The following is a 144,179-nucleotide window of genomic DNA, read 5'->3' on the forward strand; positions in this document are numbered from 1 at the left end:
TTGTAATTTTTATCTTGTTCGAAGATACAAAATCGACCCCATGACTTCAAGAGTCGCCGCACATAAAAGTTTTGTAACAGTAACTTTAAGACGTGAATTTAAGTCGCTGAGCCATTCAAGATACTGCTTTAGATCTACGTACTCTAACGGAAATAAAAATATTGGGTCATCTAAAAAGTATCCGCGGTTTTTTGTCACTAGATGTGTGTTGATGGTCATATATCTAGTGACAAAGTACCGCGGATACTTTTTAGATGACCCAATACTTTTGTGATACATGAGCTGACATAAGCCGTTTGCGCTTTTCTAATAAATCTAGAGATTTGTTCGCGTCGCATTCTCCAACATGCGGCTCCACCAATGTGCTCCTATCATAGCTCCTACTCACTCCAATACACTCAGAGTGAGTGTGAACTATGACAGGAGTATGTTGAAGTATGTTGGAGCATGCGACGCGAACAAACTTAGGATTCCAGCATGCTTCCAACATCTTTCATAGCTCCTACACACTTCAACGAACGCGTTAGAGTGAGTAGATGCTATGATAGGAGCATGATAGAGCATGTTAAAGCATGCGACGCGATCAAATCTCTTGCGGAATGAATCTATAAATATTTGTTGTTAGTAATGTGTATTCTTCTAGATCATCCAATAGCAGTGAGCGCTTATGAGTCCGCTGCGTAACAGTTGAGTTTGGTGAACGCATTAGCTTAATGTTTTGGAACGCGCTCTTGAAGGCAATAGGTTTGTTCGAATCGAGCGTCGAGCGTCAGCATGAAAATGCAGCCTTATGACTAAGAGTCTATGCTCTCCGCTTTAATATAACTCCTGCTAAATTAAAACATTTGAAAATCACACGTTAATATTTCTGGGCGATAGTGTTAATATATTCATATTTTATTCGTTACAATCGTGATTTCTTATTGAGAAATAGTAATAATGTTTGCGTTCGTTCGGTTTACTGATGAGATATATTATATATGTAACTCCAAAAATGTGATGAAATATGAAAACGCATATGTAGCAAAATATAAATGTGACAGAAGACTTGTGATATTTTGGCACAATATAATACGTAATTATGTGAAAAACATATCTTATGTAAAAAGAATTATTACTACACAGAATCGTTTATTACATATTTATGTTATAGGAAACTTCGATGTACTTAATACTATTAAAAAAATCACTTGTTGCAAACATACCTACAGTTAAGTTACAAGATATTAAATCGATCATGCGTTCTAATGTATTGGATGAAAATGAAGGTAAGGTTAATATTTCTTTATACTCGAATCTTTTAAGATCGTCTAATCAGTCTAATGCAATTAAAATATTAATGATTACAAAGCTGGAAATGAAAATTTTCACTGTTGCCACAATTCCTATTTATCAAGTTTTTCTTTTACATTAAATTCATATTTCATTCTTATTTCATAATTCTTGTAATTCTTTATATTAACCTTCCATGTTTTTTTGCTGTTTTCCTAATTCCACTGTTGAATTGTTTTTAAAAGGTTTTTTGAACTCTAAATATCATAAAAAATTCTTATAAATTTTTTTGATGTTCAATGATATGATTTTATCATAATATGATCCAAAATGTTTTTTATTTTGTTTAGTATGTCAATTTGAGATAGAATAATTTAAAATTGAAAATTCACATGGGTTTTCAAAGTCTTGATTGGAGTTAATATATGAAAATAGTCTGAAAAAAAAAATGTTAGCTGAAAAATTTGAAAGTGAATTTTTCAGCTAACATATTGAAAAACTACTGAAATTCAACTGAAATTTCTCTGAAATTTTTGCTGAAATTTGTTTAAAAATTTTGCTGAAATCTTTCTGGAATTTTATCGAAAATGAATTTTTCAACTAAAAATCGCTGAAATTAAACTGAAATTTTTTTGAAAAGCTAAAATTTTGAAAGTTTTGAAAAGTGTTTCAAAACGTGGAATAATTTCAGCAACATTTTTCCAGGGAATTCAAGGAATTTTGTAACTGCAATTGAAGAAATATGAGCTGATGCATTGTCATGATGAAACCAAAAGTTGATTACTTTACACGACAAAAACAAAGAATCTAATGAACATATCTATCTGAAATTTTAACAATATCACATGATCCTGTGGAGGATCAAACTTGTTTAAAATTATAGCAGCATAATATTTGTGGCATTGTTTCTGTGTCAGGCCGAGAATTTTTCAGACTATCGTTGGAATAAAAAAAAATTGGTATTGTTTACATATTTGATGCTAACGAAATTATTTTATAATTCTTGTTTTATTTTTTCAAAGAAAATTGTAACGATAATATAATTACATCTTTATATGTATGTAGAAAGTGTGAAGCCTTCTTCTGCAATAAAAAGAAATTTGATATACAACAATCCTATAACAAAGTTAAAAACTATAGATGGCTATAAATCTAATAAAATTATGCAACAAAAGCTTCGAATAATTAAGTATGAGAAACTACTCAATAACATAAAAATAATCAAATCACCCTCACATGATCATTATGATCAAGAGAAATCAACGACTGCATCTGAAACGAATAATATCCCTGGTACGAAAACAAATTCAAATTTATTGTAAAAGTTATTTCATCAATATATCAATTTACTTTAATTCATTAGCTTAAATATTGCAATACAGATAATTATTATAATAAAATTAGAATTAAACTTACGTTCTTAATATTGTAATTTTTATAAAGATTAGTATTTTAAATATAAACTATTATATGTATATACATTTATAGATACGAATCTCGCAAGTATTGACTTATCAAATTGTCCATTACAAATAGTTACGATGAATAATTATAAATGCACTGGTTTCGAAATAATTGAAAAGGTAGCATTAGAAATATTTGATATTCCAAAAGAAAAAGATATATCCTTTGAGAAATCAATTGGAGATGACTGTGAATATGTTTAAATATGTGGATTATTTCTGTGAATGTTAAACACATTCAGTCTTCTTTTTTATTACATGCTTTCATTTTAGCTCAATTTACTTATGTTAATATATATTTAGATTATTTTATATATATCAAATTTAATCTTTTCAGCTGTTTCTGAATGTTTATTTTTTATTGCCTTTCTCAGTATTGTTAATGTATTCTTTGAACTTTATAATAATTTATTAAAATTATTAAATTTATTATAAAGTTCAGAGAATACTGATAAAGGCAATAAAAGAAATAAAAATATAGAAACAGCCGAAAAAAAATAAATTTAATGTGTAAAATGATCTAAGCTAACATAAGTAAATTAAGCTAAAATGAAAGTATGTAATAAATTAAGCCCAATCATTAATTATTTAGTTTGAATGTTCAAATGAATAGAACAATATTTTAATATTAAAAATGAGTAATAAACCACACGTCAATTAAATATTGCCAGATTTCTGTAAGATGTACATAATGTAAAAATGTCATTATTAAAATTATTTAAAATTTATTAAAATTATTTAGTAGTGACATTTTTACGTTATGTTCTCTTACAGAAATTTGGTAGTATTTAATTGGCGTGTGATTAATTACTCATTTTTAATATTAAAATATTATTCTATTCATTTTAACATTCAAAGTCAATAATTAATGATTGAGCCTAATTTAATACTACAATTAAAAGTATTAAAAAGGCTCTATAACAAAAGGTAGTACAAGAAGGGTAAAGAGCCAATAACGTATAAACGAATTTTAATTTAAATAAGCAAAATTAATACAAAACAACTAAATTAAACAAACGTTTCAACTCCAATCGAGTCACTTTCAATGTAATCTTACAATAATATAAACATCGTTCTAAATTAAAAATCTGTACATGGTCTTACAATATTCTTACAATTCCTTAATATTATATAAAATTTTTCTTTCTGTGTAATATGCTGCGAGTCATTTTTATCAAGAATTAACAAAGTCAAAGAAAATTCTGGAAAAATAACTGTGAACAAAAAGAATTAATATTAATTACATAAAAATTAATAATATGATAATGTACCTTAGTAAATATGTTAAGAGTCCAATAATACATAACGAGAAAAAAATGTAGACTGTACTCCATTTCGTGGTACAATATAATAGTCTTTTTATTTTATAAGTTATTATAAGCAAATTTGCAAAGGTGATATTATCTTAGCTGCTCTGTCTAAAAGTGTTTGTGATATTTTGGATATTTTTAATTCGTTGCACACTAGATTGTAGTTCACCATGGAAATTGGCCTTGATGAAAAAATAAGTTTTTTAGATACGATGTTGATTATTGAAGAATGAAATCTTATTTTTGATATATATCGTAAAACAACCTTTTCCGATAGATTTCTTAATTTTCATTCACACCATCCACTTTATCATAAAAGAGGTGTAATTTATGGAGTTGTGGATAAGATTTTTTGTTTGTGTCATCCGAAATTCCAACGAAATAATTTGATTGACGCTATTAAAATTTTTTTACAGAATGAGTATCCGTTGCGTTTATTTTTTCCACTTCATAATAGAATTAAATATCACATTAATAAGATTAATAATTTGAATAAGAATAAGGATGACACTGAGAGATTTTTTACGATTCCATATGTTAATACGATATCCGAAAGATTTATACCTATTGTTAACATGTTTAATTGTAAATTGACTTTTACCATTCCTAAGTAATTTACATTAAGAAGTTTCATAAAGAGAGGAAAGGATGATTTAGAACACGTTCAGAATCAAAATGTGATCTACAGAATATCTTGCGAGGATTGTGATGTCAGTTATGTTGGCCAAACTAAAAGACAATTAAAGACCAGATTGCATGAACATGTTTCTGATATCAATATAAGTTCAAAATCTCTTATTAGTGATTTCCAACCATCGTATTGAGGAGAATCATAACTTTAAATGGGATAAAGTGGATATATTAGATGTAGAGTCTTCGTATAATAAAAGGTTGATATCTGAAATGGTCCATGTTAAAAAACAGAAACATGGAATAAATAGACAAAATGACACGAAGTCTTTGCCGGAATTGTATTCTGACATTATATATTCTCTTTTTCCTTCCTAATATTTTCTCTCTTTTTTTCCCCTATTTTGCCGTTTTTCGTTCTCGATAATGTTTTTCTGCTTGACATTTCATTACTTGACATCGTGGAAGTCAGATGCTTGTTACCTTTGCAAATTTGCTTATAATAACTTATAAAATAAAAAGACTATTATATTGTACCACGAAATGGACTACAGTCTATATTTTTTTCTCGTTATGTATTATTGGACTCTTAACATATGTGCGGGAATGCACCGCGCGGAAAGATTCGAGTGAGAGAACAGCACACGGTTGATATGATACACGACAGTAAAGAGAACTCCGTTTCTTTATAATTTAACAAAAGAATTTTCTTTAATATGCACAGTTACAAATTCAGAAAATATAATTAATTAAATATTAGATTAACAAAATATTAAATGCGGTCACCCTTTCCAAATTGTATTTGGACTCGCGGTGATAGAAGATCTCGGCGAATTTTCTCGGCACTTCTCAAAAAGATCTTTCTTATAGCGGTTTTCACTAAGCGGTTAGCACGGCGGTTTTACGATATAATAGCAAGATTATGACTCTAAGAACTCTGAGAACTTTTTTGACTCTAAGAAGGAGGACGGCGAGATCGAAACATTTATTGCTTTCGGCCTGGGCTTCCTTCTTGGGAAAAATCCAATAAAATTTTGCCACAATCGTAATTATTACGTGACATTAGTTGTACAATATTGATTGGCGTTTTGGATTCTTTTCTAACGACGTTCAACGTAACAGTCATGCGCGACAGAAAATCCGTGCGTGGGATTGGTGACAGCGCGTGACGTATTCGTCGGAGCGCGGCGCTCGCGTGCGCGAATTGAATTGTTCTAGAACTTTCGATTGTCCGTTGCCGGAGCTTGTTTGCGTGTACCGAATTGTTTTAAAAGGACAAAGAACTCCAAATCGACGATTTTAACGAAAATTAAGATCATGCTCGAGATGAAATCACGAGCTCACTTTATGCGTGCAATAACAATTACTGTCGGTCGATCGAAAGAGTTCTTACCTTTTTTCGAATTACCGATCTCAAACATTCCCGCCCGCCTTGTCATCTCCGTGACGATATATGTATAGAAGTTACCTCGGGCGATGCTTGTTCGATCGAAAGCGATTACTAGCTGCAAATTTCTTTTAAGAGGGCGAACATTTGATTTACGCGATAAATAATTTCGTTGTACTTGCTGTTCTGGACTTTCAACCTGAGCACGTGTGTATGACACAGCACGTCGGAGCACACGTACTTGCGTAAGTACTTGCGATGCGATGAACGCATTGAGATTACAGTAAAAAAAAAACAGTAAACGCGTACATAAGACAAGCGATACAATCCAATGATTCCGTAGAAGAGCTTGAACTGTAAACGAGAGTTATGTGACAAATAACATTGAAGCAATGATTCACGAAAGTACACGCGATAAATTCAAGCTCTCCTTTACATTTGATGCATTAGCGTGCGAGATAAACGCGTTAGCATCCTCTGGCAATAAAACTAATTTGACCAAAGGACGAATTAATTCGGATGAGGCTGTTTTGACCGTGACCACTCGCACCATGCCGTCGTCTCCCGGATGTAGCTGCGTGATCCATGCCAGTGGCCACTTATTTGGCGGTGAGAGCTCAGAACGGATGATGCATAGAGATCCAATGCGTGGTGGCAAAGAGTCCTTGGTCCATTTCGGTCTGGTAGCCAGAGTGTGTAAGTACTCGCGTGACCATCTCTGCCAGAAGTGATCTCGCATCCGCTGCACAAGTTGCCATCTGGAAAGCAAATTTTCCTTCTTGTCCGACAAGGATGGCTCGGGAATGGTCAGCAGAGGTGCAGATGAGCAGGTGATCTGGTGTCAGAACAGTGAGGTTGTCGGAGTCATCTGAGAGGGCATGCATGGGCCAGGAGTTCAGGCATGCCTCCACTTGTGCGAGCAGGGTACTCATTTCCTCGAAGGTGAGCCTGGTTTCGATGGTTCGGCGCAGGTGATACTTGGCAGATTTCACGGCCGCCTCCCAGAGTCCACCAAAATGTGGTGCCGAAGGGGGATTAAAATGCCAATGGATCCCCTCTGATGTAGCGACATGTGCGATCTTTCGTCCTTCTGACGAGAGGCTCGGAGCATCTCTCGAAGTTGCCGGTCGGCGCCTGAAAAATTGGTGCCGCAATCGGAGTAGATGTCCGTACAAAGTCCTCGGCGAGATGTGAAGCGACGGAGAGCAGCCAGAAACGCGTCGGTGGTGTATGCTGAAACAGCCTCGAGGTGAACGGCCTTGGAGCTAAAACAAATGAAAACCGTGATGAACGCTTTGTGAGCGCTGTGCCCACGCCCTTTGCTCGTCCTGATGAAGATAGGCCCGGCGTAGTCGATGCCCACGTGAAGAAATGGTCGTGCAGGAGCCACTCTTCCTGGAGGGAGGTTTCCCATTTTCGGTTGCGGAGTGGCAGCCCTCCACCGACTGCATGTCACGCACTGATGCAGCCATCGCTTGACTACCGCTCGGCCTTGTGGAATCCAGAACCGGAGGCGAAGCAATCCCATCTGAACTCCTCCGTGGAGAGTACGGCGATGGTAGGCTTCCACCAGCAGGCAAGTGAGCCATGACCTTGGAGGCACGATGATAGGATGTCGCTCGTCGAAAGACAGCGCTGCGTGCTTGAGGCGTCCTCCGACTCGCAGGACTCCGTGGTCCATGTACGGGCTGAGGGTTCGCAGATGGCTGGATCTTGCAAGATCGCGTTTGTTTTCGATAGCTGTCCTCTCCTCCTGATAATGCCGTGACTGCACTACGCGAATCCATTGAAGGAGTGCTGCGTCGAGTTCGGCTGGGAGAAGCGCTGACCCGTGGATCTGATTGTCCACAGATCTCACTGAGCGACTGCGGTGACGCCAACGCAAGCACCAGGAAGTCACTCTCAGCAATTTGTGTAATGAAGAGAACCTGAGGAGTTCTTCCGGCTCGTGGTTGCTCCTGATGACGGCCGCGAGTGTGGTGGCCCGTTGCTCCGGTACGTCCTTGATGGGCTCCAGATCGATGCTTGGCCATTGCGTCGGATTCCCGCATAACCATGCGGGACCTGTCCACCACAAGGGATGGCTGAGGACCTCGCGTGGTGTCAGCCCCCGGGAGGCACAGTCGGCAGGGTTGTCCTTGCCCGGGACATGACGCCATTGAGCCTCCGGAAGTTGCTGCTGGATTCGTGATACCCTGTTGGCCACGTAAGTTTTCCAGCGAGAGGCGTGACCTCGAATCCAGTGGAGCGTGACCTTGGAGTCTGACCACAAGATCACTGGCGTTGCAGCTAAGTTTAGCACAGAGCTCGTGTGCACGAGTACACTTGAAAGTAAGGCGGCGGCGCAGAGTTCGAGTCGCGGGAGAGAAACAAGTTTGATCGGCGCGACCTTGCTTTTGGCTGTCAATAATCGAGTCTTAGTTTGGTTGTTTGCGGTGATGGGGAGATACACCACAGCGGCGTAACCTCTTTCGGACGCGTCTACGAAGCCGTGTAATTCAAGCTGAGAGCTCGTGTCGCCGGTGCCGAGCCAACGGCCGACTCTGAGCTTCTCAAGCAGTGGAAGTTCTTCCCAGAGCCGCTTCCACTTTCCAGTGATGATTGACGGCAATGGTGAGTTCCAATCTAGCTGTTGCAGCCAGGTCGACTGAATTAGAATTTTTGCATGAATGGTTACTGGAGTCAGCCATCCGAGCGGGTCGAAGAGTCGAGCGGTCTCCGACAGCAGACTTTTCTTGGTAAACGCGGCGATGGTGCGAGGAGGAACAGAGAAGGCGAATTCGTCCCTGGTTGGATACCAGCGCAATCCCAGAGTTAAGTGGTTCTCTTGTTCCCACGACCGCGAATCTCTGGTGAGGCAGTACTCGGGCGGCATGTCGCGAAGAAGCTTCTGGCAGTTGGCGGCCCCCTTTCGAAGAGAGAACCCGCCCGCCATGCAGAGGTTGCGGAGCTCGACTTGGAGAGCGATAGCATCGGCCTTGTTGTGCGCTCCGGTTACGACATCGTCGACGTAGCAGTCGTGTCGTAACGCATCTGCGCCTCGAGGGAAATGCGATCCGTCGTCGTCGGCGAGTTGACGCAGAGTGCGAATGGCGAGAAATGGTGCGCATGCGAGACCGTAAGTGACGGTTTTCAAAGTAAACTCGCGTATAGGCTCATCAACACTGTGTCAGAGAATGCATTGATGCCTTTGATCGTCGGTATGAACAAGAATTTGCCGATATATCTTTTCGATGTCAGCCACTAGCGCGTATCGATGCCATCGCCACCGCAGAAGTACGTTCGCGAGGGGTGGCAGCAAGTTAGCAGATGAGTATTGAGTGACTCACCGGACCTTGTACACTGCGATCCGTTGAAGACGACCCTGAGCTTCGTAGTGATGCTGGATTCTCGAAGGACGCCGTGATGTGGAAGGTAGCACCGATCTTCGCCAGAATTCGAAGGTTCTTGCGCCAATTCCATGTGACCTTGGTCCTCGTATTCCTTCAGGAAGGCTCGGTAGAGATCGCCAAATCGTGCGTCTTTCTCACAGCGTCGCTCCATGGCGATTAAGAGTCGTTCAGCAGATCTTCGCGTCTCAAACAGCGTCGTCGGCGGAGATGCAAAAGGTAGTCGCACTATGTATCGTCCTTCGGCAGTGCGTTGGTGCTGCAGCGCGAAAATGTCTTCACATAGCTGCTCCTTTGGCGTGAGTGCGACAGGAGCGGGCACCTCTCGTTCCTGCTCCCAGAAGCGGTGCACAAGTTCGGCTAGCTCATGATCTGCGGTGCACTGAAGCGAGTGGCGCTGTGCTGAGTTGGTTACTTGGTCGCAACCTCCCGATAGGATCCAGCCGAGCAGTGTCTTTTGAACGATAGGTGCTTGGGGGCTTCCTTTGCGAAGACCATCCTGGAGAATGGTCGAGCATACTTCCGCTCCAAAAAGTAGCTCAATAGAGTCGTTTGCTGCGTAGTTTGGATCAGCCAATTGGAGCCCCTTCAAGTGTGGCCACTCCATTCTGATCCTTGCGTGAGAGCCTTGGTAAAGCGAAAGACGTGGCAGAATAAAGGCTCCGACAGTGAAGTCGGTCCCTGTGGTTAACGAGGTCACCTTGAGCGTCACCTTTCCCCTGCTGGGCCCGGAGCTTTTGCCGCTGATGCCGATGATTTCGATTGCGGATCGAGAGCGTGGCAGGCGTAAGCGCTGGACAAGAGCCTCGGAAATCAAAGAAATTTCCGAACCTTGGTCGATGAGCACGCGTGCGGTATGCCGATTGCCGTGACGATCAGCGATGGAAACTCGCACAGTTGCGAGCAAAATAGCCTTATGGTCTTTGTCGCGGCGCACTGCCGACAGTGAGCTGACCTCTTGAGGTTTCGGTGAAGCGTACGCGTCGTGTAACATTGAGTGGTGACGAGACTTGCACATGGCACACGTCCTCGTCGACTGACACTTCGCGAATGTATGAGAGCCGAGGCAGTTGAAGCACAGCTTGTGAGTTTCGGCGACGGCCTTGCGGTCGACAGCGGATTTCTTCTTGAATTCTTCACACACCATCACGTGGTGCTTACCCTTGCATAGGACGCATTGTGAAGATTCGGTGTATTTCTTGACGTGATGCGACTTGGCAGATCGCGACGGATTGTCGGAGACCTTGAGCAATTTTGGTTTGGCGGCTTTGAGAGTCAGCGTTCTCCTTGTAATGAAGTTCAGCCACGTGTCGTGGTTTGGCAAGTCCGTGGAATCGCTCATGTGCGATTCCCACTCGAGACGCGTTTTCGGGTTTAAAAGCTCAATGACTAGGTGATTCAAAAGGTCGAATCCATGTGAGTCAATTGGTCTCCCAATACTTTCTTGGCCGTTCACGACACTGATCGCGGCGTTGTAGATGCGGCTAAGTTCCTCGGCGGTATCGCTTTTCATTTTTTGCACTGAGGTGAACGTGCAAAAATTGGAGCGCGACAACTCCCGTTTATTCTCATAATGCTTGCAGAGTAGCGCCCACGCGCGCGAATAGTTGTCTCCGGTTACGGCCAGCGGGCGTATCATCGCCTCCGCGGGTCCTTCTAAGCAATGCTTTAAATGGTGAAATCTCTCTACGTTTGAGATAGACGGATTGTTGCCAACGACAGACAAGAATATATCCCGAAACGATGGCCAGTCTTCAAACGCGCCCGAAAACGATCGGATTTTTAAGCGCGGCAGCGCCGACTTGGTAGAACAATCGGTTCCCGATTCACTTGGAGGAGCTGTACTTGATTTCTCAGCTTTGAGCTTTGTCCGGTAATCGTTGAGCAGGCTGCGCTGCAGCACGTACGTGTTTTCGGCGGAATCGGCAAATTGAGACGTGTTGTACTCACTCTGATCGAAGGCTTCCTTGTAATGTGCTCGAATAAGCTTGTGTTGCTTTTCGAATTCCGTCCACATCTGGTCGAGAAGCGCCAAGCGGGTTTCGACAGCGTGGAGGGTGAGGTTGGCCACCCCCAATTTTTTCAAATTCGTCACTGACCTGGCCATGCGACCATGGATGTCACTCTGGGCGATCAGCAAGGCGGTTATTTCGTCACTCATGATTTCTTTTCAGCACTAGCAAACTGAACGCGATGCACTCGACACTGCGGATGCCGGCGAGTATCCGGCTCGAAGGACCAGAAAATGTGCGGGAATGCACCGCGCGGAAAGATTCTAGTGAGAAAACGGCACAAGGTTGAAACGATACATGACAGTAAAGAAAACTCCGCTTCTTTGGAATTTAACAAAGAATTTCCTTTAATAAGCACAATTACAAGTTCAGAGAATACAATTAATTGAATATTAGATTAACAAAATATTAAATGCAGTCACCCTTTCCAAATTGTATTTGGACTCGCGGTGATAGAAGATCTCGGCGAATTTTCTCGGCACTTCTCGAAAAGATTCGTTTTATAGCGGTTTTCACTTAAGCGGTTGGCACGGCGGTTTTACGAAACGATATAGTAGCGAGACTATGACTCTAAGAACTCTAAGAAGTCTAAAACTCTAAGAAAGAGGACGGCGAGATCGAAGCATTTATTGCTTTCGGCCTGGGCTTCTTGGGAGAAATCCAATAAAATTTTGCCACAATCGTAATTATTACGTGGCATTAGTTGTACAAAATTGATTGGCGCTTTGGATTCTTTTCTAATGACGTTCAACGTAACAGTCATGCGCGACAGAAAATCCGTACGTGGGATTGGTGACAGCGCGTGACGTATTCGTCGGAGCGCGGCACTCGCGTGCGACAATTGAATTGTTCTAGAACTTTCGATTGTCCGTTGCCGGAGCTTGTTTGCGTGTAACGAATTGGTTTAAAAGAACAAAGAATGGCAAATCGATGATTTTAACGATGATTAAGATCATGCTCGAGATGAAATCACGAGCTCACTTTATGCGTGCGTTCAATGACAATTACTGTCGGTCGACTGAAAGAATTCTTGCTTTTCCCGAATTAACGATCTCAAACAACATATTTACTAAGGTACATTATCATATTACTAATTTTTATGTAATTAATATTAATTCTTTTTGTTCACAGTTACTTTTCCAGAATTTTCTTTGACTTTGTTAATTCTTGATAAAAATGACTCGCAGCGTATTACACAGAAAGAAAAATTTTATATTAAGGAATTGTAAGAATATTGTAAGACCATGTACAGATTTTTAATTTAGAACGATGTTTATATTATTGTAAGATTACATTGAAAGTGACTCGATTGGAGTTGAAACGTTTGTTTATTTTAGTTGTTTTGTATTAATTTTGCTTATTTAAATTAAAATTCGTTTATACGTTATTGGCTCTTTGCCTTTCTTGTACTACCTTTTGTTAATACTATAAGTATTACGAAGGCAGGTCAATAAGTTTTTAGAAAAACATAATAAAACACATTTTTTTTGATCGATTCATTTTTATTTTTTTAACATAGTCTCCTTTGAGCTTGATACACTTGATCCAACGATTCTTCAACTTTTTCAAGCCGTCCGAATAATATGATTTGTCCAACCCTTCAAAATAAGCCTCTTCGCTTTAATCGTCTACAGAAATGAAATCACGCGATGAATTCTACTCAAAATTTGACAGTAATCAATTGAAAGATGCTACTTGTCAAAAAGTAATGTGACATGACATTGAGAGTGCCCTCTGACAGATTTTCTAAGAAATCACTTATTGACTTGCCCTCGTAAATTTCTTTAAACGACATCAATATTTCCTTTAGTTATTTCATATATATTTATAAATACGATTCTCATAGGTAATAATCTCTCAAATTGCGCAATACAAATGGACATAACAATAGATTGTCCACTGATTTATATTTAAAAAAACGTTGAAAACACAGTACTTGAAAAATCTGATACTTCAGAAAAATTAGATGCGTCAGTTGAGAAATTAAAAGATGATACTGTTGGAGATGACTGTGAGTATATTTAATATGTGGATTATTCTTGTAAATATTAAATGTTATTTAATTTTCTTTGTTATGGCAGTCTTTTATTTTAGCTAAATTTATTTAGCTTTGATTATATTATACGTATCAAATTTAATATTTGTTGTTTCAATAACACTTTTATATTTTTATTATTTTGTCAATACTGTTGATACATTCTTTGAATGTAATAACTTCATTGAATTATTTAATGATGACATTTTTACATCATACAGAAATTTGACAGTATTTAATAGACATATGATCAATAATTCGTTTTTAATATTAAAAATATTGCTATTCATTTTAATATTCAAACTATAAAATTATTTATTGATTAATTTAAGGCTCCTTAGTAGTCATAACAGCTATATTGAATGGTGACGTCAGAAGCGAGAAATGACACGTTCATTTTTGTTATGTGCCATTTATAAATAAAAACAATTTGGATAAAAATTTGGATGAAATGATAAGATCATTTCATTTTATCCAAATTGTTTTTCATTCATCATTTTAAAACAATTGTAAAAATGGACAAAAGCTGTCATTATCCCCCCTGACAGTCAGTAAATAATTATAAAAAGTGATAAGAAACACGTGAAATGCTTTTGCTCAATGGGCACGCGTAGTCCATTTTTACTTTCATGTATCTTTTATCACTTTTTACAATTATTTAGACTGACTTAAAGGAAATAAGGATAGCTTTTATTCATTTTTACAATTGTTTTAAAGCAATCTTATGATATATTTCATTTTTTTCCAAATTGCCTTTATTTACAAATGGTACGTAACAAAAATTAACGTGTCATTCTGACGTCACGATTCAATATTATTGGTAATTACTCATGTTTGAGATCGGTAATTCGAAAAAAAGGTAAGAATTCCTTCGGTCGACCGACAGTAATTGTTATTGAACGCACGCACAAGGCGAGCTCGCGATTTCATCTCGAGCCTGACATTAAGCCTCGTCAAAGTCAGGGATTCATTGTTCTTTAGTCTTTTCAAAACAATTCGGTACACGCAAACAGGCAACGGACCATCGAAAGTTCTAGAACAATTCAATTCGCGCACGCGAGCACCGCGCTCCGACGAATACGTCACGCGCTGTCACCAATCCCGCGTACGGATTTTCTGTCGCGCATGACTGTTACGTTGAACGTCGTTGGAAAAGAATCGAAAGCGCCAATCAATTTTGTACAACCAATGCCACGTGATAATTACGATTGTGGCAAAATTTAATTGGATTTCTCCCAAGAAGAAAGCCCAGACCGAAAGCAATAAATGCTTCGATCTCGCCGTTCCTCCCGGGCAGATTGCTTAGATAGTTTACACCGCTTACACCGTTTACACCGCTTAAACCGTTTACACCGCTTAGAGTTCTTAGACTTCTTAGAGTTCTTACTTCTAAAAGTTCTTCGAGTTCTTAGAGTTATAGTCTCGCTACTATATCGCTTCGTAAAACCGCCGTGCCAACCGCTTAGTGAAACCCGCTATAAAACGAATCTTTTCAAAAGTGCCGAGAAAATCGCCGAGATTTTCCATCACCGCGATTCCAAATACAATTTTGGAAAAGGTGACCGCATTTGATATTTTGTTAATCTAATATTTAACTAATTATATTTTTTGACTCTGTAACTGATCATATTAAAGAAAATTCTTTTGTTAAATTAAAAGAAACGAAGTTCTCTTTACTGTCGTGTATCATATCAACCGTGTGCCGTTCTCTCACTCGAACCTTTCCGCGCGGTGCATTCTCGCACATTTTCTGGTCCTTCGAGCCGGATTTGAACTAGTGAGAAAGATTGTTAGACAAACGCCGCATCACTCTAAAATTTCACGTCAGCGCTCTCGCTTTGATTCGCTCTCGCACAACTCAAGAGCCTTAATATCGTAAATATTGAATTTCTTTAATCGACATTAGTTTCCTTTAACTACTTCGTATATGTATATTTATAGATTACAAATTTTATAAATATTGACTTATTAAATCATTCTCTGGATATGATGGATGATAATAAATCGTTCACTGGTTTATGTTTTGAAAATATTGAAAAAACAGAATTGAAAATATCCAGCAAAATTAGGCACTTGAGTTGAGAAATTAAAAGGCGATACTATTGGAGATGATTGTGAGATGATATATTTAATATGGATTGTTTTTATGGATATTAAACATCATTTTATTTTCTTTCTTGCATTTTCTTTTATTTTAACTAAATTTATTTCGCTTAAATTATTTTATTAGATGTACAAATAAGTTTTAAAGTGTTTTTAATGAAATTTAATATTTATTTATTTAGAAACGAAAACACACTTAATTATCAAAATAATCTCCATCATTATTTATGACCTTTAGTCATCTTTCGGAAAGCTTGCGAATTCCAGAAGCGAAGAAGGTTTCGTCTTTCGATGCGATAAAATTATCCACCTACTTTCGCACTTCTTCAAATGCTCGAAAGTGTACACTGGACAAGGCGTTTTGCATTGACCGGAATAAATGATAATCAGAAGGGGCTATGTCTGGGCTATACGCCGGGAGAACTTCCCAACCAAGAACTAGCAATATTTCCTTTACAGGTTTACCAACATGAGGCCTAGCGTTGTCATGAAGCAATTTCACAGGACGTTTTCCTTTGCCAGTAAATGGACGATTTCATTCGATTTCTTGATTTAAACGGATCAATTGTTGACTGTAGCGATCATTGTTAACCGTTTCATTCGGAGTTCATAATATACAGTAGTACACCTTTCATGTCCCACTAGATGCATAGCATAACTTTGCTGCTGTGGATGTTGCGTTTTGGCGTTGATGTAGTGGGTTGTCCTGGATCCACATAATGTTTTCTCTTTTTAGGATTATCGTAAAAAATCCACTTTTCATCACCAGTCACGATTTTCCACAAGAAAGATTTTCTATGCTGTTTATTGTACAGATTCAAACATTTCTCAAGACGATCATTTTTGTTTTTTTCACTTGATGCATGCGGCACCCACTTTCTTTCCTTCAGAATCTTTCCCATCTGCCGTAAACGAATTGAAATATCTTGTTGTTACTCCAAGTTGCTATGCAAATTCGTTTTGTGTTTGATATGAGTTTTTGATCGAGTAATGCTTGCAATTCATTGTTTGTAACCTTCTGAGGAGCACCACTACGTTCTCTATCGCTAATATCAAATCATCCTCTTTAAATCGCCTAAACCAAAACTCACACGTACTTTTGGATACAACATTGACTCCAAGAACAGAACAAATTGATTCACATGCTTTAGCAGCGCTTTTTCCTTGATGAAATTCGTATCGAATGCAGTGTCGAATAAATTGCTTGTCGCTCTCCATTTTAAAAACATTTAATTTTGAGGTTAAGTTTCCAATTTTGTGAAGTCAATTATGTTTTTTAATAGTACACATTAAGCGCCACTACATATCAAAAGAGCGCGAAAAATATTTGAATTCTAAGTTTAAATTATACGTTACACAAAAAACACTTTAAAACTTATTTGTACATCTAATATATATTTCAAATTTAATACTTTTCGATATTCTTTATTTCCTGTCATTATTGTTAATACATTCTCTGAACTGAATAATAAATACATTAAATTACTATTTAATATTTTTACATCATGTATGCCTTACAGAATCTGATAGTGTTTAATTGGCGTGTGATTAATCATTTACTTTGAATATTAAAAATACTATTGCTTTCCATTTTAACCCTTTAAAACTCAGATATTGATTTCTTTTGAATAAAATTTTTTTTCTTCAATATGATGTTTAAAAATTCTCCTGATAAAGAGCTTTGTGAATGAAATAAAATTGATCACCAAGATATGATTTTTTGAAAGTAATATTTTGAAAGTAATACATGTATTTCAGCTAAAGAATTGAATATTGTATAATTATAACAATAAACATGAATCAATCTTGTATTTTAAGATGATATGGATAAGAAAATAAAAAATCACTAATTTTATCTGTAAATAATATATATTATATATTATATATATTATATGTTTTGTAAATAATATATATTATATATAAAATTAACAAAATCAAGTGAATTGTTCTGCAAATGATCACAATAATGACTTGTTTAGTGAGAATACCATTATTTTTTAAATTGAGACAATCTTAATTTTTAACTAATATGAATTAAGTGTATTATATTGTATAAATTTTTGTATTAATATCAAACATTTGGGAAGAACTTAATGAATGTACGTTATTGTGTACACTAGATCTTAAAGGGTTAATATCTAAACTAAATAATTAATCATTGGCCAATTTAATACTGCGAGTATTAAATTTCTCTAATCGACATCAGTGTTTCCTCTAACTATTTTGTATATATTTATATATAGATACAATTCTCACAAATATTAATTTATCAAATTGTTTACTACAAATGGATACAATAAATGAAAATAATTCGTTCACTGGTTTATGTTTCGAAAAAGCAATATTGGAAATATCTGATATTCCAGGACAATTAGATATTGAGGAATCAAGAGGCGATACTGTTAGAATGATTGTGAGCATGTTTACCATATTAATTATTCTTTTAGCTATTAAACGCACTTGTATCAATTTTTTTTTGTTATTATATCCTTTTATTTCAGTTTATTTAGCTTAAATTATTTTATATGAACTCTTAAATTTAAAATAAACAGTAATTAAAAGTATAGCACAGATTACAATATGCAGAATCGTATAAAAACCTTTAGTGTATTAAGGGCAAGGTGTCTTCAAGTTCTTCGAATTAGACGTTTCAATTTACTTTGAAGCTTTCTTTAGTAATAAAATTTACAAATAGAGCAAATTGATTGTCAGTTCATCAAAATGGAGTCATTTACAGATTTCCAGAACTGAAGTGTTGTCTCAACAGACCGAAGGATCTATCATGAAACTTCGTATACTCGTAAATTAACGTATTTAATTCTATTAAAAATTATTAAAATTACATTGTCTATGTTACTCTTTCAAAAATCAGATTCTGTTTGGTCTGTTGAAATAACATTTCAGTTTTTAAAACCTATGAATGTCTCCATTTTGACAGATTGATGAATAATTTGCTCTATTTGTAATTTTATTGTTGAGGAAGAGTGAATCGAAACATCAAATTCGAAGAACTTGAAGATGTAATCTTGTCCTTAATACAATAAAAGTTTTTACACCATTCTGTAGATTGTAATCTGTACTGCACTCTCATTAGTCTTTTAATCATTGTTTTCAATTTGTTTTAAATTATTTTATACATCTCAAATTTATTAGGTGTTGGAATTAATTCGTAGCGTTTTTAATGAAAGAATGTTATTTATTTCACATGAGCATTAAAAAATACATTAATGAAAGTACTTCCCATCACTTGTAAAACGCTACGAATTAATTCCAACACCTAATAACATTTATTTTTTTGGCTATTTTGATAGTATCGGTTATGTTTACATTTCCATTGTCAATATTGTTATTATTTTTTTTAATTTAATAGCTTTATTAATTCAATAGTAACACTATTCATCATATCAGAAGACACGGTAGTGTCTCGGCACTAAGCAGCGATACTACTATGTTTCTTTTTTAAAATGTTTTGTATCTCTCACGTTAAAACCCGTCTCGAAATCATTCAACCCAAATTCTACATGTTCTTTCCGATGAAGTTTCATCACCATACACTTCACCATAATAAGCGATTTCAGCTGCGACTTTCTTAAGGTCGAAAGTAGTGAAGAAGCACATATTGGAAAAACAGCTTATCGTGATTTATTTTCACTCGATTGGAAAATCTCTGTAGAGAAATCTAACCCGTGAAGACTGAATCATTTTCAGCAATGTCTAAACTACAACAGATTTGTGACTTCATTGTCAAAACTCACTAGCATTGGAGCCGGCATCCTCTAGTAGCGAGCGGCCGAAATTAAGTTTATCATCTAATATCAAATAAAAAATAAAAATCCAGAGTTTTTACTAATCAAGTTAAATTTTATTAAATTAAAATGTAAAACCCAAGTGGTACTATCTTTGTTATTTACTTACTTCTAATGATATGTATCATTCGTATAAAAAATTTGATATCAACAACTGGCACCAAGTTAAATTCCACAAAACTTTATATATTATTCGTAAAAAAGATTTGATCTGAATAATTGGCGCCAGGTTAAATCTCATATCAAGTTAAATAAAGAAAATTCATAATTGCGTTACCTTGTTCATTCAAGTGTTACTACAAAAAGTTAAAAAAGTAAACACTTGGCGTTGCTAGACCAAATAAAAACAAATAAAAACTATAAAAACTATAAAAACTATAAAAACATTTTAAAAATTATAATAATAGTTAAAAAATAATAATAATAGTTAATAAAATAATAATATAATAGTTAATAAAATAATGAAAGATAATTATAGTTTTAATGTGATAATGAATTTAATCTGAATGTTATACTGAATAAAGTTTACTGCTTATTTCTTTTTTCTTTTTCATAATACAAGTCTTATAAATCCAAGTTTATTTATCTTAGACTTAAATCTAATAGCTTGCAAAACTTTCGTAACTTATATGACTGTTTAACTTAATCGAATATATATCTACACTCTGTATACTTTTACTCTCATGGGAATGTTTCTCATTGTTCTTATTTTAAATATTACATTCGTGTTTTTAGTTCTATGTTGCATCGTAATCTAGCAGCGCCAAGTGTTTACTTCTTTAACTTTTTGTGATAACACTTGGATGGACGAAGTAATGCAATTATGGATTGTTTTCTTTATTTAATTTGGTATAGGATTTAACTTGGCGTCAGTTGTTGATATCAAATTCTTTATACGAATGATACATATCATTAGTTAAGTAAATAACAAAGATAGTAACACTTAAGTTTTACTTTTTAATTTGATAAATACCTTTTACACAAATTTATCAGTATTTAATAAATTGTAATTAATGCTGTAATTAATGCTGTAATTAATGGCGTGTAATTAATTATTTATTTTAAGTATTAGGTACTTTTGTTAGTTATTTTAATACAAAAAATAAATAATTAATCACTGATCAATTTAATACTATTAATTTCTGTAAGAGACATTTTCTTTACTTGTTTGATATATATTTATAGATATGAGTCTCACAAATAACTTCTCAAAGTGTGCTCTACAAATGGATACGATAAATAACAATAATGCAATTATGGATTGTTCACTGATTTATCCTTTGAAAAAATAATGTTGGAAACACATGAAATGATTAAAAGGACAGAGTTAAAAGAATCTTCAGAAAAAATAGATACATCAGTTGAGGAATTAAGAGACGATGCTAACGAAGATGATTGTATTTGTTTAATTTGCTGATATTTTGATTAATATTAAACACTTTTCTACTCAATGTTCTTTCTTATTCTTTTGAATTAATTTAATTTTAACTACATGTCTCGTTTCAAAGTTTTAATTTACATGTCTGGGTTCAATTCACCCACGGCGTCTTTGACTAGCTCTACAATTATTATAAATCTTAATAAAAAATTATTTTTTTATGCCAGAATGTATAGAATGGAAATATCAAAATATAAAAAGAAAGATTTTGATAGTAATTGGAAAAGTTGTACCAAAAAAATATTAAAGAACAACGTGAAAATGTGTTCTTTTGTGAAAAAGAACACGTAATAGAATATAGAAAATGTATTTTGTATAATAACTCTCAACGCTTATAATTTTCAATTCGTAGAATTTGTTCATGCGTAGAATATTTTCACGTGCTTTTTATTAATTATCAAGGCAGATAAGAATAATTTTCGTCCATTTGTATAAGTGTTTTAAAGCGATCCGATTATATACATATACATATATAATATTTTGTTATATCTATATTCTTCTTGTTTACAAATGATACGCTAAAAATTTTAATAGTCATTTGTCGTTTATGACGTCAGGATTCAATATGATCGCAACGATTACTCAAGAATCTTAATAAGATATCTAATGTTTTTGAAAGAAAGATCTTTTAAATGGGATAATCAAAGTTCAATTTAATATCATCAAAAGATTTTTATCTTTCTATCTCTTTTAGCTTTTGTTCCTTTTATTTTTTAGAATATATTCCGAATATATTCCTTCAAGTATAAGTGATGTTTCATCTATTTACTTGGATGAAGAAGATAACATAAAGGATAATAATAAAAAAAAACCCTCCTCCTTTAATAGATCTAATACATTTAGTGGTCTAGATACATCTAATTTACATTCGTCTGGAACGAAAACATGTGACGATACTGAAATGTATGTAACAGAATCGTCAGGAAACAAACACATACAAAAAGAAATTGTTGTTATTACTGTAAAAAGCTACTGTACAGAGCAAGATAACACGTCACTTAGAAACTGTATATTCTAATGAAGAGGAAGTTAAAAGATTTATTGTATTACCAAAGGGAAACTATGAAAGAAAGAAAATAATAGAAACTATTCGACGAAATAGTAATTTTCAGTTTAACTAAGAAAGTGATAAATAATGATGAACTTATTACATGTAGGCGATCAAATAAAAAATGGAATAAAACTGCAAGTGATTTCTTACCTTGTGGTAAATACAAAGGATATTTTTCAAAAGCATCTCTTTGACATCATTTTCGTCATTGCACTGGACGTAATAGCAAACATAATAAATCAATAATGGTATTGGGCCGCATTATTGCAAGAACTCACGAAATAGCTAATAAGTTCTCAAAACTATTGTCTTCCCCGTATTACGAGATGATGAAATAACTTGTGCAATAAGATATGATCAATTAATAATTCTATATGGGAATAAACTTTGCTTGAAATATAGACTACAGCATCAGCACGATATGATTCGATCTCGATTATGATTGTTAGGACGTTATCTCTCAGAACAAAAGATGAAAATATCACTGTTTTTGTTTCGTTATATGATCCGAAATTTTATGTATTGCAATTGCTGCTGTCATGTGGAAGGTTTTGATGAAAATAAAAATGTATATAAAGTACCATCTGCATTTAATCTTGGGACGTATATAAAACATATTGGAGAGATTTTAATTAATGAATGTACAAAAAATCATGATATTTTGAAAATGAAATTGGTTGAAAATTTCTTAAAACTACTAAGACAAGACTATGGAACAAGCGTTAATAGAATAGTGTTGGAAACACAAATGCAGCGAAAACGACAAAAAGAAGATTATACTTCCATCAACAGATGATATTAGAAAATTAAATAGTTATTTAACAGAAAAATGATAAGAAACTTATAACAATTTATTGAAAGAATATTCATATAAAAATTGGCTAAATCTGTTGGAAACAACTCTCATATCTGTGCAATTGTTTAATCGTCGACGAGCTGGAGAAACTGAAAGAATATTAGTATCAGAATTTCAAAGTTATCATAGTGTTAATGAAAAGACGAATAAGGATATTTACAAATCATTATCAGCAGAAGCACGAAAATTAGTAAATAAATATGTCCGTTTTGAAATATGTGGTAAACTTGAGTCTGTTGAACGGAACCAATGATATAATTGGGAATAATAATTTGTTAATAATTTTTACGAATTGGATTATTTAATGTTAAATTTATCAATATTATTTATATAACTTTTATTTTATATTGACAAATGTTATAATATATTTAATACTTTTTTTCTAATTTTAATAATCTTTCAAGAATGCAAATAAATATTACGTTATGCCTGATTGAGCATTAAATTATTAAGAATTGCTTATCAATTTAATTTAATTCATGATATTATTATAGTACTTTAATTGCCTTTATAAGTCCGGAAAACCAATTTGGCATGCAGTTCGAATGACTACAAATATATATGCATGTACATATATAATATATATAATATATATATATATATATATATATAATTCACATTGAATTATTCAAGCATTAAAGACCCAGATTCGACCGTTATAGGCATTTTAATTTCTAATATTAAATACTACATTTTTGTATAATTTTCATACAAAAATGTAATATTTATTAATAATAAAAAATATGTACCTTTATTTTTAAAAAATTCAATCTTTGTAGCTTATATATTTTTTTCCATAAAAAAACGTATGAGAAAAATATACTTTTTAAAGTCGAAGCGTCTTATGTCCTCTTAAAGTCCCATATTAAATAAAGATTAAAGTTTTGTACTGCTTTCATATGTTTTAATATCCATTTGCAATTTGATATTAATTTTCATTCGAATTTAGAAATTATTAATGCTTTGAATTTCTTCTATAAAAATATTTGTCTCAAGTTTATCTAAAAAATACAATACTTTAACATTTTATGCAGAAATATAAATTAGTGTAATTTGTAAAAATTAATATTTATGTTATTTATTTTAATATTATTTTGTTCCATTATTTATACAATTCATAATAATTATATGTTTGAGATGAATCTGGATCACCATTCAACAGAAATAAATACTCGTATAAAGATACTGATGAGCAAAATCAATCCATCTCTTTTGATGAGCAAAAAAAATTAACATTAAGTTACAATTTTTATGAATTTTATGTATAACTGCACATTTTTGTAATTTATATTTTGAATTTGCTAATATATTGACAGCTAGCTACTGGAATTTCGATTGTCTCTGAACAAGAAATTCTTGTAGAAAGAAGGATCGGATAAGTACAATACTCCGCTAGAAAGGCATACCACTTTGTTTTAGATTATATTTATTAAAGAAAAATTAATAACAAAACTTTAAAAACATGAATACTTCCTCGGAGGGGGGGTGACGGAGTCGTCAAACCCGCTTATGCGGAGCTCTACGCATGGACCGACCAATACGCACCAATATGACCAATCCTCCAGGTTGTCCGCAAAGAAGTTCCGCATGCAGGGTGCCCTTATCCTTTCCGAAGACTTCCAATATGAAGGCCTCGGTTCCCCCCTTCTCCGCCGATCCCACAATCGGCCAGCACAATTATCGCGGGCCCGATGTATAAGGTTGACAAAGAACGGACAGTCCTCCGAGTTCCGGTTAATAGAAATAACCGAGGACAATCCACTTCTTGACGACCAAAGATGTCACCGTAGCCGCAGCGCAACCCGCTTCAGGACCAGTGGTCCGCGACACGACAGGGGGTCTAACGGCATCCCGATAACCAGTGCGAGATCATCTGGGGGAGGAGGGGGAGGCAATCATGGCCGCCGCTCTCAACCTCTTGGTCTTCCTCCTCAGCCGCTTAGCGAACTTGTCAACCGGCGGCTTACTTGTTTCAACCAGTAGTGCACATTTTGCTCTCGGCATCACAGAAAATCAGCCTCACCATTTCTATCCCCATCAAGCAAACACCTGGCACCAGTGATGAATTTCGGGCCACTTGCAGCACGCGATCAGCGGTATCAGTCGGCGGCCTAGCGCAACTGGCAGCAACACAAGCACGAGCCCATGTCCACATGACTTGGTTAGAAGCGTGCCGACTATATTGCTCTGACATTTTTGTACTACGTTTTCATTGCTTGCCTTATCGGCGAGTTGAAAGTGGGAGAGAGAGCCTGTCCTTGTTCTCATAGCTTCGCTCAAGCAAGCGTCAAGCGACCGAAAAATGTTTTCTCAGCCGCTCGGTGTGTATCAAGAGACATGTAGGAACATTCTAGAACATAACTTTTAATAAATTGTAATAATCATATACTCCTCCCATTAATCCAGAATGTTATAAATCATGTCAAAACACGATAATTAACGAGAGATTAATTGTTTGAAATGATTTTCCAAGCGTACCCTAATTAAACTCTTAATGAAAATTAAACTCTTTTTGTGTTTCGGAGGCAAAATTACCATAAAAAATTTGTTTGCGGGAAGTTGTCCGAAATGATGTATTATATAATACAACATATTAAAAGTTCTACCGTCAGTAGATTTGGAAGACTTTCTAACTTCAAAAAGCTAATAAAAAAGTTTCGGTTTTTCAAAAATATCTCAGAAAGTTTTTATTTTATCGAAATAAAGATCATTATCAAAAAGAAAGCTAACAAAATTAGAAATAATTCCATTTTCTTTTTAAGATCAAATTATTTAGAATAATATATCCTATCTAAAAATCTTAATGAAAATACACTCATTCGACGCGTTTTCATTCAAAATGAAAGAATCTGGCAAAAAAATGCGGCAGTCAGCCTCGTGAACCAAGATATTAAGTGTCAAAATTCGAGATTTTAGAAGTTAAGATATCCGTTATTCCGACTCGCTGCAGCGCTACGTATACGTAAAATCTATTTTTTTTTTCGAAGAATTCTGAAATAGTGCAATAAGTTAGAGTGAGACAGTTGTAGTTTGGAGCACTTTCAGCGCTTTAAAAACGACAATTTACTACTTTAATAATAATTCACTGTCTTAAAAATAACAATTCACTGCTTTAAAAATAATTTATTACTTTAAAAACAATTCACTGCTTAAAGAACAATTACTGTTTCAAAAACAATAATTCACTGCTTTAAAAATACAAATTCACTGTTAATGCAAAGAATTTGTATGTTTAAAATAATGTATTGTTACTTTTGTGTTTTTAAAGCATAGAATAGAGCTTATTATTTAAAATGTATACCTCTTTAATTTTTCTTATATTGATTAAAATTTTACAAAATGTTACAAATGTTCATTATGTATTATTTAATTATGTTCAAATGTTTCATTATGTATTAATTGTGTTCAAATGTTTCATTATGTATTATTTAATTCGTTAATTAAAATTAATGATATTACCTCATGATTTACATAATTAAATTGTAGTGAATCGCGCGTTTCTGATCTTTTATATACACTTTTTTTAATGTAAAGGATAAAATGTCATGTAAAAAATCTTCCGATATTTCATTTACAAAAGAGAAATTTATGAGAATCATTCGGTTGCAATCCCAAAACAATTTTCGAATAAATCTCGGCCACAATTTTGTCCAACTACATCTTGGACAGCAAGCCAAGGATTTTTATTCAGTTGCTTATTGAATATATCATTTATTTATTACGATTAAATCAGTCTACAGCAGAGAAGTATGCATTCCAGAACCGCTTACTGATCGCTTAGTGAGCTTTTTCATTTGATTGGCATATCCATTAAATCCTAAAATATAGACCAATCAGATGAAAGTGCTCCAAACTGTCTCACTCTAACTTATTGCACTATTTCAGAATTCTTCGAAAAAGAACAGATCTTACGTATACGTAGCGCTGCAGTGAGTCGGGACAGATATCTTAATCTGTAAAATCTCGAACTTTAACGTTTAATATCTCGGTTCACGAGACCGACCGCCGCATTTTTTTTTGCCAGATTCTTTTATTTTGAGTGAAAATGCGTCGGATGAATGTATTTTTCATTAAGATTTTAGATGGGGTATGCTATTCTAAATAATTACTGATCATACGATACTTTCCGTGATAGAATTTTTTAAAGAATGTTGCATTTTTGATCATTTTGAGAATGAAGCGATTTTTCACATGTTGTATTTTTCGTAAATATCTCGACTCTAGCTTTTACGTACAGAATACTTTTTATGAAAATTGTAGATTATTATTGAATTCCCTATAAAATTATACTTTTTATTCGTCCTTGCACGACCAATAGTTTCCGAAGTACGATTTTAAGAATGTTTCCCTTTATTTTTGAACTAAACTTTTTTTTTAACGCTTTATATAAATACTCGGATTTGGCTACTCCTGTAAAAAATACTTATTATCAAATAAAAAAGTTTTTAAATTCTCTACAAAATCATTATAAATTTATTAATTTCTAAATTTTGTATTTATTTTTTTATATAATAACGATTTTTTATATTTCCCTGCTGACGGGAGAAATCATCACCTTCTCGCGGTTTTCATTGAGCAACAATATGTATGTTATTTAAAGAAATATCGTGAAAATAAAAGTATAATAGTTTTTAAATAATTTACGTTATGGTGTAATTAAAAGTGATATTATTTAATTAATTTCTTAATATAACATACTTAACATAACATTATAAATTAAAAGACATACATATTGGCTAAGAGTGGATACTTTCACACTCACAAACTTTAATATTTCATAAAAGTACGCACTATAATAATATTTAATACATCTCTCTTTATTCCGATTAATATTTAAAATATATAGGAAAGTAAAGAAAGAGAAAGAGATATTTTGATAATAATATCGCGACAAGCCGAGATTCTTGAGAATACGAGAGCGTTCATCGTGTGGATTTTATACTGCATTAGTAGGGGAGATCGGGGATAATAGACTCATTTTTCAGTTTTGAATTTTTACAGACAAAATTAAGAGACTTATCGAAAAAATGAATTCTACATCAGTTACTACATTTGACTACCTAATAATATTTTAATAATAAGGGGAAACTGATAACTAATAAAAAATATATTTTTCTAATGCATTCCATTTGATTCAACTAGCCCCGGGACCGGATAATTCGACTAAGATTATTAAAATAAAGATTAATGTATTTGAAGCTACATATTAATAAAACTTTTATGCAAATATATTTTAAACACAAACATTCGTTTCGCAGGACAAACAATACTTCTTTTTGCAAAATTTGTTCATTTTGTGCAAAAACACGTCGAATAAGCCTAGTTTTCGAAATTGGACATGAAGGAATTAAACTTATAACATTCACCACTGAGGAAAATCTCTTTAAAGGAATAAACTTTTGAGTAAGTACTATAAGAATCGTCACTAAAAGAGTCATACAGTTCCATGCTATGGTTAGTCTACTATCCTCATCCGTTCATTTTTTAAAAATATTAATAATAATGTTAACATTAATAATAAACATTAATAATAATGTTAGGTAGAGGACCTTGGTGTCCCCGTTGCGCTATGTGCAGCGCTATTTTCTCCTTGTCTGAGATCTGTGTCTCTTGCCTTGTGGCTTGTCCGTGTCGGTATTGGCAGTGTGTGATAAAAGATGAAATGAACTTTGCCTTGATATAAGATTTCTTTTTATTATACTTGAATTACACTCGCGTCTTCTATCATAAAGTTAAAATAATAAAACTCTTGTGCACTGGTCATGCACATGTTATTAGCGAGGAGGTCGCACACGGAAGCTTCGAGAAAACCCGTGCTTGTCGTGTGCGACTTATACGCTTGCACGTGACCTCAGGATAAAAAATGTAATCTGCATGTGTATGCGATACCTGTGTATCCGGCTCGAAGGACCAATGTTGAAGGGCGGCCATTTGCATCTTCATAAAATCTTACATTTCATTGACCAAGCTGTCACATTGTAATTTTATAACGGCTTCGCGTTGCCACGCAGTCAATATCACGCAGTACATTTAACGTTTTTCATAATGGAAACATTAGCAAATGCAAAAATTAAAAGAGCTCACATAAAATCCGCGGTCACACGGTTAAAGACTTTTATCGATAATTTCGATGTCAACTGCGGATCGCAGTATGGTCTCACCAAGCGTAAGCAAAGACTATCGGAATTGTGGAATCAATTCGAAGCAGCTCAATTTCGCATAGAAATTCTTGAAAACACAGATCCTTCGATAATTTCGATGTCAACTGCGGATCGCAGTATGGTCTCACCGAGCGTAAGCAAAGACTATCGGAATTGTGGAATCAATTCGAAGCAGCTCAATTTCGCATAGAAATTCTTGAAAACGCAGATCCTTCGATCACTGACAAAAGAGTTCTCCATGAACAGCACGCGCAACAGCGACAATTTTGAAACTTCTTATTTCCTGTTAATGGCTTGTACCGCTCTTATTGAGTGTATGGAAAAAAATGCTTCTCCGTCAACTTCATCAAACATAAATGGACAAGTGGTAAGATCGAGAGAAACGCGTGTTAAATTGCCTAAAATCGATTTACCAGTTTTTACAAGTGCATATGACGATTGGTATTCCTACAGGGATACCTTTGAACAGTTAATTCATTTAAATGAGGATTTAGCGGAAATTGAAAAATTTCACTACCTGAGATCTTCCTTAAAGGACGCTGCCTCTGACATAATTAAATTTATAGAGACCACTGCAGCCAATTATTGCGAAGCATGGGCAGCGGTTTCGAGTCAGAGATGGATTGTTCAAAAGCATGTTCGCGCTTTATTCGAAGTATCAGCTGTACGTAAGGAAAATCACAGCATGACTCGTGAATTGTTAGACACTTTTCTTAAACATTTGCGCGCGCTCAAGGCCCTCGGAAGGCCTACTGATTATTGGGATGATTTAATTATTCATCTTATCATTTGTAAGTTGGATGTAGTCACCAGTAAGGCGTGGTCACCAAAAGAGCTCCCAGATTTAAAGAGCTTAATAGAATTCTTGACTCTTCGATGCCAGGCATTGGAATCAGTACATTTTAGATTTTACAATAACGTAACAAGCAACATCACATCAAGGCATAATAGCAATTCAAGGTCCACGTTTGTCACAAATATCGCTACATCCAATCTTTCTTGTGCTGTTTGTAAGGAAAACCATTCCATATATCATTGTAAAGAATTCCTCAATTTATCAGTTGAAGATAGAATTAAGGCCGCGAAAAAAGCGCATTTATGTCTCAATTGTTTGCGATCGAACATACATAAAAAGAAAGCATGTAAGTCGAGTATGTGCCGAAAATATAGCAAAAAACATAACACATTGTTACACATAAGCACTCCGAATAGTTCGCAATCAAACCCGCAGGCAGCAGGTCAAGCAACCAATCCTCCACTCCCCGTCGCCACGCAATGTACATCAGGTCATCGTTCATTAAATATTTTACTATCTACCGCAATTATCCATGTATACGATTCCAATAATCAGATTCATTCATGTCGAGCATTACTTGACAGCGGTTCTCAAATGAATTTCATTTCAACGAAGGAGTTGGCAAATCACTTGAAACTCAGGGAGCGACCTCTTGATGTATCAGTGGTGGGAGTTATGGATGAAGTAATCCATGCTAATAAAGTAGTTAATCTTTGCATCAAATCGCGTTTTAGTAATTTTTCCGAAAAAATGACTGCGTGGTGTTTCTAAAAATAACACAGCAGTTCCCACAGCACTTCATACCCATGCAAAGTGTGTCTGTTCCAAAACATAAAACTCGCTGATCCTAATTTTAACGTATCGGCAAGCATTGATATGTTAATCAGGGCCGAGTCCTTCTGGAGGCTCATTTGTGCGAGTCAGATCAAACAATAAAAAAAATCAGTCGACTTTGCAAAAGACACATTTTGGATGGATCATTTCTGGTATCACATCAAGTGACGCAACCGGATCTGTTCCTTCTCTTAATTTTCATTTAACCTCACTCGATGACTCGAAGGCTCACATTGAATCGGTTTTGGGAGGTTAAACATGATACCACTCCTAAACCATTTTCTCTCGAGGAAAAGGCCTGTGAAGAGTCCTGCGAGGCGTAAAGCGAAATTTAGAAGGTCGTTTTGTCGTTAAATTGCAAACAAAGCAAGACAAACTGGATTGGGAGAATCCAAGGACATCGCTCTAAAACGTTTCAAATCGTTCATCAGAAGCGGCTCAATCTCGCATGTACGACGAATACAAGAGGTTCATGGATGAGTACATTCGTTTGAATCACATGAGGTGACCAGTAACACGATGCTAAGCCATGGCTCTCCAGCTTTCTATCTTCCACATCATGCTGTACAAAATGACACGAGCTCCAAGTTCCGGGTGGTATTTGACGGCTCATGCAAAACCACAACTGGATTATCTTTAAACGACGCATTGAGAGTAGGACCCACGCTACAAGAGGATCTTTTCTCCATTTTGACCAGATTCCGAAACATTCAAAATCGCTCTCATCGCCGATATAGCAAAGATGTATCTGCAAGTTCTGGTCGATTCAACTCAGACACCATTGCAGCGTATTTTCTGGCGCCAGATGAACCCATCAAGCCTTTCGAATTACTCACTGTCACTTATGGTACATCATCAGCATCATTCTTGGCATTCAGAGCCCTGAGAAAGTTAACGGAGGACAGTGCGGATTGCTATCCGAGGGCGTCGCAAATAGCATTGAGAGACTTCTACGTGGATGATCTCGTCACCGGAGCCGATTCAATAGATGAAGCTCTGTCTCAATCAAGAAGGAGATCACTGCATTGCTGCAGGACGAGAAATTCGAGCTCAGAAAATGGGCATCCAATGCTCTTGCCTTCCAGGATCAAAATTTCAGCGAGCCTAGAGAATTCACCTTGTCCTCAGACAAGAACTCCGAAAAGAAGGCATTAGACATTGCAAGGGATTGTCAGGCTGACGTATTCAAGTATTCGTCCATCAATCATCTGCCTCCTCTGGAGACGCCTACCAAACGAAGCATTTTATCACGCATATCTCTCATTTTTGACCCACTGAGGCTGCTAGGTCCAATTACATTACTCGTCAAATCCATCATGCAGGACCTCTGGTGATTCAAGCTTGATTGGGATGAATCGATTCCTTTAGAATTACATATCAAATGGAGACGCTTCGAAACGGAATTACAGGAACTGCATGGCATATGCATTCCTCGTCTTGTCACAACCACAGAACAATAGTTTTGCTACATGAGTTCTCAGACGCTAGCGAAATTGTATACGGAGCATGCATTTATTTACGCTCCAAGTCCAGAGTGGCACTATTGAAGAGTTTGTCACTTCCACGCCTCGAGTTATGTAGTGCATTGCTGCTGGCTCGTCTTATCAACAAGATCTCTAAGGTCTCACCTGTTCAATAGCATCCATTCATCTATGGATGGATTCTACAATTGTACTATCATGGTTGCAATCGTGCAGTCGATCTTGGTCAACCTTCATGGCAAATCGCACTGGTGAGATACAGGAATTAACATCGATTCAGCAATGGAATCACGTTCCGAGTCAGGACAATCCCGCGGACTCATTGTCCCGCGGTGTCATGCCGGATTCCCTGGTGCAATTGGAAATCTGGTGATCGGGGCCCTCCTGGCTGGGACGTGACAGAGAAAGTTGGCCTCAAGAAGGCTATACCTGCAGACGTGGCCAGCGTCCCTGAGCGAAAACTTAAGACTTACTGCAGTGAGCGCTGGTGCACAAGAACCTGACATATTCTATCGATATTCAAACTTCACCAGGCTCATTCGAGTCTTTGCGTACATGATTCGTTTTACAAAAAGTTTCAAGAGTTCAAGGGATTTATCCGACCATTCTCAGGAGATCTCATCTTTGCAGAACAAGGACATTCCATCTATATCTTTCAATAAGCAGCAACAGGCAATTTATCGTCTAATCAAAATAATACAAACGATTTTCCAAGTGAAGTGAAGGCGCTTAGCAACCACAAGGCTATTCCTACAAACAGTCCCATCTTAAAATTAAATCTATTTCTTGATGATTCCGGCATCTTACGTGTCGGCGATCGTTTGAGAGAATCCTCCTTGCTTTATGTCTCCAAGCATCCTGTTGCCTGGAAATCATCCATTTTCCCATTTAATTGTGATACACGAGCATGAGAGGCACTTTCATGCCGGACTACAAGCTACTCTGGCCGCGGTGCGTGAGCGTTACTGGCTCATTTCGGCGCGTAACGTCATTCGATAGATTCTCAGGAGATGTATCGTCTGTTTCAAGAGTTCACTAAAACTCGCTTCCGCTATCATGGGAAACTTGCCGGAACCGCAGGTTAAAATGTCTTCGAAGATATTTGATCAATGTGGAATGGATTATGAAAACTAAGGTCTAGTTATGACATTGGAAATTTGATGTTTTTTTTGCGTATCTCTTGGTGTTCATGTTCATATCTTAGCATTATTATCTTCAACGTTGACAACATGATGTTATTTTGTTGATCAAACATATTCATTTTGTATTTATTGAAAGGCGATTCTTTCAAGGGTGGTGGTATGTTGGCGCTTGTCAGTATTAATGTAGCTCAGCGGGCTTGATACCAGCCCGTTGGTTTTGCGATGTGATTGCGGTGTGATAGCGACGTGCCGTGTCCCTGATAGGGCCCACCGAAAGGGAGGACATGCGCGCGACTATGTTGTCTGCGTGTAAACCGCCGCGCTTCTCACAGGTTTTCTCGAAGCTTCCGTATGCGACCTCCTTGCTAATAACACGTGCACGACTGGTGCACAAGAGTTTTATTATTTTAACTTTATGATAGAAGACGTGAGTGTAATTCAAGTATAATAAAAAGAGGTCTTATATCAAGGCAAAGTTCATTTCATCTTTTATCATACACTGCCAATACCGACACGGACAAGCCACAAGGCAGGAGACACATATCTCAGACAAGGAGAAAATAGCGCTGCACATAGCGCAACGGGGACACCAAGGTTCTCTACCTAACAATATACGATAACAAAAACACAAAAAAAATCTGTTGGACTTTATTAAGCAAGAATTACACTTACTATCTAAGTAGAAATCAAATGTCTCAGCAATCATATTATATATGATAATAAAACAAAAACTTTAAGAATAAAAATATTTATTTAGGTGTACGATTTTTTAAAATTGTGGCATAACTTCTATCATAGATGTGTTCGCAATAAGATGTTACAGCAGATTTAGCGGCAGTCGCTGCTGCGTGCTCAGATACATTTACGCATGTCTCGCGTGTTTTGTTTTTAATGTAGCCTCGATTATTCTACTTACTCCTATATTCAACTGACCTCGATTTCTCATAAACATCAAACCCAATTAATCGATGCGACTGATTAAATAAAATGCGCGAACAATACGCTGATCGCTCCAAGTAATGCTGTGGGAGTTCTAACTCGGGAATACGGGGCGCGGGGGATTCTTCGGAGGTAGGGATATGACGTTAAGCGGAGTGGCAGTAAGACATCACAGATTTGGGGGACTGCAGTCACGTACAAGACAATAAAAAATATCACAAAAAAGAGAATATTGCCATGAACAAAAAAACAATACAAAAAATAAATGATTATAAAATAAAAAGTGTTACAAAGGCCGGTAAATGCTCCAACCGTTTTTCGACCAAGATATGGCGTAATGTAATTTTTCTAGAAACAACATTTATTAATTATTTTAAATAAATACGACCAAGTTTCAATTAAGGAGGGAAACCACAGTAGAGCACGAAAAAGTAAGTATATTTTCGGGAATTTTTTTTGGCTCAATGAAATGATCAATCAAAAATTTGTAAAATAAGCATTATAATATTATGAAGTACAAATAAGAATTTTTTCATACATTTTTGGTACAAAATGGCGGCTGTGCCGCACTTGTCCGATGGCGCCTATTTTTGAAGGAGGGACCATGGGCGGACATCTAGAGTCCTTAATTTTTGACCTGAAACAAAAAATGACAGTTTTTTAGGTTCTATATATCAATAGCTATGGAAGTACGTAGGATTTTTTCGATATATTAATTTTTCGCAAAATGGTGCACGTTTTAAGGAAAACTTGCAAATTTAACAAAAAAAACGCCATAAAATTGTTGATAAAAAAAAACCATGTAATATAAAAAAAAACCCTACGCACTTCCATAGAGAAAGGTATTCTGAATATACTGTCAAAATTTGAAACCGATCGGTAAAGATTTATTCGAGTTATGTGTCCGCCCAGTTTAAAAAAAGTAGTTTCGAGAAAAACGCGTTTAAAGTTTTAAGTACTGTAAAATCATATAATATTTTTATATACCTCTAATCTGCGATGCCTGCGCCATACAATTGGCCTTCTTCATCTATCTCCTGCTCTTGTTTGGCCTTTCGAATTGTTTTCAGATCGATGCGGGCCTGTTTTGCGCCCTCACTCAAAGATCGTTCCGCTTTCTGTATGCGTTTCTCATCCAAGTCCATGCATAGTTCGTGACTTTTTGGACCAATTTTCATGCCCATGACCTGGATTATATGTAAAATTGATATTAATCCGTCATTAAAAACACACGAAGCGATGTTCGTAGCAATGTCGATGATTATTTTGCCGGAATTCATAGTTTTCGGAGCCATCGCCCACACTGTCGAGTTGAAGCTCTCATTGCTGTTTTGAGTGAAACCCCCGATGCACCGAGTGAGAAGATCATCCGTAGTGAGTTGTTCATAAACTGGCTTAATTGTTGATAAACTATATCAGACATTAGTGATTTGTGCGTATAGGTAGCCAAAGTATTAAAAGATTTCGCCCTTTGCCACGAGCACCATGAATTTTCTCCAGTCGGGCAATCGTCGTGTTGGGGATGGTTATCCGTAGATATTTTGTGAAGTAATGTGGCCCATATAGCTATCTTCATTTTTTCGACTGATTCGCAATTTCTACGAATAGCTAACCCGAAATATACCAGCTTGATCAAAAAGTTTCCGGAAGAGACCACCAGGTGATGCTCTGAGTCAGTTGATTTGAGTTCTTTTTTTTTGGCTAGGTTGCCACATCTATCATTGACATTTCCATCAAATTTTATCGCCATAGCTTGACATTTGTAAAAATTACGCCGTCTTGAGTACATCTACCTCTGCGCGTGTTTTCGATTTATTACAGTTTTAAAAATGAAGTTGAATTTGCAACAACGAGTTTGTATTAAATTTTGCGTTAAAAATGGATTCAATGGTGCGAAAATCTTGGAAATGTTGGGAAACTGTTTCGGCAGTTGTTCGGTTGATGTTCTAAAGAAAACAACCGTTTACGAGTGGCATGAACGCTTCAGAAGTGGTCGTGAATCCGTCGAGGAATCAGTCGAAAAAGAAAGCGATGCTCACGGTTTTCATGGATTACAACGGTATTGTACATTACGAATTTTTGTCAGAAGGTCAGACAGTTAATAAGGAGTATTATTTGGGCGTTATGAGACGTTTGCGTGAAGCAATTCGCCAAAAAAGAAAGGATTTGTGAGTAAACAACTCGTGGATTTTGCACCATGATAACGCACCGTCACACAGTGCCATCATTATCCGTGAATTTTTGGTCAAGAACAAAACGAATACCATCCAACAGTCATCGAATTCACCCGATATGGCTCCCTGCGATTTTTTTCTGTTCGATCGAGTCAAAAAACCACTGCGGGGAACGCGTTTTAACAGCCGAAAGGAGGTAATGGAAAAATCGAAGACGGCTCTGATGGCTATACCAATAATAGAGTTCCAGAAATGTTTCGAGAGCTGGATCAAGCGCTGGCATAAGTGCGTTGCAGTCGCTGGAGAGTACTTTGAAGAGGACAATATCACTTTTGATGAATAAACTTGTATTTTGAATTTTCTAAATGAATTCCGGAAATTTTTTGATCAAGCTAGTATTGACAGTTCGTCGATCAGTTTGCCTGTCAATTTCCCTTTTCTTCCCAAGCCTTTTGTGCGTTTCTTCAAATTACGTGATACCTATAGGCATTCTTAAGTACTATAGACTTTTCGGAGGGAAGTTCCTTCTCCATCGACTGCCATTATACCTGCTCCCGTAGTCTGGGGCTCCCGTAACTGGGCTCGTCTAGCAAAACAATGAATCTGTCTCTGTCCTTCTCTCTGTGGTCACTTGTTTCTAGCGACCGAAAATATTTTCTCGACGATCTCGGCCGCTTGGCGTGTATCATAAGGAGGAAAGAGACATTCTAGACAATACATAATTTTTATTAAATTATATTAATCCTTTGCCCTACGATTTAAGTTACGATGACGCGTGCCATAATTAACAGCCTGGAACACATTGTTTATGTTTGGCCCGATAGACGTACCACGGCTCTCATCAATGATACTTATGTTTGGCCCAATTTCTTTACCACGAGTCTCACACGATATTATAAGTGAAAGAGTTAATCATATACCTTTCTCATTAATATATAATAGCAAAAATGATTTCAAAACGTGATAGTTAACGAGATATAGTTTACGATTTTCAGTGTATTTTATGTACCACGTTCATAGAGGCGGTCTGCAAAAACTCAGTGTGGTCTCTGGCGTTAGGTGCGAGATCAGAATGTTGAGGATCCTATGTTCAATCCTGCTTTTTCCTTTTTTTCTTAATTTTTTTTTTTAACAAATAACGTTATTAATGAACATATTACTCCAAATATATTTTTATAAAATTATAGAAATTATATGTGTACTTCAGTGTGCTCAGAACTAGTTACACATTTCGAGCCAATTTCTGAAGTGCTGCCTATTTTTCCTTTACACCAGCTCGACAGTCGACGGTTGAACCGCTGGATCGCGCGCGGATGTGCATCTCAAGAGCGTCACAGTATAAGAAACATGCTGCTATCATACCTTCCAACATGAAAATTATCATGACAACATTTTAGCATGAAAATTATCATAAAAATATTTTCCTTCTTACATAATTGTTATTTTCTTAATAATAGTGATTGAACATCATATTAATATGTATATACATTTTACTAAATATTATGTACTTTTAAAATATTTACTTTATTATTTTTATACATTACATTGATACATTCGGTTTTCTTTCAAAGAGCTACTGACCACGCTTATGTACCACAAAATGTAATATCTTTTAATATAGAATACTGATAATATCAATTTAAGATTAATAAGAGTCGATACAGAACGAGATGCGTAATTTTAAACTGGAATGACTCAACTTCAATAACTCCGTGATGTCTTCTTTATTCAACATGTGAATAAAGAAGACCTCACAGAAGACTAAGGAAAGTAAAGGATTGATAATTTGCTAGAAGGTACGGAGTATATTTCTTAGTATTAGCAACGCTCCTGAGATACACATCCGCGCGCGATCCGGTGCAGCTCAGCCGTCGAGCATTGAGCGGCGGCGATGGGGGGGAAAGAAGGCGATGCTTCAAAAGTCGACCCAAAATTTAACATGTATTCCAATAATTATAATTAGGAAGAATACCAAATCACTTTAATAGATAAATAAAAAATTATTTGTATATTGCATATAAAGGCACACTTTTTGATTTGTTAATTATAAAATTATATTGACATCATCCTTATAATTATATTAATCATCCTTATAATTATATTAATCGCACTTTTGCGATTTGATTGATTATCAGAATTTTCATTCGGATGAGAATTATAAAAAAAACATTTCACAGAAAGTACTGATCGACGTAACATTATTACAGAAACATAATTTTTTTTTGGATTTTTTCTAAAGGTAAATTAAAATGTTTAGAAATACACATATAATTTCAATAATTAAATAAAAATATATTTAGCCTGTAATATGTGTTTGTTAACAATATCATTTATTAAAAAAAAAAATTATGGAAAAAGAAAAAAGGAATTGATCATGAGATCTCTAACATTCAGATCTTACGCGTGAGACCACGCCGAGGTCTTGCAAATCATTTCTATGAACGTGGTATATACCGCTCATGGAAAATCATAGAAATATCAATATCCCGTTTATTATCGTGTTTTGAAATTATTTTTGCTATTATACATAAATTGGAGAGATATAGGATTAGCCTAATTTATTAAAACTTATATGTTATCTATAATGTTCCTTCTCCTCTTAATTATACACATTGAGCGGCCGAAATTTTCCAGAAAGCATTTTCAGTCACTAGAAACAAGCGACCGTAGAGAGATGGGGGGGAGGAGAGGAGAGGAGAGGAGAGAGAGGAGAGGAGGGAGAGGAGAAAGAGAGAGAGAGAGAGAGAGAGAGAGAGACTCTGAAGGATAGACTCGCTGTTTCGTTCGACGAACCCTGCTCGGCATGCGGAGTCTCACCGATTACAATCGGAGTTTCTATCCTTTTTTGTTTTTTCTCTGTCTCACTCTGTCGTACTTCTGTTTCAATAATTCGTTCTGCAATTCAAGAATGTGATTTCTAACGATTCTGGCATCATCGTTGATGCAGCAAGGACGCACGATTCCTTCTTTAAATCACGATCCTGATATATATTTCTATATATACAAAAATATATTATTATGGCGTTTCCCCGGCTGATAATATATTGCTGGTTTATTTACAATGGTTCAATCCATTTCTATAGTTAAATAGTGATACTATTTCGTTTGCGCGCGACCGATAGGAGGAATGGCGCTTCTTGCTAAGACTCGACATCCGAGTCGAGTCAAAAATGTGCTGTATACAATAATTTCAGACCTTGCATAAGTAGCTGGCGATTTACAGAAAACCTCAAAGAACAATACTATGCTTGCAGAAATGAGTTACGAGCTTCAGTATAAGAGCAAAGAGTATTCGAAAATTTCATTTATATGCTATGTCTACTACGAGATTGCCGCTTGTCGTTCCGACATCCGAGCAGAAAGGAAACTCAACCGAAACACACATCGCGTTCCGAACCTTGATATATGCATGTGTAAATAATTCTGTAATAAAGTTAGACATGTGTTGTATATATGTACACGCACACACACACGCGTGCGCGCCTACACGCATACATACGCACACGCGTGTGTATTTGTGCTTATATATTATATATATATATATATACATACATACATATACATATATATATATTTATATATATATATTTATATATATACATATATATATATATACCTATATATATATATATATATGTTGTTTTATATATATGCATCAATAATTTATTAAATAAAATGTATGTAAAAGACAGAACAGTGCAATTAAAATAATTATCTTTATTTGTATTCATATGTAAATAATATGGTATGTTTCTTGTTTAGGAAGAAATTATTTCAACAAAATTGAAATAACTAATATCATATTTATTTTATTATTTTTCCTCTCAAAAGAAAAAACTTTGACCAGGGCACGTTTATTAATATGGGCCTGAGTAGGTCGATAATTCAGATCATTTCTATGGTTCAGCGACGCACTTTTCATGACAGCGCCGCTGTCGGAATATCGCGGAACTAAAATACTGCTCAGTTTCATGGCTTCACGTCAATTTCACTCGTAATATACAAACGAAATTTTTGTACACGCCTTTCTCTTATACTAAAACTCCTACCGCGTTTCTAAAAGCATAAAATTGTTCGTTTAGGTTTTCCGCAATTCGCCAGCTACTTTTTATGAACGTGCAAGATCTGAAACTCTTATATGCAACACATATTGTGATGTGTTGACTACAGAAGCCGATAACAAAACTGTAAGTCTTTAATTTTCTTTCGTTTTTCGTATTCAAATGTAGCTTCCGATTTGCGTTGTTGTCGATACTTTAATTGTGGAGAAGGATTTTTCAATCCATAAACACAGTTACGAGAAAGGCGTTTTTAAAATTTAATGATAAAACAGGACACCAGCATCCCCTTAACTACGTAAGTATGTACGTATATACGTACGTATACATGTACATATTGTATGTACGAATGAATGTACGTATGAATTTTTTTAACATTACTGTTCAAAAGTTAATAATTAATACTAATATAACAATTGAGCAATCCGTTACAAACATCTGAACCTTAATCAAGTCATCAATACAAATATAGATAAAATATGATGTTACAAACTATAAGATATAATTCGGCAATAATTGTTATTTTGTTTATTTGATCCCTGCAATTGTTTTTTTCACGTGGATCTTTGAAATCTTCCTGATTGTAGAACTGTTGTTACAATACGCGTTGTATATAATGCAAAATGGTCCTAACTTGATACATGTCTGTATGTACATGAAGCCGTCAACTGTGTTTTTTATGTTAGAAACATTGCGTCATTGGATCACATATATTCTGAACTGTGTCAATATGATACGTACATACATACGTTTATACGAATATATATCAACAATTTATGATTACTATACGCAAAAATTGTATTAATAATAAATGTGGTGCATTAAAAGATTTTATGAAGTTTATAATGAAACTTTAATCATGGAGTATGAATTATTAGGTGTTGGAATTAATTCGTAGCGTTTTTAATGAAAGAATGTTATTTATTTCACATGAGCATTAAAAAATACATTAATGAAAGTACTTCCCATCACTTGTAAAACGCTACGAATTAATTCCAACACCTAATAGTAATGTGTGTTTCAGATGAAATTGTATATACTGCGTTACATTTAAAATAAGAAACAAATTAATGTTTTATAAACAAAATGTATAATATGATACTTAAATATATTATTGAATTTTTAAAATTATTTTTAATTTAAATATATTATTAAATTTTTAAAATTATTTTCAGTCTCCTTTTTCCTTATCTCTATTTAGCATGAATGTAATTTTGATACTTTGCGACGTTGCCAAATAGTGCGTATAATAATATACTAGATGGGGTGAAAAGTAACCTCCTTGACCGCCAGAATGCGCCACTACTGCAAAAAAGTTTATGGTGCCTTGTAGTCCGTTCATATTTAGGCAGACATGCCAAGTAGCAGTGCGATACTGCCCTTAGTTTTGTTTTGAGAGCTGATTGTTGTTGACGTGTTTGCGAAAACGATTTTCGTTCTCTCATAAAACATTATTTTTTGAGAGGCAAAACGGCGAAGGAAACAAAAGAAAAGTTGGATAAATATTATGTGGCTAATACTCCGTCAGATTACACCGTCAAATATTGGTTTCGAGAGTTTCGTGGTGGCCGCAACTTCACTACCGATGAAGTCCGCAGCGGCAGGCCCTCCGATGCGGTTACCGAGGAAAATGTCAAAAAAATATATGAAATGGTGTTGGCTGACCGGAAAGTGAAGGTGCGCGAGCTAGCAGATGCTACAAAGATTAGTACTGAGCGAACACGCCATATTTTGGGCGAGATTCTGCATAAGAAAAAAATTTTTTTCATTCCCAAGGAGGTTACTTTTCACCCCACCTAGTATGTCCTACCCGTAGGGTACATGTATTTATAGTCCTATACTCGCCATAGTATTCGCGTTCAGCGGTTTAGAATTATATATGATAAGAAAGCATACAATTTTTCCTCAAATAAGTTAATCAAATTATTAAAATAAAAATTGAATAATAAGAAATTATAATTCTAATCTCTATCTTTCTGAGTTTCCTCCATAATCCTAAAATGTTTTTTTCGTTTCCTTCTATAACATCATCTGTTTATCACGTAACTTTGAAACCTACACCTATTTTCTCTTACCGCGAGTGGAAAAGAATCTTCTTTCTCTATAGTTATTTAAAATTAATAATAATATAATAGCTGTTCAATAGTATGACATAGTACAAGTGTTTGATAGCTACTCAATAATATTGTAGTTTATAATGGTTTAATAATTAAGAACGCTCAGCGTTGCTAACTCTTAACGCTTGATAATTAGGAAGGTACGGCTCACCGAGCGCACGGCGCGCGGACCTCTAAGCTCGAACGGCGCGACGCGCCGTACATTCAGTGAGCCGTACCTTCGACAATAGTAGGTTGGACGGACGCGCGTATTCGGCTATTTTTAAACGTTAATATCTCGTTAATTATTGCAAAATAATAGAGGACTTTTCTCAGTTTAGTCCGCTCTACCTGTTCGTGACGAATGGGGCCGTATATTCATGCCACCCTGTATATACATATATTATATATAACTTTTTTTTGCAGAGCATCTTCTTGTAATAAATTCCGCCATACACCTCGTATATTAGGAAGAAGATTTACACTGATTCCTACAGCTTATAAATACCTGGATATCGGAATCGTCATGGGACCTGAGTCTTTTGTGGAAATTGTAATTGGCGACAAGGTAATAACATAATCTTGCCTCGTGCAATGTGGCATGCTTTTATCGGAAGACGCGCGGATATTGAGCGATTCGTGCAATCAATCGCACCTTCATTATTATCGGTCCAAGATCTAGTGATAGAAATCGTAAAAATTCATGATGTGAATGTAGTCAAATTAACACTGCTCGAAAAATGTCTGTATATGAAGTCGTCAACCGTGCTCTTTATGTTCGAACTCAAACATTGCGTCGAGAACGTATACTCTGAGCTGTGCCAGTATCGTCAATAAAAATTTTAGAAACGAAGAACAAAATAAATTAAGGGACCTATTCTATAACACTTAATAACTATAACTATAGCATTCCAGTCGTTAAGAATTACAGAATAGGCTCCTAAGATCTCTTTAAAATGATGCCAATTAAGCATCAAATTATTTATTAAATTATCCGAGACCGAGATAAAGCGAAAGCGTTAATACGAAAATCTGAGCGTTTGAACTACAGTTTGACTTACGCGTATCTCCGATTATAAGTCGAACGCGGCGGTTTTCTGGCAGGCGATTGTACTTTTTGCGGAACGTTTACTTTAACCGAAAAAATGAAGAAGAGTTTATTTGACCGAAAAAAGGTGAAGAAGCGAGAATCGCAGATCGATTCGGCCTTTTATTCCCTTGATAGAACAAAGGCTTCCTTTTTTAATCGCCTATGAGATTCTAGAAAATTATAAAAATTGAGGTGATCCCCCATGATTCGGGTCGTGATTGGCAATTCTCGGCCGCGATGACCAAGCGATACGTTATTGCTATGCGCGCCCGCCAAATCAGGAATCCTGATTGGGGTGTCGATGTGTTACACGTTTCGCGTCACGCGTGATTAATCTGACGCGTAATTTGCTCGTTGTTCTTCTGGCGTGTTGGACACTGAAACGGAAGGTTCTCTTTCTTGGTCCCAAAAACATTGCACGAGTGTAGTTAGCTCGTGGTCCGCGGTGCATTGAAAGGAGTGGTGTGGAGTCACTGATAAATACTCGCCGCAGCCTTCCGAGAGAATCCATCCAAGCAGAGTGCACTGAGCGACGGGAGTGTACGAATCGCTTTCGAAGGCCCTCTTGTAAAATGATAGAGCACACTTCCGCGCCAAGTAACAGCTCGATGAAATCGGCGGCCGAGAATTGCGGATCAGCCAGTTGAAGACCTTCAATGTGAGGCCATGTAGTCTTGTACGTCGTAGCTACTCCTTGATACAGCGAAAGACGTGGCAGGATAAAGGCAACAGCCGTAACTCGAACTCCATTGATCTTGGAGGTGAGACTGAGAGACACTTTCCCGCGACAGAAACCCGAGGATGAGCCACCGATTCTGAAAATTGAGATTGTCGCGCGGCAGGCGTAAGCACTGAAATAGTATCTCGGAGATCAAGGACACTTCCGATCCTTGATCGATTAAGACTCTAACCGGGTGTGGATTCCCGTGGCGATCATCGACAGTAATTCTCGCGGTAGCGAGCAGAATAGCCTTGCATTTGTCGTCTTGGCGTACAGCGGTCAACACGCTCACGTCGGCGGACTTCGTAATGACGTACGCTTCGTGAAGGAGCGTGTGATGTCTCGCCTTACATGTAAAGCACGTCTTCGGTGATTGGCACTTTGCGATTGGAACCGAGACAGTTGTAACACAACCGGTGTATTTCATTGACGGACTTTCGTTCGGATGCGGATTTTGCCTTGAATTGTTCGCACATCATTACGTTATGTCTACCCTTACATAGAACACAGCCGGGAGAGTCGGCTACACGTTTAGCGACGTGCGATTTCGCGATTCGCGATGGATCTCCGAAGACCTTTGTGGCCTTTGGTTTTGCGGCCTTGAGAGTCAGAGTTCGCTTGGTAATAAAATCCATCAAGATATGATCTGGCAAGTCAATCGCTCGTGTGAGATTCCCACTCGAGACGAGTCTTCGGGTCGAAGAGCTCGATGATGAAATGATTGAAGAAGTCAAAGCCATATGAATTAATTGGTCTTCTTATGCTTTCTTGATCGTTCACGGCACTGATCGCGGCATTGTAAATGTGGCTAAGTTCCTCAGCGGTATCGCTTTTCATCTTTTGCACTGCGGTGAACGTGCAAAAATTGGAGCCCAAACACAACTCTTTTTTGTTCTCGTAATGCTTGCACAACAGCGTCCACGCATGAGAATAATTATCTCTTATGGCTAACGGACATATTAATGCTTCAGCGGATCTTTTTAGGCAATGCTTTAAGTGATGGAACTTCTCTACGTTTGAGATAGACGGATTATTACCGACGATGGAATATGTTTCGAAATGACGGCCAGTCTTCAAACACGCCCGAAAATGATCGGATTTTCAGACGCGGCAGTGCCGATTTGGTAGAAAAATCGTTTCCCGATTCATTCGGAGGAACGATATTTGACTTCTTAGCCTTGAGCTTTGTCAGGTAATCGTTCAAGAGGCTACTGTTGCACGTAAGTATTTTCAGCGGAATCGGCGAATTGAGACGTACTGTACTCACTTCCATCGTAGGCTTCCTTATAACATGCTCGAATAAACTCATGCTGTTTCTCGAACAGTTGATCGAGAAGTGCTAAGCGAGCGTGGAGAGTGATGTTCCCCATCTTCTTTAAATTGGTCACTGATCTGGCCATGCGTGGATGTCATTTTGAGCGGTTAGCAAGGTATTTATTTCGTCACTCATGATTTTACTTACTTACATTCTCTTTTTGTTCTTTTAGATATAACGCGCACTGAATGCGATGGTACTTCCGAACGAGCAATAAAATCGGCGAAGGCGAATCCGGTTCGAAGGATCAGCAATGTTCGAAAGCGAGATAAAGCGAAAGCGTTAAAACGAAAATCTGAGCGTTTGAACTACGTTTGACTATGCGAATCTTCGATTATAAGTCGAATGTGGTGATTTTCTGGCGGCGGAGCGTCTCACAGGCGATTGTACTTTTTACGGAACATTCACTTTAACCGAAAAAGGAGAAGAGTTTACTTGACCGAAAAAAGGCGAAGAAGCGAGAATCGCAGATCAATTCGGCTTTTTATTCCTTTGATAGAACAAAGGGAAGCTTTCTTTTTTATCGCCTATGAGATTCTAGAAAATTATAAAAATTGAGGTGACCCCACCCATGATTCGGGATGCGATTGGTAATTCTTGGCCGCGACGGCCAAGCGGTACGTTATTGCCATGCGCGCCTGTCAAATCAGGAATCCTGATTGGGGTGTCGGTGTGTTACGCGTTTCACGTCACGCGAGCGCGCTGACCAATCTGACTTCGATTGCCGTTTTGGCAGTTGGGATTTGTGTAAGTACGATATGGGTTGATTATCTTTTTTGCCCTTATTGACGAGGTGATTGTCAAGTTTGTGTTTTTTGGAAGCTTTTAGAAACGTTTGAAATTTTTCTAGAAGCTTCCAATCCGCCTGTCGTATGTACACCGAATCTACAAAAATTGATTTTTAGGATACATCTCGAACATTATTAAATTGTCAATTTAATTTATAATATTACTAAAATAGTTCAGTTGACTGTGTGTTTCTAAATCTGGAAAACCAATTTGGTTCGCAATTCAAGAGACCGCAAATGTGATACATAAATTCTGTTTGTGTGTTTGTGACGCAGGTGTGTTTGTGTCACCTTGGGTTTGGGGAGACACTATTCGCGCTATGGACACAAACGCTACCAACGCTGTCTTGAAGCCAATAACGCGATAGCGTTAGCATGCTCCTTGAACGATCCTAGCGTAGCGTTGGTAGCGTTTAACCAGAAAGATATATTCGTCAAGATTAAGTTAATGTAGGAGATTCTGTTTTCAATCACCAACTAAACTTTTCTCTATAATTAAAATTTTTAAGATTTTGTAAAGTATTTGTAACGTAAATTTTTAATTTTCTCGCAGTGAATAACAGAACGTAATCTCAATTGCAATCTCTATGATAGCTTGTCGATAGAAGTGAACAATATAAACTAGATCAAAAAATTAATAGTTACACTAAGTTAAATTAATCAGATAAAAGGAAGAATCCTTGAGCACTTTCCGTTATCGATTTCAGAAGAAGAAGCACATATCTAATAAGAACCTACATCTAATAAGGACCTTAAGTATCTTCAACGGAATATTCTGTTATTATACTGCAATAATAACTTTTTTCCGTACACAGGAACTAAAAATTACCAGTAACAAGATACCTCTGACTTTTATATTTATAATGAAATCAAATATACAAGTTGAACGTCGCAAAAACTTTGGACAGTTAAAGATGATACACAAGCAAGAATTACGTTCACTCCAGTCTAGTGGCAAGCCATCAGCAGAGATTAAAATTGATATTGCATTCATTATGATAAAATTTGAAATTCACACATTACGTACGTTTACTCTACGAAATTCTAAGAGAGAAAAGTTTGGTGCCACTCGAGAATAGAATCCCCTCAAACATTAATCTAACTTTGACAAATGTTAAACGTTACTAACGCTACCAATACACTACCTCGGAAGGAATAGTGTTGATAGCGCGCAGTTGTGATGTAACACGCTACCATTAGTGATGTCATGATCGTGTTTACTAGCGCTATCTGAAGTTTCGTGAACAATTTTTAGCGCTAAATAGCGCGAATAGCGTCTCCCTGAACGCACCCCTTGTATGGAAGACGGCGTATAATAGTGACGACTCTTTTTATTGTAATAATTTAAACTTTATTGTTGAGTCAAATTAAGATTTGTTCGAAGCGGGCGGTAGGCAATGCTCGTAACCCGATAATTGATGCGTTCAGTTAGATGCGTGCACGTAACTCGTACGACGTGAATAATTTCTTGCAGCCGTTAAAGATTGCGAGCAGCAATGAGACCGGCAAAACTCAAATAATTCTCGCGCACCGAATAGGTGCTCGCGTACCTCATGGTACGCGTACATCGATAACGTTACGTGACAGAATACAGCGTTGATACACAATGAAACTTTAGTGTGGTTCGCACTCAATATTCGGGATAAGATTCGTTAAGCACGAATCTCGATCAATGATCCGTATTGATCGGGATCGGAAAGCGAACTAAACTTTCCGGCAGAACGTGCGCGATAGTCTTTTCGAGTATCGCGCAAGAGGGGTTGCGTGCCATCTGAGACAGATAGCGTGAATAGAACAGGAGCGAAATACACTCATGTTTTGGACGAAATGTCGGCCGCAGGCGTGATTGAACGGGGACGGCTCGATGTCTCTAAGCTGTTTATTTACTATCCCCGAGAATACAATTTTGAAATAACTGATGATTCCGGAACAAATTCATATGGAATTATTTAAAGCACTTAAGATCTTGTTTCGATCTTTGATAGCTTTATTTCTTACTTAATTAAATATTTTAATTGTGTTTCAGTATCTCTTTTTGGATTTAAAAAAAGAAGAGTTTCTAAAATTAAATGGTCTGATCGAATACAGCGGTTTTGTCTTCATTTCCTACCGCCATAGAAAATATAAAGTTGTCATCGTTTCGATATCCATCAAGCAAAACTGAAATATCCAATATTAAAGAATCGAACAGTCGCACAAATAAAAGTTTGGATACCAGATAAAAGTACACAAATGATTTTAACTGTTGTGATATTATAACTGAAACGATTGTGAAAAAGATAACTGGACGAAAATGTCTTTAAAAATAAAAAGTATAATGAACTTTTGTTTTATCTGCTTTTAATTTAGAAATAAAATCTAATAGTGGTAATCTAGTTTCTTTTCAACGAGTAGTAATACTATTATAATATAAATTAAAGCCACTTTAAATAAAATTTTAGTTTTTGTATTTCGTATGTATTAGTGTTTGGCTCTATTTCGCGGTGATATTACGTTCCGTTATTTATTATATAAGCACCAATATTACTTTTTTCATTAATAATGACTTCGTATTATCAATCAAAAACAAAATATTCATTTTCGTCTTATATATTGTATTACATTTGTTTTCAATTTTTAATTTTTTACAAAATGTACGCTATATTATGTAAGCTAATTTACAGTACTCATTAACCTTATAATTTTGAAAAAATTCCGTATACAATACCATTTTATTTCTATATACATTTTTTAAATAGCATGTATTTTTCGCATATATTTAAAATATTTTTGTTTTTACTATAAATTTGCTACATATATACAAAGGGAGTATATATATATATATATATATATATATATATATATAAAATGTGTGTGTGTGTGTGTGTGTGCGTGTGTGTGTGTGTGTATTATACACGTTTGTATACAATGTCTTCAGTTTTCATCCAGTGATTAAGTTTTTTTGTATTCAAACAAAGAATTTTAGCAAATAAGGTTTGATGTACTATGATTATATACATAATATACTTTTAATGTGCGAAAAAATTTTTTAAATAGAAATCTTGTACGCTAGATCTCAATTAAATAAAGATTCTCCAACTGAGCAACACAATAAAATTATTTATTGGTCATAAATCTTTGGTGCAGTGTATATATAATTATAGTATAGTATTAAAAATATAATTATAAGTTGCATTTGTGAAATATACAGAGTCGCATTATATTAGGTGTACAAAAAAGTTCTGAGCTTTAGATTTGATACAACCGAAATAACAATTTAAATTTTATATATCTTCCCGCCCTTTTGCGGTTTTAAAGCGTTAACATTTGGCCTTCTAAAATGCCATACGGTTTGGCGTTTGATGCACATAACCTCAAAAATCAGTAGTGTTCACGATGGCAATAACAAAAGAGCATATTCGATTTTCCATCCACTTCGCGTTTCATCTGAAGAAAAATGCTGCTGAAGCCACTGCAATGATTTGTGCTGCATATGGAGAGAACGCTGTAAGTCATGCTACATGTAAAAGACGGTATCAAAAGTTTCGCCAAGGAGATTTCAGTCTTAAAGATGAATCGCGTGCTGGACGCCCTGAAAAGATTGAAACGGACGAATTGCAAGCACTGCTGGATATAAACTCTGCGCAAACTGAAAAGGAGCTTGCAGAACAGCTTGGCGTTACGCAGCAAGCCATTTCCGTACGATTACATACGATGGGAAAGGTTCAGAAGGAAGGCAGATGGGTTCCGCATGAATTGTCCGAAGACAACAAAAATCGACGGCGTGACACTGCACTCACTTTACTTTCAAAGTTCCGGAAAAAAGATTTTCTGCACAAAATCATTACAGGCGATGAAAAGTGGATTCTTTATGATAACTCTAAACGTAGAAAATCATGGGTTGATCCTGGTCAACCTTCGACATCGACGCCAAAGCCCAATATCCACGCCAAGAAGGTTTTGCTCTGGTGGGATTGAAAGGGTGTGTTGTACTACGAGTTGTTACAATCGGATGAAACAGTCACGGCAGACCGCTACCAACAACAATTGACCAATTTGAGCGATGCATTAGAAGAAAAGAGACCATTTACTGGCCAAGGACGTCGTAAAGTGATCTTGCTTCATGACAATGCTCGACCTCATGTTGCGAAATCGACTCAGGATCATATCTTTGCGTTAGGCTGGGAACTTCTTCCGCACGCGGCGTATAGCCCAGACATGGCGCCTTCCGATTACTACCTATTCCGGTCGCTGCAGCATCATTTGGCTGATACACATTTCATGAGATTAGAAGAGATACGAAAATGCATTGATGACTATCGCTTCGAAGCCGGTGAGTTTCTATCGTCAAGGAATTCGCAAGCTTCCCGAAATATGGCAAAAGGTCGTTGATGCAAACGGAGAATATTTCGCTGATTAATATTTTTTCGTTTGTTTTTGAATAAAGATTGAATTTTACAAAAAAAAGCTCAGAACTTTTTTGTACACCTAATATAATTTGTGAAATCTTAAAAAACCTTAAAGTTTTGCTACAAATATTCTCTTTTTATATTGTATTATAATTATATCTTTTAGAAATCACTTCCCGCAATGATTCGTCTATATATAACAAATAAATTATTCAAGAGTCTCCTACATAATTTACTTTCCGATCGTACAAAGAACATCAATTGTCTATAATATTCTCGTTGCATGTTGACTTCAAACAGTAGCGAGAACGAACAGCATCTTTAAGAATTGAGACAGCGACGAATTACTGCTTCCGAAATGATAATGAATACGATCTTTATGATTCTAGCGAAATGAAAATAAACAGAATTCTAAAGAATATCGCGGCGTGTATTGAAGCATAGGCACGATCTTCATAATACTCATAATGAATTACTTTCTAAACGAAAACAAACAGTATTCCTAAAACCTTGCGAGTTGCTTATGAAATGAAAGCGAATAACGTCTAGATATTTTAAAACGTTAAATTATAGGAAGTCTAAAATTGTATTGTATTTTAAATTAATATTTAATTAGAAGGCAATCTTTTTCAAACAACGTCTACGTTATTGGAAAACTGTAGAAATAAAAAGCAGTTAGAAAGCTTTCTTTATAATAGTGCAATTTATTCGAACGCTATATCTGAAATAACAAAGTCTGCGGAGACAGATTTCTGCTATCATTTTTTATTACAGAAAGGCAACAAATTGTACATAGAATTTGTATTATCTGACATTGTCAGTAAATTGCTGAAATATGACAAAGCTTGCTAGACATGCCATGTTAGCAGATTATCAGAAATCGAACAAAGACCTGCATAACCTGATGGCAGATTCAGATCAGATTGAGAGCAGAAACTGATTCAAGCAGAACTTGTTCGATTCTTGCTACCAATCTGCTGGCATAGTCTGACAAGATTCGTAGATAAATCCATAGTGCAAACAGATGGTTTTGTAGTAAAAATCTGATAAAGTTTGCTGTCAATTTGGCTCCAAATTGCTAACATTCTGCTATATTAATTTAATCCTATATTAATAAATAATAATATATATCCTAAAAAATATATAAAGATTATTACAGCTATTATGTGCGGGAATAGTCGCACGCGCGCCTATTTTTACGAATTCTTAATGGTTCTTTTTGTGATTTGCTTTATGCATAGCTCGAACTAGACATAAGATACCTTAAAGACATTTTAAGATGATTTTGTGCATACTTGTATACACATTTTCTAAAAATTGGGCAAAAGTTATTCCATTTAATGTACATTTCGACAATTCATTGACAGTTCATGGTCATATATATATATAAAATATCGCTCTCATAGAAACGTGTTTTATTATGTTTAATGTATTAAAAAAATCTGACACATAGCTGTACACGTATAGCTGTAAATATACATATAAATTCGATAATTATCATCAAACTATCTTTACTCAACTATCTTTACTAATTTATCTAAAAATTAGTGACAAATCAGACAGATTAATCTGTCATCATTAATGATTAGATAATATCTTATATCTATTGGCAGTTTTGTCGACAGCGTATACTAAAAAAGTATAAAGGCGGTTATGACAGTCGTAAAAACTGCCTCTATATTTTTTTTAACATATATTTAGTTTATATATATATAATTATATAATGGCAGTTTTGACTACAATAAAACTTGCCTTTATATACTTTTTATATACATTTAAATATCAAAACTGCTTTTATATTATTTTTTATATACCGCACCGTCAAAACAGCCTAACATCTCAATAACACATTGCGCTTACAAAGCGCTAAGAAAACGTTAAAAAAGCACATATTAATTTTAGCGCTTTTTAAGCGCTGATGTGTTACTTGGAATGAGTTTATATGCATAAAAATTAGCAAAGACTACAAAGGTTAAAAGAATTAAAATTTTTCAATAGAATATCAAGAGTAATGATCCTAACGCTTTGCCGGTGTGACAACTGATTTTCCAATAAAAATTCAATTTGCATTCATAATTATAAACCGTTTGGGTACTTAAAGAACTTGATCATAATTTTTCTGCTAGAAAAATAACAAATAAATATGAGCTAATTTACAAACTATCTTGTCTTTATTGATTGAAAGGTCGTTAGTTTATATTGTAGTATATACAGATAGCCAAATGCAGTGTATTTGCTGACGTGTTCCAACAACCAATTTCGACAAACTCAGGACAAAGTAAAACAGCATTATGTCTGTCGCGTTGAATTCAATGGAATTCGAATTCTTGCGAGATGGCAATATGTCAGCATAAATATCTTCGACAACAACTCGTGTTGTCATATTGTTAGTATTTTGTTAGCAACGAACTCAAGATGAAACGATTAATTATTCGTTGCTAACATGTTGTCATGTTGCTAACAACATTATGTATCATCATTGCTCACAGTTTGTTCTAGAAATTTCGACAACTGATTACATATATAAGCAGTCATATTGTTATATTCATAATGTATTCTTTGATGTCAGCAAATGTACAACAAATATTTAACAACATGCAATTAATTTGCACAATATGCTATATATACGCTTGGCTATCTGGGATATTGTCATGATCTTACGCAACAGAATATCAGACAAATGGTAATCCATGATATGGAGTGGCAGGAGTGCCAAAAATTTGCTTTCGATATGATATCGAAGTATGGACTTAAAAATGCATTTACGTAAATATTTCTGTATGAAAAAGTAGATTTCACGAATGTTGTCAATAAACAATAGATATAAAGGATATCATGAAATTATAACTTATCAATCGTTTTTATAGTTTTAAGTGTATACAAAAAGTACATATTGAAAAATTATTGGTTTGAAGACGGTTATAAAATCTCACTTATAGCGTAGGAGATTGTAAGATTCTTATATTCATAACTGTAAGAATAAGAATCAGGAAATTATTAGAATATTTATAATCAAATAAACAGTCACGTTCTAATATACGATCACTGGCTTTATTTAATTTAAATTGAAACATGAATTGAAATAATAGAATATCAGACTCGCAAACGTAAATCTTAAGTTAAAATATGTAAAGAAAGTGACGGTGTTCTCGGGAGATACCCGATGTATCTCCATCCGAAAGTTGAGAATGACTCGTGCTATAATGGCCATGCCCTGGTTTTATCGTCGAAATCTCATGCGTCGCGTGTGTGAACGCGGTGACGCTGCGTGCTGTGTTTCGCTTGGAGTATCACTATCGACTGACAGATGTCAGGAGTTGAAGCAACAAAAAAATTTCATTAATTTTCTTACAATATAAAGATAATTTAATGGTAATCGGGGCCGATTATATTATTATATTCATTTAGATCTGTTGTCAGAGACAATTTGCAGATCTGTCCAAATTTGTTGAAACAATTATGGTCATACCCCAGTGAAAAATGATAATGCAATCGGCATCGATTTCATTGTCATTTCTCATTGAGACCTCCACAGATTTAATTCTTTTCTCCCGAGAATACACTTTCCAATACCGATAGTGTAATGAAATGAGTGTCATATCTGATATATGCTTATTCTTCACATATATAAATAAAAATTTTATATAAAAAATTACACATTTCATTTTAATTCATACATATTGTACTTTATTGTAATTTAGATATATAATAATACATAGAGTGGAACACAAATTTATCATTCTACATACTTTAATAGTAAAAGGACAATTTATCAAATAAAATGAATAGGTTGAGCGTTGATTACAATTCACAATATACTAATAGCGAACAGGAAACAATAATAAACTCTCGTTTAAAATAATTATGTGCTTTCTAAGATAGATAGTTTTCCGTCATCTAATGATAGTAAGAGACCTGTTTTACGAATCACTATTTTAGATACCTTGTTTTTGATACCTTTAAATATAAAATTAACACAATGTCATGGCTTATTTCGAGTTATAATTAAATTAACTTTAAATTAATATAATTAACAGACGTTTCGGCTTACAAAGCCTTTTTCAGTGTCGCAACGCAGAAATACAATCTTACATTAATGAATAAAGAATAAAAAATTTAAAAACAATGGTGAAGTGTCAAAATATAAAAAAAAAGAATACAAAAAAATATAAAAAAATTCGAACGTCAATAAGTATTCCGTTAGATGACAAAAAGCTAGGAACATTTGAATACTTCAGTCAACAGTAAATCAATTATGTTCATCGATAAAATAGATTTGCCAAATTCTTCGGTTGAGATCGAGAATTCAGTTTGTCACAGATTTGTATCAAACGATTAGAGAAATTTTTTTTTTCTTTAATTACGAGTATTTTTATAATATTCTGTAGAACAAATACGAGGGCAAGTCAATAAGTTCTTAGAAAATCTGTCAGAGGACTCGCAGTGTCATGTCACTTACTTTTTGACAAGTAGCATCTTTCAGCTGATTACTATCAAATTTTGAGCGGAATTCATCGCGTGATTTCATTTTTGTAGACGATTAAAGCGAACAACCTTTGTATTTTTTGCAAAATAGAAAAAAAACAAGTTTCGTGCAGTGATCAAACATCTACATATGAAACATTTAACGCCAAAAAAAATCAAAGCCGAGTTGGATAATGTTCATAGCACATCTGCACTAGCGTTTGCGACTGTATACAATTGGGTGAATGAATTTAAACGTGGTCGTATATCCACATGTGATGCACCTCGTTTGGGATGTCCAATTGAGGCTGCTACGCCAGAAATCATCGATAAAGTTCACGATATTGTTTTGGCTGATTGACGAGTGAAAGTGCGCGAGCTTGTTGAAGTCACAGGCATATCACATGGCATAATGATTTCAATTTTGCACGAATAATTGGATATGAAAAAGCTATTGGCAAGATGGGTGCTGTGTTTACTCACTGTGGACCGTAAGCGCGACCGTGTGACGATTTCAAAACAATGTTTGGAGATGTTTCAACGTAATCCAGATGAATTTCTGCATCGATTCATTACTGTGGACGAAACATGGATCCATTACTTTACACCCGAGACGAAGGAACAGTCAAAACAATGGACTTTATCGAGTGAACTAGCTCCGAAGAAGGTGAAGACCGTGAACTCGGCCGGAAAGGTGATGACCACAGTTTTTTGGGATGCACGCGGTATAATTTATATCGATTACCTTCCATCGAAGCAAATGATCAATGGCGATTACTACGCAGCCTTATTGGACGTTTCAACAATATTTTAAAGAAGAAACGTCCCCATTGGCGAAAAAGAAAGTGCTCTTCGATCAAGATAATGCACGGGTTCACACCAGTGCCCGGCACTGGCCAAATTGAATTCCGCTACGAATTCTTCCCCATCCAGCATATTCGTCAGATTTAGCCTCCTGCAATTATTTCCTGTTTCCAAACCTGAAGAAATGGTTCGGAGGAAAGAGATTCACCACCAAAGAGCAGCTCATCGCCGAAACAGAGACTTATTTTGAAGGACAAATCATATTATTTGGACTGCTTAAAAAAGTTGGAGAATCATTGGATCAAGTGTATCGAGCTGAAAGGAGAAATAAAAATAAATCGATCAAAAAAAATGTGTTTTACTATGTTTTTCTAAAAATTTATTGATTTGCCCTCGTAATAAACTATATATATGAAAAACAGAATTCCAAAATGTATTTTGTTCAAAATTTTATTTTTTTAGCTAAAGTGGCGTAGTGTTGAAAGACTTATATTATTAAGCTACTCTAAGATGTTCAGAAAGCATTTTTTATCGTTAATTTATATTTAAAAAAATATATAAACATTTTAAAGTGTATTACGATTTTTAACTAAAAAAAAATGCAATAAATTTTGTTTAATATTTTTTGTAATTGTAAATACTGAAAGAAAAGATTGGTTGCTGCAATGATTTAATTGCAATGTCAGTATATGATTTCGATAGGCTAACGCAACTAAAAATTTGCTACAATCAAAAACTGGTTGTTGCAGCCATAAAAATGTAATGCCATATTTTACTATCTAAATTGTTCCAGCAACCAATCTTTTCTTTCAGTGTAATAATTTAGGAATTTTTTAAAATATTTCACATCCTACTGATTGGGATATTGTTATTTTCTATAAAGTGCGTAATTTTATTGTGTGAGGAGTTTCTTTCTTTCTCATTTTCTGAAAATTACAAATTTTGGACAAAACACATTTTGAAAGTCTGCCATTCATACAGGGTGAATCAGAGTCGAACCAACTTTTTACCCTATGAGAAAATTATCGACTTCATATCTAATTAAATTATAATGTGTGCAATCATTTTCTCATAGAGTAAAAAGCTGGTTCAACGACTCTGATTCACTTTGTATAAGGTAATAAGCTCTAAGTATAAAGTAAAATGTGTATGTACATGATAAACAAATTGTTATAAAAATGACTTATACATACATTTCGTCACAAAAGTTTTTGTTGGATTAAAATGTGTTGCTGCTGATTCTAATTCCCTTTTCATCTACTTCGAATGACGCATTTCTTAAGCATATGTTCTAGGCGTAAAGTACGCTTTTAAGTAAAAAATTTAAATGGATCTTATTCGGCTCAGGTACCTTATACGTATATACAAATATCAATGTAAATTGTATTTGACTTCCGTACAAAAGAAGATTTAAATCCAGAGTTGAATGCATTTAATTCTGTTTAATAAGTATATTACAATACAATTGTTTGCGAATTATATCTTATCGTCTTATAATTGTATTACGCACTAACAACCTGAAAGCTCATATATCTATTTTATTTGGATTTATTCTAAGACCCATGAAACTATTATATTAATTTAATTTATTTTAATTACTATATATTTTATTTATTAATTTAAATTGTATTGTATACTTTTTATATTAATTTTTTATAATTGGTTAAAAACAAGTAATTAATTATACTATTCGAGGAAATAGCACACATATTTAAAACTATAATTGCTTTTAATAAAAATATTTGTCACTGTATCCATTAATCTAAAATTACTATTACATGCACGTACAACAGTAGTCAACATAAATTAATAGATATACTGACTAGATACTATTAAAGATCATTAACCCATGACTGATTTTCGCAACCATGAAAAGGGTCCGTAGGGCCCGCTCGGAAGTAATTAAAGAACACTGACATTATCGACAATTTACAATATACAAATTTGTGATTATTAACATAAATATTTGGATAGTACATTATTTAATTCATGATTTTTTTATTATATAAATGCTAAAAATAAGTATACATACTTGTATGTTATAATATTTATATTACTGCAAAATTATAATTTTTTTCTCTATAGTTACTATCTTTATTGATTAAACTCGGCAACATTAAAATTATAGTTTTAAATAAAAATCGAATATTATTGAGTTTTAAATATAGATACTTGTCTATGAAACTAATAAGTTGTAAAATTAGTACTATATTATCAGTACTTCTTACTCTTAATCACTTAAATTTTAATAAACACTCTAATTCTCATAAAAATATCAATCTTTAATAATATTTCGTCGGGGGAAATATAATAATGGATATAGATCATACATTAGCTCTTACTGATGTGTTTGAAATTATATTAAATTATAAAACGATGGGGGAGGTGTTATATACAAACTTACCTTTTTAAAAAAATGGTCAAAAAGGCGCTAAGAGTGTGTGCTCATCCAGTAAAACTTAAATATGATAAAACCTAAATATGATAAAACCTAGATGATACGTATTGAAAATAGTGTACCAAATTAAAAAGTACAATCCAAACTATCTTTATTAAGTGATACTTTTTGTATTTTTATTGAAAGTCTTCCTATTTCAATCTCTCGTCCTAAGAAACTAATAGTAGTTTCAAAAAGTAAAAAATGGTATTATCCTTATTATTTTTAGTTAATTCTAATAATGACACATATCATTTGTATCTTTATCAAAATAATTAATTAAATTTTACCAAATTAAAAAGTGAAACTCAAGACTATCTTTTTATTATCTTTTTATTTACTTAACTTTAATGATATGTGTATATCATGTGTATAAAAAATTTGATATCAACAACAGGCGCCAAGTTAAACTAGTACATTTATTTATTATTTATTTAATTCCAATGATATATCTATTATTTTTATAAAAGAAAAAGATTTGATATCAGCAATGGCGTAAAGTTGAATGAAATTATAAAATTTTTATAAAGTTAAATGCTATAATATGTATATGTATGTGCAAGGAAATAATTCAGACAAGTATGCGATTTAGATTTAGTACAGAATAAATATTAAGTATTTATATGGTATGCGTTATATACTGTAAATTATACAGTGTAACAATTTTACTTGTTAAAATTTATAATAATATAATTTTTTTTAATAAGTAAAATTGTTATTCCATTTGATGTACAGATGTCTTCTTTATTTACAGTCTTGAGAACTCATGAACGTTTCGACTCTCTTTCGAATCTTCTTCAGCAATATTCTTATTCTATATTGGATTTCACGAACGGACAAGATAGAGTCACTCACAGGTTGCTAAAATTTTTTAGATTTATTAAAAGTAAAATTAAAAAGTAAAACCCAAGTGGTACTTTACTATATGAAATGCTATGTATCTTTTAATATTTTCATTGAAAGTCTTTTTATTTCAATTTTTTAAAAAATAATAGTAATAACTTTAATTCTTCTTCAAAAATATTTTCAGTCTTCCTATTCCAACACAAGAAATAATAGCTTTAATTTTCTTCAAACAACATTATAAAAATTATCACTCACAAAATTTACTTGTAAGTATACTTAACAAGTATACTTAACAAGTTACTTGAACGTGTATAGTCGATTTAACAAAATTGTTGTACAAAAAAATGAAATCTAATGTACTTTGTACCCATTCGAGACTCTTATTATCTATTACAAGTGATAATGCGTTATTCAATTTTCGCTAAAAATATTATATCAAAAAATTATGTTACCTCAATTAACTAAAGTGTTATAAAGAATTTAAAGAGGTAACAGAACAAAAAAATTTAATTTAAATAAAAGTAAAAACACTTGGCGCTGCTAAATCGAATATTAAAAGTAATAAAAAAAATATATAATTTAATCAGTGTTGCACTGAATAAAAAAATAAATTTTACTGTTTAACATCTATATTTGTGTAAGATATATATCATCTGTTCTTTTGTAAGAAGTACAGTTGCACTTTCTTTATATTCTTATCTTTCGTGTTAAACAAAGTAATCTTTCAATAATTATGCGTTACAATAAAATATTGATCAAATTTGTATAAGTAGAGTATAGGTCGGTTCTAATTCGGGAACTCCGAGGGGGGGAGGGGTAAGGAGCAGCGGAGTATCCGTGGCGCGGGGAGGGGAGGGAGTGACGGCACGAGGAAGATGACGTCACGATGGTGTGCAAGAATGACGTTATGGTGGATGACGTCGCGGTGGAAGATGTTGTGGTGCGGAGGGGGGGGGGGAGGAGGATGTCTCAAGTGCGGGAAATTACGTAACGGGGATGTACGGAAAATTACATTCGCATCGCGGTGATGACGCCGAGCGCGATCAGCCGCCGCTAGTCCTCATCGCCGCCGCCGGCCCGGTCCACCTCCGGGCGCGATCCACCGCCGGTGCCCGCCGCCGAACGCGGTTTCCCTGCGCGCTATACTTACCATGCATACTTATCATATCTTATGCATAGCCATTTTCTTCTTACGTAATCTTCAGCGTCTAATCAATGCAATTATTCATGAAATATTTTTTATTCGACCAAATTATAACTATTACTATTATTTTAGAGAGCTCAAGGTATGGTTGGGCGCGATGGTGTCGCGCGTGATGACGCGCATGTAATACGATGCAGAAATAGAAAGGAATAGTAGACAGAACAAATAATTTTGAACACAGAGTCCAGGTTAATCCATATTTATTTATTTTTACATATATATTTTATCACATTTTAATATCTCCTCCGCTTCAATATGAATGTCACCGTCCTCACAAATTGTATGTGAAAACGCGCTGTAATGGAGAAGAACAAATGGATAAGCCATTTATAGAGAAAAATTTTTCACAAACAAGTATAAATGAAATACTTACTTGCACAACTCATGTTGAATGTATGACTCCATAATGTTATGGGAATCCCTCAAACTTGGATGTACATTCTTAAGTGTCTACGATAGAGAAAATCCATGACCCATTCGTTCCAGTAGTTAGGCGTATAACCTTTTGACAATATATAATTATCACGTTTTTCTTCAATATAACCTTCATTCCCTATTATCATTATCGGGTAAGAAATATTAATGTGAGTCAGCACATTACGGAAACCGAGTTCTCGATTGCTAATTAAATGCGGGAGTAACTATGGTTAGCCATTTTACACAGACTGACTTTCCGCAAAATCCTCGCGGATATTTATATCAATTCCGGTCAATGACATCAAAAATGCAAACGTCAGATTTTATAACAAAAGATTTTTAGCGATATCCGGTGATGACATTAATGTGTTCTAACATCGCAAATTATAATGTTAGCAAATTTGTAAGTTTCAATATGACTTTGTTAGCGTAATTTATGATTTCTTAAGAATGATAATCATTAATATAATTTGATAAAAATGCGACGTTGCCAAATAGTGCAATATCAACTAATATATAACTGCTGACTTTGTCAGCATAATATAAGAAAATTTTTCAAGGACATTAACATGTTTTGGTGATGACATCATGAATGTAATTCGATACAACATCTGCAAAAATGCAACATTTGTAATTTCATCAAACTATAGCTACTCCTTTAAGAGATGTTCAGACGATATCATTAATAAAAATAACGCACATAATAATATAAAAATAACAAAATTTAGTTAATAACGTCATCAATTCGACAGCGCAAGTGACAACATGGAGCGTGATTTGATTGAGCAAACTACCTTGCTTAATACTATAGACGAGTACAGCACGTGGGAACAGTGCTGAATTTATAGTGATGAATTTATAGAATCATTGGAGGAGCAGAGCCGTATCAAACACCCGCAATTATTAATCGGTAATAGATAATCATTGATCGCATATATCGCGCGGCTCGAGAGTCTGAAGGAATCTGTGCGTAGAAGATTTGTGCATGTAGGCGCTGAGTACGAATTACGTTGACGCGTCATCGAAACGGTGTTTGAAAACCGTATTCTGACGGGCGCGGTAAACTCTAAACATATCGAGCCTCGCCGATTTCTCGAAGACGCGAGCGAAATTGTGCTTGAGTATAGTGTAATGCAACAATATGACGCTATAAAAATAAACACTGTTTTTAATAGCGAGTTCGTGGCGAGTGATAAACGCGAGAACAAACGTATCGCCACCTGAAACTATAAATTATATCAATGCACCGATTTGCGCGAGTGGTAAGTATCATGCGTCACAGAGCTTACCTTATCATCGCTGGAAGCATAGTGGACAGGGCATTGTCGCATATACTGAATTTAACGGTGAGTGCGAACAAGCACAATCCTCTGCGCGGGATGTCATATCAAACTCCTGCGAGAAATTATGCTAAAGAGAGCGGTAATCAATGTGCAAACCGCGGACAATGCGTGTTTTGCATGGTCTGTTATTGCCGCTCTATACTCGGCTCAAAGAAATGCACATCGAGAATCCTCGTATTCGCATTATACATCGGTTCTCGCGGGCATTGAATTTCCAATGACGTTGAGTCATTGGAATCAAATTTAGAAATTCGAAACTTTGAATGACATTTTCATCAACGTCTACACCAATAAGAAGGAAATTGTATCGATACGATTCGTCGATCGAAAAAGAAGCAAATATATAACTCTTGTACGAAGGATGACGAGGGATCACTTTGTGATCAAGAATCATGACTTGTCAGCTCACAACTTACCAAAAAAGAACATAAGAAATATTTCTGCGATAGGTACGTAATAATAATAATAATAATAATAATAATAATAATAATGATAATAATAATAATAATATAATATATAATATGATATATAATATATAATATAATATAATACTTTTTTTCAGATGCCTCTACTACTTTAGCTCGAGCGCTAAATTGGAGATCCACAGCGAGGACTGTAGAAAATTAAACAATTGCGCGATCAGATTACCGAGCGAAGACGATAAGTGGCTGAACTTCGATAACCACTGCAGGAAGAATGCGTCCCATTCGTTGTCTACGTCGATCTGGAGTGCATTGGAAAAGACGGATGGGAATCCTAAATCGGCTATGTACATGTATCATCATTATAATATGTTTAGTTTCGAATACTACGTGCATTGCTTACTGTCGTTTTCGTGATAAGGATTGTATAGCGTGGTTCATAGAAGAATTCAGAAATTTGGCGTACAGTGTACAGTCTAATTTCGACTAACCCATGGCAGATTTCACGCAAAATGATTGGCAAAAATTCATCAATTCTACGCACTGCCACGTGTGCGAGAAACCGTTTGCGCCAGACGATATGCGGGTACGCAATCATTGTAATTTAACCGGGTACAGAGACCCCGCACACTCAAATTGTATCTGACTATGACACGCATTTTACCATCAAAGAAATTACTACCGCATACGAAGGACGCGTTGATCTTTTATCGATAACTAAAGAAAAATATATCTCGTTTACTAAACATGTCAATAGTACTAAAAACGAAAAGGTATTACAGTTTATAAATTTATTCAGATTTCTCGCTTCTAGTTTGGACAAATTGGCGCCTTTTCTCAGTAAAGATAAGCTACGTATATTATAACGCGAATTTTCCAATTTATCAGAAGAAAATTTTAATCTTTTGATACGAAAAGGCGTCTTTCCGTACGAGTACATTGACTATATTGAAAAGTAGGAGGAGCTGTGTTTACCACCTCGCAAGTTGTTTTATAGGTCATTGACAGATGACATTGTATCTGAGAATGTTTACGCGTATGCCGTCAACATATGACAGCAGTTCTCCATCCAGACAATCAGTAAATATAGACTTATATCTGAAAACAGATGTTTTGTTGTTGGTCAGCGTTTTCGAAAATTTCCACGACAGTTGCATCGCGAATTATGGACTTGATCCCATGTATTATTACACCTCACCGGGCTTCACGTTGGACGCCGTGTTAAAGCATATGGATGTAAGATTTGAACTGCTCACAGACATTGATATGGTCATGTTTATCGAGCGCGGTATACGCGGTGGTCTGAGGCAGTGTTCAAACAAGTACATGCGAGCCAACAACAAATACATGACATCATAGTACTTGATGTACTATGGCGTCAATAATCTGTACGGCTGAGCAATGTGTCAATTATTACCTTACGTTGATTTTCGATGGGTCGATGACGTACAAAATTTCGACTTTACGACCATCGCGTTAGATTCGCTAACAGACTATATTCTCGAAGTGGACGTGGAGTACTCGCAACATCTTCATGACACGCACACTGATCTACCATTCTGTCCGACGCGCGAGAAACCACCCCGCAAGCGCAATGATAAGTTCCTCGCAACATTATGCGATATGCAGCGTTTACGTCATACATTAGTGTAACTTGCAGCAGTGTACTCGTTACGGTCTCCGTATTGTAAAGGTTCACCATATACTGCAATTCGTGCAATCTCGATGACTTCGCGATGATATAGAACTAAACACAACGTAGCGTCTTTTTGGAGAATCTGGTCGCGATAGAACTGTGTAAGCTCGAGGTAAAGTTCAATAATACGTGGGTATGTGCATACTCGACATATCCAAGACGTGTTTGTACGAATTTCATCACAAATATAATACATGGCACCGCTATTTCGCGAAAATGCAAAATTATGTATACCGATATTGATAGCCTCTATATCACGTGGAATATGACGATATCATGAAACGTGATATAAGTAGATTTGACACGAGGGATTACACCGCGACAACGCGACGATATTTCGCTCGCAAATAAAAAAGTTCCTGGCCTTATGAAAGACGAGAATGGTGCCATCATAACCGAATTCATAGCTTAGAGCGAAAATGTATTTCTTGCATATAGAAGAAAAGAAGAATAGGCAAAGAAGGCAAAGGGCGTCAGGAGCAATGTTGTAACGAGGTCTATAACGTTTGAAGATTACACGCGGTGCTTAAATGAAATATGCGCGGTGCATAATCGAAATGAGAAGCAGACAGTCGTGCATACGATATATCAGAAACAAAAATCGCTCTAAGTCCGCACAACGATAAGCGATAACAACGATATACCGTGCCAGGTTCCATCGACGCTACCATGAGAGCATTACCGATGTAAATAAAACATTTATATTGTATAGTATGTTTAATATGTATGTAACGTGTATAATATGTATAATATTGAGTATGGGAATAAGTTTTCGCCCATTGCAGAAAGATATCGTTAGTAACATTGCTCGTGTGTTTGATAGAACGGCAAGATATGTTTTTGAAAGGTGTGTCCAAACTTTTGAGCCCAATAGATGGCATTCGTTCAAAGCGTAACAAAGAGTAACTTTTTTTGCGTTGAAGATGTCGGAATTTATTCCAAAAAGCAACATTTGCGGGAAGTTTTTCATTATTTTATTTTAAAGAAAAGTGCTGCGGAAACGCATCGTTTGCTCGTAGATATTTACGGTGAGCATGCTCCATCGAAAACTAGTTGTAAAGAATGATTTCGGCGATTCAACAATGGTGATTTTGACGTGCGTGAACAAAGAACACGAAGGTGCACCGAAAAAATTTGAAGATGCAGAATTGCAAGCATTATTCGAAGAAGATTCGTGTTTATCGCTCGATAGATTGGCAAAAGAGTTAAATGTTGATAGATCCACTGTTGGAAAACGTCTACACGCAATGGGAATGGTGCAAAAAGAAGGAAATTGGGTGCCATACAAATTGAAAGAGAGAGATATGGAAAGACGTTTGGTCATCTGCGAGATGCTTCGTCAATGACAACAAAGGAAGGGTTTTCTATATCGTATCGTAACTGGCGATAAAAAATGGATCTACTACGATAACCCTAAAACCCTTGAAGGCATGGGTGATGCCAGGTAAACTAGGTCCATCAACACCAAAACGAAATATCCATGCTTCGGAGATTATGTTGTGCATCTGGTGGGATCAAAGAGGTATTATATATTATGAGCTGCTCAAACCGTCCGAAACCATCACTGGCGATCGTTATCGGCTACAACTGATACGTTTAAACCAAGCTTTGAAAGAAAAACGATCGGAATGGAACAATAGGCACAACAAGCTGATTCTGTTACATGACAACGCTGGGCCACATGTTGCAAAATCGGTCAAGAAATACTTAGAAGGAGTAAAGTGGGAAATTCTGCCCCACCAGCTGTATTCACCGGACATTGCCCCTTCAGATTTCCATTTGTTCCGATCCATGCAGTCGGCCCTTTCTGGAGAACGATTCAATTCTTATGAAGGTATCAAAAAATGGCTTGATGAATGGATCGCTTCAAAAGAACCAGATTTTTTCATTCGAGGAATCCGTTTATTACCGGAAAGGTGGGAGAAAGTTGTCGCTTCCGAAGGAGCATACTTTGAATAAATTCACTTATATAGATTTGTTTAAATAAACACATCTTTTTCATTTAAAAAAGGCGAAAACTTATTCCCATACCCAATGTGTATACTATGTATAACATGTATAATATATATAATATAATATAATATGTATAATATGTAAATATAATATATATATATATATATATATATATATATATATGGTATATATACATATATATATATATATATATATATATATATATAAATGGTTGGGATTTGACACAATTCGCACAAGTCGTGGATACATAAAGACAAGTATTGTAAAACTTATATTTATTATAAAGAATATAAATACGTATTATACATATTATAAATATCATATATATATATATGATATTTATAATATGTATAATACGTATTTATATTTTTTATAATAAATATAAGTTTTACAACACTTGTCTTTATGTATTCACGAATTGTGCGAATTGTGTCAAATCCCAACCATTTTACGTAACTTCGTTCCTCCTCTTGCTCAACCTTTTCAATGAGATGCACGTCGGACGATGCTGTGCAATTCGTATTCGTAGAATCCTCCAGTGATAAGCTCGTCGCGAGAATCTCTCAGAAGATACGTCACTGGATTAGTCTGCTGCACTTTGATAATTTTAATTTTTTTCCGTGATCCAATTCGGCGTGTAACCTTTATCAAAGACTGTATTTGCTCACGCGTACCGAATCACCCACTTGGTATCGCATGAGTGCGGCAATCTTTACGCGATTGTAAACCGTGATTAAGTGCCTGTCGGTGATCGCGGGGGTAAGGTCGACGGGATGCATACTGACAGTTTGATGCTTGTGCGCGTTGTAATTTGATACGAGATACAGCAGGATATCGCTTTGTAATTTCCATTGTGTGTAAATTGTTTCCACATGTCGTTCTTCAATGTACGGTTGAACCGTTCGACGACTGATGCTTTACATAATACATACATGGAATAATGATTGATGTTGCGTTTTTTCAAGAGTTTCTGCACATTCGAGTTGTAAAATTCCTTTCCTCGGTCAGTTTGCAAATTTTTCCATCGTATTGAAATCTTTGCGATCGTCTTAGTCATCTCGTTCCTGTTTTTGTTTTTAAGCGGCACAGTCCTTGCATGCTTACTCAGTACGTCGATAACGATACGAATGTAGTGGTAATCTCTGTTGAATTGCGTATAAGAACGCATCTCGACCACATCCTGCCACGGAGCATCGTATCCGTGTACTATGACGTGTCTTTGCAGAAAATTTCTTCTCGCTGGAGCGTGCAATTCATCAACCAGCAGACGTTTCTTAGACATCGCGAATAATTATTCAGCACGATGCACTTCTCGAATCGTCTTTTCAAGTTCGTTTAACATAACCTGTACATTATTTTGTAAAGCTGCAATCTTCTTTCCGATTTCGATCAGACAATCTTTCAAATCTTGAACATTCTGTGGCACTTATCGTTTGTTTGCTGTGTCAGCATCATCCAGGAATAGCGCTAATCTTGTACGACTTTGCGTCAAAGTCAGCTACAGCTATGCAAAGAGCATTACCGCACACATAATTTCTGAGTAATCCATGTCATTGATAATGCGATTCGTTTCCTCCTCCAAGTGATCCAAACTTGTTGAGCGGCATTGCGACGTCGACTGAACGACGTGTGTAGAACGAAGTTAATTTATAATCAGACCGGATTCGCGAAGTTCTTTGATAATCAACAAAATCTCGTTAGTGTCATCATTAATCCGCCTGGCCTCGAGCAGACGATCCACAATTTCGTTGAGAACATTCCAACGGATATAATTGATCTTATTTGTTTAGTGTCAACGCGTACGCGGTAAATCCACTCTTTTGTTTATTCTCATTCCAACTTTTTTATCCGATAACAATGGCGCTATTATGTTCTTATACTTGTATCCCTTACTAATCATTACTTGATTACTTGAGCTATGACCGCGCCGGTGAGTGTTTATTGTCAGCAGAATGCTCCTGTAAGTCTGTACGTTATCATCCGTACAGATATTTTCATCGAGAAATTTCATAAAAATTAACTCGTACAAACCTGATGTTCATATCTTTTCCCCTTTATAATTATATCATTGTTTTTGCGCAAGGTAATACGTTTGACACCGAGCATCGTTTCCTCGCTGAAATAAATTCCATACACGATGTCTATGTTGATGGCTTTGTTACCGCTCAGAACCACTTTTAAATATTTCTGTCCAAACGGACCATAGTTTGCATGCAACTTTTTCTGCCCTTCGGGTGTTTGAAGCAGATGTCGAATGGATGTTACGAGCGGTTCATCGGCAACCTCGAAAATTTCTTCAGAGCGTGGTCATACGATAAATCGCATGATTGTATTATTTCGGATACTTCGCTTAAAATGGATGATACGGTTTTTCGATTGATTCAACATTGACTTCACAGATCTGGAAGCCTGTATAGGATTGTTGTACAAAGAGAAACTCGAACGTTTTCTTTTGAGTTTTGGTTCCTTGTCTTCTCCCGAAAATAATGTTTCAGTCATAATAGGATCCTTGGAGAATTTAACAATGTTTTCAACAATCTGTTTCAGCAGATCGATGATAGGTTTGAAGTGTTTATCTAATGCGTGTCCTCCTCCATAGTCTCTCCATAGTCCTCTACCAGTCTTCAAAGCGCGATACTTTTTGCGAATCGAATCATTCGTTTTCGCAATCTCTTTAGCTATCTTCTCTTTGCTGTTGTCCATGACAACATATTGAGATCAACTGATCACATCATGATATTACAAAATCGTTAAATCCTTTTTTATATCGCTCATCGATACTGTCCTTATTGTGGGGGATTCTTAATACCTCACTAGCGCAACGAGTGTAGAAAGTTTAAGGATTTTGTAGGTGGCGAGTTGCCTAGCAGCGTCTAAAAAAATGAAAATTAATAACAACAGATCAATTAAGGCGTTCATCCTGTACGGTCATATTAATTTGTGCTCGTGTAAAAGATTATTAATTACCAATTACAAGAAAAGTCTCGATCATTATTTCTTATATCACACGATAAGCGTGGGTTTGTCTAGAGAATCTGACTTATCAATTGAGTCACTTATTCCCACATTGGTGACTCCGACGTGATACAAAAAGCCGACGTGATACGAAAGGCCGACGTGATACGAAAGGCCGACGTGATACGAAAGGCCGACGTGATACGAAAGGCCGACGTGATCAAGAGGCCGACGTGATCGAGAGGAAAAAGCGATTGACCGGTAATTGTCGTTCGAGCAACATCGAAACGAACTTAGTTTCGAACCGAGCAGAAGTGCACGTAGCCGATAAGGAAGTTCGTCGCCAACGTCGTAGCCGACAAGGAAGCTCGTCGCTGACATCGTAGCCGACAAAGAGGCTCGTCGCCGACGTCATAGCCGACAAAGAGGCTCATCGCCGACGTCGTGGCCGACAAGGAAGCCCATTGCCGATGTCGTAAGCAGCAGCAGGCCCATCGCCGACGTCGTGAGCAGCAGGAGGCCCATTACCATATCGTGACCTGTCGCAAGGCCCCATCGCTGAGGCCGGGGCCGGCGGAAAATTCTCGCCGTCGGAAGCACCGCAGAGACATATCCAACGACAGGCGCACAGCGTTCCGCCGCCGTGGGAACCGAAGCCCAGGAGCCGGCGTTTAGGACGCCATCGTCGCCATTGTGACCTGTGAAGGACGACATCGCCGCCATTGTAGTCGGGAAAGTTGCGTGCGCATTGCATTAGTTTTTTAGTGCGCATAATCCGGTAAAACAGGAAAGTAGACTCTTCGCGCTTTTCTTCATGAGGTCAATGCACGTCAATTAACAATTTCTCCATTATTGACAGATTAGCATTGAGCGATTGAAATTTTTTTTTTATAGCGCGCGCGTGAACGATTAATATTTAAGGCCGTTAGCAAGTACTGATTGTTCGCGAGCTTCGTCACGGTAGACGCATAGTCATGACTCCTCCCACCAACGAGGAATTGCAGGAGCAAGTGATGCAACTGCAAGCAACGCTTAGGCAAATGCAGGGCAATGTGGTAGGCAATGTCGCGCGCGTGGATTCATATAGGGTTCCGAAAATTCCGCCGTTCTTAATTAAAGATTCGGTGATATGATTCATTCAAGTCGAGGCCACGTTCGAGGTCGCTCGAATCACAGAGCAAAAGACTAAGGCACATCACGTGATTATGTCTCTTGACGCCGAAGCCATCGCGTGCTGCAGAGATCTCATCGTGAAGCCCGATGAGAGCGAACCATACACCAAATTAAAACAGCGTATTATTGAAAATTTTTCAGCGTCAGTAGAAAGTCAACTGCGACAATTAATAAAAGGCAATTAATAAAAGTGTTTACGTCAGGGAAACCGTCGCAGATCCTCAGTCGACTTCGTAACTTGAACTCTGACAAACGATGTGACGACGCCGTAATAAAAACCGTGTTTTTTGAACATTTATCACCGCACATTAGAAGCATTCTTGTGGCTATCGAAAGCATGGAATTGGACAAGCTAGCCAAAATGGCGGATAAATTAGTTGAGACCGTGGGTGATTCTGCGCAGTGTGCCGCCGCATCATTGTCAGCGTCTAAGCCATCCGACTTAGAAGCTAGAATCGATCGTCTGGCCGCTGATATTGCCACCCTCACGGCTGAGGTCAAGCGATGCAGCAGATCTCAGATGAGAGACAAGACAAATAAAAATCGTTCCAAAAGCAGAAGCTCTCGTGTCTGCTGGCCGCATTGTACTTTCGGGGAATAAGCGCGAGTCTGTAAGGGAACTGAAAAATTCCCGTGCCCTTGGCCAAAGCCCTTTAACGGATGGAAAGACGGGGGAATAGAGTCGTCTGTCATCGAGGAGACAGATATGGCGGGCGTCGATTCTTCTATCTGTCTCTACATCCGTAATCGAATCACCGGAGAGCTTTTCCTTGTGGATACGAGGACGGAAATTTCGCTGCTTCCCAGCACATACGCGAAGAACAAAACTCCAACCAATTTCAAACTTTAGCGACAAACAATACGCGTATAGACACGTATGGGGAGTCGTTCCGAACACTACATTTAGGGATACGCCCGATCACATGGAATTTCTGCGTAGCATCAGTTCCGTACCCGATTATTGGGGCCGACCTGATTGCACATTACGGTCTCCTTCCGGACCTTAAAGGTCGTAGATTCATCGACTCACAAAACAATGTGTGCGTATCGGGAATTGTCAAATCGATACTACAGCTTGCCATTAGCATGGTCAAATCCAGTACGAAATTCGCGAGCATCTCTGAATTTCCGGAGGTCACCGGTTTAGAACAGGCAACTCCGAATTGCAGTAGCGATGTTCGTCATCATATCATTACCACGGGCCCGCCGGTAGCAGAGCGCTCCAGGTGATTAAGTCCGGTAAAATTAAAAGCAGCAAAGGCTGAATTTCAACGGCTAATCAAAGCCGGTATATGTCGTCCGTCCAGTTGTCCATGGGCAAGTCTCATTCACATGGTACCAAAAAAAAAACGGATCATGGTGGATCTGCAGCGATTACCGTTGTCTTAACGCAATTACCGTGCCGGATAAATTTCCCGTACCACATTTGCACGATTGCTCCTCCACTTGCGTGGGAAAGTCATTTTCTCTAAGCTAGATGTATTAGGCATACAACTAAATTCCAGTAGCGCCGGAAGATATTCCTAAAACGGCTGTCGTTACGCCCTTCGGGCTGTTCGAATATAAATTCATGACATACGGTCTTAGAAACGCAAGTCAAACATTTCAGCGTCAAATCTTCCGTGCTCTAGGCGAAATTTTGGAATTTTGCATTCATCGACGACATACTCATAGCGTCAACGTCTCTTGAAGAGCACGAAGCTCACTTACGCGTAGTGTTACAGCGATTAAAAAAGTTTTATTTACGACTCAATGTAGATAAATGCGAGTTCGGCAAGCAAGAATTAGAATTCCTCGGCTTTACGATTAACAGCGAAGGTTGTAAACCAACACTCGATAAGGTTCAGGCTATTCGCGAGTATCCAAAGCCTAATACTATAGTTGAATTGCATCGTTTTCTTGGGCTTGTCAACTTTTATCGTAAACTACTGCATGCAGCTGTCGTTCAGGCACCATTAAATGAGTACCTTCGCGACTCATACAAAAACGACAAACGGCCAATTATATGGACGCCGGTGGCTGAGGAAGCGTTTAATAAGTGAAAGGAGAGTCTGGCCAACGCGACTATACTCTCTCACCCCTCCGACGCAGCCGAGACGCGCCTCGTTTGTGACGCGTCAGATTTCGTCGGGGCCGCCCTCGAACAACGTCTGGACGACTCGTGGAAACCGCTCGCATTCTTTTCGCGCAAATTAAATTCGGCGCAACAGAACTACAGCGCGTACGATCGGGAGCTTACGGCGATCGCCGAAGCAATCAAATATTTTCGTTATTTCCTCGAAGGGCGAAATTTCAAGATTGTGACCGATCACAAACCTCTCATCTACGCGTTCATGCAACGTTCCGAAAAGGCATCACCTCGGCAACAGAGACAACTTTCGTTTATCTCGCAGTTTACCACGCGTATCGAATACCTATCGGGCAATGATAATATCGTGGCGGATTCCCTTTCCCGCATCGAAGCCATCCATTTACCTGCCGACATCGAATTAAATGAGCTTGCAACAAGAACAAGACGAGGAGCTACAGTCCATCCGCGAATCTCCTGAATTTCCGCTTACTATGAAGCGAATTCAGTGGGGGCCGACGCATACACTTTACTGCGAAATGACTGGCGAGGCAATCCGCCCCTATATACCGGCATCTTTATGAGATCGCGTCTTTCACTTGTTCCATGACGCGGCTCATCCGAGCCCTAAAGTCACTGATCGGGTAATCCGTTAACGGTATGTGTGGCCTAACATGCATCGCGATATCGCAAAGTAGTGTAAGAATTGTCTTGATTGTCAGCAGTCAAAAATAACCCGACATATTCAATTACATCCTGAAAAATTTGTCGCATTCGACGGGCGTTTCGAGCATGTTCACATGGATCTAATAGGTCCCTTGCCTGAGTCGGACAGATATTGTGTGATGATGATTGATAGATTTTCGCGTTGGCCAGTAGCAATATTTCTGAAAGACATTGAAGCCATTACAGTGGCACGTGCCACTAGTTTTACAACTGGGTAGCAAATTTTGGAGCATCCAAAACGATAACTACTCTGATCAAGGTAGCCAGTTCGAAGCGCAATTTTTACTGCACTTCTTCAGCTGATCGGCTATCAACGAATTCGTACCACGGCGTATCACCCCGCCTCGATCGATATGATCGAGCGATGGCATAGAAGCTTAAAAGCTGCTATTATGTGTCATGCTAATAAAGGTTGGTCACGAGTACTTTCGACCGTACTATTAGATCTGCGTATTCATGTCCGCCTTGACACCGGCGCATCGCCTGCGGAATTTGTTTACGAAACGACGCTGCGCGTCCCCGGAGAATTTGTACTGCCGGACGACTTCACTCCTAGTCCGCAAATTTTTATTGAGGAATTCCGCGAGCATATGCGCAAAGTTAAATCAATCTTGATAGAGCATAAGCACAAGAAACGCGCATTTAAAGTAGCATTTTTTCGTATTTAAAGATTTATATTCATGTTCCCATGTATTTCTACGGGCGGTACTAAGAAAGCGTTAGAGCGTCCCTATACCAGCCCTCACAAGGTTGTAAATCGTGTGTCGGATCGAGTATTCGACATTGAAGTTAATGATGCACAGCGCAGTGTATCAGTCGAGAATTTGAAGCCAGCATATGGCATGCGCGATGACTTGTGTAGTGCGATTCCAGAAGCAGGACAAGCAGCCAATTCATTCAGCAACGAGCGACCAACTTTGAGAACGTATGCGCGCTCGAAAAGAAGGGTTACCTTCGCCATATAATTTTAATAAATCTTCTCAACGACAAAATGTAATTAACTTTAGACAGACACTTATAAGATATTTTGTATGATACGTTGTATATGTTTATATGGTAGACCTAAGTGCCGACATTATAAATGATCTATCACTAAGTGATATTATGTTAATCTAGTAATAAGCATAAGGTTCAGATTCGCTGTCACTCGGGGGGGAGTATGTGGGGGATTCTTAATACCTCACTAGCGCAGCGAGTGTAGAAAGCTTAAAGATTTTGTAGGTAGCGAGTTGCCTAGCAGCGTCTAAAAAAATGAAAATTAATAACAACAGATCGATTAAGGCGTTCATCCTGTACATATTAATTTGTGCTCGTGTAAAAGATTATTAGTTACCAGTTACAAGAAAAGTCTCGATCATTATTTCTTATATCACATCACACGACAAGCGTGGGCTTGTCTAGAAAATCTGATTTATCAATTAAGTCACTTATTCCCATATTATCACTAGCAATCCATACTTTTGCTGCCAACATTTTCGACATTAATCGCAGAAATACTATAAGGCATGTCGGTATTCACGTGATCGTTATACACGCGTTTCAGATTGGAACCAGCCTGTTTGAACAGGATTAACAGATTTGCATTGTCGCATATAAAGTATCTTTGCGTACGTCTGATAGAAGCAGTCGACGTCTGCGTGTTGTCTCATTGCAAAGTACTTTCTTATCGCGTCCTGCTTGTTGCATGCCACGTCATTAAAGATAAAGATGGAATTCGGAAGCGCCTCGCTCGATGGAATGACGTCGACTGTTATTGGAGAACGTATAATAACCAATTTCTTCGATCGGTGCTAACAAATTAGTCAGGTATCGATATTTCGGCTGTTGAAGCAATTTCGAGTATATGTACACGTTCTCGAATTGTACGCCGTACGGACATTCCAAAAGGCTTATCAGCACATTCGTTTTGCTGCAATTTGACGATCCGCAGACGATAGCGCGTATAGAAGCCGGTCGCATGTCGCCATGCTTGCGCGTCTCTTTGCTTACCGTCGAGATTTGTCACTTTGATCGCCTGCGGCTGGTGAACGAACCGCATATTTTCTCTTTCCACAAAATATTGAAATCGATATCGCGAGCGGGTTATTTATGGAGCTGCGTAGAATGAAATCGATCAGTATCAAAATGTAATCAAACTGTTTATCATCGTGATCTGCACAATTTAATCTCAAAAGAACTGGAATATATACCAAAAATTATATTGCTGCGGAAGTTTGAAAATTGTATAGATCTGTTGTGAGACAGATTATCAGAACATACAGGAGTAGATTTGGAGATACAACGATACCATCGGTGCCTGAAGTATTACAATTTATCAAGTCATCAAACGCATATCGATAGTCTTGCGCCTTTGATAAAGAATTATAGCGAATGTCGTCGAGAGGCTTGTTAAATCGTGCAATAAACGCGCTTTCTTTCGAACATATTCCCAGATATCAGTTTTGCGGACCAGAAACGCGATTGGAGAAGCAATTGTCTAGAGGTGATCACGGAATTAATTTATTGGATGCTGCGTGTAGCGAGTCATAGCGTGTTCGCGCAGCAACGATCACACTAAACGATACGCGGCTGACAATATATTCACCGAAAAGGTACGGAAACGCATTACTGCGAGTGATTCGACTCTGAGAGAGAGAGAGAGGGGGGAGGGGAAGGGGGAGGGGAAGGGGGGAGTTTATCGATGCTCATTTGAAACATGTCGCTGATGTTTACACTGACCGACAAGAGTTCTCGCCGTGAGCTACTTTCCAGCGGTAGATTTGGGGGACAGCGATTATAAGCTTGATCTGACTTTGAAAGTACTATACTCTAACCAATATAAATTCAACAAACAACAAGTTTTACTATGAGGAAATTGTCATTCCCGAAGAATCGTACAAACTGCGCGATATATAGCGGTATCTGAAGCGTGAAATTTTACGTTCTCACGATGCAAAGGGCAAGGAGAATGTAGATTTCCCGCTGGTTAATCGCGCCAACAACAATACGATAAGAAGCGAGATTAAATGCACCTATCGGATAAATGTTGCATCTCATAACATTGGCTCGTTGCTGGGATTTTTGTCGAATCGCGTGCTGGAATCGCGACAGTGGCATGAGTCGGACGTGCCGATAAATATCATCAACATAGATATTATACGTAATGCAACGTAACCACGGGTGCGGACATTAACGACAGATGCATGCACACGATACACGAGTTTTCACCGAGCGTGCCGCCAAGATATAAGATATCGGAAAGGCATATCATTTATCTTCTGATCGTTGTACGGAGCATTACGGATCTGACGATTCGCGTGGTGAGAAGAGATCATCGTTAGGTTATTGCGTTGCTAAGTGAGATGCTTGTGTTGAACGAACAGTCGAAATAAACGAGAAATACACCTTTTATAGGAAAGATTACATCTGGAAAAAACTCACTGTGTCCAACGCATTTTTAAAGTCATTGGGTTTCATCGTCGAAATGGCTGATATCCTGAATATTATCGGTAAGCCAATCTTTGACAACCGCATCATCAAGAGTGAGACTCACGCGTACAATCAGTACGCCAACACTGCGTTTAGACATAGCAACGAGATACGGATACTTATACAGCAGCAGGATTTGTACATGTGTTGCCGTTCGACAACATGTTTTCTCTATGTTGAAGAAAGATTAATGGTGAAGAAGAAAAATGACCAAATGTCAACGACACTTGGAAATAATTGCGTGGCATTTATGTTTGATGAAATTTGATATGAATTCAATGGTGTGGAGATTGTCCGCAATAGAAACGTCGGAATTACCAGTACTATACAGAACTATGTGTTAATGACACACAACAAAGCTTTGATTGCGTTGAACGCAGAATGGAACTCTAGATCCGACACTGGAGGAAGAACACTTTAATTTTTGCGTGCCACTCAACATGCTGTTGGGCTTTTGCGAAGATTACAAATGCGTGGTCGTCAACTCTCGCCATGAATTATTTTTGATATGAGCGCACAACGATTACAATTGCTTGGTAGGAAATCCTGCGACGAAGCCTGAGATTGAATTATTCAAAGTGCAGTGGCAGATGCCTCACGTTTCGTTAAATGAGATCAATAAATTATCAATGCTGCGAGCATTGGAAAGCGATCATTATCTGAGCATGAGTTTTCGCTCGTGGGATCTGTACGAGTATTCTCTGTTACAGAATACGACCAAGCATTCATGGGCCGTCAAAACGATGACTCAACTTGAGAAGCCGCGATACGTTATCTCTGCAGATTGGGCGAAAGAATATCATGTCACAAGATGGTTCGACGATTGTTATTTGAATAACGTGAAAGTATATCTAAATTCAGAATTTTATTCGTACGATGATTTAAATCTGGATTTTGGCGAAAAAGATACGTTATCCTGTTTGATATGTACACGCGTTTTCATAAAGCATGGAATTAACTGCTTCGAAACGCTGCTCAACGTGCTCTCATTTATCGAGAAAGAGTCTTTTGCGGTCATTGATTGCTCGCGACAAAACGAATCACCATTGTGGATGTACGCATAGAATTTGACTGCAAGGAGAATGTACCACCCACCAATACTACCCCCTATTGCCTCATCATACACGATCGTGTAATCGAATGCTGTCTGTTGTCCAACGTAGTGCGCAAGATTATGTAAATTGCAAGGTCAGCAAGTAGTTTAGAACTTCAAAAGGGAAAGGAAAACTATGATGAAGCACAATCTTGAAGAATTGCTTGTCATGGTCATACCAACGTTTAAAGATCTGCAAGGATTCATCGTCGAAAAAAGACTTATCGTCAAAGAAGTGCTAAAACAAGGAATCGTTCTTTACGCATTTTTATGATTCCCGTGCCATGGAAATTTTTGACAAGATCCGACAGATCTTGCACTTCCTGGTTGAGTGCTTCTCACCATGAATTGCAATGGGGAGGACAGGATGGTCCCGTACGGCTTGGTAAAACGCCTGATCACGGCAGCTATTTAAAGATGATGCTATCGTGTACGTCAAGGGACGCAAGATACAAACGTGGTTGTGGCACTTGCTTCTGGACGATGAGCAAGAACGTATATACATCAAGATCTTGGATGTAGTTTACGAAGACGTGGAATCTTTAACTAATTTGGATGATTGTAATACTATACGATGTGGAAAACATACAAAGAATTGTGATTTACAAAATTATTTAAAATATTTAACTGGTGGTTGCAATGCCAGAAAGAATTATAAGATTTTTAAATAAAATGTATGTTATCGTATTAATACGTTTTTTTTCTGTTATCTTTACCAGTAGACTTCAGTAATTATATTAGATTTAGGTAGATTTAAGTAATTATATTAGACAGATGTTGAAAATAGACCGATAACGATCTAAGCTCTGTTTGAAAGCTGTTTATAGTTATTAAATATCAGTCTAATAGCTATTTATAGCTGTCAAATATTAGCCTGATAACTGTTTATAGCTGTTAAATATTAGTCTGATAGCTGTTTATAGCTGTTAAATATTAGTTTGATATATCTGTTATATATTAATCCGATAACTGTTCAATATAATCTGATAGCTGTTCAATATACGTTTAACTGCGCTTCAATGCGAAGCATGCGCTGCAAGCGACAAAAATGCTGAGGTGGAATCTTTCAAGCGTTATGTCTTCTCATATACTTTTTGGTTAAGGCATACACTTTTATTCGAGGCATTATACTTTTTGCCGCTGATATATTGATTATGACGATCTAATAACTGATCTAATTGTAACTGATAAAAATGCTGAAGTTTATTCTTGAGATCGTTCAATCGCGTGATATAATTTTCGGCTGATGTGTAAACTTTTGATCGAGATATTCTTTTTCTCGGAATGATATCATGTTCCACAAATATTTTTACTGTATAAAATCTCGCACAGCCCTCGCGGTCAATTAGTCTGCTTGTCAAGTCTGTCACTCGACCTATTCGTCAATCAGTCAATGCTAGTCTCAATCATTGCGAAAACAGATGGCCAACATTGGTACTTTGGTTGAATATGCTTCATATACAGGGTCCGGCAAAATGATCTCCCACATTTTGCACCGCCACTATCCCCGAACCACTGAAGAGAGGGGGAGCTTAGCGTAGTCGGTAGCTCGCGCTTTGCCATTTCAGTTGTCGTCATAAATTGGACGAGCATCGTGCCTTCGTTATCGAAACATTTATGAAAAGTAACGAATCTGTGATTACGACGCAAAGAACTTTTCGTACTCACTTCGTGCTTGGTAGACATGCTCCAGTTCCAGATCGCAAAACAATACTGTTGTGGGTTTCAAATTTTAGAGCTACAGGTTCAGCTTTAAAAAGAAAATCAACTGGTAGACCCAGAAGTGTTCGGACACCTGAAAATGTTGCAGCTGTAAGAGAAGCAGTTGAACGATCTCCTAGCCGTTCAGCTGTTAAACATGCCTCTGCTTTGCGTTTGTCAGATCGTTCTGTGAGAAGAATTTTACACACTGATCTGAAGTTCCACCCATACAAAATGATGATCGTGAAAGAACTTAATGAACGGGACTGGGAAAATCGCAGAGCATGCTCCAACGATATTCTTCAAAACGTCCCACAAAATGCTCTTTTAATAATGAGTGACGAAGCTCATTTCCATCTGTCTGGCTGAATAATGGTGTGAATAAGCAGAATTTTCGCTACTGGGCACCAGAGAATCCGCGGCAGCTCCATGAAAGGCCACTTCACAGCCCATTTGTTACCGTTTGGTGTGCTGTTGGATCTTTTGGCGTTTGGGGTCCCTATTTTTTTGAAGAGGGAGGCGTGACGGTTACCGTAACTGCCGATCGATATGTCGACATGCTACGCAATTTTTTGGAACCAAAACTTAGAGAACTTGAACATTCGGATGTGTGATTTCAGCAGGATGGAGCTACGGCTCATACGACAAGAAGGACAATGGACGTTTTAAGGGAAATGTTTCCAGGACGCGTAATCTCGTTACGTGGAGACGTTGGGTGGCCTGCGCGTTCACCCGATCTTGCCCCATGCGACTTTTTCCTTTGGGGCTACCTGAAAGCGAAGGTTTTTCAACATCACCCCCGAACCATTGACGAATTGAAAGCAGCAATACGCCAAGAAATTACAGGAATATCGCCTCAAATTATTGCTCGAGTGATGGAAACTTTTAGAAATCAGCTTCGAATGTGTATCGAAAAAAATGATCGCCACTTGGACTCCGTAATTTTCAAAACTCAATAAAAACAAATGGCGTAGCATAAATTTTCAGTTAATAAAAATAAAATCTAAATAACATTTACAATGGCGTTTTTATTAAAGATTAAAATGTGGGAGATCATTTTGCCGGACCCTGTATAAATGCAGATCCGTCAATTGCTGGAAAAAGCGGCTTATTTAAGCGAGATTGCGCTGAACTTTCAGGCAGTGGGCGGAACCGTCGAACGGTTTAAAAATCATCTTAGATATCAGCGATAATGAGCTGATGAGAAGAATGTGAGTTATATTATTAGGTGTACAAATAAGTTTCCGCCGTTTTTTATCAAAAATTAAGCATTTATTGTGAAAGAACGATACATAATGTTTTATTGATGTAAGTTAAAATGTAAGTGCAAGTTCTTTTTGCGTTTGGCACGAATCTTCATTCAATAATGCTTCCAATTCCGTGTCTTCGTACACTTTCGGCCTTTCGCTACGTTCTTTGTCTTCGACATCCAATTCACCGTTCTTAAATTTTTGAAACCATTCACGACAACTTCTCTCACTTAAGGCAGCTTCACCATATGCTTCTACAAGCAATCGATGAGTCTCAGCTGCAGATTTCTTCAAATTAAAGAAGTAAATCAAAAGTTCTCGCAAATGACGCTTTTCGGCTCAAAACTCGGCATTTCGCACAAAAAAAAATATATGATGCTGATACAAAATCGCTAGTATTTCAAGCTTATATTGTTGACAGATATCCAACCTTACGATATAATGTTTTACATCAGACAATTTTAACCATAGTTTGCTAGTGGCACCTTTTGTCAAACGGCGGAAACTTATTTGTACACCTAATATTAATTCAGTAATTAGTAGTGGTGCATTCGAGCAAGATGAGAATATTTTGTCAGTTATTTCTATCACGACTAAAAATCTCGGTATCGATATTTTCTCATGTTGATGGGTCGCGATTATAGATTATATATCATTTATTATATATCATTTCATTTTATACGTATATATATATATATATATATATATATATATATATATACTGAATGTATATACTGAATGTATATGTATATACTGAATGAATATATATATATATATATTATATATATATTCATTCAGTCATTTATTTTGATTTTGATTTACTCTCATCCGGATATTTATCCCGATTTTTTCGAAACATTGAAAAAACAAATTGATATACTAGTATATAATACTAATCTTATGCATATTATTTTAAACGATATGAAAAGTTCATGATGATATTTTGATATTCTCATCAATAATAGCGGAATCACTACAGCGCCAATTTCCATTAGCCCAATATCTCTTTTTATTTATTTGCATATTGTTATTCTTTTGTTCCAGATACGGTATCGCTGACGTCATAACTAGGGTGAATTACTTGTTTGATGTCCTGTTAGAGAGGACGCACCAATATGTATATATGTATATATAGGAAGATAGAAAAAATAAATACACATACACACACACACACACATATATATACATCGCGCAACTATATCATAGCGTTACTGCGATAGATTTAAGATCTTTATGATCTAATCAATTGCGAAAATGATCCGTACCAGGAATGATTTGGAAGCTGTAAAGGAAATACGGTAAGTATAAATAGTAAGTGTATGGCATAAATAAATGTTTAAAATAAAAATATCTCTGTGTCTGCAATTAATCGATCCTTCTATCATCGTGTATCATCGTATACATGTACATACGTTCTCTAAATTAATAATAATACGTTCTCTAAATTAATAATAAATTAATAATAGTTATAATTTGGTAGACTAAAAAATTTTTCATGAATAATCACATTAACTAGATGCTGAAGGGAAGATTACGTGAGAAGAAAATGGCGACGCCGTAAAAAATGATAAGTATGCATGGTAAGTATAGCGCGCGGTGAAGACCGCGTGCCCGACGGCAGCGATGGGAACTGGCGGCAGCGGATCGCGCCATTGGCCCCGCGTAATGTCATCACCGCCATGCGGATGTAATTTTCCGCACATTCCTGCTATGTAATTTCCCGCTACGTAATTTTCCACACCTGGGACATTTTCCTTCCCCTCTCGCACCGCCATCCACCGCGACATCACTCCCCGTAACGTCATCCCCGCACACTTTCGTGACATCATTCCCCTCACCCATGATGTCATTTTCCTCCCCCTCTTACTATGACGTCATCGCCTCCCCTCCCCGCGGACCCTTCCCTCCCAAGTCGTGGGTATGGGGTCTCCTCCCCTGTCCCTCATCCTCTCTTGGAGCTCCCGAATTAGAACCGGCCTACATACCCTAATTATATATATATTCTTTTTTACTAACATAAATCATAAAAATACATTTTTAATTACTTTAAACATAACAAAATTTGTAATATCGAGTATTTTAATACTGAGTATTTTAAAATGTGTACTATTGAATATTTTAAAATCGTTCTTACCTTTAATTTTTATTGAAAAAAAGGAAATGAAATTTGTAAAAGAAAATATATTAAAATTTCAATGATGATATAAAGCATAATGCTTAAGAGTTATTACATAAACTCTTCTGATTGTTAAACTAAGCTTTTACTTGATTCACAGTTCGCGTAAATTTGTAAACAGGAATTAGCATTTATTAGAGCTGCAATTTCTTTATTTATAGGCCACTTATAAGTATTTAAATACGTGCCAAATGTTTTTAGTACTATTTGTTTTTCCTTATTATTCCAATGTATACCTTTATATTTTGGTTGCATTTTGCTTTCTGTAATTAAAAAGATAAAATTTTGTAAATAAATATAAAGATTTATAATTGATTTAAATTATTATTTTACATGAGTGTATAATTTGAAGTGTATAATAGGAACATATATTTAAAATTCAAATAAGCTGCTATTAGGTATAATTTCGAGTCTGATTATGTAAAAATATTGAACTTACTAGTATTTGTCTTTGGATTTGTCGTTCTTTTTCTTATTATCTGTAAATAAACAGACAAAATTTGAATGAAACTTAAATAAAATGCAAATAGATAAAGATAGATAAACATATAAATAAAAAAATAATATTCTGTAGATAATATAACATTTTCAGACTGTTTCTGTCTTACTACATTTTCATCTTTTAAATTGTATAAATTTATTCATACAGTGCCGAGCTCAAACTAAAGTACACAAAAGCAATCCGTATCTCTTTGATAGTAAGTTTCCATAAGTAAACATTTAAAAGCGTGTGATCCCATGCGAAAATTTGTTCATAAATGTAATGCTGATGATCCTTGTTTGAAATCGGTAATTCGAAAGAAAAGCAAGAATTCTTTCAGTCGACCGACAGTAATTGTCATTGAACGCACGCATAAAGTGAGCTCGTGATTTCATCTCGAGCATGATCTTAATCCTCGTTAAAAATCAGCGATTTGGCGTTCTTTGTTCTTTTAAAACAATTCGGTACACGCAAACAGACACCGGTAACGGACACTCGAAAGTTCTAGAACAATTCAATTCGCGCACGCGAGCGCCGCGCTCCGACGAATACGTCACGCGCTGTCATCAATCTCACGTACGGATTTTCTGTCGCGCAGGACTGTTACGTTGAACGTCGTTAGAAAAGAATCCAAAGCGCCAATCAATTTTGTACACCTAATGCCACGTAATAATTACGATTGTGGCAAAATTTTATTGGATTTTTCCCAAGAAGAAAGCTCAGGCCGAAAGCAATAAATGGTTCGATCTCGCCGTCCTCCTTCTTAGAGTCCTTAGAGTTTTAGACTTCTTAGAGTTCTTAGAGTCATAGTCTCGCTTTGTAAAACCGCCGTGCTAACCGCTTAGTGAAGACCGCTATAAAACGAATCTTTTCGAGAAGTGCCGCGAAAATCGCCGAGATTTTCCATCACCGTGATTCCAAATTGTATTTGGAAAAGGTGACCGCATTTAATATTCTGTTAATCTAATATTTAATTAATTATATTTTTTGAATTTGTAACTGTGTATATTAAAGAAAATTCTTTTGTTAAATTACAAAGAAACGGAGTTCTCTTTACTGTCGTGTATCATATCAACCGTGTGCCGTTCTCTCACTCAAATCTTTCCGCGCGATGTATTCCCGCACAATCCTGAAAGACTGCGAGATACCCTACTTATTGTTAGAAAACAAATTACGTTTATATAAAATAATTTTCTTTTTTTTGTATAATATAATGTTTAAGAACTATAACGCAATAATAATAATTGCTGTTTTATACCTTATATGCTATTATCATCATTAATGAAATCATCATCGGTAATAATATTATTCAATTAATACTACTATTATTATTTATCATCATTACTATTATTTTCATCATCAAAAAGATTACCATTTTCATCATTACTATCATCACCATCGTCTTTAGAATCATCATTTGTACCTGTTGCAGCATCTAGATATTTACTGATAACGAGGATATCAGTTTCTTTTCGAAGTAATTTATAGTATTGCATATCTTTTTTGTTCCCATAAAATCCGCTAATTTGGATACTTCCTGTTGTGTTAATTTTAATTTATGACAATTAGTTGCTATTTGTTTTCTAACAATAAGAAGGGTACCTCGCAGTCTTTCAGGATTATCAGCATTACATTTATGAGCAAATTTTCGCATGAGATCACACGCTTTTAAATGTTTACTTATGGAAACTTACTATATCAAAGAGATACATAGAGGTATTGTTTGGATGTACTTCAGTTTGAGCTCGGCACTGTATGAATAAATTTATACAATTTAAAAGATCAAAATGTAGTAAGACAGAAATAGTCTGAGTTAGTTTTCCTCTAATTTGAAATCACACATATTTAAATGCGATTTCTTTTGCTGAATTTGAAAGAGATCAAGATCAGTTTGTTCGTTTAAATCTTCATAAGTATAAAAGTCCTCTGATAATATTCTTTGTGTTTCACCTGCACGTTTCCTGTTATATTAGGTGTTGGAATTAATTCGTAGCGTTTTACAAGTGATGGGAAGTACTTTCATTAATGTATTTTTTAATGCTCATGTGAAATAAATAACATTCTTTCATTAAAAAACGCTACGAATTAATTCCAACACCTAATATATTTACAGAGAAGTTAATGTACAGTCACCCAAAGGCAGCTACGTATCATAAGAAAATTCTTTTTGAAAAGATTATATTTCTCTCACATCTCTTATTATTAACATGATCATAAAACTTTTTTATGTCGCTTAAACTGGGAACTATTTCCACTTTTTACTAGGATCATGATTTTTAATACATTGTGATCACCATAATTCGTCAACTTCTTTTAATAATGTATTTAATTGAAATGCTGTATAACCAAACATTTGAATTTCTTCATCATATCGAGCTACTTTATAAACTGCTTTAATATAATTATCGTAATATTTCGGTTCAAACAATAATGAAGCAAAATCTATAATTTTGTTATTTATTTCTCGTAATGCTTTTAAAAATTGCCCAAGCATTCGTAATCGATTCCGTACCATGTCATGTTGATGTTACAGCTTATATTTCATACAATGTTATCGAATAATTAATTCGTTATATCTTATAAAACATGTTATAGCATCATCTCTTAATAAAACTACTTTTTTTAGAGAAGTTACTTCATGAATTCTTTCGAAAATCGTCCGAGAACTATTACTGTTTGATTTCTAAAATAGCTTACATTTATACATTTGCGAATATGATTTTATAAAGTATTTTAAAAAAATAACCATAGCATTTAACATATTCCATATTCAGAAGCTCCCTTGTTAAATCTAGTGTTTAGTCGTCTAGCAACATGGAATGTATCATCATTTAACATTTATATTAAATACAAATTCTCCTTTCCGGCGTATTGTTTTAATTATTTTTTTTCGTTCAAGGCATCCTTTTGATAATGTGACGAATTTCATAACATCTTCTTCAGTTGAATATACATTTTCTAAATGTCTTGCAATTTTTGATTGTGGTAATTTACAATACAGACAATAATGTTTCTTTATGCCACTAGAAGAGTTTTTAACCGCAGGATGTGCATCATCACATTTTGATTTACCGACTGCATTTGCCATTGATGATAAATTAAAATTAATCAATATATTTAACCAATTGAATGTATTCACTTCATTTTCGTTTATAAGTTCATCGCTTTCATAATCAGTATTAGTAGCTGAATCCTTCCGATGGTTTATAATCTCTATCAGGATCATTATCACTTTTTATATTTTTGATAGCTTCAATATTTTATTTTCTATTTAATTTATTTTCCGTTTGTTCTACTGTTATAATACTTCCAAATTTTATCAAAAATAAAATTTTACTACACATAATTAATAAATACATACATTGACTTATTAATTATATTGTATGTTAATATCATATGTAAAATAAATTAAATGTAAAGGGTTTTTCTTAGACGAATACTAAAAGAAAAAAGTTTATTAAATATAGGTGCCAGTGTAAAAAGCAGCTCTGGCATTTTTTTCATAAACCCAGCGACTTTAGACGCGCAGCGAATACGCAAAAGTTATTTATCTTTCTTTGAAGCCACATTCTTGAAAAAGTATCACATACAAAAATGTAAAAAACTATGATATAAGCAACAAATATTACAGATTTGCCTATATTTTCGTATGCGATACTTTTCAAGAATGATGCGCCTGTATCAGAGCTTTCAAAGTTTAGTCATTGCTATGTTTAGAATGTGTATTGGAGATTGAGAGGGTTCCGATAGCGCATATCGTTAATTGATCAATTTGAAATAAAGTTCTCATTAGAAAAATAGAAAAATTACTAAAAGCACCGGCCGATGTGAGTCAACAGGACTCTCTCTGCGGATTAGAGATGGCCCAGAAAAAGTGGCCTGCGACGGCAAAAAGGTTTTTATAGAATTCTCTTCTCATCGCAGATCGTTTCTTTTAGCTCATCCCCCCAATCTCTACAATATGCTTTAAGCATGTACAGCAGCGACTAAAATCTAAGAACTCTGACTTGCATTGCTTCAGTCACCTTCGTATAAATTCTTTATATAAACGCCACAACAAAAAGTATTTTATTTTGTGTGTTACACATTGAAAGACGCACTATACATACAAATTAACTTTTGTGATAGTACCTTCTAATTCAGAAAAATTTTCTATCACATATGTGTTATTAAGAGATATCGATTCTGTTTAAGGTATATTATTCACATCAATACATTTTAAGAAACTATCATCTATTTCTTTATTGTTGTCACTATCTTTGATCTCTTTTAAAACTGATACTTCAGCTAATGTAGATGAATTTGACTGATCACTTTGATATCTATAAATGATATATATATAAATAAATGTAAAATAATTCTTATATATATATTATATATAAAGGTATACGTATATATATATATATATATATATATATATATATATATATATATGTATACCTTTTATATATGTAATATATATGCACATGTATTTAAATAATCATAGTATTATGTAAATAATCATGTATATTGATACAAATTAATCATGAAAAGAAAAATTAAAATAAAGTAAAAATGTAAAATATCTATAAGTGCTCAACAAATTGAAAAACATGTTTTGCATGAAAGCCTTTTTCATCTTTAGTATAAAAAAATATATAATATTCTCAGCAATGTAATAATTTATAAATTATGATACAAGCATATTATACATTTATAAAACATTTTAAAAATAAAGGAATCCATAAATAAAATAAAATTAGATTTGTTGTTTTTACTTTTTGTTTCATATGTTAACGTAATAATAAATTAAAATAATGTAAAATATACAAGATTACAAAATAAACAATATTTTTTTTTAAATTAGGACAAAAAAATTTTCTAGAAAAGATTTAAAGAAATTCTTTTTATATAAACAAAAAATTTTATATATGTCAAATAACTTTATAAATTTAATAAATTCTGATTTAGAGATAAAATATTAAAAAATTTTAACTAGATAATATATAGTTATTCGTCCACGTAACGTTATTATCGTGAAATTAAGATAATGTATGTATATAGATATTTTAATTTTATGATATATTTTATGAATATTCATAAGATTTGTATTATGCTGTATCCTATACTTCATATATGTTAGGGATTGAGAAGGTTCCGATAGCGCATATCGTTAATTGATCAATTTGAAATAAAGTTCTCATTAGTAAAATAGAAAAATAGAAAAATTACTAAAGGCACCGGCCGATGAAGATAGATGTGCGTCAACAGGACCCTCTCTGCGGATTAGAGATGGCCCAGGAGAAGTGGCCTGTGACGACAAGAAAGTTTTTATATGTACTTGTTTACAAAAGCATCACTATTATTAATAAATTATCAGTTATGATTTAGAGCACATTCATATAATTCTTTGATATTCCAAATAGGAAAATAGTTTATTATAGTATCTATAATAACAATATCTTCAATATAATAAATTGTTTTAATTTCGTTAAATTTCGAAATTATAGTTTAATATTGGAGTGTTCCCTTTGACTACATTGCGATTGATCATAGTCACTTACAATGATGCCTAATTTTCCATTGTTCCAAGTGGTATGAATAGCCAATCGTAACATTGTCAAACAAGCCTTACTTCTTTACTACATAATATTAAGGAAATTTCTAAAATATATTACCTGCAAATTTCTGCACTTTACATAATTTCAATTTTATTTTTGTTTTCATTACATATACATTTTCTCAAAATTTTCATCTGACAAGTTTGTATAAAACGCATGATTAAACGCAGCAAACAATTATTTAAAAAAATTCACAAATAAACGTTGAAATAAAATTCAATATACTTGAAAATTTAAAAAATAACCAATTGTCGATAAAATTGTCAAAATGCAAGTCAAACATTTATTTTTATATATACTTAATTTTTTCTATACGATGAAATTATTAATATTCTTTTTGCTTTTTGATAATTATTTAAAATATATTTTTCTATCATTACATCTGCCATTTTACTATCTTTAATTCCAATCATTATTAAATTAATAAACAACATAATACAAATATTATTGTGCATTTATAATTAAATTTAGTTGTATAATTTTGATATATTTATCTATCAATTCATTCTGTTTATTAACATATAATTTCAATTGTTCTTTCTGAATTTCATGTATAATATCATTTCTCTCTTTTGTTTGTAAATCGATATCTAGATAGACATTATTTTTATCACCTGTATTTATTCTATCTTATAATTTTTATTTTGTAAAATTTTTTCGTTAGCTGTATAGATAGATTATATACATAAATTAGCCAATTAAAAGTTTTCAAAAAATACTTTAAATATAATAATTAACAGGAATTTATAAGGAATTTTGATATTTGAATTGTTTGAAATAATTTCATGGATAATATGACTTTCTAGAAAAGAATGTATAATAAATAATGATAATAAATATATAATATTAATAAATTTCTAAAAAAAACAGTTTCTTGAACTTAATAGAATTACGAATTCTCTGAGAGAAATTCCGTTTAAATTCTCTGAAATAATTATATTTAAATGGAATGCATATCATGTCTAGCTATTATAACATTATTTTTCTTTTTTTGTTTATTTATGCATATATAATGATTTTGATTTCTTTTTATTAAAAAATAATATATTTTTGACATTTTTGCTAGAAATTATATTTTCATCCAATTAATTTAGTTAAATACATTGTATACATTAAAATTTGTCTTTTTAGCCTAAAATGTGACAATTTTTAATGTATACAGAGCACATTATGTTTACTTAATCTTAACTAATAAAATGTCAACACACATACATATTCTTTCAAATAGTACAAAAAATTAAATTACGACTTACAAAAATTAATATATTTTAAGTCTCTACAAGTTTCCAATATATTGAAACTTTAACGGTTACAATCAGGATGTAGTCCATTTGATGCTAAAAATTCAGGAAACTCATGTATTATTCTCATATCATGGAATCTCTTATATATAGGATCTGGTCATGCATACAAAATAGCGTATATGCCCTGCAAACGAGAATGGATTGAAATGGATTAAATGAATTCAGATTTTCAGAAATACGGATTCATGAATGTTAAAATGAATCCTTTTCAATTTTAAATGCATTTTTATTTATTTATATGAATTGTATAAAGCAAATGTCTATGCCTTTTCAATCCTGATTACATTTTTATTCATTTATAGAAATTGCATATCTCTATGTTTTTCAATCTATTATGAAAATAATATAAGCATCTTCTGTGCATCGTGAATACTACTCAATTCAGAATTGTGAATAGGAAGTACAGTTTTTTTTAATTCAGTTAAATTCAAAAATAATATCAGCAATTTCTGTGTAACATGAATATTGTTTAATTCAATATTCTGAATATGAAATGCAGTTTTTCAATTTAATTAAATAAACAAATTTTTTATTTAAAAATGGACCATAAATGCTACTTATTATTCAAAATTATAAGTAAGAAATTTTTCGTCTTAATCCAATTAAGTTCAAAAAAATTGTAACGTAAAAATAATTGAGCTGTGTTCTTTTTAATGTCTTTGATTAGAAGTAAAATGAATGATCGATGTGAAAACTTGCAAACCAAGTATCATAGCCCGAATATTAGGCTAATCATGGCGCGCGACATCGGCCAAGAAAGATTAAATTATCCGACACTTACTCAATATTGTTATGTATATTGTTTAGTAGTATAGTTATGTAAATTGTTTATTATATCTGTTAAATGATGATATTTTTATTATATCTATATAATTTCGTTACTAGTTTAGCTGGTTGTAATTAAAATAGAGAATGAATAACACGTTTACCATTTGAAGAAGTGATATAACATAGAAGATTCATACTCTAAAGATCCTAGATCCCAGCTAACGAGAATGGATTGAAATGAATTGAAATGGATTCAGATTTTCAGAAATATTGATTCACAAATTTTAAAATGAATGCTTATCAATCCTGAATGCATTTTTATTCATTTAGGAATTGCATGGAGCATATCTCTATGCCTTTCAATCTAAAAATAATATTAGGTTTTTCTGTGCACAACGCACACATTGTGAATACTGTTCAATTCAAAATTTTGAGTAGGAAATGCAGTTTTCTAATCCAATTGAATCCAATTGAATCCAATTAAATCCAAAAAAAAGTATTCGCTATATATATATATTTAAAATATGCATTCAGATAGAAAAAAATTTCAGTCCATTTTAATCCATTCTCGTTTGCTAGGATTCGAATCCCTAAGGTGCGTTTTTTAATACCTATTTAAAATAGTTAATTTCAGGTATAATTATTATAAATGTCTTTGGAATAAAATTTGTGACCCTTAAATATGAATGTTTTTTTTCCTATAATATTAAACTGATTTCAGCTCGGATCCAATCCATTTCAATTCATTTTCATGGATTTAAAGTGCGCATTAAAAAAATTTTAACCTATTTTTATCCATTCTCGTTTGCTAAGTGGCTATAGAATATATGGGTGCTGTCCCATGGCACGGAAAACGGAATCGAAATATGGAATCGGAAAAGTGAAGTGGTAGGGGCAACTAATCAGCATTGTTCCGTTTCGATTTTAAGTAGCTCCCTATGGAGTGTATTTTTCAGAAACGGAAATTATTCGTACTATTGACAACTACCGATCACTAGCGATTAAGTATAAAGAGAATTAAGTATAAAGAGAATTAAGTATTAAGAAAATTAAGTATAAAGAGAAAAGGTGGAAAATTATCTGTAACCCAGCAAACGAGAATTAAAATGAATTCAAATTTTTTTAATGTGTACTTTAAATCCATGAAAATGGATTGAATGGATTGAAATGGATTGGATCCGAATTAACACTAATTCAATATTCGAAAAAAAAAAAAACATTCATATTTAAGGGTTACAAATTTTATTCCTAAGACATTTATAATAATTATACCTAAAATTAACTACTTCAAATTGATATTAAAAAACGCACCTTAGTGGAATTCGAACCTGGGACCTCTGGATTATGAGTCTTCTACGTTACCACTTGCCTCTCCTGGCTACCACCACTTCTTCAAATAGTAAATGTGTTATTCATTCTCTATTTCAATTACAACCAGCTAAACAGTGCATAAAATTATATAGATATAATAAAAATATCATAATACGAGTAATTTAACAGATATAATAAAATATACATAATTTATATTAAGACAACATTGGATAAGTATCGGATAATTTAATCTCGTTTGGCCGATGTCGCGCGCCGTGATTAGTCTAATATTCGGGCTGTGTTCGACTTGGTTTGTGAGCGTCACATCGATCATTCATTTTACTTCCAATCAAAGAGAAGCAAAAGAACATAGCTCAATTATTTTTACATTACAACTTTTTTTAACTTAGTTGGATTAAAACAAAAAATTTCCTACTTATAATTTTGTAGCGTTTAATTTGAGTAGCGTTTATGGTGCATTTTTAAATAAAAATTTTTTTTTTATTCAATTAGATTGAAAAACAGCATTTCATATTCAGAATATTAAATTGAGTAGTATTCACGTTGCACAGAAATTGCTGATATTATTTTTGAATTTAACTGAATTTTAAAAACTGTACTTTTTATTCATAATTCTGAATTGAGAAATATTCGATGTACAGAAAATGCTAATATTATTTTTAAATTGAAAGGCATAGAGATATGCTCTATGCAATTTCTATAAATGAATAAAAATACATTCAGAATTGAAAAGGCATAAACATTTGCTTTATGCAATTCCTATAAATGAATAAAAATGCATTCAGAATTGAAAAGGATTCATTTTAACACTCATGAATCCGTATTTCTGAAAATCTGAATCCATTTCAATCCATTCTCATTTGCTGGGAAGTATTATAATTACAACATGTGTGTTAAGTTATCTTATATCATTAACGATTAAAGATAAAGAGAATTGAAAAGGCGAAAAATGTTATTTGTAAGTATTGTAATTACAACATGTGTGCTAAGTTATTTTATATTAGATTCTAATGATGGCCTTGCATACATTTCTAACTTAACGTCATATGTATGTACGTACAATATGCCAGATACCCAGAGAAAACAAGAAAGTCAATATTATGTCAATTTGACGTCATTGTGATTGATTATTGATCGAATCTATATCATTTTTTCGTTAATATAAGTCCAGTCCAAAAAGTCAAAATTATGTATTCGGCAATGACCACACGAATCTATTTCTGTCTATTTCAATTCTCAAAGAATTGAAATAGATAAAAATAGATTCGTATAGTTATTGCCAAATTCAAAATTCTAATTTTTCAGAGATGTCACTACAAGATCAAATTTATATTATATTATTTCGACTTTCTGTTCTCATTGGGTAACTAAGCTAGTTGGATATTCTTATAACAGTTTTAATTTACATGAAATTCAATTATTTTTATTTATGTATTTCATATCATTTATTTATTATTAGAAAGTAAAATGTGGCTATTGTGGATGGGTATTGAAAAAGGATATTATTTTTTAACATTCTTGTTTGATACTTTTAATGAAACACGATGTTTTAATCATAGATGAGACTGGAAAGGTCGTCATGACAAGTATAAAAACTTTTATGTAGTATTTTTACGCAATATAAACAGTATGAAATTTTGTTACAATCAATAATGTGTTTCCATCCTTATTGTTTGGATAAAAGTTTACAAGAAAATTTGATGGCGACATCAATTTGTGAAAGCTCATAAGATCAAACAGTGGATGAAAATTATGTTCCAGAAGCACAAGTATTAGATGAGGAGCTGATAAATTTAGTTCAACAACGACCGGCTTTGTATGAGCATCGAATACCAACTCAAAAAAGAATTAAACTAAAGAAAAAAGATCTATGACAGGTCAGCCTTTGTCTAAGTTAGCAATTGTCTAGGAGATAAACTGATTTAATTTACATTTACCTTACAAGCATATTTTTTCAAAATTATTAATATTTTAGGAGCATATTTATCTGCTTATGTAGAAAAAAGGTGGCAATATTGAAGAAAATATTGCTATATAAAAGCTGGAAGAAATTTTAAGAAAATACAAAGTACTGAAAAAAGAAATAGTGCCGCCGATACGTCCATAAACGAAAGGAATAAACCATCCTTCTGCTTTTACGATGCAATGAGTTTTTAAATGATACATTACAATATAAAGAGTAAGTTATAATATATTGAATGTGTTAAATAACATTTCAAAATAATAATTAAATTTATTTTATATTTTTTTCTGTTTCAGAACATGCACTTTAAGGATACCAAATAGAAAAGAAACAGATCAAGTAGCGAATAACTATTTCTTCACTTTCCCCTTCAAATTCATTTATTAATGATAATTACTCACAATCAGATTTAGAAAATAGGCCACCTTTAATGCCATCACCTGTCTCTGAATTTTCTGTATCGTCTTCATCTTCATGAAGTTTGTATTTAAAATACATATATATTAATATGAGAATATAAGTATTTAGTAATCTAATATACTATTTGTGGTTTCAGAAAGACGATGTTTAAATAATATGGATAAAATAGATAATTTTTTTTAAATACATTAAACACGAATATTCAACTATTGATGGGTTTATATTACGATTAGCAGAAGGAATGCATCGATTACCCTAAAAAAGGTCTAAGTTAAAGTTGGAATTTTTTTAAATGAAATTACATAAAACGAAAGAAAAACTAGGACTGTTGAATAATTGAGGATATCTGTTATGCATATATTTTATTAAATTTTTATAAAAAAATATGATGTAAATTTAAAATATAGATTTAAAATATAAATTTAAAATATTAAATATATATTTAAAATAAATGAAATTTATAGAAATAAATAAATTTTTAAATTTTTAATGTCATTCTCTAATGCCTTCTCCCTAATTGCCTAATTGCTGTTCTATGGTTCCACTAGTACAAAAAAATTCTGTGAATTCATCTCGAATGTCCATTGCACTTTGAATTACATTATTTCTTTCTGTGTTATCAGAACAATGTAATACTTGGAAAGCACTTCTACATACATTTACATGTTCTGAAAAACATAACATATATTGTCTTTTTTCAGCGGAAACTACGAAATCTTTTTGCATCAAAAAATTATGCAAACAAATTGTTCCTTCCACTAATGCAATTGCATTATCAACATTTGTTGACAGGAGTCGTCGAAAAATTCTTCAACGTACTATGAGAATACCAAAAGCACATTCCACAATTCTACGAGCTCGGCTAAGTCGATATAATTGATTACTTTCTGTTGTAAATTTAAATCGTTGACACGTGGATAAGATCGCATCATAAACGGTATTAAAAAAAAAGCTTCATCACCCACTAAAACAAATGGTAATTGTGAACCATTCTTTATAATCGATCTTGGCTGAGGCAAGTTCATTGTATTACTGATAAGAGGACGTCCAATTTTGATTTCTACAAAAATGCCTCCGTCACTTCGTCTGCCTTTAGCTCCAATATCTATTGCTGTAAAACAGTAATTCGCATCTGCAATTGCTAGGAGTACAATACTTGTTCAAAGTTACCGCTCAAAATTTTTCTCTGCTCGAAGGGAGTTGGTAACAGGGCGGTATCTGGGCCGAACTGACCGGCGTTACGAGCACTTTTCTTCTTTGTTTTCTGTCTGCATGCGTACATTAGTTCTCCTTTGTGTTTTTTTTTGTTGTGCTTTGTTAGCTTGTTTTTATACATTGTGCTGTAGCGAACGCAAAACGTTTCAATCTGAAAAGCTTTGTTTCCTTTCATGAGAGATTATACAGCGTCGAATGATACAATCATTATGTGACAATAAGGTAACCTCATGCGTATCCGAGATCTGTGCCTCACGAGCACATGTTCGACATACTCAAGGTCTTCGTGGCACTTCGGATAGCACATAGCAATAGTAATCCTCCCTTCAAGCAAATCATCGAGGAGACTGATCGCTCATTACATACATATCAAGTATAGTAATCCTCCTTTCAAGTAAATCATTGAGGATACGACTCACTCTTTGTACACATAACAATAGTAATCCTCCCTCCAAGTACATCATCGAGGATGCTATTCGCTAATTACATGCTATTATATATTAGTCTAAACGTCACAAAAAGTCTTAAATTTAAATCTTCCATTCGATAAGGCGGTGACTGTTATCTATATCAATAGAATGTGAATTAATTAACACATTCCTGTTTTGGCAACCTGTATCCTCCATTCATATTGTTATTATAAGTTTGTACATTTTATTTCACAGATTAAATGAAGATTAAACAGTATCCTTATAATTATAATAAGTTGAACTACTGTGGGGTAGAGCCTAAAACATAACAAAATTACTTTAATTTTTTTTATTATTAATAAAATTATTATTATTATTAATAAAAAATTATTCAATGAAAAGATAAGAAAAAATTAATTAAACCATATTAGGAAAAAAACATACATTATTGTCATATGTCTTCCATTTATTATTCCAATAGTTAGAAAAGCTCCATTGTATTTCAAATTCGTTGGCTTTTTCCCTCCAAAAATTTTCAGTGATTTCAGAAAAAACTTTGTCTTTTAATGCATCCCAAATAACCTCACAAGTTTAATAATATAAGTTTAGTAATATAATTTTCGAAATTGTATTAAGTCCTACTCAAAAAGCAAACGAAATTAATGACATTGTCTTCTATATAGATAGCGTAAACATATTTCCAGACGTAGAAGTAGATATTGGAGATACCACCACATGGTGCTTTTCAATTTTCGGCTCGATGAAATAATAATTTATAAAATATTAATAAGTCCATACGAATAGCTATTCAATATATTTTTCCATATCAATATATTGTATTTTTCTTATTAAATAAACCTTGCCCCCTTTCTTCGGAAAATATTGGATATACTCAAAATTGTCGTTGGTTCTTCTGATTTTCTTTTTATCATTCTGTAAATAAAAAGCAGTAAATGAAAGCAGCTGTCTTCTTCGAAACAGTCATTGCTGAGATAACTGTGAAATTCTTTGCCATTTTATTACATTTTTCTTAAGAAAGAGAGTTTTAAGAAGTTACAAATCAATCAGAGGGCTGAATTATCGGCTTAAGACATTACTTCAGGTCTTAAAATAAAAATCGACTATAAATACCAACCATGGAGGGGTAGTCGGCACGCTTCTACTTGTGGATGTAGTACAGATACGAACCACATCCACTTTTACTAAAAATGAGTATTCTGTTGATGATAATGTCCATTTCATATAATATTCTAGAATTATTTCTTTAAAATCCGTGGAATGTTACACATAATTATTCGATATATCCCCCATTAACTTGAATGACGGCCTCTATTCTCGGTCTGAAGCGTTCACACGCACGCTGTAATGTAGCTGTTCATGCCGACGAATGCTGCCTCAATAGCGGTCCTTAATGACATTGGGATGCCAAGACTTGTTTGTGACCTTTTCAACTACGCTCTATACGTAGTAGTCCAAGGGATTTATATCTGGGCTGTTGAGAGGCTAGAATAGGAGCCGAGGCGAGCAACTCGGCTTGGCCTCAGAGAGCATCTGTCATATCTTTAATGTGTACGATTTATATCGAAGGTCCTCCTTTATAATTCGACGTATTATTGACTCGCTTACATTAACAATCGATGCTAATTTTCGCAACGATTGCCCTGGGTCATCCGAAATCAGCGCTTGAGCTCTTTCAACGACTGCGGGGGTCCTCGCGGTGCATTCTTTCAAGTGACTCTTCCTCGCTGGCATACTGGAACTTTCGTTGGACTGTTCTAAAGTCGTATATTTTGCATAATGTCATAAACGGTTGATCTTGGGTATTCAAAGAACTGAATTATTTCCGTTGCTAAGCGTTCAGTACGAAGTCTTTTGATGATCGCGGCTCTTCGATTATACTCCGCACTTAGTTTCAACATCGCGGCCATTTTGAGAATATGACTGTTTATTAGAATCATCAGGCTTTCTCGGACGCCAACAACAATCTCTGGCGGAGACTCAATATAGTGGAAAATTTAAATTGAAATCTGGAATTTATCTGGATTTTAGTGACGCACCCTATACATATTAAATACCCCAAAGTAATCAATATACTATATATATATATAATAATAACCCAAAGTATAATCAATATACATATAAAGTACATTGGTAAATGTTGAGTTTAGTCCCTCCATTCTTTCAATTTTCATGAAACTAGGCTTATTCGGCGAATTTTTACATAAAACTAGTGAATCTGATAGTCGTTCTGAATCACAAAGCGAGGTATTAGTCGTTAACCTTTGTTAAGTTAAGAAATTTGTCATTTCCTGCGATATGAATGGATGTTAGCTACGTTCATATTTGTATATTTAATGTGGACCCCTACGCAAGGAATATTTTACCAAAACAAATACCATATTACAAAATAAATACAAATTTTAACTATTGGGTACTTATTAATGTAAATGTAATATAAATGTTTTATTTCATGTAACATCACTATATGTCAATCGTTTACCCGGAAGATACGCCTTACGTAAGCCTGCTACATGCGCGTACGATTCATTTATATATGCACTCATGTATATTGCACTCATCAGTTTTTAGTAAGGTGAAAAAATTTACACTTTGCGTAGTGGCCTGCTATATTCATGTATGAATTGTTAATATATAAAGATGAAATCATATGATGCTCGATTTTTTGAATGATAAGCATACATATAGTCAGGCCTGTTCTTATGTATGCTAGAATTCGTTCATGCATTGAGCGCTGCATTGTGTATATACACTATTTTTATATTTATTATCAATAGACTACTTCATAGATTATTTCTTTGTATGCACCAATCAAAAGAAATAATTGCTAATTTTATAGTTATTTATCAAACGTCAGATTGTATACATCAAACCAAGCATAGCATCATGTATGTATGCTTTCATGCATGCATGCTTATCATTCAAGAAATCATGTGATTCCATCTTAATATGATGCAAGTAGACATGAACCTGTTCGGAATGCGCTTACAACGATGTTAGTGCACTAACATACTATAATTTACAATATTATATTATATTATGTATTATATTCACGTTACTACATTATATAATTACGCATATTATAGAATTTTAGAGATAAAAACGCATTTTATCGATAAAAGTGCATTCTGAATATGAACCATAGTATATTTTTGCACATGTTTATCTGCTGCAACCAGTCAGAACTTGACCTTTTTTTGCCATTTTTCAGCGGATTTTGTTTCAATATGCTTGCTATGACAGTAAAACTCAGTGTCACACATAACAAATAATTACTTATAATATTTTTACTTATTATATACTTACAATAATTATTTATAATAAATATTTACTTATTTATTACTTTTTATTACCATTATTTATTATTTTTGACTTAATATTTAATATATTTTTTAATCCCTTTAAATCATATGACAACTGCGCAAATATATATATTGTAAAATGGCAGAAAATAAGGTCAGCGCGTTGCTATGCGCAAACTTGGCTTAGTCACAAGCACACCATGTCTGCTTGCATCATGCCATATTAATACTCAGTTTTTATATTTATTATAGATTACTTTTTAATTTATTTCTTTGCATGCACCAATCAAAAGAAATAATTGTTAATTTCATAATTATTTGTCAAACGTCAGACTGATGTATGCATCAAACCAAGCATAGCGTCATGTACGTGTGCATGATCATCATTTTGCTTATCATTCAAGAAATCGAGAATCATGTGATTCCATCTTAATACTTATCAGTTTTAGTAAATCGAAAGATTTTACACCTTGTATAAGTTGTAAATCTATATGAAAAATCTTTTGCCTTACTAAAAACTGCGTCTTATATACTAACAACTATATGTACATGAATATGCAGCAGACTGCTGTACAAAGTGTAAAACCATATTCATCATACTAACAACTGAATCGTACATAAATATAGCGGACCCCTAAACAAGGTATAAAATTTTTGTCTTACTAAAAACTGATGAATTTTATATGTTAAAATAAATCGTACGTGAATATAGCAGGCCCCTATGCAAAGTATAAAATCTTTCGTCTACTACTACTACTACGCAAAATGTAAAATCTTTCGCCTACACCTTACTAAAATTGAGTATTTGATTGATATCATATGTTATATAATATCATTAGTATTGTTTCTTTAAAATTCCTAGAATATTAAAATAACTGTTATTATTAATTATTGCAGTGAATGACAGATTTTTTTAACCTAACAACTATAACGATTAATATCATTTTTTGGGACAGAGCGAGAATTTTTACTGTCAGATTTGTTTATTTTATGTAGAAACATATCAAATAAGCCTAATTTTATTTAAACGTGGGGAAATTAAACTTAACATTATAATACATATAAAATACCTCAAAGTAATCAATATACATATAAAGTAATCAATTTACATATAAAGCACCTCAAAATAATTATTATACATATAAAGTCCTCAAAGTAATCACGTTATTTTTTGGTCCATATTTCCGTTATTAGTTATCATATATTAAGTACATTAGAAATATATAAATCAACAGCCAATTATACACCATTTACAATTATCATATATAATGTCCTTAAAATAATCTGTCTGCATATATATATATATATATACACTGTATACATATATATATATATATGTATATATATATATACTGTGTATATATATATATATACACTGTATACATATATATATATATATATGTATATATATATATACTGTGACGTTTTTTTTGTCTCTTTGTCATGGAGTCATAAATCGAGTGGATTCTGGGTTCTTCCGATTCGTGAGGGCCGGTAATAAGCGTGCGGGCGCTGCTGTTCATGCGCCACATTAAATTTTTATTTATTTTTTTCTATTATGTTTTTTTGTATTATTTTTCTGCAAAAATCGTTGCCAGGATCAGTAGCTATGTGTATTGATTGTGTCAAATCTGTTTTACCCGGTTGCCAGCAGGAAAGAGGATCGCCGAAGAGGACCGTCACAGAGGATGCTCATGACTACGCCCCAATGGTAGGGGCGCGCAGATCGTATCGTTCTTTTTAACTTGCTGCCTGCCTATCTATTATTTACGCCCTTTTAGTGCTGCTCCTGTTTTACAGAAAAAATAGAGATGCCGAGACGGCAGGATGAGCTTCTCAAGAGAATCACCAGCTAGAACGTCCGTCGAGAAGACCACGGCTCGAACCAGAGGGACTGCCTCAAGCAGGAAGAGCTTCGTGCGAGATAAGAGAAGAGTCCCGGGCAAGAAGACTACTCGGGTGAAATTCAAATTCCGCGCCAAGTCGTGGAAAGCTACCACGGGCCCGGATTCGCGGTACCGGGAGGCCTCGCTCCCAATAAGCAGCACGGCCTGTGCATCCCCCACCGGGGCCTGCCGAAATCGCTTGCGATGTGACATGAGGGGATAGATTGTGAGAGGACACAGGATCCACGGCGAAGCGAGCATCAGCGAGTAGCGTTACCGATCCTTAGAGTGAGCCGAATCGAAAGGAGTTTACAGAAGGAGCTAATGGAAAGACCGAGAAAGAGTTGATACAAGCGTAAAAGTTCTTTAAAGCGGCCGATCCCCGACAACGTGATCTCGAGCGGATAGCACTGCTGAATTCGAGCCAAAAGGTTGCGGCCCATACACGGGGCTACCGCGAGTAATTAATTTTTTAGTTCCCGCTTGCCGTTCGCTCAAATCACATAGATTTTGTATTCAATCCGCGTAAAGCTTGCCGCCCTTTCGCTACAGCGAAATCGCCACGTCTCGTTAGTGTGATTGTATTAGGTGTTGGAATTAATTCGTAGCGTTTTACAAGTGATGGGAAGTACTTTCATTAATGTATTTTTTAATGCTCATGTGAAATAAATAACATTCTTTCATTAAAAACGCTACGAATTAATTCCAACACCTAATATGTTAATTCGCCATCTTGTATTGTACGCCACCGTTTGAGTTGCATTTCATGTAGAGTAGAGAAAATCATTATACGATGTCTGGCGGAAAGCCGCGATTGTTGCTGTAAACTTTGATCGATTGATGAATTTGGGATAACTCTCGCGATAATCGCCTGTTTACGTTCCTTGTATTAGTTCGTGTTACGTGACTCGATAACTTCCGCTTATAATGAGTTCATATTCGCGCCGAGACGAATTATTGTCATTACGGTAAATTGCGTACTTGAGTAGACATTTACAATCGTTTTCCTTACTAATATTAAATATACTTTTATTTTCTTACTATTAAAAGGAAGTAGTTCTTATTTGTTCTTTCGCTTTCCGATTCACTCCCGCTCCGAATAATCCATTCCCGTTGTCCATGCGGGGCTGAGCAATCGGTTGTCGTCCGTCGCATTAATGAAATGTTGAGCATAATTAGTCGAGACTTAGAGGAGTAATAAACGTTCACTCGTGCCTGGCACCCAACTTAAATCAAAAAAGAATTCGCGATAATTCGGTGAGTAGCTACCAACTTAGAGTCGATCTCACTTAGTGATCACACTGAACGATCACAGAAAAGCGACAAAGTTGTGCCATCAGTCGTGGCTACGGTCAAAATACATACATATACATATATATAAGTATATATATGACGGTCATTTGAAAAATTTAGAGCATCAATATGAAGATGGTATTACTCGTCAAAATCGTTCTGATACAACAATCATACATGTTTTGCAAGATACCTGTTTAAAATGGCTACAAATTGTAGCCATTTTAGACGCTTAGTTTGTTTGATAATTATTTGTGTCGATGTTTTTGTAAAAATAGAAAAAATCGAATGTTAACGATCGCCATAATAAAAATATACGAATTGCAATTTTAATTAATTAATTACCCATCATATTCATCAGATCTGGTCCTCAACAACTTTTTCCTGTTTCTTAGGCTCGATGTTAGGCTCGGAGGACACAGATTTTTATCAAAAGAAAACACTAACATCGACTTGCATAAATGACTCTTAAACAACAACTGAGCGTCCAAAATGGCTACATTTTCGCAAGTATCTTGCAAAACATATACGATTGTAATACCAGAACGGTTTTGCGAGTAATGCTATTTTCATGTTGATGCTCAAAACTTTTCAAACGATCCTCGTACACACTTTTAACACACGCACGCACGCACGCACGCACGCACAGTCATAAAGCATATAGAAAACTATACAAATTTTATTTAAAACATCTTTTCATATATCTTATTGTTTTGATGATAATTACTTATGCACATGTGCACGGATAGAATATATAAGAGAAGCATTCATAATTAATTCTCAAAAATGATATGCTGTAATATAACTTTTTAATACATGGAAATATATTAAATTAAATTTGGAAAAAGATAATCTTTAATTTGTTATAATAAAATTTAAAAAATTTGAAAAAAAGGTGAGGATATATTATTAAACAAAAAAAATTTTTTTCACAACTTTCAAAGTCCTCTTAAAACCATACAACTTTTGTTTAAAAATATTTTTCCATTTTTTATACTTCCGACGATATTCGAAAGAGAAATGTTTTTTTTTCAAAGGGGTGTTTCATCTTTTAAGCAGTAATTAGCGTTTGTATAAAAAAATATGCGTAAAATATGCCTCTTAGATTTTTAAAATATTCCATAGAGAATCAAATCAGTGCAAAACAGATGTAAAACATTCCTTGTTTATAGGATTCGAACCTTTGGATTATGAACCTTTTGCCTTACGTATTACACTATTTCTTTAGTTGATAAATGAGTTACTTATTGTCCATTTAACTTATAACTAGCGTACAAATAATTGTATAAATATAATAAAAATCTTATAATTTAACAAATTTAATAAAATGTAAATAATTTACAAGACAATTATCACCGTGAGAAGACATTGGATAAGATTTGGCTATTCTCACTTCACTCCCGATGAAAATAGATCTGTAGAAGAAAATATATTCACATAGAATTTATGTAATTTACGTAAAGTATATGGATGGAAATTTGTTCGTATGATGTATATACAGGGTGTCTCATATATACCAGACCGGCTGAATATTTCGGAAAGCATGCACTTTTGAGAAAAATGTTTCAGACAAATGTTGCAATATTTAAAGTGTGTAACGGAAATTTTGTATACAAGGCTTGATGAATGATGTTAACACATGATTAAAAGACTCGAGAGAGATTTATTTTACAATCAGAGTGTTAACAACTATTTGGTGATCAAAGACAGAAGTTCGTCACGTTATATTTGTATAATTTCTATTAGAACTTAACAAGAAGATTCCATTTAGGATCGAACAGATGCACAAATTAAAAACTATCTATATTTATGTGAACTACATGATCGCGGTTATAATTTCGCACTGGAGCGGATCTTGCCGGATATATAAAAGAATTCGCACAATATACTTGCGTCGATATATTTCGCGATTTCTCCGAATCTCGGCTTACTATAATTGTTGTACGATACGTATTTCGTTTCGGTGTTAGCACATTCAGAGAGGAGGGATCCAATCAGGCTGACAGCCGCACCAAGTGTCCCAATCTACGTTTTTATTCGCTGCCAGGTCGACTTCTGCATGCTACACAGTTGCCAGCTTCGGTCGTGATTTTCTTGGCTCTGAGGCGCCTGAGGCTGGGAGACGAGACTCGAAGTGGCTCTTGGTTGGACAAAGCTCCAGGTTGTAGCTCAAGGAGGGTGCCTTTGCCTCGTCTGAATCAACGACATCGTCTTGTACTCTGGTCGCCACTCTTTATTTTTGGATTGCCGATCAGAATCTTATTGTTTTGAGCTCTCGATTTCGTCTCATTTTCGGCACATGCTGGATCTCTTCGACTTCGGCGATCTCTCTCCCTTCAGTTAGCGCTCATCCTTGTACATATCATCTATCTCGCGACATACCTGCTTATTTATCGATGCTATTATCCTTTTCGCGATGTTACTATGGTAATATCTCAAATATTTAATGATGTTAGCAGTTTGACTTTGGGTGACATCGCCAACGTCATGTCAAGGTCACATCGATTCTTAAAAATAAAATACCCTACTTTTGATTTCAGAATTTAATAGCTGGTGTCAAGAGCCTTTTGAAACACTACAAAACAGTTATTTTTATAAAGCATTTTTTGAGTTATAAAGCTTGAAAGTCACAGTACCGCCGGCATTAGCATTACGTAAGGTATTCGATCGACGGCTAATAATCTATAATGGCTTTAATTTTGACAAATATTATCTAGGACATGATCCTGATTAACATTCGAGAGGTTTTAGCCATCGGACGCCTTGCGTAATGCTAATACCGGCGATACTGTGACTTTCAAGCCTTATAACTCAAAAAGTACTTCATAAAAAATAACTTTTTTGTAGTGTTTTGAAAAGCTCTTGACACTAGCTATTAGATTATGGAATCAAATGTAGATGGTTTCATTAAAAAAAATTGATGTGACCTTGACCTAACCTTAGTAACCACCCAAGATCAAACTGCTAACAACTAAATATATCACTTTACATATTGCAACATTTGTCTGAAACATTTTTCCCAAAAGTGCATACTTTCTGAGATATTCAGTCCCGGTTTGGGACATATGGAATATCCTGTATACAGGGTGTTTGCAAAGTGATAAATTTTTCGCATTGGAACAAAATGGACTAAACTGAGAAGAAAAGTCCTCTACTGTTTTACGATTTTAGCAATAGTTAATGAGATATTAATTGCTAGAAATTGTTGAAAATTAGTGTTCAATAATTTTTTACTCAAATACTATCAACTTTACAGAAGTACTGCAAGAAATAAAAATTGTTTATTTTCTTCTTACAGAACTCTAAGAATTTTTTCAAAATTTTCTATCAATTTTTTAGGACTGTATTTTCTTATTTTTATCAATTTAAGGAAATACGGTATTAAAAAATTCTAAAAAAATGTTCAGAAATTTATGAGAATAAAATAAACAATTTTTATCTCTTAGTTTTTCTGTAAAGTAGTATATGATAGTATTTGAATAAAAAATTATTGAAGACCAATTTTCGGCAATATTTAGCAATTAATGTCTTATTAACTATTGCTAAAATCGTAAAATAGTAAAGGATTTTTCTTCTCAGATTAGTCTATTCTGCCCCTATGCGAAAGATTTATCATTACTTTCCAAACATCTGTATAGGATGCGTTATTAAAATCCGGACAAATTTCAATTTAAATTTTCCGTTATATTGTGTTTCGCCAGAGGTTGCTGTTGGCGTCCGAGAAAGCCTGATGCTTCTAAACAGTCATATTCTCAAAATGGCCGCGATGTTGAAACAAAGTGCAGAGTAATTGAAGAGCCGCGATCATCGAACGATCTTCACGCTGGGCGCTCAGCAACGGAAATAATTCGGTTCTTTTACCCGAGGTCAACTGTTTATGCCACGTTGTGGCAAAATATACGGCTTTAGAACAGTCCAACGAAGATTCCAGTATGCCAGCGAGGAAGAATCACTCGAAAGAACGCACCGCAAGGATCCCCGCAGTCGTTGAAAGGGCTCAAGCGCTGATTTCGCACCCTGTATATACACTGTGACCTTACTTGCGAGCAACTTCGTCGCACTCTTTATATTTTTCTCCTGTGAGCGATTTTCCTTACGAAATGACTCGATAATAAAACAGATTTTTCGTTAAATATTCGCACTTTTCATAAGCTCAAGTTAAGCGCCAGGCACGAAAGAATGTGCCCCTCTTTCGTTAAAAATGTCGCTTATTTTATCAGATTCATGCGCAATTGCAATTCGCGACAGCAACAAGAGTGGTTCGCTATTGGCGGAGAATATATATCGGAGAACGAGAGAGATAAACTGCAATAATGACACAGAATTTAACAAAAAAGTGAATAACAAATATGTTTCGAGATGTCCATTTTACAGGTAGTTTTAATAACTCGTGGATAGTCGGTCAGACTCCGTGACGACCGAAATTACAGTCGAATTTATCGAGACTGATCCGGCTGCCGAATCGGATAAAGACAAGGTTTGAGCTCACAAAGAAAGAAGATCACGTAAGAAAAACGAACATTCCAGAATAACCACGCAATAAAAACCTCGACGATTAAAGCCTTTCGCCGGGATACTTCGAGCTTATGCCTTGACAATATTTAAGTCAGCGAAATAGACCGCCTCAATATGCAACTCTTTAAACACTGCTCTTTAAACACTGACTTTATCATTATTCTGTGTTACAATCAACGAACATTTTGATTCGAAATTATACAACAAAATTGACTCGGCTGTGGCAAAGGCGAGCGCAATCGTTATCTCCCAAAAGGTACGGGCGAGTGGTATGTGGCTCGTAAATGCTAAGTTCACGCGACCGCCATAATATCGGCTTCTCAAAAGTCTTATTAACGCGCGATCCCGGTACCCAGAATCTTGCAATTGACGGTTCTAACCAGGATAATATCCATCTCACCGACTGTACTCCTCTTTAAATATCCCTCCGATATCCGCTCCTGCCGCTTGCTTTTTCGTCAGCTCCATATTCGCGTTCTCGCCTCAAAATCCTGGAGATCGTGCGTCTACTTATAATACATCCTTCGCTTCGGCCATAATACGAGCCGGCACTCTCTGTGGATCTACGCAGGTCGTTTGCCCCCTCCCCCCTCTAATTGGAGATTTGTCACGCGCCAATTGATCCAGTTACGCGGCGCCGCGAATCATACAGATCCTCGCAGCCCGCGAATCCTTGCCCCAGAGTGCGAAATATGATTATAAGATAGGCTCTCTTGCTCTCAGCAGTCTTTTGCTATTCAAGCCGACTCGGAAAATCCAGAGCATTTCCGTCACCAGTTTCGCGTAAGTGTGCCTTTACTTCCGATGGACGGTATCTTCGGCTATCCAGCGTATGTGGAGCTCTCTCCCTCTCCCTCCCCCTCTCCTCCTCTCTCTCCTTCATCCATCCCTCTCTTTCCTCCTCTCCCTTCCTCCCCCCTCCTCCCTCTCACGTGATCCAGTTCCCTTATTAAGGATTAAGTTCCTTGGCTCGACGATCACTGCTCATCGAAAACAGTTGGAACAGCGTCTCTACGGGATGTTGACTCATATTTAGCGATATCAAGATCGACTGAGCGATATAAAGATCTTGGGGTATTCGCCTCTTTGTTTATCTCCGAGACAGAGAATCTAAGTATCCTTCCATTCCGTCTCCATTTTTATCCTTTGTCTCTTCAATCAATTCTTAAATTTAATTTTTAATGATTTGAAACAAAACTCAGTTTAGAACATTAATCATTAAAGGAAGATGTTAAGTCAAAATCGTTTTTCGAGCCGAAGTTCCGAGATGTACAGTCAGAGTCTAAAAGATTGCAATGGTTTTTTAAATAGTTTTTGGAACGTAGCAAAATTGTTAGAATATGAGTCTCTGGTTGTATAGCGGTTAGGATTAGAGATCCTATAAATAGAGATCGACCAATGCCGACTCGTGATTGGCTCTGCCATGTTGTTGTGAAATCGGATGTGAAAATGAGAAAAGTGAATATGAAAGTAAGAAAAGTGGCAGCAGCTTGTTGTCAAAATTCTCATTTGTGATGTCATAATTCAATGTCATAACAGTTAAATACACACTACTTTTACTTATTCTGACAGGTGAGATTTGACTAAGTTTTTGGCTACAATCTCCACAAACTTGAGATTATGTGTTTTATTAAGTCTTGTTCACTTACATTAAAAATGAGGTTATAAACCTGTGTTATTATACAATAATTGATCATCAAAGTAAGCAAGTAGTAACGTCATTATTTGAGTAATAAAATACTCACTTCACACACAGACTCGTATCACTTGTGTGTAAATAAAAAGTAATTTTTGTGTTCGAATTTTATATACGTACGTTTTTGTCCATTTTATTCACAATTTTATATTTACAAAAAATACACTTTTATTAATAATTGTTCATTACAACTTTGTTGTAACAAAGTTACAATGAACATGTCTTACGATATATTGAAATTGGCATTGATATATTAGCACGCATTTCTAAAATCACGTGATTTCACGTGGTTTCACAACATCATACCGGAGCTTTGGTCGATCTCTACTTATAGAATCTCTAGTTAGCTGTCAATGTGCAGCGCACACTGAATTTCTCTACATCTTGTATGTTTTGATTTTGTTATCACGTTGACAAATATCCTAACCACTACGTAAGCAATGACTCGCATTCTGATAATTTTGCCGCGTTTCAAAAACTATTTAAAAAAAAAGTGTTACAATCTTTTTGGCTCTGACTGTACAAATTATACGTCATATTAAACTCTTGACTACTCAAGTAGAGTCGAATGGTATATTGTTTATTTTGGAGAAAGCGGGAACATGGGAGAAATCGTGATCAACTAAATCTATCAAATTTATGCTGTTACATTTATTGAAAAAGTAAAAAAAAGTTATAACTATCTTACTTTCACGCGGAATAGCTCGTCGGAGTTTCGCTCGGTCGGAACGCGAAAGAGGTTTGTCGAAGAGATGAGATGCAATAAAAACAAGATGTGCTTTTAAATATTAGGTGTATGACTTTGCTCATTCGGTTTTCGTATAGATGGCTTTAGCGGTAAGTGGTGATCGAAATAAATAGATCATAAATGTCACACAATAAACTTAGGCATCTGTCAACATAATCCCATTAGAAACATTAGTCGATTTGTGTCTGCATCATAAAGTTATTCTCGATTGAAAATGTCAGTTTACGAGCCAAATTCTTGTCATTTGCGGGAGGTTTTAATTTTCTGCTTCAATATGAAGAAATCTGCGGCTGAGGTTCATCGAATGCTTTCAAATATTTATGGTGAAGCCGCTATTAGTGAAAGAACGTGTTATAAGTGGTTTCAACACTTCAAGAACGGTGATTTTCACGTCGAAGACCAGCATAGCGGTGGAAGAGAGAAGATTTTCGAAGATGCAGAATTGAAGGCATTACTTGATTAAGACTCTTGTCAAAATCAAAAAGAATTGGCACGATCATTAGGAGTGACTCAATCAGCCATTTCAAAACGTCTCAAAGCCATGATTCAGAAATGATTCAGAAGCAAGGAAATTGGGTGCCGTACGAGTTGAAGCCGAGAGATGTTGAACGTTTGTTTGCTTGTGAACAGCTGCTTGAAAGGCAAAGACGGAAGGGCTTTCTGCATCGCATTATGACTGGGGACGAAAAATGGGTTCATTACGATAATCCCAAGCGCAGAAAATCATGGGGAATTCCCAGCCATGCTTCCACGTCGACGGCCAAACCGAATATTCACGGCTCCAAGATCATGCTCTGTATTTGGTGGGACCAGCTCGGCGTAGTATATTATGAGCTGTTAAAACCGACTGAAACAATCACAGGCGATCAGTATCGAACGCAATTGATGCGTTTGAGCCGAGCATTGAAAGACAAACGGCCGCAATACAACGAGAGACACGATAAAGTGATTTTGCAGCATGACAATGCTCGACCCCATGTTGCGAAAGTGGTCAAGACATACTTGGAAACGTTGAAATGAGAAGTCCTACCCCACCCGCCGTATTCTCCAGACGTTGCTCCCTCTGACTATCACTTGTTTCGATCAATGGCATACGACCTAGCTGACCAGCACTTCCGGTTTTATGAAGAAGTAAAAAATTGGATCGATTCGTGGATCGCCTCAAAAGATGACCAGTTTTTTCGACGCGGGATTCGTATGCTGCCCGAAAGATGGGAAAAAGTAGTGGCCAGCGATGGACAATATTTTGAATCATAAATGTATAACCAGTTTTTTACAATAAAGCCTCGAATTTCGGAAAAAAACCGCATGAGCAAAGTCATACTCCTTATAATAATGAAGAAATATTTATTAAAGAATCGAGAAAACAATATTGTATAATAATGAAATAAAGCGCGGTAGCTGGCCGAAATCGCATCGGCTCGTATACGCATGTGTGAGTGTGTGTTGTGTGTGTATAGTACGCTGTACAATGTAATTGTCGAAACTTGTCGTAGATGAGTTTTTGTCGTGACGCGGTATCGTGGAACGCGTGTATGAACGCACGAACGTTCGCGGCGCGATAAATTACGAGATTCTTCTCGAATGCAATGAGAAGACTCGCAGAGCAATAGACCGATGCTCGATGGCCGAGAATACTCGGCAGAGGCAGAGAAACCTCTTCGTGCTGTCGAGACCGAAGAAAGGTGCAATTGCAGAAACCAACGGCCGAGAACTCTCAACGGGGATTTTATCCTCTAGTGCGGCAAGAACGGTTGGCGGTATTGGCGACCGAGTACGTTCGGTAGGACAGAGTACTCTTTAGCATTCGATACGTTTAGCATTTCGATTCTTTAGCTACGTGTACTGCTCATACGACAGCTCACTGTCGGGCTATTGTTTTCACCGCGGTAAAGACATATAGCGGTTTGCGGAAGAACTCAGAAATTTCTCAGAAATAACTGTACGATCATCGGTCATTGTGTTTACAATTAGAAGAAAAAAATAAACAGACTAAAAAAAAAATTAAATAGACTAAGAAACTGACTAAGATTATAACCATTACACATAAAATATAGAAATACACAGCAGTATTGTCCGCAAGTTTAAGAAAATATTCCTTACAGTCGTATTCCAGCGATACGTGGTGAAGTTTCGACAAAGTCGTAAGTGGAATCTAGAATGCAAGGACGGCAAGTCGTAGCTGAAATATTTACCGTGTTCAATGTACCGTGTTCGATGTAGAAGGCGACTCAGTGCTGGCCAGGTAGATCGTGATCGTCTGTGTTAGTGACAATGACAGTCGACCTCGTCCATATTCTCGACAGGATAGACCCCTGCATGTCGAACACTAAGACAATGTAATGCATTTAAAACTTCCAGTAAATTCATTTCTCATGCGTGAGAGAGGAAATGTTTGCGCAAATTCAGGATTCGGGACTTTTTTGCCGGGACGTGCGTTGTAGAGTTCTCAAAATTTGGCGTTTGCGAAACGCAAGTGTTAGCTTTATGTCTATCCTGTCGACAAGTTGAATTTTGTAAGATTTTTTTTCTCTTAGTCGCTTGTTCGTCTTCGCTTTGGTTTGATTTTTCTGTCACGATATTTTTCTTCTACGCTTCAATGTTGCGAAATACAATATATTGTGTTTCTGATTTTTAAATTGAATTGAAAAATTTCCGCTGTTTATTTTTTCGCTCTCGACATCGCTCTCGCTTCAATTTTCTGAGGGAAGGTTATCATAGCTCGAATAGCTGCTATTTCGTATAGTTAGCCAACGTTTCAATTTGTAAGCGTTGAGTAAGGCACAATGTGATTCAATGTTCGAAATCAATGATGCGTACAGCGCTGTCCACGTCCTTCGAAATCTGATAGATTTTTGAAAGCCGGAGAAATTCCTTACAGATTATATACGTTTCTGGAGAGTAGATTACTCAGATAATGCGCCTTCTCTTGTCCTCTGCTACAGATGTAGCGTGCACGTCGTGTAATTTCTCGCAGATGCATCGTAAAGTATTTAGAACTGATGTTTCCGTCGAATCATTCGATTCCGTGATAATTTCATATAAGCCAGTTGTTTTCTCACTCTCTCACTCTAAATCGCCAAATGGATAAGGCGGCATCACAATCCGGTGATCATCGCAAGAATTGCGACTTCTTTCGGAATAAAGTTATCTTCGACATCGCGAAAACCTTGTACTAGGTGGGGTGAAAAGTAACCTCCTTGGGAATGAAAAAAATTTTTTCCTTATGCAGAATCTCGCCCAAAATATGGCGTGTTCACTCAGTACTAATCTTTGTAGCATCTGCTAGCTCGCGCACCTTCACTTTCCGGTCAGCCAACACCATTTCATGTATTTTTTTGACATTTTCCTCGGTAACCGCATCGGAGGGCCTGCCGCTGCGGACTTCATCGGTAGTGGAGTTGCGGCCACCACGAAACTCTCGAAACCAATATTTGACGGTGTAATCTGACGGAGTATTAGCCACATAATATTTATCCAACTTTTCTTTTGTTTCCTTCGCCGTTTTGCCTCTCAAAAAATAATGTTTTATGAGAGAACGAAAATCGTTTTCGCAAACACGTCAACAACAATCAGCTCTCAAAACAAAACTAAGGGCAGTATCGCACTGCCACTTGGCATGTCTGCCTAAATATGAACGGACTACAAGGCACCATAAACTTTTTTGCAGTAGTGGCGCATTCTGGCGGTCAAGGAGGTTACTTTTCACCCCATCTAGTATGTCGATGACTATATCCATTATGATTTTCGTTCATTTTACATCATGAAACGTCAGCGCCAATATCATAAGCAAGACTGAAACTTTTTTCGTCATATTGCGTACAATTAAATGAGAAAAAAAATGTGTAGTGGGAAAAATAATTTTCTCGCGGCAATCATAAGGCTAACTGAAAAAGTCGACAGTGACTTGACGCGAGGAGTCAAATTTTTAAAATGTTAACAAATTCGGCATAGACGATACAATTAATTGTCACAGAAAGAGCTATTTCGAATCTCATCTTCTAATCGTAAGCTTCCGTGTTTCATGAGATTCCAATGCCCTGCGCAATTAGCGGATAGATCTGGAGAAAAATCGAAACCGTAATCATTGGCATAATCGTCTCTACTTATAAAATTACCCTTGTTCAGAAAGTGAATGCCGATTCCTGAGAATAATGTGTGATAAGTTTCAACGCAGAGAGGCTCGAAAAATTTGGCTGTAATGGTCTACTGAAAATTTGCATACCATCGGCGTAGAACGAAAAGAAATTTATTCCGTAATTTTTGGAAATAAACAGGTTCAATTTTCTATCGCCGTTAAACGCCTTATTATCGACAAAATCGACTATTATTTGTTTCGGTAGAGGCCGAGTATTGCATTGTCTATCAATTCCCCCACTACGCCGACGTGTATCGTGAATGTTTAACTTTGACTCTCGTAAGGGGATATGTGGCGATAGTTTTACTCAGCATTCTAGCATGCGCAAGTAGCAGATTCGGGCTTATTTTTGTTCTTCTTACGAGTAAATTGGCATCGAGAATATGTATTTTTGATATTGTTTTACTTTCATAAGACAAAATGAATCTTTCGAACGTATGAATCTCATTCTAATTTCCATTCCGTTAATTAAAAATTTATTTTGATTGAAAACGTCGCAATGAAGATGGCCTATAAGATTTAGCGCACGATTTCTTTGAATATATTGCGCATTTTTTGGTCGTTGTATTTGGATTTGATGAGTTTAACGTGTCGTCCATGTAATCGAAAATAGCGCGTCCCATAAGCAAGAGGTTGGATGGAAAATTTTTGCTGGTGAAGAATAATTTAATAACGCCTTGATGTACGCGCGGTAAGCGTAAATGTTGTTTGGTGGCGACACGAGTTTTTGATTGAAATATACGTCGATTTGGTTGAACATGGAATGCAGTAAATGATTTACGGGATCTACTCTTGCTACGCCGTGAGTGCGACCGATGTATTCTCCTCGCGTTCGCTTTCTATGCGTTAGAAGTGTCAACATGATGTGAGTGAGATTCAGATAGTTCCATGTCCGGGTATGACGAATTTTATGGGCGAGTCGTCTACGAGCAAAGTTACGGGTTTATAATAAATCCATTGCGAACTCTCAATGCTGTGGAGTAGGAAATTTGCGTAGGAAGTAGGGAGAAGAGATCGATTTCGATCTCTTTATACATTCGCTTTAGTGAGAAGAAAGGATATGCTTTTTCTCCAGCCACGAATTCCTATCTCAATTAAGAGAATATGTCGGATACATCGCGTTTCTTGACTCGATGTTTTCTAGGATGATTTTTTTGGTTTTTCTTCTTGCAGTGCAAATTTTCTTTTTCGTCACTTTTTTTGCTCTTCTTCCCTGTGGTACTTCTTGATGATTTTCTTTTGATCGCCCGACGTCGTTTACGATGCACAACACGATTATTTTGACCATCGATTGGAAACTGAAGCGCCGCAGATTTTGCGGATATTTTATGTCCTGATCAGGGAATTTATCTTTTCTTTGGCTTTTTTCTTCAGATTATCTTTCGATTCCGCGAGTCGACTTTTGACCGCTTCCTTTAACGGATTATTATTATTCTCTATTACATTAATTCCCGCATGTAAAGCGTGCTTTTTTATCGACAGCACGTGCACCTTTATTTAGATAAGGTAGTATTTTTCTAAATAACCCGTCAAGAAATCTTCCGATTCCATGTCCGCGTTGATAGGGCGAACCAATGAAAACACATGGAATTCCACCTCGGCTACCGCGCATCAAAATAGTTCTCATATTCCATCGCTAGTTCCTAACTAAAGACTATCACTATTGACACGCTCGCGTACACGAAAGAAAGAAAATTATTGCTTACGTTTAAAGTGCAGCGTCACTGTCAGCATTCCGAATTCGAATGGAATTTTTTTTCCAAGATGATTTCTTATATCTATTGTTCTAAAAATCGTTCGTCGCAATGGGATACAATTTGGAAATGAGAAATGCTTCACCAAATTTGCACCAAATGCGTGATTATGACTGCGTATCTCAACCGGAACTATCCTGAGAAGAGGAGTACGTACATCATCTGTTATATAAGGCTCACAAATATCGCAATAAACGAATATTTTATCGGGGATACCGCGTCACAAACTATAGGGTTCGTTACTCCGGTCACAAGTCTGCAAGTCATTTTTTTTGCCTTCTCAACGTTTTATAACAGTGTTAACAATATACAGACAGAATATATAGTCTTTGTTTTTGATACGCCAGGGTCAGGTATGAATTGTTGCTTTTCATTTAAATAAATAGAAAACGAAGAGCAATTTGTTACAATTCAGGAACAGACTCGGAAATCGAAAATGATATAAACAAAAATGCATGATAGGAAGAACAAAAAACGAAGATCGCGCTATGAGTGTGAAGATTGTGACGTGGATCTATGTGTCGTACCGTGTTTTAAAATATATCATACTCAAAATTGTATTATTAATTATTAAAGTAAATTGTTAAAGTTAAAGTATGTATATCATATCTTTAAGAAAAATTATAATTTAATCATCAAAGACTTCATTCCAATGTACTCGCGTAGAGAACAGCATTGTCCGTCACACGTTGCAGTGCTGTATCGTTTACGCGTTGAACTCTGTTGTACAGAGAAACAGCCCCGCGTAAAATTCAGCCGTGTCTAAGAAGTTAAATGAGTAAGAAAAGTTTTCGTTTCTGTTTCATTGAAATTAGCTTTACGTATCGTGAGTTTGGAATAAAATAGGTGATTATTTGTAGAAATTGCTGATGAGAAACATAGCATTCGTAGAAGATTATCGGAGAAGTTTATATGGTATGATGTAGCATTGTGCACTTCTCATCACGGTTAATACTTCAAGACTTTGCCGCCAGACGTTTTTGCTGTTCAAAATAAAAATGCGATTCGACAATTTCACACACGGTATTAATCGCATCAAAGCTCATAGATATCGTTGTAAATTCTATTTGGAAACGCAACTTTTTTTGCCATAAACGCACCATTCGTGTTCTCACCGACTTTAACATCGAATCTGACTGCATTTTCGTTATGACGTACGTGTAAAGAGGTACAGGGAAATTGAATCTCACTTATAATCAAACTCCCATTGTCCGTGTAACACTATAGAGTGAGATAATTCCGTGATAAAGGACGATGATGTATTATTCGAAAAATGACGCATACTATTGTTATTCGTAAGTACCAAAAGAAATCGTTCTTCCTCCATCGCGAAGAAAAATTAAACTCGAAGCCGGAATCCAAGTATTAAACTTAGTGGGATAACCTGGGGTAACTAACAAGCACTTGCTTATTAGTCCCTCGTCCCCTACTCTTTATCACGCGATCAACGATAAACTATTCTTCCTCTAAGTTTTCGAGCTAATTCTTGCTCATAAAAAATACCGTCTATGATTCCGTCTGCTAAATCTCGCAGTTCGTACACGTAAGGGTTTCGTCAATTGAGAACACGGTAAATTTGAAACATTTCCTCGTTCCACTTAGCCACGTATCCTTTCTCGAAGGCACCTTTCGCTCTACTGATATGAATGAGATCTCCGACGTGATATTTAATCTTTTGCGTTTCTTTAATGTTTCATTTTTCCAACAACGAGCTATATTTTCATGAGCGATTTGTCTCGTTACTACGGCAGGTTGCATTCTCGTGGACGAGTGACGCGAGTGATTGTAAACGCGTACAATATCCTGCAGAACATCGATGTAACGTCGTGTATTTTTATGAAATAACACCACAATGGTCCTTCAATGTTCTGTTGAAGCGCTCGATGATGGCGGCTTTGATATCTGGATTGCGCGTTACCCGAATATCGTTTTCTTTAAGAAATTTTTGCATTGATTGCGCGACAAATTCTTTGCCCTAGTCCATTTGTAAGTATACTGGTAGGGGAGACTGGAGTCAGTTGAATATAGGAATAAATAGAATAATCGAGGCTACATTAAAAACAAAACATGCGAGACACACGTAAACGCATGAGCACGCAGCAGCGATTGCCGCTAAAGTCTGCTGTAACATCTTATTGCGAACACATCTATTGTATGATAAAAGTTTTGCCACAATTTAACAAAATCGTACACTTAAGTAAATATTTTTGTTCTTAAAGTTTTTGTTTTACAATCGTATATGATTGTTTGAGATATTTTATTTCTACTTAGATAATAAGTGTAATTCTTACTTAATAAAGTTCAACAGATTTTTTTTGTTTATGTGTCTTTGTTATCGTATATTATTAATTTTTAAGTTTTTAAAAAAATGAACGGATGGGGATAGTAGACTAACCACAGCATGTAACTGTATGACTCATTTGGTGACGACTTATAGTACTTACTCAAAAGTTTATTCCTTTAAAGAGATTTTCCTCTGTGATAAATAAGTTTAGTTCTCTCATGTCCAATCTCGAAAATTAGGCTTATTCGATGTATTTTTGCATGAAATAAACAAATTTTGCAAAAAGAAGTATTGTTTTGCCCTGCGAAGCGAATGTTTGTGTTTAAAATATATTTTTATAAAAGTTTTATTAATATGTAGTCAAAGATGTAGCTTAAAATACATTAATCTTTATTTTAATAATCTTAGTTGAATTACCCCGGTCCTGGGGCTAGTTGAATCAGATGGAATGCATTAGAAAAATGCATTGTTTTTCATATTAGTTATCAGTTTCCCCTTATTATTAAAATATTATTAGGTAGTCAAATGTATGTAGTAACTGGTGTAGAATTCATTTTTTCAATAAGTCTCGTTTCGTTGTTCGATCAAATCTGCCTCCCACATACCGTCATTGTTTGTTACGTTGTAATGCAATCATGAAAATTTTCAACGCAATCGGTGCAATGCGTCTTGCGATTTGAGCCAGTGCACGATTTCTCCCCGTGAGAAATTCGGTTTAAAGCACGAGTTAGATTATCTACCGTCGAATAGCCCGCATGCGACGAATCATAGTATAATTTTTCAAACTTCATCGTTATCTTAATTTTGTCCAACCGAGTAACCGATTTTTTTTGTTTGTAAAGATGCGAGATCAGTTTTTCATGTACGAGAAAGAATCAGCAGATCTATTTTTTGTTCGTAATTTTTATGTTTTTCTCTTTTCTCGCGGTCTCGATTCAATCGGCGTGAAACTCGTGCTTTCGATATAAAAGGCGTGGAACTCGCCCGAAGTCAAAATTTAAGGCTGTTTACACTAACACCGTGCGTGGACAATAATCTTTTATTTCTTACGCGCAGAAGGTATGTTCAGCGCACGGAGTAATAGCGCAAATTGATTTCTACCCACTACTTTCACAGCTTTTCTCTCGCGCATCGCGTCATTTATCAAGTTACTAATATTCGAATCTTACGACATTACCATCTATAGTCATAATTCCATTGCTCGTTCCAATTCTATCAGGCACAGCTTTTCGAAACAAAAGTTTCATCGGTAAGTGCGCATGTTTACGATAAGATTTCGATTCACTTTCCATTATTTCTTTAATGTTTTTCATCGCGTAATTATTCCTCGCGTGATGATGCTTGCTCGAAATTTCGAAATTTTTCGTAATACATTGGCCAACAAAATTAACGCAATACTTGTTTCACTTTGCAAAAATAGACAAATTTCAAGATAGAATAACTTTGTCAAAAATCGTCGAATTTAAAAAAGCATTTTATAGGTTGAAATCTCTTTTCAAATCGCTGCTTTAAAAAACGGTTTCATGAAGATTTTATGAAGTTACATAAACATGAAGATATATCAGACAAATGAAAATATATCAGATCTCAAAACTTTTTATGAAATCCGCGGAGTTCCACGAAGTGGACTAAAAATTGTACACAAATGCAATTTACATCATTTGAAAGAGCGAATATTTATCTTTAATTTGCTTTTTTACGAAGCTCCGTACGATTTTTTTTCATCGAATTATTCAACGTTGAAGCAAAAATGACTTTTGTGTAACTTTATAAAATCTCCATGAGACCGTTTTTTTAAAGCAGCGATTTGAAAAGATTTCAATCTGTAAAATGCTTTTTTAAACATTCTGATACGACGATTTTTGACAAAATTATTCTATTTGAAATTTGCCTATTTTTGCAAAATGAAACAGGTGTTGCGTTAATTTTGTTGGCCAGTGTAATACCAGTTACTGATGGAATGTGCTAGCGGTATATCTAATGTTTGCGTGAGATCGTGAAAACCGTCATCGTTTGTCGTTTCGGTATGCGAAGACATCTCGTATAGCGTTGTCTTGTGCATTTTCGTTTTTGTTGTGTTTTTTTATTTTCGCGTTTCTTGGATAAATCGCAGGTATCGCCATAATGCCTCTCTATACATTTTCCATTTCTTACTTTCGTCGCGCGGTCAATCAGAATTAAGAATAGATCTCATCTCCGCATCGAGTCATGTTAGATGTGTTTCGAGATTTTGCGTTAAATTATTAGTGCTCGCTGTGTTATTCGAATTTTGCGGTACTACGATTTCTTTTGACTCTCCGCCAGCGAATAATGTTGGATTTTGACCTAGCTGATGTTGCATTCTCTCGAAATTGTCCGTCGAAATTAAAACCATTTTTTTGACCCTCTTCATAATATTTTATCCCCACTATTTCGTTCCTTCGATAATTAGTGATAATAAAGTTGATAATACAGGTCCGATAATATAAGGTAAAAATCCGTCTCGCTGCATCAATAGCTTTCTTTTATCCTTCCAATTACTACGTTTTGCAATGATACGACGCAGAACTGTTTTCTATTTGGTTAACCGATTTTTTTCACAACATTTGAGTAAGTCGTTACCTTTGAGTGTATTAAAAACACATTCACAGATACAACGAATTAGTTTTTCGTCAGCGCTGCTGAGAAGGTTGTGAGTAGGTATACTAGGCGGGTTCTAACCCAGGGGCTAGAGGGGAACGCGGGGTGCGGGGAAGTACTTGTAGGCGCGGGGGATACCTAACGCGGGGGAAAGAGGGGGAAAGATCTAGGCTCCTACACAATAGGGCTCCTACACAATAGGGCTCCTTTTTTTTGTTATCAAAATTTGACCATGTTTTTTTTAAAAATGCATTGATAATAAAGGTTTGAATTTGACCATGACATATTTTTCTTTAAAAATGCATCGATAATAAAGGCTTGCATGTTAGAGAAAGATAGAGCGCGCGTAATGTGCTATGAGTGAAGAAAGGATGGAAGAATTATTAGAGTATGAGTTTCTTTTGTACGATACAGTTTTTTCAATTTTTATGGTTTTTCCTGGCGCGTCGAGGCAAAGGATGGGAAATAAAAGACAATACACATGAAATAAGGCGAACAAAAATGTTTTATTTACATCTTATTACACCGGTTTTCGTACTTATTAAAAACTAAAGCTAATAGTTCGCAATCGATGAGCTGATGTCCATTGAAGATGTCGCTATCACATATAATGTTCTTAGATGCGATGTTGGAGAATCAATGAATCGATGTTTGTCGTATACTTGGTATCGACGAGTCGAGCTAATCGTTCGAACGTTACATCGATACACCCGTTAAAGTCAAACATACGGCGTAGCGTCGTTTCGGTCATCATAATGCGTACGGATGAAGAATCGAGACGTACGAGCGTAGCATAGTTCAGCATGCAAACACTGACGGTTAGCGGTCCAACGCTTATAAAATTATCCTTGTATTCGTTTCGAAACAGCTTGTAAATATTTCCTCGCTGCTCGTAGAGGCTCTTCCACGTTTCGAGAGACAGCGATAGTTCGTGTCCACGATGATCTCCAAGGGTGATCTCCCCTCGGTGGACCAACGTTGATTCCAATTTCCAAAAATTTGTAGCCCGTATTCGTCAGATCAGTAACGTCTGCTCAGTAACGTCTGCTCAGTAAACGCACCGCACGATGCTCCGTACTGTGTACATATATAATGTTAAAAAACGTTTCTTTTGTGTACAGAACGTTGAAACTTACATGTTATATTCCTTCTTCACATCGTACGATGCACTGCTCTCTTTAGCGTACATTTTTTCAGCCGTTCGTACAAGCGGATATCGTAAAATTGATTGCATCCGTATAAATGGTAATACATTCTGTCAAAAAAGTACCGGGAATTGGTCAATAAAACACAAAATAGTTATTATTCATTCAAATTTATTGTATCGCCTTCAAAGTAAGCTCCTTTCGAAATAATACATTTATGCCAACGAATAATCCAATCATCAAAACATTTTTTAAATGCATTTTCCGGAATCGACTTCAGTTCTCGCCGCGAATTCTCTTTTATGTCTTCTATCGATTGAAAACGAGTGCCTCGAAGTGGTAATTTCAGTTTTGGAAAGAGAAAAAAGTCAGAGCTATATCTGGTGAATACGGTGATTGTTCGATGATATTTGTTGAGTTTTTGGTCAGAAATTCGTTCACAATGATAGCCTTGTGAGATGGTGCGTTATCATGGTGCAAAATCCATGAGTTTGTTTTCTACAAATCTGGCCTTTTTCGACGAATTTGCTCTCTCAAACGTCGCATAACGCCCAGATAATATTCTTTATTTACCGTCTGACCTTCTGGCAAAAATTCCGAGTGCACAACACCACGACAATCAAAGAAAACAGTTAACATCACTTTGACTTTTGATCGACTTTGACGTGGTTTTTTCGGTTTTGGCTCAGTTGGAAGGCGCCATTCCGAAGCTTGTTGACTGGTTTGCATATCAAACTCGTAAACCCATGTCTCATCACCAGTTATAATGCGTTTTATGAATGTGGGGTCGGAATTAACTCGTTCTAACATGTCTTCAGCGACCTTTACGCGATTGAGTTTTTGAAGAAAATTGAGATCTTTCGGAACTAGTCGAGCGGCAACGTTTCATGCCCAAACAATCGCGTAAAATGGTACGAATTGATTCGTGAGACACCGTAAATTCAGCGGCTATCTCTCTCAAACTGAAATGACGATTTTCAATCACCATTTCCTTCACTTTATCGATGTTAACTTCAGTTGAAGATGTTGATGGCCGACCAGAGCGAGGCAAATCTTTCACCACATCTCGACCGCTTTTCAATGCACTGTACCATTCATATGCACGTGTTTTTGATAAAGTCGATTCACCGTAAGCCTTCTGTAACATCTTCAGCGATTCGGCACACGAAATTCCATTTGCAATACAAAATTTGAGACAAATTCTTTGTTCGATCTTTTCATTCATTGTACAAATCGCAAAACACACTTGAGATGAACTGATAAAATCGAGCACTATAATCACATTAAATGACAGATGGCACTCCAACTCCGCGTCAGTATAGAGGACAGTTATGCCAACTTAGCGACAAAAAGAATTTTGACAATTCCTTTAAGCGGGATTTTTAAATGATCAATTCCCGGTACTTTTTTGACAGAATGTACTTCTGGAATCGATGAGAGAAGACAGGTCCTCCCTCCTCTTTCCAAGAATTTCGAACATGTTGCGACACATTTTATCAAGTCTTTCTACGTATTTTCTTTGTCACCAATTTATACATACGTTTATACATACGTTTATACACACGTACATACATACATACATACGTACAAAGGTACATACGTTTATACATACGTACATACGTACATACGTTTATACATATGTACATACGTTTATACATACGTTTATACGCACATACATACGTTTATACATACGTTTATACATTACAAGGGAAGGGAAAAGAAATACATAATAAATACGTTAACGTATTTTTATTTAAGAAATTCTTTTGCAACCATCAGTTATATATTTTCAATACATTTTGTAACGCGCAATTCTTAACATATTGTCCACATCGTATAATATTAGTAACATCTAGATTAGATAAAGATTCCATGTCTTCGTAAACTGCATCCAGTGTCTCAATGTACATGCGTTCTCGCTCATCATCCAGAAGCAAGTTCCGCAACCACGTTCGTTTCTCGCGTCCCTTGACATACACGACAGCATCAATAAATTTTAATTTCATCAATTAAGTAAAAAAAATCCTATATTCGATCAAAGCTGATCTTATTCCCTAAATATTTCGGTTTGAATTTATATACATACGTACATAGACAATTCTATAAGCCACGCAATAAAGTCCTTTTCAATCTTGAAACGCAATCATGGATATAATACCACTACAGTGGTATTATAAAATTATGTATTACAATTTTGTGTTCATACATGTTCCCTTAAAAACGATATTCATTAGTTGTTGATCACGATTCATTAGTTGCTGATCAAACGGATGTTCACTTATTTATAATCATTGGCGACAAGTATTGCTGAAGTCGGCACGCTTGATTTATGCGAAACTGCAAAATTGTGTTTCTACGTATCCAACAGAGTAATCTTACCGCAAAACATGTTGAGATTCGTCGATTTTCCGTAGAAAAAAATTTTTATATTACACTTATGCAAAATCGTATCTAACGTGGTCACAACTGTCGTACATCGACGTTCTCATCGAGAAGAACTTATGCACTTTCATCTGTTAAATTTAAATTATCAACCGAAAAATGCTTTACTATTATATCGTGTACCCACTAACACATGTTGATAGTATTAGTGAACTACAATCAAAACATTTATGACAATTATCAAACAGATATTAAACCATATTAAACCACGAACGTCTATCGAATCACTGTCAAAAACATCTTTCGAATTAATGTCAAACATCTATCGAACCGTTATCGAATGTCTATCGCACCACTTTTAATCCTAACTATACACACTGAGTTCCCAGAAACCTCAACTTCAATTTCTAAATCGAGATCTTTTCGTATCTCTTTTTTTTTTCTTTGAACCGACAGTCGTCGAACGGTACCGCCATGTATCGTGTTCAACGAATAGAACCATATCAACGTCGGCAAGATGTCCGAAGTTGACCCGAGTATGATTAAACATCGCGTCACGCGTACGTAAAACGTATGCACGTACGTACATACTACACATAGCGTACGTTCTTCATTTTAAGGACTTACAAAATTAGCAGAAATATGACAGACTGGTCTGTCAGACTGACGTAACCTTTGGTGTATTTTTTAACATTACAGTTCAAAGTTTAATAACTGGACACACTAATATCAATGGAGCAATTTATTACAAACGTCTGGATTTTAATCGAGTCACTTTCAATGCAAATTTCCTTTCACAAAGATTTGTGAATTAATTTTCACGCTGCGGCCTTGTACAGATTTTCTTTATTATTAGGTATTTATATTTTCTCAGCTATATATTTTAGTATTTTTATTATTATTATTAAATCCTCACTTCTAACAAGCTATGCTTTAATAACTATGCTTAATAAGTATTTTTATTATTTCCAAATCTGTGCAGTTCTGAATATTTTTGTTAAATCATACAGTGTCATCTTAAAATATATTAGATATCATATTAGATTTATTACTGTACATAAATGCTGCTTTAAATATTAATATTTATATATAGTATACAGGATGTAACTGAAATAACAGCTACTAGTCACATATAATGTTCCTAATAAAATCTAAGTCGAAAAGCCTTCTACTATTTTACAATTTTGCAATAGTTAACGAGAAATAATATTAATTTCTAAATATTGCTGAATAAATGGATAAAATCAATGTATAAGACAATTTTGAAATATCTTTCCGTGTGAAATATTAGGTGTACAACTTTGCTTCCGCCGTTTTCTTATAGATGGCTTTAGCGATAAGTGGTGGTCGAAATAAATAGATCATAGACGTCATACAATAAGCAACATAACCCCATAGAAACATTAGTCGATTTGTGTCTGCATCATAAAGTTATTCTCCATTGAAAATGTCAGTTTACGAGCCAAATTCTCATTTGCGAGAGGTTTTAATTTTCTGCTTCAATATGAAGAAATCTGCGGCTGAGGCTCATCGAGCTCTCAAATACTTATGGTGAGGCCGCTATTAGTGAAAGAACGTGTCGTGAGTGGTTTCAACGTTTCAAGAACGGTGATTTTGACGTTTCGAAGACCGGCATAACGGTGGAAGAGAGAATGTTTTCGAAGATGCAGAATTGGAGGCATTACTTGATCAAGACTCGTATCAAAATCAAGAAGAATTGTCACGATCATTGGGAGTGACTCAACAAACCATTTCAAAACGCCTCAAGTCATGAGAATGATTCAGAAGCAAGGAAATTGGGTGCCGTACGAGTTAAAGTCGAGAGATGTTGAACGGAGATGTTTATTTGCTTATGAACAGCTGCTTGAAAGGCAAAGACGGAAGGGATTTCTGCATCGCATTGTGACTGGGGACGAAAAATTTCATTACGATAACCCCAAGCGCAGAAAATCATGGGGTGTTCCTGGCCATGCTTCCACGTCGACCAAACCGAATATTCACGGCTCCAAGGTCATGCTCTGTATTTGGTGGGATTAGCTCGGCGTAGTGTATTATGAGCTGTTAAAACCGATTGAAACAATTACAGGCGATCAGTTTCGAACACAATTGAGCCGAGCATTGAAAGACAAACGGCCGCAATACAACGAGATACGATAAAGTAATTTTGCAGTATGACAATGCTCGAACCCATGTTGCTAAAGTGATCAAGACATACTTGAAAACGTTGAAATAGGAAGTCCTACCTCACCTGCCGTATTCTCCAGACGTTGCTCCCTCTGACTATCACTTGTTTTGATCAATGGCACACGACCTGGCTGACCAGCACTTCTGATCTTATGAAGAAGTAAAAAATTGGATCGATTCGTGGATCGCCTCAAAAGATAACCAGTTCTTTCAACGCGGGATTCGTACATTGTTCGAAAGATGGGAGAAAGTAGTGGCGATGGACAATACTTTGAATCATAAATGTATAACCAGTTTTTTACAATAAAGCCTCGAATTTCGGAAAAAAACGGCGGAAGCAAAGTTGTACACCTAATATTTTAAAGATTTTTCTTTTCGAAATTAACTCTTAAAGATATTTTTAATTTATGTATATTTTATATTATTAATATTTTAACAGTTTTATACGATTTTGCTCATTGGGTAACTAAAAAAGATATTGAAAAAATTGCAAAATGGTAGAGGACTCAGTTTTTTATAGAAATAACACTATATGATTAATAGGGCGTTATGTCAGTTTTATAACCTGTATATGTACATATATTAGGTGTACAAAAAAGTTCTGAGCTTTTTTTTGTAAAATTCAATCTTTATTCAAAAACAAACGAAAAAATATTAATCAGCGAAATATTCTCCGTTTGCATCAACGACCTTTTGCCATATTTCGGGAAGCTTGCGAATTCCTTGACGATAGAAACTCACCGGCTTCGAAGCGATAGTCATCAATGCATTTTCGTATCTCTTCTAATCTCATGAAATGTGTATCAGCCAAATGATGCTGCAGCGACCGGAATAGGTAGTAATCGGAAGGCGCCATGTCTGGGCTATACGCCGCGTGCGAAAGAAGTTCCCAGCCTAACGCAAAGATATGGTCCTGAGTCGATTTCGCAACATGAGGTCGAGCATTGTCATGAAGCAAGATCACTTTACGACGTCCTTGGCCAGTAAATGGCCTCTTTTCTTCTAATGCATCGCTCAAATTGGTCAATTGTTGTTGGTAGCGGTCTGCCGTGACTGTTTCACCCGGTTGTAACAACTCGTAGTACAACACCCTTTCAATCCCACCAGATACAGAGCAAAACCTTCTTGGCGTGGATATTGGGCTTTGGCGTCGATGTCGAAGGTTGACCAGGATCAACCCATGATTTTCTACGTTTAGAGTTATCATAAAGAATCCACTTTTCATCGCCTGTAATGATTTTGTGCAGAAAATCTTTTTTCCGGAACTTTGAAAGTAAAGTGAGTGCAGTGTCACGCCGTCGATTTTTGTTGTCTTCGGACAATTCATGCGGAACCCATCTGCCTTCCTTCTGAACCTTTCCCATCGTATGTAATCGTACGGAAATGGCTTGCTGCGTAACGCCAAGCTGTTCTGCAAGCTCCTTTTCAGTTTGCGCAGAGTTTATATCCAGCAGTGCTTGCAATTCGTCCGTTTCAATCTTTTCAGGGCGTCCAGCACGCGATTCATCTTTAAGACTGAAATCTCCTTGGCGAAACTTTTGATACCGTCTTTTACATGTAGCATGACTTACAGCGTTCTCTCCATATGCAGCACAAATCATTGCAGTGGCTTCAGCAGCATTTTTCTTCAGATGAAACGCGAAGTGGATGGAAAATCGAATATGCTCTTTTGTTATTGCCATCGTGAACACTACTGATTTTTGAGGTTATGTGCATCAAACGCCAAACCGTATGGCATTTTAGAAGGCCAAATGTTAACGCTTTAAAACCGCAAAAGGGCGGGAAGATATATAAAATTTAAATTGTTATTTCGGTTGTATCAAATCTAAAGCTCAGAACTTTTTTGTACACCTAATATATACACATATATAGGGTGTTCTGAAATTCGAATCAAAGTATTATATAGCAAGAAAGATCTCGAAAAATTAAGTTAAAAAGTTATTTGTAAATTTTTATTTTAAGCAGAAATTTTTGAAATATGAGGATTCAAATATAACGAGTTACAGCCTATATTTAGATGATCACTTGAATTAGTGAGTGCGCTGAAATATACGCTTACCTACCCTATAATACATATTACCGCATATGCAATTCATCGGCAGGTAGCCCTCTAAGCATAGTCTGTAATTAACCATATTTAAACCTTTATTATTACAAAAATTACTGTTAAAAATAAATAATTACAAGTAACTTCTTCACTTAATTTTTCGAGAACTTTCTTGCTGTAGTACGTAGGCTGCTGGCAAAGTTTCTGCAAACAATATGAAAAAAAACATGTAAAATTCGGTAAATGGCTTTATTGTTTTTAGTAGTATTGTTTTTAGAAGTATTCGCCTTTAAGATCGACATTTTTGCATACGCTCGAACCAATTTTCAAAGCTTTTTTTCCACTCTGAGACTGTAACCTCAGAAATCAGTGTACAAAATGTTTCAACAGCTGCTTCAGGCACTGGCGACTCAAATCGCTCACCACGCATCTTCTTTTTAATGTTTGGGAACAAAAAGAAATCATAGGTGATAAATAAGGTGAATACGGACAATAAGTCATCAATTCGACATTTTTACTGGATAAAAAATCAACAGTTTGACGTGCTGTGTGACAGCTGGCATTGTCATGATGAAGGATGATGTGATGATTTCGATTTGTTCTATGCAATTCATTTATGACTTCTGGCAAACAAATTGTTGTATACTAATCTCTAATTTACAGTCCTTCGATCCTCTAAAGTCACGATTGCCACATGTCCGGTATAACTGAAGAAACAAGCAACCATTTGCTTGGCAGCACTGCAAGAACAACTTTGGTTGGTTTCGATTCATTTTGAAATACCCCAACAGTGGATTGTTGTTTACATTCGGGCTCATACGAATCCATAGATCCATGTTTCGTCCCCAGTAACGATATTGTAGACCAAATTTGATCGACCTCGGTTGAATTTCTTGAGCATTTCTTTGCTCCATTTAACACGACCCTGTTTTTGAGCTTCGGTCAAATTGTGGGGTCCAGTGTTGGGATCCAACGATTGCAAAGTTTTCGTACGCTCATGCAAGTGATCATGCAAAATCATATGTATTGCTCATGTCAATGCCTAAGGATGCCTGAATCTCGCGGTATGTTATATGCCGGTCTCGCTCAATCATTTTACGCACAGCATCAACATTAGTGACAACACCAGACGTGGATGGATGACCTTCACGGAATTCGTTACAAAGAAAGATTCACGCTGGAATTCGGCAAACCAATTTTAAACAGTCTTTGAATGGTGCTACATCCCCAAAAGCCAAATGAAGTCGATCGATGCATTGTTTCGGAGTTAGATTACATTTGTAAAAAATCATTGCCCGAAAATTTTTACGCGAAATTTTCATTTTCTCACAAAAGTAACTTCTTTTAAAATACTATGCAAACAAAACTAGTTGGCTTGGGTGCAAACTGTCAACTGAATTATAAGTTAAAAACGTCTAATTTTACGAATGTGATAGTAGCAGAACATTGGCGCCACTGGAAGTATTAGATTGCAGAAACTTCTCCAGCCTATATATTCTGATTCGCGACACCTTGTATAACTGTATGTACATTAAATTAATTTTTATACGGTTACATGCACATACAATATTATTTATCTATTATGTTAAAATAATAAATAAATAATATCATAATATTAGGTGTAGTAAAAAGAAATCCATTATTTTTCCAATAGATGGCTTTAGTAATCTGTATCACGCGTAGACGAGCATAGCTTGTTAGAAGTGAGGATTTAATAATAATAATAAAAATACTAAAATATATAGCTGAGAAAATATAAATACCTAATAATAAAGAAAATCTGTACAAGGCCGCAGCGTGAAAATTAATTCACAAATCTTTGTGAAAGGAAATTTGCATTGAAAGTGACTCGATTAAAATCCAGACGTTTGTAATAAATTGCTCCATTGATATTAGTGTGTCAGTTATTAAACTTTGAACTGTAATGTTAAAAAATACACCAAAGGTTACGTCAGTCTGACAGACCAGTCTGTCATATTTCTGCTAATTTTGTAAGTCCTTAAAATGAAGAACGTACGCTATGTGTAGTATGTACGTACGTGCATACGTTTTACGTACGCGTGACGCGATGTTTAATCATACTCGGGTCAACTTCGGACATCTTGCCGACGTTGATATGGTTCTATTCGTTGAACACGATACATGGCGGTACCGTTCGACGACTGTCGGTTCAAAGAAAAAAAAAAGAGATACGAAAAGATCTCGATTTAGAAATTGAAGTTGAGGTTTCTGGGAACTCAGTGTGTATAGTTAGGATTAAAAGTGGTGCGGTAGACATTCGATAACGGTTCGATAGATGTTTGACATTAATTCGAAAGATGTTTTTGACAGTGATTCGATAGACGTTCGTGGTTTAATATGGTTTAATATCTGTTTGATAATTGTCATAAATGTTTTGATTGTAGTTCACTAATACTATCAACATGTGTTAGTGGGTACACGATATAATAGTAAAGCATTTTTCGGTTGATAATTTAAATTTAACAGATGAAAGTGCATAAGTTCTTCTCGATGAGAACGTCGATGTACGGCAGTTGTGATCACGTTAGATACGATTTTGCATAAGTGTAATATAAAAATTTTTTTCTACGGAAAATCGACGAATCTCAACATGTTTTGCGGTAAGACTACTCTGTTGGATACGTAGAAACACAATTTTGCAGTTTCGCATAAATCAAGCGTGCCGACTTCAGCAATACTTGTCGCCAATGATTATAAATAAGTGAACATCCGTTTGATCAGCAACTAATGAATCGTGATCAACAACTAATGAATATCGTTTTTAAGGGAACATGTATGAACACAAAATTGTAATACATAATTTTATAATACCACTGTAGTTCCATCCATGATTGCGTTTCAAGATTGAAAAGGACTTTATTGCGTGGCTTATAGAATTGTCTATGTACGTATGTATATAAATTCAAACCGAAATATTTAGGGAATAAGATCAGCTTTGATCGAATATAGGATTTTTTTTACTTAATTGATGAAATTAAAATTTATTGATGCTGTCGTGTATGTCAAGGGACGCGAGAAACGAACGTGGCTGCGGAATTTGCTTCTGGATGATGAGCGAGAACGCATGTACATTGAGACACTGGATGCAGTTTACGAAGACATGGAATCTTTATCTAATCTAGATGTTACTAATATTATACGATGTGGACAATATGTTAAGAATTGCGCGTTACAAAATGTATTGAAAATATATAACTGATGGTTGCAAAAGAATTTTTTAAATAAAAATACGTTAACGTATTTATTATGTATTTCTTTTCCCTTCCTTTGTAATGTATAAACGTATGTATAAACGTATGTATAAACGTATGTACGTATGTACATATGTATAAACGTATGTACGTATGTACGTATGTATAAACGTATGTACCTTTGTACGTATGTATGTACGTATGTACGTGTGTATAAACGTATGTATAAACGTATGTATAAATTGGTGACAAAGAAAATACGTAGAAAGACTTGATAAAACGTGTCGCAACATGTTCGAAATTCTTGGAAAGAGGAGGGAGGACCTGTCTTCTCTCATTGATTCTAGAAGTATTACCATTTACACGGATGCAATCAATTTTACGATATCCGCTTGTACGAACGACTGAAAAAATGTACGCTAAAGAGAGCAGTGCATCGTACGATGTGAAGAAGGAATATATCATGTAAGTTTCAACGTTCTGTACACAAAAGAAACGTTTTTTAACATTATGTATGTACACAGTACGGAGCATCGTGCGATGCGTTTACTGAGCAGACGTTACGATCTGACGAATACGGGCTACAAATTTTTGGAAATTGGAATCAACGTTGGCCCACCGAGTTACGTGGAGATCGCCCTTGGAGATCATCGCGGACACGAACTATCGCTGTCTCTCGAAACGTGGAAGAGCCTCTACGAGCAGCGAGGAAATATTTACAAGCTGTTTCGAAACGAATACAAGGATAATTTTATAAGCGTTGGACCGCTAACCGTCAGTGTTTGCATGCTGAACTATGGTACGCTCGTACGTCTCGATTCTTCATCCGTACGCATTATGATGACCGAAACGACGCTACGCCGTATGTTTGACTTTAACGGGTGTATCGATGTAACGTTCGAACGATTAGTTCGACTCGTAGATACCAAGTATACGCGATTCTCCAACATCGCATCTGAGAACATTATATGTGATAGCGACATCTTCAATGGATATCAGCTCATCGATTGCGAACTATTAGCTTTAGTTTTTAATAAGTACGAAAACCGGTGTAATAAGATGTAAATAAAACATTTTTGTTCGCCTTATTTCATGTGTATTGTCTTTTACTTCCCATCCTTTGCCTCGACGCGCCAGGAAAAACCATAAAAATTGAAAAAACTGTATCGTACAAAAGAAACTCGTACTCTATTAATTCTTCCATCCTTTCTTCACTCATAGCACATTACGCGCGCTCTATCTTTCTCTAACATGCAAGCCTTTATTATCAATGCATTTTTAAAGAAAAACATGGTCAAATTTTGATTACAAAAAAAAAGGAGCCCTATTGTGTAGGAGCCCTATTGTGTAGAAGCCTAGACCTTTCCCCTTCTTTCCCCCGCGTGAGGTATCCCCCGCGCCTACAAGTACTTCCCTGCACCCCGCGTTCCCCTCTAGTACATGGGTTATAACCCGCCTAGTATACCTACTGTTGTGAGTTGATTTTTGTTCAAATGGTAGAACGCCGCGAGGAGACAAGCTTTCTCTTATCGATCACATGTGGTGATTTTCGTCGCACTGTGCGATTTCTTGTCATCCATCTTTATCGCGAGAAAAATCTATGACTGACACGTACGATTACCCGTATTCGCCTTTTATACGAATCCGCTAGAAAATGATTTACGCGGCACGTAGACGTAATGAGTCGTATCCTTGGAAAAAATACACGTTCAAAGGCGATACTTGTCCGGGGTTGATTATTTCAGATCGAGCAGCAAATAGCCGTGAGGCCTCGACGTAGCGTCGTAGTATGCCTCTTCTAGGAATATCGTATCGTCGGGATAGACTTGACGAATAAATAAATGACGAATTTGAGCGCGATCACATGGATTTTTAAAAATGACGATGTAATTCACGTTGAGCGATATATTGCGTTGACCACATCCCTGATGGAAAAGATTCTGCGATAAGAATAACACTGAGATTTTGATGATGCTTTTGGTGGATAGATCCATGATCGCATAACGACGATTCTTTTATAAGATCGTCGATTATCACAATTTCGGAGAAAGCGGATCGAATAATCTTCCGGACGAGATAAATTTTCGCAAAATTTATTATATTCTTCTTTATCGCTTTAATATTGCTGCATCCCCAACTCTGTTCTTCGAGCTCTTTTTCACGAATGTATTGACGATAGGCATCTTACCATTACGTATAATAGAACAAAACTCTTTCGAAACGTACGTCAAAAATGAGAGATAAATACCAGAGAAAAGTCTTTATAAAAATCGTTTTCCCACATCCAGTCGGACCGCATACGATCGATGTTCATGGATGTTTCCAGCGTACGCCCATCTTATGAAATGAGCTGATCTATTACCGTGCTTCAAAAACAAATAAAAGGAAAAATGGCGCTTAATAATATTTTCAAGAATGTACAAAAGAAAAAATTGGAGAGGGAATAAGCTGACGTGGCGGAGGCCCATCACGCGGCCGGATACATGATCACGTCAGCGTATCCCCGGCGTAGACTAGCTGACGAGAGCACCGCGGCGTTTTTCGAACTGATTCATGCCGCGGAGCGACGCGTACAAGCTTATCCGTGTCGAAGTATAATTTCTTTGGGCGTGGCATCGCCGCTAACGAGCTTATATGCAATGCCACATGAAAAGCTTATAATGGACGAAGGAAAAAGAAGAAGATATAAAACTTTTTTCTTGTAAATGGACGAAGGAAAAAGAAGAAGATATAAAACTTTTTTCTTTATATATAAAATATAAAATATAAATATAAAATATTTAATTTTTTATATTTGATGTTTATTTTTTACATAAAGTTTGAAAAAGTGGAAAATGAATTCTTGTATTTAATCAATTGTTTCAAGTACAATTTTATATCGTGAAAATATTTTAAATTATTTATATTATTTATATTATTAAAGTTCAATAAAATTTAGTACTAAAAATATTTAACAATAATAATATTCATATTTTATTTTACAAAATCATGTATTACAATTTTTTACCTAAATGTATAACTAATGGGCGGAAAACTCGATGACATTCTTATATTAAAATGAGGGAGAAAGCTCGAGCAAGAGGAAAGTTATTCATTTATGAAATCATAAGGAAAAGAATAATGATTATGATAAATCTACGTTTTACCAGGTGTACATGACTTTGTCTCATTTCGCGTTACAATTTCATGAAACGCAATGTGTCGAATTGCAATAAAACGCAAATTTATTGCTGACCCTTCCGTTTCTTCTTTTGCTTCTCGCCTTTCTCTCTCATTATCTACTATTAATTTCTTAATATTACTAAAGTTTAAAATTAACGAATATTTATAATTAAGCGTTATATCTTTTATTTTACAGATTTCATGCGTATGTCCTTCTGATGTACGTGTAAAATTTTGAGCCACCCGAAACGAACACTCGATATAATTTCCGCAACCGTAGCTCTCGAATTCGTCCGTCATATCGTCCAGAAAATTACCCGTACGCGGTTCGTACTCATTTGGATTACCTGTATTAAGTATATACATGAGTCAATATGGTATAAAACACACCTATCTAATTTTTCTAAATATTCATATAATTTTAATCGCGCTTTTCTCTGTAATTTCGTATCGGGTACAACGATATTTCCTGTGCGACCATCGAAACATGCATCGCGCGGGGGGATTTTATTAACGTATGATTTTTGAAAAAATCATTCATCTCAGAATTTTCACGCATTTCCCGATCGAAATCGCACTCTCATTTTTCTATAACGTGATAGCCCCGTTTTCGAAGAAGATATGTCGATGCGAGAGTTCGTTCATAACTTGCGTCAATTATATCATTATGATGCGGACGAAAGCGTTCTGTCGCGTTTCACCTGATAGCATGTCGGACAACCATGCCAGAAACATCCATGAAACTGAAGCACGTAACGTTGCATTCCGTTTGCCGATTCCGACTCGTAGTATCCGTCAACACGCCTGCCATCAATTTCGTATTCGCATTCTCGTTCCGCGTAGATTATGCGATGACTGAGTTAGCACTTCTTCCACATTAGTCACTTTTTCGCAAATGTCTGTCCGCATTTCATGCACGAGGAAGCGATAGTTGTGCATTCCTCGAACGGAACATATATTACCACATACATTACCACGTTCTAGAAAAATCTTTTCCTTCTAAACGCCACGAGCGTCGGAGAATATCTACACCGTTACGGTAATATTTTACAATTTCGAGTTGAAAATTAAAAATAGAATTTGATCATTTCTTCGTGCCATTTCGTAAATCGTTCACGTTCTTCGGACTTCATTTGATCGGGAGAATAATATTGCTCGTCATATTGGACCGATGTACGTTTGATTCGTACTTTGTATTAAAGAAATGGGGAAAGATGCCTTTACCCAATGTATCTTTGAGCCCGAAAGCTTTGGGCAAATCAGATAAATGCATCGGCAAATAATTTACGCTATCTATAAATTTAGTGTTCCCGACCGACACGATAATTTTTGTCCCGTTCAAAATTACCAGCGGTTCTTCCGTAATTTCCGAGTTTTCGACTAAATATTTTAAAATGAATTGCGCGTCGAACGCTTTCGGATTATGTGTTCTACAAATGGTCTTTTTGAAACATTTTGTTGTTCGCGTTACATGATTAATAAATTGTTTAATCGGATCATTTCGAAATATAAACTCGCGCACTCCGCACTATGACATCACATTTGTTGTGCGACGTAAAGAGTCGGAACGTGAATTTGTATGTTTTCAGTTTCTTTACACGTCTCGTCCTCTCGCGTTTCGAAATCGTAGAACACGAATGTGACGCGATCTCTTTTGTATTTATAATTTGCTCTATCTTTGGACTCATTCTCATCCCTGAGTTTCTTCCTGTACCATCGTACCACTCGTATCTTCCCCTGGATTCTCGGTAACGACTTTACATCGACTTTACATCGAAGAAGGCGCATGAAGCAAAAATGATTCGAAGGCCGCTGCGATCGGCAAGTTTTACAATACGCATTCATGCCTCGATTTTGACTTTACGAATTGCCTGCAATTGTTACAAATTTTTACCGATTCGTAAGCGCTTGCAGGAGGTTGTTCGTCGTAGAATCTTTCCGCGCGATGACATTCGAAACATGAAGTACCGTACGATTACACGTTTCATACCTAATTAGGCCTGCGTCGGGGGATTCGCATAACAGAGTGGCGTAACATCGTGGGCGTTTTTTCGTGCAGCAGTGACTTCTAATTCATATCACACGCGACGTAATATTCTCCGCGAAAACCAGCAGCGGCTTTTACATTTAATATCGGATTGTAATGACGTTGATGCCTACGTTCATAATACATAATATTTAATCTAGAGGGCTCTCCTTCTGGAGAGGTAAATAACGCGCAACTGTCAAATAACGGATTCTCGCTGCACCCAAAAGTGCTAAAACACCATTATAGGAATATTTTCGGCAGCGAGATACCGTTGAAAACGCTCGATTTCGCGAATTCCGCATCCCTCTTCGAATTGTGACTCCAGTGTTCCTCGTTAGTTCTCTCGCTAACTCGGATTGTAACAAGAAATTCTGTCGTCTTATTCCATTTTTTAATAGAGTTCGCCCATAGATTTCTAGATTTCTACGTTCGCAATGCACTCACGCCATTATAAGGAAACATGGAAAACACAAATTATCCGAATTATTTAATTGCAAAATCAAGCGTTTTGCTATGTTTTCGCGCGTTAAATGATTTGATTTGCACAACCCGCAATGTTGAAAACACATACGTCGAAATTTTCTGCAATATCGATTCTGCTGGCACTTTGAGCTATCGAACTTACGAGTCTTCATATATCCTTGAAAGTTAAGTCGCACCGGACAAAACGATAGTTTTGATGGACCATGCACTAGATTCGCCGAATCGATATTCTTACGTAATCGCCCAGTTCGCTTGAACGTATCGCATGCGCGTAGATTTCGTGGAACGCGTTTTCTAACCAGCGAACGGTATTCGCGCCTTGGCATATTAGTCATATTACGAAATTTGTTTCTCTTTCGAGAACGCCAAAATTTCTGAAACGTCGCGAGTTTTCCGCCCGTAACTCTAAGAAATTAAACTGTTCGTCACTTCGTGTCGATGATGCTGCTACTGCTGATGATACTGTTGCTGCTGATGTTGAAGATGATGATGATGATGATGCTCCTCAATGTCAGCAGGATTCTCTTTTGTTCATTAGATCGGCGTTATCTCCGCTGGCGCTTCTGCCGGTTTGTATTGAAAAATTAAGCAAATCTTGTTATATATTGATATTAATATAATAAATTATGCTAAAATATTGTGTCAGATTGTGATGATTTGAAAATGTTTATAATTACAACATTAATATATATCATATATAATCGTATATAAGCAAACATCACGCGTAAATCTTTTGTTACATTCGTAGTGACTACGTTTAGCATAGTAAGGTAACTCATTCTTAGTTGCTTTGTTCATTCGTAAAAATCTCTGTAATGCCGACTCGATTGATTTGTATCATTCAACATCGGCGTATATGAAATATTTAATAAAAAATTCTTATATGAGTATATATTACGAGAAAAATATATAAGAAGTTTATTGAAATATTATTACCTTCAATATCATGAGCATAGTATTTAGCTTCCTCCTCCTCCTCCCCCTCTTCCTCTCTATCATTCTCGTCTTCTTCCCCTTCCAAAGCTTCTTGTGTCTCTTCTATCTCCGAGATATTGTCGGATTCCACCACCGAAATATCGCTGCCATTATCCACTTCCCTCTGCTCCTCTTCTTCTCTCTTTATAACTTCCTCCTCCTCCTTCTCCTTTTCCTCCTGCTCCTTCTTCTGTTCTTCTTCATTTTCTCACACTAAAAAGTGACATTTCGTTATATTTTGCATAAACTTACTGTGGATTTTCATTAATTTTTTAAAACTTACATGGTATGATGGAATAAAAAGGTTCCACAATATATGCATGGGCAGAATCCTGCGATCATCATCTACAATTATATTTTTACATTAGCATTATTATTCTTATTTATATTATTTGTTTATTATTATTCTATCCTTACAAGAACTGGATTTATAGGGAGAAATATTTAAAAAATCCAATTTACCAGATGATAATATAACCATGGAGATGTTCCGCTCATTACGGGGGTAATCCCGCACGGCCTCAATTCGTGTTCTTCCTAGAAAATTAAATATTTTTAGTAGACTATCTAATTCAATCTGCAATTTAATTTCTAATTAATTTTTTATTATTTTCCAACTTACGTACGACTTCATTAATCACTTGTTCGGCTAGATATCGTCGCCTCAAACTAAGTCGATCTAACGAGTGGCCCCCGCGATGCGGAATCGCATGGCCTACGATACAATTCAAAACTATGAAACAAATGTTAGAATTTAATGAAACGAACTTTTAATAAAATTTTCTTTGATTTATTTAAAAAAATATATTGTTACCTCCAATGCGACACTTAAAGCTATGTAACCTCCAGCATCGTCTTCTTCATGATTAAAGCACTCACGTACTTCTAAATGACGCGAAATTATTATATCAATCTCGCATTGCCGCCACAATGCATAATGCATAACAAGATGTACTAGAGCATTCACCCGTGAAAACTGAATAATTCTCCTCGTCGTTTTCTGACAACTTTGTCAGATAATTAATTGTATCTAACTTCTGATTCAAGTTGCAGGCGATGATAAAGAATTTTGTAAACGATTCGCGAAGTGCTATTTTTATTGTTCACGAAACTATTGATTTTATAATTTCACAATGAAAATCAATTCTTGATAGAGAAAATCAACGTAGGACTAATCCTTAACTCATTCGATACACGCTATTTATACGCTAGTGATATTCACGACAATTCCTAAAGAAGGATGAATCAATAAAATTTCTAGCCACGTCATTGGCTAGTAGATTTTTGACAATTTTTCTGATTGGTTTCCTTCCTTTTACATAGAGATTTTCTTGAAAAATTTTCAGAGTGGGAGATGATAAAAACTCTCTGGTTACGAACGACATTCTAACAAACTTTGACAACATAAAATTGACTCTCTTCCTCATATATAAGCATCACTCTCCTCATCGCTCGTCTTAGGAAATCCCTTTCGTTATTATTTTGGAAAAGTTTTTGTCACATGCTTTTTCGTACTATGGTATTCGTATTGTCAGAGTAACTTAAATTTAACCTTTCCCTTTTTTCCGTTTTTTAGAAAAATTCTCACATACTATTAGTCTACGATAAGGAAAAATAGACTTTTTCAATGAAGAAAAAACAGAATTTCATTCTTATATCACGCACCGCTTGATTTTTATTAGATTTCGTTTGACGCTGAAAGAAAGAAAAATTGTGGACTCATTGAACATAACCCTCGACACTTACATTTTTTCTTGACTTTCGTTATATAACTAAGACTTAATTTTTTTGCTATAAAAAATTTTATGACAGTTAACAAATAATTTTCTTCGGGGACAATGTTTCTCTTTCTTTAGAAAAGAATTTTTTTAAACATTAAGATTGCTTTTTTGCTCGGATTAACTTTTATGTTTATACGTAACCTTAATTCCAGTCGTACTAATGAGAAATATTTTTAAAATTTATGAAAAATTAATTCGACATTAGAATATTTCCTTTACCCTGACGAATTACCTTTTCGAATACAATAGTACTTTATATTCGAGTAATCTTGACGATTTATTCGATTTTTTACGAATTCAAGCACATTTGTTACATGAAATATTTCCGTTATCCATCTTCGAAAAAATTCTTTCTGAAAAAATAACTGCGTCACATAACAGCAAGATTTTAGAAAAGTAACAATTTAAATAAATATTTACCGCAGATTTTCATTAGTTTTCGAAAAACATATATAAGCGCATATAGGAGGTCTGTTCAAAAACTATTGCGAATTATGTGTTTTTTCAAAAATTATTTATTTATTCATGAATATCTATTTTGTCCCCTTCAAAGTAATTCCCATCAGATATTATACACTTGTGCCAACGTTTTTTCCAATCCTCGAAGCACTTCAAAAAATCATTTTATGTGATCTTGTTCAGCTCCTCCTTCGATGCAGTCTTTATCTCCTCAATCGTAGCGTAGCGTCGTCCTTTCAGGCGTGGGCCTCTTCAGTTTCGGGAACAAGAAAAAGTCACAGGGGGCCAGATCTGAGGAATACGGTGGCTGCGGCATCATTAGTGTGTTGTTTTTGGTCAAAAATTCGCGCACAAGCAACGATGTGTGAGCAGGGGCGTTATCATGGTGCAAAAGCCAATTTCGCGGCGACCCGTCTCATGCCCAAATCATTGGTAAAAATCGAATGGCATGAGCCAATCGATATGTTTAGGTCTTCAGCAACTTCTCTAACGGTGATTCGACGATTGGCCAATACTATTTTCTTCACTTCATCAATGTTTTCGTCTGTTGTTGATGTGCTCGGGCGTCCGGCACGCTCTTCGTCGTTCACATCTTCTCGGCCCTCTGAGAACATTTTGTACCACCGATAAACGTTGCTTCGGTCCAAGGTAGCTTCACCATATGCCACAGTCAACATTCGGAATGCGTCCGCGCACTTAATTTTGTTTTTCACACAAAATTTGATACAGATTCTTTGATCCATTTTTTGGAATAGGCAAAAATCGAAGACGAGCCAAAACACATGCAAGCAAAGCAGCTGTCAAAAATTAACTGAACATTCAAAATGGCCGAACTTGTCGGCATAAGTGAGAGACATGAGTACCAACATAACGCCACAAAAAAATCGAAAATCGAATATACGTAACCCGCGGAAATTCAAAATTCGCGATACTTTTTGAACAGACCTCGTTCGCACATAGTGTTATAATATTTTAGCTGTGTCTCGTTGTTCGAAGAATCTACTTCGAAATCACTTCTCCTAGTTTTCCTTTATTTGAGTGAGAAACATTCATTCAAAGTTTTCACGTGAAGCGACATGACTGAAAGACAAGAAATTGGAAATCACTTTGTGCCTGATAATCCTCGCGTGATAAACAATATTACCGAATGAAATGACCAACAACATTTGCTATTCCCTACGACGTACTCAACTCCTTTCATACAAAGAAATTACACGTGGGATTACAATCAACAAAGGCGGGAACCTTCGAGTCTATTGTCAAATTGACTGGTAATTACGCAGAAAGAATCAACTTCGATTTGAACGCGTGGAAACAATTTCAAGAGAATATGGGACTCATGAGCACATACCTAAACGGAAATAGCAAAATCAAAATAAATCTTATCTCATTTGCAAACATATTTGTCACCTTTATCTTAGGATTCGAAAGCCATACTGGTGACGCGCAAGCAAAATGAAAATTTTTCAAAGGAGACTTCATCCGGAAGTACGCAAGCAGAACCAATACAATCGCCAACGAAGAAAACAAAATCTTATTCCGTCGCGATTATAAGGCAGCAAGCATTTCAAGGAATGGAGAGAGTAATCAAATGCGCATATAAACTAATTGACATCTATAATCGATAATGTTAACGAATGCGATATTTGGTGAAGGAGATAGCTTCTGACTAATTTCTACATCGACAGCGAAATCATCAAAGTCATTTTTCGAGGCAACAAAGAAAATATTAAACGCTGCGTGGAAACACAAATAAAAAATTTATTACTTTTGGAAACATAGAGAAGACCGAGGTCAGTTGAATATAGGGGTAAGTAGAATAATCGAGGCTACATTAAAAACAAAACACACGAGACATGCATAAACGTGTCTGAGCACGCAGCAGCGACTGCCGCTAAGTTTGCTGTAACATCTTGTTGTGAACACATCTATGATAGAAATTATGTCAATTTAAAAAAATCGTATACTCAAGTAAATATTTTTATTCTTAAAGTTTTTATTTTACTATCGTATATATAGGTGTACAAATAAGTTTTCGCCGTTTGACAAAAGACGGCGCCACTAGCAAGTTATGATTAAAATTGTCTGATGTAAAACATTATATCGTAAGGTTGGACATTTGTCAACAACAACCTTGAAATACTAGCGATTTTGTATCAGCATCATATATTTTTTTTGTGCGAAATGCCGAGTTTTGAGCCGAATAAGCGTCATTTGCGGGAACTTTAGATTTACTTTTTTAATTCGAAGAAATCTGCAGCTGAGGCTCATCGATTGCTTGTAGAAGCATATGGCTGCTTTAAGTGAGAGAAGTTGTCGTGAATGGTTTCAAAAATTTAAGAACGGTGAATTTGACGTCGAAGACAAAGAACATAGTGGAAGGCCGAAAGTGTACGAAGACACGGAATTGGAAGCATTATTGAATGAAGATTCGTGCCAAACGCAAAAAGAACTTGCACTTACATTAAGAGCGATTCAACAAGCAATTTCACATCGTTTGAAATCATTGGGAATGATTCAAAAGCAAGGGAATTGGGTTCCATATGAACTGAAGCCGAGAAACGTTGAACACTGATTTTCCATATGTGAAATGCTGTTTGTCAGGCATAAACGAAAGGGTTTTTTACATCGTACAGTCACTGGTGATGAAAAATGGATCCACTACGATAATCCAAAGAAGAGGAAATCATGGGGATCACCTGGCCATGTTTCAACATTGACAGCCAAGCCGAATATTTATGGAAAAAAACTCATGTTGTGTATTTGGTGGGATCAGCTTGGTGTCGTATATTATGAGTTGCTCAAACCGAACGAAACCGTTACTGGGACTCTCTACCGAACACAATTGATGAGATTGAGCCGAGCATTCAAGGAAAAACGCGCCCACTACTACTCCAGGCATGACAAAATTATTCTCCTGCATGATAATGCTCGACCACATGTTGCGGCGCCGGTCAAAACCTACATGGAAACACTCAATTGGGAAATTCTACCCCACCCGCCATATTCACCAGACATTGCCCCTTCCGATTACCATCTATTTCGATCGATGGCGCATGGCCTGTCTGAGCAGCACTTCACATCATATGAAGATATCAAAAATTGGATCGATAATTGGATAGCCTCAAAAGATGAAGCGTTCTTCCAACGTGGTATCCGTATGCTACCAGAAAGATGGGAAAAAGTAGTGGCTAGCGATGGACAATTCTTTCAATAAAACATTATGTATCGTTCTTTCACAATAAATGCTTAATTTTTAATAAAAAACGGCGGAAACTTATTTGTACACCTAATAATTGTCTGAGATATTTGATTTCTTAGATAGTAAGTGTAGTTCTTACTTAATTGGGTCCAACAGATTTTTTTGTTTATGTATTTCTGTTATCGTATATTGTTAATGTTTTTAAAAAATGAACGGATGGGGATAGTAGTAATCACAGCATGGAACTATATGACTCATTTAGTGACGATTCTTATAATACTTACTCAAAATTTTATTCCTTTATAGAGATTTTCCTCAGTGATAAATGTTTTAAGTTTAGTTCTGTCATGTCCAATCTCGAAAACTAGGCTTATTCGACGTGTTTTTGCACAAAATGAACAAATTTTGCAAAAAGAAGTA

General features: G+C 35.6%; 2 protein-coding genes, 1 long non-coding RNA gene and 5 pseudogenes across 4 annotated transcripts; 3 read left to right on the forward strand and 5 right to left on the reverse strand.

Moving 5' to 3' along the window:
- Window positions 1-372: 372 nt before the first annotated feature.
- Window positions 373-94,620, forward strand: LOC105144016 (uncharacterized; annotated as a pseudogene). Its single transcript, XR_015545288.1, has 11 exons — window positions 373-1,075; window positions 1,154-1,268; window positions 1,978-2,565; window positions 13,310-13,474; window positions 28,011-28,155; window positions 42,860-43,001; window positions 81,821-82,074; window positions 82,293-82,356; window positions 94,199-94,308; window positions 94,413-94,426; window positions 94,459-94,620. The product of XR_015545288.1 is annotated as an uncharacterized LOC105144016 (transcript).
- LOC105149514 (uncharacterized) lies at window positions 6,460-11,612 on the reverse strand. Its single transcript, XM_087406830.1, has 4 exons — window positions 9,397-11,612; window positions 7,355-9,226; window positions 6,968-7,196; window positions 6,460-6,897 (listed from the first exon to the last, which is right to left on the reverse strand). Exons 1-4 carry the CDS (start codon window positions 11,610-11,612, stop codon window positions 6,460-6,462), a joined length of 4,755 nt encoding a protein of 1,584 aa, XP_087262956.1.
- Window positions 21,107-23,301, forward strand: LOC147909590 (uncharacterized; annotated as a pseudogene).
- Window positions 28,798-32,397, forward strand: LOC147909591 (uncharacterized). The gene is made up of 5 exons (XM_087406831.1): window positions 28,798-29,046; window positions 29,122-30,393; window positions 31,048-31,497; window positions 31,578-31,873; window positions 32,241-32,397. Exons 1-5 carry the CDS (start codon window positions 28,798-28,800, stop codon window positions 32,395-32,397), a joined length of 2,424 nt encoding a protein of 807 aa, XP_087262957.1.
- LOC147909592 (uncharacterized) lies at window positions 60,674-67,064 on the reverse strand. The gene is made up of 3 exons (XR_015545452.1): window positions 66,822-67,064; window positions 60,864-60,992; window positions 60,674-60,785 (listed from the first exon to the last, which is right to left on the reverse strand). It is a non-coding gene; the product is annotated as an uncharacterized LOC147909592 (long non-coding RNA).
- LOC147909593 (uncharacterized) lies at window positions 67,954-69,683 on the reverse strand (annotated as a pseudogene).
- On the reverse strand, window positions 84,430-89,030 carry LOC147909594 (uncharacterized; annotated as a pseudogene).
- Window positions 94,621-133,100: 38,480 nt separating the features above from the next.
- On the reverse strand, window positions 133,101-134,005 carry LOC147909595 (uncharacterized; annotated as a pseudogene).
- Between the last annotated feature and the right edge of the window lie 10,174 nt (window positions 134,006-144,179).

The sequence above is a fragment of the Acromyrmex echinatior genome, chromosome 6 (genome assembly GCF_024713525.1).
Source record: "Acromyrmex echinatior isolate Ae372 chromosome 6, ASM2471352v2, whole genome shotgun sequence".
Classification (NCBI taxonomy): Eukaryota; Metazoa; Arthropoda; class Insecta; order Hymenoptera; family Formicidae; genus Acromyrmex; species Acromyrmex echinatior.

Coding starts and splice junctions, on each gene's coding strand:
- LOC105149514 (XM_087406830.1), bottom strand. CDS start 11,612: ATGAGTGACGAAATAACCGCCTTGCTGATCGCCCAGAGTGACATCCAT. Junction 7,197..7,354: donor GGGCACAGCGCTCACAAAGC/GTTCATCACGGT, acceptor CCAATTTTTCAG/GCGCCGACCGGCAACTTCGA. Junction 6,898..6,967: donor CCCTGCTCGCACAAGTGGAG/GCATGCCTGAAC, acceptor TTCTGACACCAG/ATCACCTGCTCATCTGCACC.
- LOC147909591 (XM_087406831.1), top strand. CDS start 28,798: ATGGAAACATTAGCAAATGCAAAAATTAAAAGAGCTCACATAAAATCC. Junction 31,498..31,577: donor TAGCATTGAGAGACTTCTAC/GTGGATGATCTC, acceptor GCATTGCTGCAG/GACGAGAAATTCGAGCTCAG. Junction 31,874..32,240: donor TCCATCATGCAGGACCTCTG/GTGATTCAAGCT, acceptor GCAATCGTGCAG/TCGATCTTGGTCAACCTTCA.